Source organism: Watersipora subatra, chromosome 8, assembly GCF_963576615.1.
Source record: "Watersipora subatra chromosome 8, tzWatSuba1.1, whole genome shotgun sequence".
Classification (NCBI taxonomy): domain Eukaryota; kingdom Metazoa; phylum Bryozoa; class Gymnolaemata; order Cheilostomatida; family Watersiporidae; genus Watersipora; species Watersipora subatra.
The window spans coordinates 64112611-64240980 of NC_088715.1; the positions used below are offsets into that span (position 1 = coordinate 64112611).

The window sequence follows — 128370 nt, forward strand, 5'->3', positions numbered from 1 at the left end:
ATGCAATTGATACAATGGTACAGATACAGACCTGCCAACCCAAGAGTGGGGCAATGCGTGAGATTTGGTTTTGGGGCAGTTGATGTATCAATGATAGTATATATACAGTTGTGGAAATTGGGGCAAAAATCTCACGCATTTCTCACGCATTTTCATTTTTTCTTTGGGGTGATTGCGTGAGTCTCACGCCCAATGCGTGAGAGTTGGCAGGTATGTACAGATATTACATCCTATAGTCTATTCTCTCCAGCAACGAATAATTTGCTCTAGCTTGTCACTAATTAACTTTTAAATAATATTGTAATTCCATTTTGATTCGAAACAGCTCTTTTTTCAACCACTAGAGTGATGAATAGGGCATAATGCTGGCTTATGATGAATTTAATATTTTCAGGCATCTTTCAGATGTGATTTGTTTACTCTAAGTGGAATTAAAACATTAATTTGAGAATTTGGGTAGCGCAAGACTCGCTGCATTCTTTTTTGTTTGAATATATTTGCAAATTTGTTAATAAATATAATAATATTGATTAACAAAATATAAATAAGTTAATGAAAAAACTTGTAAACTATTATTTATAAATTAGACTTATATATTGCTTTCTTTTATTTCCTCGTCAAAAAGCGTAAGTTTAAAGCAGTCTCGTAAACCAATTCTGTTGCTAGATGCGTTTTTCAGTTTTGCGATACTATGCATTATAACTGTCATATTTGCAATATTAGATGTCCAATAAGCGATCAGCCACAAGTCAGCTTCACCAGGATAATTGGGATGACGAGGAAGAGCAAGAAGAAGCTGGAGAGTTTAAGCAGGTTGTACATAATTTCCTGTCAAACACCAGCAAGACCTTCACAACCATTTTTAAATTTATCGTTCGCTACCTGACTTTCATTTGTATTTTATTCATTGTATTAATGTATTTCATTCACGCTAACCCAATTATGATTGTTACATGTTTGATCTAGCTAAAATTGAAATCAGGTTGAAAGAAATTAGAATTACCAAGTGAAATAAGTTCATGTTGCCTTCTGATTTAATTGGAGTTTTTGAAATTATTAGGCAGATGCATCAGAGCTAAAAGAAAGGGTTATTAAGAAAGCTAAGAGACGCGGAGTTTTGAAGGAAGATTTAGCTGATAAACCTGCTCTATTTACTGGTTTTCAAGGTACTTGTTTTTTTGTAATAAATGACTGCTGGCAACAACATGTTGAGAGTCGGAGATGTTCCTCATCAATTTACTTGTTCTGAGATTGTCTAGGTTATTTTTCCAACTTTTTGGAGGTCAAGCGATATTTTATAAGTAAATTCATGCCCAGTCTAGCAGACAAAAACATTCTGCCAGTTGTGAATAGATCTATCCTCATTAGAGATGTACCTTGATTTGTAGGGTGTGTGGAGTTATCTGATCCTTATTTACCTTTTGACAGTAGGAGCATGTTTGTGGAGAGGTGATTAATATACCTGTGTTGAAAAGTTAGTTCTCCTCATGTGGTTTTTAGAGAAACTATTGGCTTTAGTTCAACTAGTTAGCCACCTTTAGCCTAGCCCTTGATTCAAAGTGCCATATCTTGTTATAGTCTCACTTTCCTCTTCTCTCTAGGTTTTGGCATTCCTCTAGCGCAGAATCCTACATTTTCCTTCAACAAAAAAGAGGGTGAGACAACTTCTGCTGTTAAGTTCTCTCCTCTAGCCACATCTAATGGTGACTCCAACTCCAGTGTCTCGGTAAGGTAACTAGTTTCTTACTATCTCATTGTCTATTGTCTAAGTCTGTTGTATAAATATATTGTCTAAGTCTATTTTCTAAGTCTATTGTCTAAGTCTATTGTCTAAGTCTATTGTCTAAGTCTATTGTCTAAGTCTATTGTCTAAGTCTATTGCAAGCTTTGTAAAGGCATTCTCATGAAAAGATGCTCCGACTAGCTAGTTGCCTGAGAAAACATGAGTGGGCTGAGTTTTATTCATCTTGCAGTGTAGTTGGTATTGCACTTATGTGTGCATTAGTAGTTACTTGGGAACATAAGTAATATCAATAAATCGCCTTAAATTCATTCGGTCAAAAATATAATACTTTAACAGTTTTCTACTTGACACTTGGAAATTATCAAAATCATAAATAACTATTGACAGCTTCGATTTTATAACGATTGGACAAATTTTGCTATTTATAGACGTGTTCATGTTAAAGACTGTTATTGTTATACTGAGTTCATGTTAGAGACTGTTATTGTTATACTGTGTTCATGTTAAAGACTGTTATTGTTATACTGAGTTCATGTTAGAGACTGTTATTGTTATACTGTGTTCATGTTAAAGACTGTTATTGTTATACTGAGTTCATGTTAAAGACCATTATTGTTATACTGTGTTCATGTTAAAGACTGTTATTGTTATACTGAGTTCATGTTAGAGACCGTTATTGTTATACTGTGTTCATGTTAAAGACTGTTATTGTTGTACTGAGTTCATGTTAAAGACCGTTATTGTTGTACTGAGTTCATCTGGATTCAATACCTTTTGAAAAATTACGATAAAGTTAGTAGCAAAGTTTATGCGTGTACTACTAAATCAGTAATTGGGGGTGTTACTAGGTATTTATGGGTTCTTGACATATTGAAACTATTTCGCACGTAACAGCCTTATGTACAGCGGGTGCATAAAAGCTATAGCAGCCATCAATGCTTGACTTGTTAATAGCTAATATTTTGCTAGTAATGTTGTTGTCAATCACTCATCAACTTTGCACTTGTTGGTATTCTCTTTTAGGTATCGGAGAATATAACTAGTTCAACAAAAGAGAAAGTAGATGTCAACAGATCCAAGTTTCTTGCTGCATTGAAGGTCAGTTTATATCACAAATACCTGTTTTTTAAGCCCATGTTTATGGTTTATATTATCACAGTGTTAGTAGTAGAGTCACTAGTAGTCCAGTTTGAGTATCAGTACTTAGGACTATCTCAAGAAGATTACTACTATAACAAATGAAGAGTTGAGAAAACTTATCAAATGGTGAATAAAGATATGCTCTGTTTACTGTACGTGTACAATATAATATTTAGTTTATACAGCATTATATTACAATATTTTAAACCTAAAAAGATAACACCAATTAAGTTGAAAAGTGTTAAAACAGTCACATGGTATATAACGGAATTCTACAAAAAAATTACCTAAAGATTCTACTGCTTGATGTTATATATCCTTTTCTATAATCACTGAACCGCTGAGCAGCCATGGTTCAGGATCGTATGTCCTTTAGTATAATCCTTGTATCAGGCATATTGATTGGTTTCAAATTTATCACTATTTGGATTTGTGGCAGTTTGATCTGAACATACTCAGGTTGGTGCCATATATATATATATAAAAATTGTTTCCTCACCCCGGATACCCCGTATGGGTGGTAAATTCTGCTCTAACTCGGGTCTCCTACCAGAGACCTGGGAGTTTGAGCACTCGCCTCAAGATCTTAGCTGTTCCCAATAGCGCACTTTTCTGCAACTCACCTGAGTTGATTGTTGTTGGTATTTGGGCAAGCCACATTTTATGCGCCGGTGTTATTGCGCCCAGTGCTCCAATGACACCAAGTGCTCCAATATATATATATATATATATATATATATATATATATATATACAGTCAAACATGGATAACTCGCCCACGGATAGCTCGAACACATGGTTAACTCGAACAATTTCTTTGGTCCGTTCCCACTTAATGATAAATTGCTATAGATAACTCGACCTCAACTCTGTTAACTCGAACAATTTTTTTCCCAAAGGCTACCGAGACGGTTGTTATCGCTTTAGAAAATCAGTTTATTCCATCCAAGTCATAGAGGTAAACCTCAACTTTTCGTAAATCATAGGCGTCGTTATTACCACCGTCGGCAAAATATTTTTGTCAACGTCTTTTCTAAAGGTTTGGTGAATTTTGATTTTTACCAAACATCCACTTAGCGATCGCCTTTCGGAAGCATGGAAAAGTGAGGTGACCTTCGCATAAACTTCAAGAAAAATCGGCAAAATTGATCTCGGTTAAAACGCTCAAAAGAAAAAGATGTCTTTTCTTCTGAGCATTTCAACAACGATCAAGTTTTGCCAATTTTAATCTAAAAAACGTCCTGGCAATAACATCACCTTAAACAACAAAACAATCTCAAGTGATAGAAAACTCTCCTATACTTCTTGATAAAAATAGTTTTAAACTTTACATTAGAAGCATGTAATTTGAAACAAGCCATTTATGCTTTTGATTTCTATTATAGTTTGTATATGTGCATGTATCTACTAATAAATAAATAAATAAATACATGGACTTGTGACAGTGCTCTGATAACTTGAACGCTCTGATGACTTGAACACTTTCGCTCGGTCCCGTGAAGTTCGAGTTATCCATGTTTGACTGTATATATATATATATATATATATATATCAACATCCATTCGTTTACTACTAGTGTTGCACAATTTACCTGCTGCGCCACTTTCACCAGAACAATTACAAGAGCTGACAACCTCTCAGGTGAAAACAACATGTTGGTTCTGCAAAAACTAATTACAATATTAAGTTACTCTATAAACAACTAATCAAATTATCGAAGACAAATCAGCAAATGTAACTACATTTTGATGGGCAACTAAACACACGAGGTTAGAATTATACAAGCAAATTTTGCATTATTGGACGGTAATCAAGTATCTTTGCAGAAGATGAAATTTGGGCAACAGGGATGAAGTAAACACTTAGGCAGTTCATCCGTTGTGAGATTTGCATTGTATGTCAAATACATCGCATGTCAGAGAAAATATTCTCACAAGAATACAAATCGGTTCGTTTAATTCGTTTCACAGCCTAAAGCCTCATGATAAATAGATCAAGTAAATTTGAAATTGAAACAAATCATTTGTATAATATAATACTGAGCAAAGATAATAAACTAGACCAGAAATTCCACTGTCATACAGCCCACGACAAAAGTGATATTGGAAAAAAGAATGGCTACTGTTGGTTGAGAAATGCAATATTAGCAGTCAAATGGCACTGCAGTGCAATAGGATAACTGCAATGGTAGCTGTAATGTACTGGGTGTGGGTGTTATTATATACAACAAACAGCAATAATGAAAGGAAAAGATTATATGTTTATATCTCTCCCCCTGCAATAGGAGAAACGCAATATTGACCAATATTAGAAGTAAAATGCACTGATATTATTAGAATAACCAATATTATTAATATAGTAATAATATAAAACCAATGCACAATTTTCTTTACATTTCAAAACGTCATAGCTAACAATATCAAGAAGTGATATTTAATAGATTTTTAGAAAATCTATTTAAAAAAATTTTTGGTCATGACAAACAGCAATAATAAAAGGAAAGGATTATATGTTTTTATTTCTCCCCTGCAATAGGAGAAATGCAATATTAGAAGTAAAATGCACTGATATTATTAGAATAACCAATATTATTAATATAGTAATACAGTAATAATAGAAAACCAATGAACAATTTTGTTTACATTTAAAAACGTCATAGCTACCAATATCAAAAAGAATTTCCAAACTTATAATTAAATATCGTAATCTCATACAAAAGTATTTCAAAACGTCATAGCTAACAATATCACAAAGTTGTGATATTTATATAGATTTTTAGAAAATCTGTTCTACGTAGTCATTGTTCTGTAGTCATCCAAACTTATAATTAATTATTGTAATAATCTCATTAGAACCGTTAGAAAAAATATCATTGTCATTTCCTTTACATAAGGAATGTTGGACATCAGTTAGAATACCAATGTATGTACTCAAATGTGTCGGCAAATAAAAATGAAAAAATTGAAATCGACAAAAATGAAACGATTTCTGTACTCCTACGTTAGTTACCGAAACCTTCGGCAATTCGACAATGCTATAGACTGGTAAAAAGTGCACGTTATTTTTTCGTGAAATGCGCAAGACTTAATCGTTCTATTATCTGTCGCTCGGCGTTTCAATTTCCGGTCTTAACTTTTATAAAAGTGAGGCTTAGCAAGTTTTAATAACTATTTTCGGTCAAATTAATCTGTCTATTTGTGTATAATCCGATCAGATTGGTGGGTTTTAAGAGAATTTCGATAATTTACAAAGACTTGGTAACATATTTCAATAGGCCTAAATGTGTTTTTTATCGTTATTATACTTTAACTAATCTACAAAACGATGGTTAAATTTGTTGATGAAATTTTCATACAAGGGTTCGTCTCATTGTTGATGAATAATTTTCGTAAGTTATGTGCACATGCATTTATCATAAAAACTGTCAAACTTCGCTCTGCTCGTTTGGTCATGGGACTAGATTATACATTAAAATCAAACATGAAGTAATGAGGTAGTAATCTACCATATAATCTATCTAATACTGTAGTAATCTACTTTCCACTATGAAAGACAACTTTCAATAAACCTTATGCTGCATGTGAATCTGTTCCCGTAGGCGGGTAATGCAGCTAGTAATCTATAAAGAGTTTTTATCTTCACCTTACCAGAGACACAAGTTCTCTCAACTGTAGGCTCAGTTAACGCTTAGCAGGTAGTGATAAAGCAACCTGGTGTCACTTAACCTAGACTAGCTCAAGTCGTAACTAACTCGATATTTATTTATTTTTACGCTTGACTTTTAATTGTTGCATTGTTAACTTTTTTACTTATAAAACTGCGAGTATTTGTATATGTAAAGATGTTTATATGATGTATATGTCTATGTAAAGATGTTTATATGAAGTATATGTCTATGTAAAGATGTTTATATGAAGTATATGTCTATGTAAAGATGTTTATATGAAGTATATGTCTATGTAAAGGTGTTTATATGATGTATATGTCTATGTACAGGTGTTTATATGATGTATATGTCTATGTAAAGATGTTTATCTGAAGTATATGTCTATGTACAGGTGTTTATATGATGTGTTTGTCTATGAACAGGTGTTTATATGATGTGTTTGTCTATGAACAGGTGTTTATATGTTGTCTATGTAAAGACGTTTATCTGAAGTATATGTCTATGTACAGGTGTTTATATGATGTGTTTGTCTATGAACAGGTGTTTATATGATGTGTTTGTCTATGAACAGGTGTTTATATGTTGTCTATGTAAAGACGTTTATATGAAGTATATGTCTATGTACAGGTGTTTATATGATGTATATGTCTATGTACAGTTGTTTATATGATGTATATGTCTTTGTACATGTGTTTATATGGTGTATGTGTCTATGTACAGGTGTTTATAAGATGTATTTGTTTATGTGTATATGTCTATGTACAGGTGCTGAATGAAAGTATGCTAAAGTGGTTGACAAGCCATACAGAGAAGAATCCTTATTGTTTTTTCACTCCTGTTTTCGCTGACTATGACAAGCATCTTTCAAGCCTCAAGCAGCGTTATCAGTTTGAGCAAGGAGACGCCAGCTCTAAGAATGTAGTAGACATCTCTGAGGTTAGTCTTTGAATATTTCTTTGCAGGAGCTTTTGGATAATTTTAGTGTTATTATCTTCATTCGCTTTTATATTATTAGGATAGATTGATATTTCGCTTCATCATTGCGGACATAATTAATTGCTGAGTCTTCCAGCTAAGCTGTGCACAAAATGTTGGTATTACTCATATTACCGTAGTAACCCTTGTGGAAGAAATCTCAACTAAGCATCATTTTGACAGTATCCAGCCAAATTAATCACTAAATGCACATCTGTTTTTCCTATATATCAGGCTCATTGTGTTGATTGGTTATTAGCAGTGCTTTTGTATCACTCGGATACGATTGGCTCGTACAGATATTGATTTGTATCACTCGAATATGATTGGCTTGTACTAATATTGATTTGTATCACTCGGATATGATTGGCTCGTACTGATATTGATTTGTAACACTTGAATATGATTGGCTGGTACTGATATCAATTTGTATCACTTGGATATGATTGGCTAGTACTGATATCAATTTGTATCACTCGGATATGATTGGCTAGTACTGATATCAATTTGTATCACTCGGATATGATTGGCTAGTACTGATATCAATTTGTATCACTCGGATATGATTGGCTAGTACTGATATCAATTTGTATCACTCGGATATGATTGGCTAGTACTGATATCAATTTGTATCACTCGGATATGATTGGCTAGTACTGATATCAATTTGTATGACTCGGATATGATTGGCTAGTACTGATATCAATTTGTATGACTCGGATATGATTGGCTAGTACTGATATCAATTTGTATCACTCGAATATGATTGGCTCGTACAGATATTGATTTGTATCACTCGAATATGATTGGCTCGTACTGATATTGATTTGTGTCACTTGAATATGATTGGCTTGTACTGATATTGATGAGACCACTTATTGCGTTTTACTTGGAGCCAAAAGCATGCCATCGCTATGACTCTTTTCACAACTAAAAATATCAGCATGTTTGCTTGCCCTGCGCAACCACCAGACTGTTACTCCTTGCCAAACAGCACCCTAGCGCAGTGACTTATTTGGCTAAACATCTTGTGAAAACAGGCAAACTTATTTCTATCAGCAGTAATCTACAGTAATAACTTATAATCATTTGACATGCTTGAACATGAGCAGCAGGGAACATGAATGATGAACAGGAAGTATTGTTATAGCGACATAGTTGACTATCAACTTGGCTAACTAAGAGAAACACATGAGCAACTAGTGTTATCATCGTGTCGTTTAGTTTTATTCAAGGCCTTTGCGAAGCCTTGCTAAAGATGGCTTAACATTTGTTCTAAAAACCAGCCCTACACAAATACTGTACCGACAGCTTTTAACAGACCTCAAGTCCGCATTGCTTAGGTATTTAGGTCTATTATGTACAGCTGTTTGGGTATATCATCTCTTCATTAAACCCTTTTGAGAGTCAACAAAATTTATTACTACTTGATTTATACGAATTAAGTGTAATCTTTTACAACGCTATGGATATAAAAACAGCTTATTTTCTAATTTTTCACCATATATGATTGTAGTAAGAATGCATGGGCAGTAAAAGTGGTTAGTACCCGACATTTGAATGCATCAAAGTTGGACCCACCTAAATTTAGTTTTGGCATAGTTGGTTTGTCAGCTTTGAAATTGTGAAATTGTTGTGCCTTAATTTTAAATCTGTTCCATTTTCAGTGTCTTCCTTTTATCAGCTTTAAATATTTGTAGCAATTCCATTTGGTATATTTTCAAATTGTGCTTCAGCCAGAGTATATAACAGCCAGAGTATATAACATCCAGAGTATATAACAGCCAGAGTATATAACAACCAGAGTTTATAACAGCCAGAGTATATAACAGCCAGAGTATATAACAGCCAGAGTATATAACAGCCAGAGTATATAACATCCAGAGTATATAACATCCAGAGTATATAACAGCCAGAGTATATAACAGCCAGAGTATATAACAGCCAGAGTATATAACTGGCTTAACTTAATACTAGGATCTACTTTCTCTATGTCCATTCAACAGTCCAGCTGTTCACGTTTATCTCACTTTTTGATGTTTACAGACTGCTGTCTAAATGATTCTAAACTTTCCATCACAAACACTATAATGCTGCTGTTTTCACAATGCAGGCTGATGCCACCGAATCTCCCAAACCTAGTTCGACTGCTGCCATGATCAGCTCAGCTACAACTCCTGCCACATCAATCGCTGTCACAAGTCCAACACCGCTTTTCACTTTTGGAACTACTAAGAAGGTTGAGGTGGATTCTACGTGCAACGCAGAGCAGGGAGACAATTCAAAGCAGGAAGACAACACAGAGCGGGGAGACAACTCTAGAGAAGGAGACAAACCGGTCTCATCTCTTTTTAACTTTGGCACCAAGTCGTAAGTTAATTATCTATCAGTCGCTTCCGCCGTCGGTGTTTGTTCAGAGTTTTTCATTAAGATCGCAAAACTTTGCAGTTTTTCAGTCATTCCAGCTTTGAAACTTTATGTATTCAATGTTCATGGAACTCATTAACTCTTTCGCCACCATCAGCCGTGTAGTCCATGTATTATCGTATAGGTCATATGTCCACGGCTCATGGTCGTGTACTACACCGTTAGCCGTGTAGTTCATGTATGATCGTATAGATCGTATGTTCACGGCTCATGGTTGTGTAATACCCCATCAGCCGTGTAGTCCATGTATGATCATATAGGTCGTATGTTCACGGCTTATGGTCATGTACTACACCATCAGCCGTGTAGTCCATGTATGATCGTATAGGCCGTATGTTCACGGCTCATGGTCGTGTACTACACCATCAGACGTGTAGTCCATGTATGATCGTATAGGTCGTATGTCCACGGCTCATGGTCGTGTACTACGCCATGAGCCGTGTAGTACATGAGCCGTGTAGTACACGAGCCGTGTAATACATGAGCCGTGTAATACATGAGCCGTGTAATACATGAGCCGTGTAATACATGAGCCGTGTAATACATGAGCCGTGTAATACATGAGCCGTGTAGTACATGAGCCGTGTAATACATGAGCCGTGTAATACATGAGCCGTGTAATACATGAGCCGTGTAATACATGAGCCGTGTAATACATGAGCCGTGTAATACATGAGCCGTGTAGTACAACTCGGCAAAGCGTTCGTGTCTGGCCGAGAGTCGTGTGTTGCAGCTTTAGTTGACTTCGTACAAAACATTTATGATTAGTGAGTAGTTAATTAATTTGTTTGTCATTTATGTACACAAGGTTTGTGACTTCAATGAAAGAAAATAATTATCTGTATGCATTGAACTAATGGAAAATATGTTCACAGCCCATCCTCAGAGTAATTTTACTTATCAAAAACTATTTTTTATCACAATATCTTGTTAGTAATAACCAGTAGTGTTGGACGCATTACAGCAATGGAGATTTGACCAAGTGTAGATCAATGGACTTTGGGGATCATTAAACAATAGTTCTACTGAGAGTGATTATTTTACTTTTAGCTGTAATAATATTAATAACTCGTCCAACTCGGGCAATCTCTCGGTAGTAGTTAATATGACCAAAAAGGGTCTGAACTCTTTCTGCAACACAGCTGTGGCACTTTTATGGCATATGTAAAATTTTATGCCAATTAATTTGGTGCCAAAACATCTTTTATTGACAGTGTAGTTCACAAATGTGCGTACTTGTCAAATATTAGGTTTTACTGAAGATGTAGTTATCTTCTGGTAAAGAGATTAATTTGGTTATAAAAGAGTTGAAGCTGTAATCTCTAGGTGGTGAATTTTTAAGCCAGAATGCCTCAGTAACTGGCCTGTCAGTGAGTACTGTAGTACCATAACAGGCCATCCATGACAGAAAGATCAGGGAGGGTGTAATAGTCCTCCAATCAGTTTGTTTTGTAAATACTTTCCTCGGGACCAAAGTACAGTCATACTTCAACTTACGAGCTTAATGCGTTCCGAGACTGAGCTCGTATGTTAATTTACTCGCATGTTGGTGCAATTTATTTATATATAGAACAATTAAATATATATTGATTGGTTTCCACACTCTAAAAAATGCAAATAAAACACTCAAAACAAGATATTGTAACAGAAAGAACATGTTGGTTATTTTCCTAACTTACCACATGCTTTCAAAAAGCAACAATTAAAAAATAATGCAAGGAAATGTGATTAATTAAAATGTAAAATTATATACATACAATAGCAGCGAACGCTAGCATTTGCCAGGGAGGGAGATATAAGTTATCCTTCATTACGACAGTTGGCTTTGATAAATCTGGATTTTATCAATGTCTTAACAGACAAACTTAGAAGCAAACCTAAAAGCAAACCTAAAAGCAAACTTTCATTTTCAACTTAACGTAATTAAAATTTCTTCGGCGTTCATAGTTTGAAGTTTCTCGCTGGTTAGCTAATTTTTCCTTTGTTTCGCTTTCACGACCAGCCGGCCGTTTTAAGATAAACCTATCTAAGGACATTTGCCTTTGTCGCCTCATGTCGCGATTAGGACGAACACAGGTGTCGTCACAAAGGGTTAATGCACGACCACTAGCCAACTTGTCCGAATGTTTATTTTTATAGTTTTGATAGATAGCACCCGGCCTTTTCACATAGCATCGTTTCTGTACACTGTCACCGGCCAATTGTTTATCTTTTAACCGATGTCTGAGCAGTCTCTCCATAAGCGGTCGTGAAGATCGCTGTGCCGTTTATAAACTATCGTTAGTCCTTTTGCGAACTAAATGCCCTGAATATTATTTTTCTGTTTGATAATTGTGGATGTATTTCTGTCAAATTGCTGAGCTAGCTCAATCACGCATATATATTTCGCATATTTTTCAATAATTTCCCGTTAAATATCAACTGTTATCATTCGCTTTTACTTTGCATTATTTTTCATTTTACTGGCAAACTTTCGGTCAACACGCAGTACTTTTAACTCACATAATTCTGCACTGAAAATCGCGCGCAAAAAATCACTACAAAAGTATAACCTGAGCAGTTGAAAAATACAGAGTGATGCTGTGCTCATAAAACACCTCCGGCATACTTGGCAAGTGACTCACGTGCTTGTATCTCAAACATGGCTCGTATGTTAGTGCTAACACTTGCTTAAAAGCAGGCTCGTATCTCAAGTTTCTCGTATGTTGGAGCACTCGTAAGTTGAAGTATCACTGTATTTCATGATTGGATGTCACAGAGGTTCTCTCACATTTTAATAGAGTTTGTCAATATCTTTATTGTGAACTGGTTGCAGTTCTCAGCATGTTATTTGATATCATTTCTGTTACATCCTCCGCTGCAAACAACATACACAGTTCTGGAAAATTATGTGTAGGATTTCCATCACCTTGAAACCTTACCAGTGCCCCTGTAGCCTGTACTCCTATCTCAAAGTGCAAACTCTCTACTAGCTCATTGCATTTTTAGCTCGCCACCTAAAACAGACAAGGCGCCGATTAAACCTTTCTCATTTCTCTCACAACCTGTCAGTGGTACGAGCAAGAGCGACAACAATAGCATTGCTGCCAGCGAGGAAAAACTTGCTGCCACATCAACAGCCCCCATGTAAGTTTTTCTGCCAGGTACTGTTTTAACTCGTCTCTGTCAACTACCGTGGTATTCTATTGGTTAAGCCTTGCCTTCTTCAACAGGTTCTCCTTTGGTACGAAGGCACCAGCAAACACCTCTTCTGTCACAGGCTCGATATTTGGTATGTTTATCTTTTCTTGGTCTGTTTAGAAATGCTGAGACTAGGCTTGAGTGTTGAGAGCTGACTATTTGTGTGACTTCTGTGTAGTGTGCCCTCCTGTCATAACTGATCTCTGTTGATCAGTGTGCCCTCCTGTCATAACTAATCTCTGTTGATCAGTATGCCCTCCTGTCATAACTTATTTCTGTTGATCAGTGTGCCCTCCTGTCATAACTGATCTCTGTTGATCAGTGTACCCTCCTGTCATAACTGATCTCTGTTGATCAGTGTGCCCTCCTGTCATAACTGATCTCTGTTGATCAGTGTGCCCTTCAGTCATAACTGTGCTCTGTTGATCAGTGTGCCCTCCTGTCATAACCGATCTCTGTTGATCAGTGTACCCTTCTGTCATAACTGATCTCTGTTGATCAGTGTGCCCTCCTGTCATAACTGATCTCTGTTGATCAGTGTGCCCTTCAGTCATAACTGTGCTCTGTTGAGCAGTGTGCCCTCCTGTCATAACTCAGGAAGGGGTAACTCATAACTGTCTTCTCATAGATATATTTTATTTGAGATAAAATAGAGAAGGTAACTCACAACTGTCTTGTCATAGATATATTCTATTTGAGATGAAGTAGAGAAGGTAACTTCTCGGACTACCCTGATCTTACTAGAATTCTAATGTACTGTACTTGTAGGGCCAACATCCTCCACTTCAGGAACTTTCTCTTTTGGTCTTACGAAATCAACAACAACAACATCATCTTCACTGCCTACTTTTTCATTCGGTACGAAAACTTTCATTTTTTTTCAAGTATCCATATACATATACACATGCCATCATCACCGTATACATCTCTGTACCATGTTCGATATATACCATTATATTTAGCATCTTGTATACAGTAGACATTCCTATAATGTAAACCTCTTATGTAAATTCCAGTTATTGTAAAAAATTTATGCAAAGTTTTTGCTTCCTATTACGTAAAAAATTCCATATAACATGAAGCGTCAAGTCAGTGCAAGTTATCAAATTTGATTTGAATAATAAGAATCTCATACCCTACAGGATGAAAATATTCAATGGATTTAATAATTCGCGAACAGTTTATTTCGCGAATTATCAAATTCCGCGAATAATTAATTCTATTTTTAAACACAAGAGAGAATATCTACTGCCTCAAATTAAAAACTAGCCGCTAGGCTGAAGTAGTAAATGTAGCTGAGCTCTAAATTTAAAAAAATCATCGCTGGGGCTTTGAGTTCACCCTATTGCCAATGCATCACACTTCTTTACACAATTATTCAAGGTTGTCTCAAATTATTCGGCATGGCGTCGTCATCGCAAAACTATCTTTTACATTTTTTTACGTTGAAATCGACTCCATCAACCTCTAATACCAAAGTTGATGGCGATAATGAATCGGATGCGGACATTATGGTATGTATTTGATTTGCAGTGCCGATTTGTTTTTTCATAATTAACCAATTAATTTCCATGATTGACTCTTAGTTGTCCGCTAAATAGAAACCTAAACACGTGGCATACACACGTGAAGAGTTAACTCTTGCTAGCTGCAATAGAGTTAACCCTTAATAGAGAGTGATTGTGTTCATCCGCGAATAAATTAGTTCGCGGATACGCATGAAAAATGCAATTTGCGCGAAACTTAACTCCGCGAATATTTTCATCCTGTAGGGTAGTGAACCTTAAAATATCATTCTCTCTATTGCCTCATTTCGGTGAAAAATTACATATAAGGTTTTCTCTATTATATATACTGGTATCCTCTCAGTCTAGTGTCCTGTGAGAGATCGTCATGTGTACAGAGAATAAGCAGCTGCACAATTATTCAGAAATACCTGAAAGCAGTCGATTGGTGCAGATGCTAGTGTAGGTCTACTAGTCTGAATGTCACGAATTGGAGTCTCGTTAAAATCAATCAATCGCTCAACCTAACGTCTAACCCTGGCTTCGAACTGGCATACACACAAGCGGGCACCACTCTTACGATAGTAAATACATGTTTCGTTTTACTATATTTTTATACATACAATATTTTTTTAATTCTTTCCAACCGCAAACCTTGCTGTCTAAAAAAGTAAAAGAAATTGATTTAAATTGACATGAAGATGTGCACTCCCCTTAATATAAAATTATCGTAATCGTCAACACTGAACGAAGTTAAAGTGATAGGAAAAATAAGGAAAGTTGTCGATACAAACCAATAGTACCACAGGTACTGTACACAACCAATAATACCACAGTTACTGTACATGACCAATAATACCACAGTTACTGGATACAACCAATAATACCACAGTTACTGTACACAACCAATAATACCACAGTTACTGTACACAACCAATAATACCACAGTTACTGTACACAACCAATAATACCACAGTTACTGTACACAACCAATAATACCACAGTTACTGGACACAACCAATAATACCACAGTTACTGTACACAACCAATAATACCACAGTTACTGTACACAACCAATAATACCACAGCTACTGTACACAACCAATAATACCACAGTTACTGTACACATCCAATAATACCACAGTTATTGTACACAACCAATAATACCACAGTTACTGTACACAACCAATAATACCACAGTTACTGTACAGTCATTAAATTAAAAAGTTCGGTTTAGTTTTTTTCCTATTTGAAGGACCAAAGTGGTAAGTTACAATATCTATATATCAAATATCGGTCTACCCTTTCTGAGCGTTTGCCTAATATGTATTGACATCCAAGAAAGTATGTAGGACATGCCTTGGTGTCAGTTATTTATTTGCCATAAAAAGCAGGCACTGTTGCAGATTACCTATTCATTCTCTCATGTTCAATTGTATGGCACCAGTTTTCATACTCGCTTATTGCGGTGTGATACACTACGCTTGTATCTCTGCGTTCTAATGAATAATTGCATAGCGCTATAGACTTGTGAGTCATGGTTCTAATTCTTTGAACTAAATGTCCCTCATGTGTTTTCCAACAGTCGATGAGCAATCGTGAGTTTTTACTTTTAGGTAAAACTGTAAGTAGTGGCAACAGCAGCATAAGTGCTGGCAGCACCGCTGCCACGTCCGGCTTCTCCTTCAAGTCAGGTGAGTGTAAACACTTCACAATGAAAGGTTTTAACGTGTCTTTTTTTGCTTTGGTCTTTTAACTTTCACCTGCTACCTGTTGCTAACCTGCTACCTGTTGCCATTGGCTTTTTTAACAGAGCTGCTATTATTAGTACTTTGGCTTTTCAGCCGCAAAAATTGGCTGATATTCATAGTTTTGCCTAAAGTCATTTCCTGCTTCATTTTTTGATAAAATTCTCTGTTGTTACCAACAACTCCTTTGTCATGTGTGTCCGGTTTCAGGTACAACCCAGTCTAAGCATGAGTTTATCTTCTATGCATAAATTTGTCCAATCATTGGCTTAACTTATGTGTAAAAGTTTTACCATTATTCTATGGCTATAGAAATTGCTAAGGCTAAGACCGAGGAGACTCAGGCTGCTCCCAGCAATGAAGAGGAGGAATATGTGCCACCCAAGCCCGAGGTCGAAAACAAAATTACAGAAGATGATGCTCTCTATACTAAACGGTAATTTTACTATTAATTTTTTATATTACACTTTTTGTTAAAATTTGAGCAGTAGTTGCTGCATTGTTTCTCATTTGTTTGGTGGAGGAGTCTATATTTTTTATTATAACACTCAAAAAGTTGCTGCATCATCTTAAAATAGCTTCCAACTTGAACGCTTTACACTGGCATGTATGGTTAGGGAGCCCTTCTATAATAATAGCTTCCAACACAGGGACACGTTACGCAGACACGTATGGTTAGGGTGCCCTTCTATAATAATAGCTTCCAACACAGGGACACGTTACGCTGACACGTATGGTTAGGGTGCCCTTCTATAATAATAGCTTCTAACACAGGGACACGTTACACTGACACGTATGGTTAGGGAGCCCTTCTATAATAATAGCTTCCAACACAGGGACACGTTACGCTGACACGTATGGTTAGGGTGCCCTTCTATAATAATAGCTTCTAACACAGGGACACGTTACACTGACACGTATGGTTAGGGAGCCCTTCTATAATAATAGCTTCCAACACAGGGACACGTTACGCTGACACGTATGGTTAGGGTGCCCTTCTATAATAATAGCTTCCAACACAGGGACACGTTACGCTGACACGTATGGTTAGGGTGCCCTTCTATAATAATAGCTTCCAACACAGGGACACGTTACACTGACATGTATGGTTAGGTGCCCTTCTATAGTCCTTATTCTCAGGGTTTCAAACTTTGGCCGGCGATCAATAGTATATTCCTTTTATAACTACAACTTTCCATCATATACTTACACCTATATCTATTGGTGTGTTATTGTTGTACGTATGTAGAACTTTTTATTTGAGTTAATAAATGTTTTCGTATGTTAGTTATTAGTAATGTTTTTCATTATATGCCAAAACAAAACTGAGAAGACAGAAATCAGGAATTCATGAGTTGAACAAGTGCCTAAAGTTGCTAATCTAATAGTATCGCAGAGTGAGGATAGTGATTTGTTAGTTGGACTAACAGAAAGTTCATCATAAACTGAAACACATGATGGTGGATATTGTATGTTGAGACAATGTGCATTGTGAAATGATCATTTAGATATTGTTATATTGTTGCTAAAACACAGTTGATAAGTTGTGCCAATACAGAGATTCATATTCATCTAAATTTTACCTTGAAGTTTCAACTCAAATACATCTTATAGTCGTACACGTGTATGAACGAATTGTATTTGTATTGAATTGTATATGTATTGAATTTTATATGTAATGATTTGTATATGTATTGAATTGTATATGTATTGAATTGTATATGTGTTGAATTGTATATGTATTGAATTGTATATGTATTGAATTGTATATGTAATGAATTGTATATGTATTGAACTGTATATGTATTGAATTGTATATGTATTGAATTGCATATGTACTGAATTGTATATGTATTGAATTGTATTTGTGTTGAATTGTATATGTATTGAATTATATATGTATTGAATGGTATATGTAATGAATTGTATATGTATTGCACTGTATATGTATTGAATTGTATATGTATTGAACTGTATATGTATTGAATTGTATTTGTATTGAATTTTACATGTAATGATTTGTATATGTATTGAATTGTATATGTATTGAATTGTATATGTGTTGAATTGTATATGTATTGAATTGTATATGTATTGAATTGCATATGTATTGAATTGTATATGTATTGAACTGTATATGTATTGAATTGTATTTGTATTGAATTTTACATGTAATGATTTGTATATGTATTGAATTGTATATGTATTGAATTGTATATGTGTTGAATTGTATATGTATTGAATTGTATATGTATTGAATTGCATATGTATTGAATTGTATATGTAATGAACTGTATATGTATTGAATTGTATTTGTATTGAATTTTACATGTAATGATTTGTATATGTATTGAATTGTATATGTATTGAATTGTATATGTGTTGAATTGTATATGTGTTGAATTTTACATGTAATGATTTGTATATGTATTGAATTGTATATGTATTGAATTGTATATGTGTTGAATTGTATATGTATTGAATTGTATATGTATTGAATTGCAAATGTGTTGAATTGTATATGTATTGAATTGCATATGTATTGAATTGTATATGTATTGAACTGTATATGTATTGAATTGTATTTGTATTGAATTTTACATGTAATGATTTGTATATGTATTGAATTGTATATGTATTGAATTGTATATGTGTTGAATTGTATATGTATTGAATTGTATATGTATTGAATTGCATATGTATTGAATTGTATATGTATTGAACTGTATATGTATTGAATTGTATTTGTATTGAATTTTACATGTAATGATTTGTATATGTATTGAATTGTATATGTATTGAATTTTACATGTAATGATTTGTATATGTATTGAATTGTATATGTATTGAATTGTATATGTGTTGAATTGTATATGTATTGAATTGTATATGTATTGAACTGTATATGTATTGAATTGTATTTGTATTGAATTTTACATGTAATGATTTGTATATGTATTGAATTGTATATGTATTGAATTGTATATGTGTTGAATTGTATATGTGTTGAATTGTATATGTATTGAATTGTATATGTATTGAATTGCATATGTATTGAATTCTTGTGTTTAAGAATTACAGCAGAGCTGTTTTGAGAGATTATTTAGTTTATACCAATTGTCCTGCAGTTCAGTTCTAGCTGTAGATACCATTCTAGTTGGGGTCTGGTCAGTTCTGGTTGTAGTCTGGTCATTTTCTGGTTATAGTCTGGTCAGTTCTGGCTGTAGTCTGGTCAGTTTTTGGTTATAGTCTTGTCATTTTTTGTTGTAGTCTGGTCAATTCTGGTTGTAGTCCGGTCAGTTTTGGTTGTGATCTGGTCATTTTTTGTTATAGTTTGGTCAGTTCTGGTTGAAGTCTGGTCATTTTTTGTTATAGTCTGGTCAGTTCTGGTTGTAGTCTGTTCAGTTTTAGCCTAGTCAGTTATAGTCTGGTCATTTTTTGTTATAGTCTGGTCATTTTTTGTTATAGTCTGGTTGGTTCTGGTTGTAGTCTGGTCAGTTTTGGTTGTAGTCTGGTCAGTTCTGCTTGTAGTCTGGTCAGTTCTGATTGTGGTCTGGCCCATTTCTGACTATTTATGTAAAGTTTAAAATGAGCAAACAAAGACCTCTTACTCGCAATCAGCTGCATTTATGTTTAATGTGTTTGGAGTTGTCTACTTTATGTTTAATGTGTTTATGCTAAGACTCGGTTTCACACCAGTTTGCATTGTGTAGCGTTTTGGAGTTGTCTACTTTAGGCATTGCCTATGTATGTTGCTATACACTGTGTCTATTTACATCCATTTCTACATTCAAAAACTACTTGATTTGTCTAGTCTCACGACCTACACTGTCTTGTAGAGTCAAGTTATTCTACAACAAGGATGGTAAGTATGTCGACAAGGGAGTTGGTAACCTGTTTATCAAGCCACTCGAGAGTGGAAAGAATGGTGTGCTGATAAGGGCTGACACTAACCTTGGTATGTATGACACTTGCATTTCATGTCACCATTGCCATGGCCTTTTTTTGAATAGCCTTTAGTTGTTTTCCATCATACCACTCAAGAGAGCGTGGAATATTTCCATGCATCTTTTAAGCATTGCTGGAGTTATCTGCTTATCCTTTTATCTATGCCTTGTAGCAAACTGCATGTTCTCTTAGTCATATTGTGACTGACTGGCATAAGAACGGCAATTCTTAAAGATTTTAATGTAGATAACCAGCTCTCTGCTTCCATATTGCCTGAATAGATGGCCTACAAATGAACTTAAGTAGAGGGATATAAATGTTATTAGAGGGAGATAATTCCTAGCAGAGGGAGATGAACCCTAGTAGAGAGAAAGATAAACATTAGTAGAGTGAAATAAACTCTAATAGATGGTGATAAACCCTAATTGAGGGAGATGAACGCTAGTCGAGGGAGATGAACCCTAATTGAGGGAGATGAACGCTAGTCGAGGGAGATGAACCCTAGTCGAGGGAGATGAACCCCCGTAGAGGAAAATGAACTCTAGTATATGTAAATTCATCACGCATAATGCAGATAATCACTGATATTTTCAGTAAAGGTGCTACTGCGATGGACTCACTGTGAGATGATCATTTCGTTGACCTGTAAAAGTAATTCTGCTCTTTTATAATTTGCTCAGCATCTATAGTTTCTCTTTTCTTGTCTCGTCTCGCTTGCTCATAGCATTTTCGTTATTGATATTATAATTACTATTCTGGCAGAGCTGTCGAACATACTGTCCTTAAGCTCTCTATTCGAAAATGAGTCATATTACCTTAGACTTAACTCATAACTGAGGTTAAACTTTGAGTTTTACTGATTTAACGCAAGCCTGTCAGTATAAACACTTGATAATAACCCCAGTATCTAAGTTCTCATGACATTCCCTCGCTGTGCCAGCTGTTCTATTGTCCCAGCCCAGCTGGAGTGTTTATATGTTTGAAAACGTAAAATACATGAACTATATCACTGAAGTTAAACTGTTTTATATCACAACTTGCTACCCTCTTATTCAACAGAGTGATGCTAGTTGTAGCCATTAATATGACAATTACTATGCTTTTGAATCTTAACTCATTCACTCTACTTGTCATGTCTTGGACCACAGTCTTTACTTATTCACTCTACTTGTTATGTCTTGGACCACAGTTTCCAACTATACTCATTCTTTATAATTGTTTGTTGTAGGAACCATTCTGCTGAACATATCACTATCAGATTCCATCCCTATACAGAGGATGGGAAAGAACAATGTTACTCTAGTCTGTGTACCCAACCCACCAATGGAGGTGGGCAAGGGGGCCCCTGAGCCGCCTCCACCCACCATGCTTCTTATCAGGGTCAAGGAATCTTCAGACGCTGATGAGCTTTTTGAAAAACTCAACGAATATAAGTCGGACTCCTAAGGCTAAGATGAATAAGTATCAATGACTTGCGAGGCCTCTACAGCAGTGCAATTATTTTGTTTCTACCTACATACATGGAACCGAGCAAATACAGTATTTTCATTGCCATAAGCCGGTTCCTCATGTAATGTTATACTTGTCACTTTCTATTTCTATCATCAACAGACAATTATAAGTTTCTCAGACTAGATGAAGTACCAGACCTCCCAACTCATTCTTATTCGGGAGTAACAGACCTACCAACTCATTCTTATTCAGGAGCATTTCTATACTGGACCAGGCTGTTTTTGCTATGAATCTAAATATACAAATGATCAGTCAAGCTAAAGCTCTACTATTTTACAAAATAAATTGATACAACTTTGCCTTCCGAAACTATTGACGCCGGTACTAATAACTGTTAGCTCTACCAGTTGTGTTGGTATAGCGAGCTTGGTAATTACTATATTACCACTTAAACATTATAATAAGGCAGCGAGTTTGCTACCTTATCATGATGTTCCGGTTGAATCCGGTAGCCACCCTTTGTGGCTAGTTAGAATACATTCCCAGGTTTATTGGAACGCAGCCTTTCATTTTGTGATTCCTGGAAAGTACACACATCATTAGGTAATGAGAAACGATACAAGGTAAACAGGAGGAGAAAATTATTACAAAACATTTAAACCTTTGTAGCTTAAATAGTGTAACATACAATTGTTCGTTGTATAGTGTTGTTCGATAAAATTTAAATTGCATCTGATAGACCTATTACGCAGGTATGTCACCTTGAAATTCGTTTTGCGAAATTATAGGAGTTGTATTCTACCGACTGCAGTACAAAGAAAAGCTGCAAATTGAATAGCTGAATCACTAATGTAAACAGTATTGATATCCGGCTTCATTCTCGCACGCTCATTGCCCGCCCCATATTTTAAGTTATGCAAATAAATTACAAGTTATTCGACGATACGCCAATGGTTTCGTTTGCAATAACTTTATTAGTAGTTGTATAATAGAGATTAACTATTTGATATAAGTGAACTGAATTAGTAAAGTAGCAATGAAACTAAAAAACGACTAGTAATAACGTCATGCCTAAGAAGACTGCTGCCAGCATTCGCCACGGAAGCAATGGAGGAAAGGTGAGTCCGGCTGCTTCAGAATGTGCTTTAAGTAAATATATTACAAATGAACGTAGGTATAATAAAATAAATAATATATGATTATTTTTACATGCTTTATCTCAAAAAAGTTTATAACCTGTTGTTGCTTCAGGGTTGCTAAAATTTTTGCTAATGTATGTAAAGTCTACAATAAGAAATTACTGGACTGCAGCACGCGTTTAGCTAAATTTGTTTAAATGTGTTTTAATGTTATTATTGTTTGTTTTTATGCCTTACATTTGCGTTGCAGCCTGCTAGTACCCTACCGAGCATGGGTGCGAGCAGCCACCAGTTTATGCCGAACTTCGGAATGGATCTAGGAATGAACACGGGCCCTGCTTTTGCGTCGCCCGGAGCTCCTGGTAGACCGCAACATCCTAGCAACAATGAAAAAAGAAAAATAGGAAAATCTTCTGGTAAGAAAAAGATTGGAGTGTGTGTGTGTGTGGTGTTTGTGGGTGTGTGCGTGTGGATGTGATGGGTGTAGTGTGTGTGTGCGCGCGTGTGTGTGTTCGTGTGTTTGCGTGTGTGTGTGGTGTGGTGGGTGGTGTGTGTGTGTGCGTGCGTGTATGTGTGTGCATGCATACATTCGTGCGGGTGTGTATGTGTGCGGTGTTTGTGTGGTGTTTGTATGGTGTGTGTGTGTGTGGCGTTTATGTGGTGTGTATGTGGTGTGTATACGTGGTGTGTGTGTGCCCGCACGTGTGCGTGTGTGTGCCCGCATGTGTGCGTGCAGAGCGTGTGTGTGTAGAGTTTTCTCCTACTCCCTACTACTGTTTATTATACTTATGAATACTGTCGTTTAGGAACATCGTAATGGAAGTAATAACACATATTTCTAACATTTGTTTACAGTAATAACTTAAACGCAAAAGCCCTTTACATATTTTACTACCGAAGAATTTTGTCAAATATGAAGAGTTTATAATTAATGCATTAGTGATGTTATGGTTTATTAAAATGTATTGAAATTTTGTTAAATGAACCCATTAGTATAAATCTAGGAGCTTGAACATTAAACACAGAGCTGCTGTCTTTATGGCATGGTGTATAGCAGCGTTTTTGTACACTTTGTATGTTGAAACATTAAAATTTTTCTGTAAGGCTAAATTTTGCAGCAAAACTTCCACAAATACTCTGGAGTCATTACAAGTTTAGTCTTAGAGTTCAAGGACATGTTCAAGGACTTATAGTACAACTTGGTCCATGCATTATAAGCCTACACTAGATCAATACTGCCATATTGCAGAGAAATTTCTTACAGAATTAACAATATTAGCTAATTTGTACCCAAACATTTACATATATTTTTTGCTAGAGATCTTCCTCTTCTCTCCGTGACATAGAAATGTTTTAGTTGTTCACTACACATGGTACTTTCTATAAGCTTCTGCTGTGCGGCCTACAAACAGATGATAAGCAGATTTGCGTATCTGCCATCCGATAGCTATTCAAGTCTGATCAATGCAATCAAAGGCTATTGAGGAATAATAGAACAGCAGCTCTACGCTGTTCAATGAGTTAGCGATGAAGCCGCCTAAAATGACTATAGAGTCAGCTTCGTATGCTTTGCTGCTAACTGTAAAGCTGGTAGTTGAACTGAATGAGCATTTCAAATACACGCTATTTGTATTTTTCTCGTTCTCTTAGTATCGAGTTTTCTTAAAAAACGATTTTTATTTCTAAATTTTAATTGCAAAATTCAATCTTACATATCAGGTTTTTTATATTTTGCTGTTCCTAAAACTTACATCAAGTTACTAAACCTGGTTAGCAGATCACATAATTAGTTAGTACGTTAGTTAGTACATTAGTTAGTACATTAGTTAGTACATTAGTTAGTACATTAGTTAGTACATTAGTTAGTACATTAGTTAGTACATTAGTTAGTACATTAGTTAGTACATTAGTTAGTACATTAGTTAATACATTAGTTAGTACATTAGTTAGTACATTAGTTAGTACATTAGTTAGTACATTAGTTAGTACATTAGTTAGTACATTAGTTGGTACATTAGTTAGTACATTAGTTAATACATTAGTTAGTACATTAGATAGTACATTATTTAGTACATTAGTTAGTACATTAGTTAATACATTATTTAGTACATTAGTTAGTACATTAGTTAATAAATTAGTTAGTACATTAGTTAGTACATTAGTTAGTACATTAGTTAGTACATTAGTTAATACATTAGTTAGTACATTAGTTAATACATTAGTTAGTACATTAGTTAGTACATTAGTTAGTACATTAGTTAGTACATTAGTTAGTACATTAGTTAGTACATTAGTTAGTACATAATTTATTGTGATCACTTTGTCTTTCTTTCAGCAAACACTATTTAAGCTGCAATGCCTTATCAGTGGCAGTAAAATGTTATAACCCTAGTTCATGTGACGCATAGTTCAAGTTAGGTGCCCTTTCTGATACCTTTTAATAACACTTCAGAATTACTTTCAGTCTAAAACAGATTGTTTTATGTTGATTTGGAGTTACGTAGCTACCAATTGTACTTTCCTTCCAAAGATCATCAAAATATTTGAGCACAAGTTGCAGGAGAGGATAACTGCGTCAACATATTTACAAGGCAAAACCTTTTGTGGCTCAAAAACAGAGCTGCATAGAAATCAGTGTTGCAGCCTAAACTACCTATAAGACAGTCATTGTCGAAATGACCCATGTGAAAGAGAGAAAACACAAAAAACCAACAAAAAACAATTTTTAGTGTGATCCGCATTTGCATCCTAGAAATCTTTTATATTCTACCTACTACTCCCCACCTTTTCTGAAGGCACCGACTTTGCATTTCTCTCTCATGTTAGTTTTATTGCAGATAAAAAAGGCTCTGTTAAAAACGCACCACAGCAGCTAGCGGCAGCCCCTACCGCTCTCGCAACTCCTCCTGCCCAGAAGTCCAAGGCTGGCATACCACCTCCTCCTTCTCATGGCACAAGAAATATGGCTACACTTCCTAGGTAGGATAACCCATGACATGTCTACATGCGGGAAAACTGTTGCCAAGCTAAATTAGATGCCTTTTTTGGAATTTGTGATGGAGTTTGTATTGGGACCCATCTTTGTTTGTTACTTGTGATCGATGCTACTGCAATGCTGATGATGTGGTAAAACTTTGCATATTCTATGTGACGCGGATCCGATAGTTGAAACTTGGGTCTTGGCATTGCGTGTGGTACACAACTTTATATGATAGACAACTACTTATGATAGACCACTCCATATGATAGACAACTCCATATGATAGACCACTCCATATGATAGACCACTTCATATGATAGACAACTTCATATGATAGACAACTCCATATGATAGATAACTCCATATGATAGGTAACTCCATAGGGCAGGCAAATGCAAATGATAGACAGCATCACATGCTAGATAACTCCATATGCTGGAATGTAGATGCCTGCAAAGTATATAGTTGCATCTATGCATATTCTGTCAAAAAATTGTTGTTTTTGACTTCTCTAATTACTAGGATAGAAAATATGTGTCATCGAATCCTTGCCCATTTTTGTAAAACATCCATATATTGCGTCTTTAATTCATAGATTTATGAATTTCATAAAGTTGTCAAGAAAGAGTACTCTGTTGTCTTTTTTTGCAGCATGAAACTCAATTCAATATCTGGGGCTGAATCTCCTAATCTAATCAAATCACAACCCTTGCCTAAAATAGGCAGCGGCAAGCCTAGTCAGCAGGTAACTGAGGGCCAGACAATAGTTGGTTGTATCTTTTACAACTTTATTTGAAATTGTTGCCTCTTACTTTGCTTTGTCAGTGATGTGTTGGACTATTCTCTTGTGGCATTCCGCTTGTAACATGATCTAACTGGAATCATCTTCCGTTGATTCTACTTTACGTTACCTTGCAGTTTGGTATTGAGAGGAGCTGACAACACCCTTTAATAAAGCTTTTTGTAGCACTAGCCATTGTTCAGTCAGTTATTTATAAAGCTTTTTATTACATTAAAACCTTAACGTGTGAAGTGTGAAGTTAATCTGTTCAACTATTTGATTTGTAATCTGACAACACCATCTGTTGATGCTAATATTCGTATAAGAATACACGATATTTTGTTCATTCTGCTCCAGAATCAAAAGCATCGATTAATTCATCAAGTAGTTATGTTTACTAAATTTATTATTCAAGTCTGAATAAAAAGCTAAATTAATCTAGTAATAATCAGTCAAAAGAGACTTTTTAATGTTTCTTTATTGTACAAATATGTGAATTAAAGTGTAGGCTCCGCTGTACTGGCAGCGTACTATATAGTGCTGTTGCTACACCATAAGCACCCTTGTGTGACAATTTTTTGATCTGCGGTCACAGCAGCTTCTAGTATACTGTCTATAGTAACTGTTAGCTTCTGTATAGCCGCTTTGTAGCCTCTGAACTATAGGCTAGTTCAGGGGCTACAAAGCGCTCCTAAACTAGAGGCTAGTTCAGGGGCGCTTTGTAGCCCATGTCTTGGCTTCCAAGGTAGGATAACCCATGACACTTCCAATGTCACGGGTTATCCTACCTTGGAAGTGCAAGGTGGGTCGTTTATGAAATGTTAGATTTAAAGCTAACTAAACTATATTAAATTATTCTATTAACATCTGATAAACCATCAATAGTTGAACTTTTTTATTTACAAATAACACTGTCAGTGTTCAACTCAGACGTCAATGTTGTTTTGCCTGAGGTCCGCACATCCTATCATACAATATATACAAATCATAAACTCTAGTATTAAGCATCAAGTAGAACTATTGCGCATTATATTGCGCAATAATTCTATTTCACAATTTCTATATTTATTTTCTATATTCTGTTTTGAGTGAACCCAATGATAAATCCTAGCTTTAAACACCTTTGAAATTAATTTTGTTTTTATTATATAGAAAGAAAAAAAATAAATTAAAACATCATTGACTGAAAATTTTCTTACATGTGAAACATCATATATTGTCATGCCAAATCTTGACTTGATGCTATCCGCTTTCAGAAGAGCACAGAACAAGAGGAGTTGTCTGATGTTGAGATGGTGCTCTATGGTCACATAACTCCAGATTTACCTGAAGCACCTGGCCGTCTAGTACGAGTCTTTCTAAGCTCGACGTTTAGTGGTCAGTTTCAGTTTCTTTTCCTATTCATTAATCGTAACACATAGTTTCAGTTAGTCAAGTACTGGAGCGTTCTAAAGAGTTCTAAAGAAGTTGTACCGTTGCTTTCTATTCAAAACATCCAGAGGTCTGGTTTGCTCTGCCTTGATATCATTCTTTCTATTATTCAAAGACTAAAATCTCTTGTTGCAGATTTTAGGAGAGTCCATAGAGTTAGTTGCTATTTCAAGGAAAGCTTGTTTCACGAATAAATTTGCAACTTGGGCGGTTTTAATATAAACCTGCTCACACACTATCACATACAAACTATAGTATCTGTATTAAACCTCGATGTGTAAACGTATTTTTATGACTAATTTTACCAACCATAATTTGTCATTAATAGTGTAAATTCTTTTACTATTTAGATATGAAAGCAGAAAGGAATGAGATATGGACCACAGTCTATCCAGCGTTGAGAAAACATTGCTTAGCTCATGGCTTGGACTTCAGTTTTGTTGACATGAGGTATACTATACTGTCCCATGTGAGAATAGGATTAGATTTGTAAGCTATCACCATGAGCTTGAGCTGGGAAAGACTGACTCACTGATTGAATGGCTAAGTAAATTATAATGCAACTGCTGGCAGCTGTCAAATCTGTACCCCTTCTGACAGTCAGAGCTATACACATTCTGACAGTTAGACCTGTACACCTGCTGACAGCTGTCAGAGCTGTACATGTACACTTGCTGATAGTGAATGCTGCATACCCGCTGACAGTCAGAACTATATACCTGCTGACAGTTGTCAGAGCTGTACACCTGCTGATAGTCAGAGCTGCATACTCACTAACGATCAGAATTATATACCTGCTGACAGCTGTCAGAGCTGTACACCTGCAGATAGTCAGAACTATTTAACTGCAGCATTCCTAGCACAGTTAATCAGACTTGTCAAGGCTAGCAAGTCTCCGTCTTTCTTTACTCAGCTTTGTTTTAGAAACTGCTATCAAGCTTCATAATTTTGTTGCATTCATTTAATACAATCACGCTTCCTTTCTACTTTAAGATGGGGTGTGCTTGACTACGCTACAGACCACCACAAGACTGAGGAGGTAGTCCTTGCAGAGGTCAAGAGAACAATCAAAGTCAGCGCTGCCACTAGCTTCTTGGTAAGGCCTTGAGAATACCTATTTTTCAGTTTGCTTAGCAAATGTGAAGTCTGGGTAGATTTTTGTCTTTGCTTATATGTTGTGCAACTTCTCTCAACTTCTTCAGCATCTTGTTACAGTACTTGCCACTCATGTCCTTTGCTATCAACAAAGTATGCTGAAGTTGCAAGAATAAACCACACATTTTTGGTAGCGACAATTTGATACAAAAAAGGGGTGGCCACATCGCAATAAAACCAAAGTTGTGGTCGCTGTGGCTTCAGTCAGAAGCAGGCAAGAGAAGTAGCCGGAGTAATCAAAGCATAAAGGATTCACTGATGCTCACATCCGTGAATGATTAAAACTAACATCTTTCATGATTTTTAAAAGTTATACCTTATAAGCTGGATAATCAGTGAAGTTCTGCGATTGCCAGTTGAACCTGCTTGAAGTAGGCCTGATTTTAGACATTAAATAAGCCATAGTTAGTCTGTTCTTATAACTGTTCCCTCACCTGAGAACTTACTAACATCACTCACCACTCTTATTATAGTAAGGATTATTCTGCAAATCTGGGTGGTGGTTGTCAAAGTCAAAAGGCAGTCAATTACTTATAAAACTCTGATTGTCTTTTAATCTTCCTTGAGGCCTTCTCACCGAAGAAATAATGTAGGGAGTAGTCAAAGTTTTTCATAAAATAATTCTTTGGTCAGAAGTCATAAATGCATTATATAATCAACTACTATTATAGACTGAAAATGGCTATTGTATATAGGTCAGACCAATCACAAGCGCTATCTGAAAAGCAGAAACCTGTTAGCGCCTGTCTAGTGACAATTTACTACATGGCTAGTATCTGTCCAACCAATTACAGCATGGTGATTGCAAAGGACAGCGCAGCAATCTCTGTTGGCAGCTTTATGGTTTCATACATCTATGGAGTAAATGTACAATATATGCAAATAGGTAGATAGAAAAGTAGTTTGTTTTTATTATCTTTAAACAGGTGTTCTGATATATTTTCATGGTTTCAGTCAATCATCGGCCACCGATATGGCAGTATTGTCAACGAAAGCACGACTCCTTGTGAAAAGTTTAAGATCTTGATAGACACAGCCAACTCTCACAAACTAGAGAACAAGGAACTGCTACAGCAATGGTATAAAAGAGATGACAACAGCATACCTCCTGTGCATGTACTGCAGGTTGGTTGCGTTTAGCGTTCTCTTTTTGTCTGAGCGCATTTTAAACGCTCTGTGTGTAGTACCTAATGACAAAAACACAAAAGCACTAAATTTCAAATACCAAGTTGATTGCTTACTAACTACTTGACAAATATTTACTATTCCATTTAAGTTACGTCTATTACTCTATAAAACTAGCACCTGCTATCCTTTGCAACTAGCACTTGCTATCCTATGCAACCAGCACCTGCCATCCTATGCCAACTAACACCTGCCATCCTATGCAACTAACACCTGCCATCCTATGCAACTAGCACCTGCCATTCTATGAAACTAGCACCTGCTATCCTAAGCAACGAGCACCTGCCACCCTATGCAGCTAGCACCTGCCATCCTATGCAGCGAGCACCTGCTATCCTAAGCAACTAGCTCCTGCCATCCTATGCAACTAGCACCTGCTATCCTAAGTAACGAGCACCTGCCATCCTATGCAACAAGAACCTGTCATACTATGCAACAAACACTTGTCATGCTATACAAGAAACACTTCAAAGCATAGGCCACACCTGATACTTTCTTATAAAGTCCAGCTTATTTTTTACACTTGAAGTTAGCCAAATTAAACAATCCTTCGTTTTTTGTGACGTCATTCTATTGTTGTCTGCCATCTTTATGGACAACTTTTATCATTAAAAACATGAAGCTTCTGCAATTAATTATTGCAAACAACGCTTTTGTTTGCAAATTTTTTATTTTAGTATCAAAACAACACCGAAAAATACTATTAATCAAAAGAATGATGATCGTTTTCTACAAAAAATGGAGGCTTTTTCATGGACGAGCGCATGTGCAAACAGGGTGATGACGTAAAAAAAAACGATGGTTAATTATCAGTCTTGAAATGTTTCTGTTTGATATTTGCAAGTCTATGCAGGCATCTGAATTTCGACGCTACTTGTTTTCAAGTTCCTGACAGCAAACATTACATATTTATTTTGAGCCCAAATGTGTTTTATGGGAACTTCAACTTCTGATGCTTGTCAATCTATCTAGTCAGCTTGTCAGCTCGCGAGGCATGACTCATCTCTACTAAGAGCTCATTGCTACTTTCCTTGTGTCTTCTTTAGCCAATCAGTTCCCTGCTGCCAGATTACAACTCCTCAGATGCTGACAAGAAAGCGGCGGCTAGCAGTGAGTGGCAAAGATTGAATGACTTGCTCTGGCAAGTTAAACACAAGGCAACTGCTTTAGCTGTAGAAGCAAAAAAACTAGACCAACAGCACTTAGAGAATATGGAAAAGTCAGGTAATGCGCTGGTGGGAAATGCAGACAAGTGTTTTGAATTTATTGTTGTCTCAAGACAGTGTGATCAACTCTTGGAAGCAAACTTCAGCATGTTGTACACGGTCAATGGTGGTGATTTGTGACTACAAGGTGGATATTGTTGCTCAGCAACCCTACAACTGATGCACTTTAACTTTCCTCGAATCTCATTGTTTAGTCATCCTATATCCAGTAGCCAGTCTTCATTTTTGAATTCATAAAGGTTTTAGATATTATACTTACCTCATTGGGTGAGGTAAATACTTTTATACTTACCTTATTGGGTGAGGTAAATACTTTTATACTTACCTTATTGGGTGAGGTAAATACTTTTATACTTACCTCATTAGGTGAGGTAAATACTTTTATACTTACCTCATTGGGTGAGGTAAATACTTTTATACTTACCTTATTGGGTGAGGTAAATACTTTCTTCATTGGCAGTGACAACCACTGAAATAGAAACTGGAATCCTTGGAAATTCTCAAGGCTCTGGTAGAACCTATGCCATCTACAGAAAGCTGGAGGGTATAGAAGATGATGTTGAAATTGCTTCTACTGCTAAGTACGTTTCTGTTCGCTGCCGTTTGGTCAAGTGTTCGTACTTCTCCAGAACTTATAAACATGTCGAGTTAGTTTGGGTTTCAAGCCCGTTTGTTTGAATGCCATGACCAGACATCCTTATTGTACTGAACTAGCAGTAGAACTGGTATTGTACTTGCACTAGTACCGGTATTCTACTGAGACTCCTACTGATATTGTAATGGTACTAGTACTGTATTGGTACTCTACCGGTGAAGTAGTGGATTTGTTCTAGAGTTTTCTAAGGAATGGCTGCTGAACAGTTATGGAATCTTCCATATTATCAATCGCAGCTGTAAGTGTTCAATGTATTATGTAGGTTTATAGACGTACAAACTGTCGATGGACGAACAGTTGTTGATAAAGGTCAACTAGAAAAGATCAACAAGTTTATCGGAGAGCCTATAGCAAAACTTCTCTCGGCAGATTCTAGAAAGATGTACACCGTGCCTTGGCACACTGGTGGTATACCAACAGATGTTGATAAACAGACGGAGGTACTCACTGTTTCTCTCTTCAATCTTGTTGCGTATATCACTATTAACAATTCTTTAGTTTCTACTTCAACATTAGTCGGAGATTTTTGACCTTTTCTACATCAATGATCTGATAATGATCTTACAGTTCACTGATCTCACTCAGGTCAATGACTTTGCATAATGTAATAACCTTTCAGTTTACTGATAGTACTATTTTAATGACTAATTTCAGTTTGATAGCCTTAGAGTTTGATAGCCCTAGAGTTTGATAGCCCTAGAGTTTGATAGCCCTAGAGTTTGATAGCCCTAGAGTTTGATAGCCCTAGAGTTTGATAGCCCTAGAGTTTGATAGCCCTAGAGTTTGATAGCCCTAGAGTTTGATAGCCCTAGAGTTTGATAGCCCGAGCCACTTTAATTTGATGATACCGCCTAGTCACATGATCACCTCCACTTTAATGACTCCATTCAGTTTATTTGTTCAAATCCGACTCGATGGACCCACCTTGTTCAATGATTCCAACCAGTTAAATGACCCCCCAACTAGTTCAACATATTATGTGGTTAGGTCGCTACTGTCTATGTCTGCAATTCATTCTCTAGTGCAGTCTTTAGCTCTAGGCAGTAGAGAGTTGGTTAGAGTGGAGTTAACATGCCATTTCTTTAATAAAAAAGTCTTATTTGCTCCGAAGAGTATTATTTTTAGTTGTTAAGTTAATAGCTTTAGTCTTCTCAAGACTATGAAACCCGCTTCTAGTTTTTAGCCTCGGATTCAACTTTCAACTCTCAATTTTCTTGTGTTCAACACCATTATCTGCATATGACATGCTACCCAGATTTGGTAACAGATGTGACATGTCAAAATTTTTGTAATTCTACACGCGAAATGAAATAATGTGTTTAGACCACAGACTTAGAAAGGCATACCCTAACATATATCAATATATCATCATAAGGCTCTCACTGTTGTATCATGAGAAACATGAGTCAGTCATTCTCAGCTGCCTACTCAGTCTGTGCGCACCTGTTTTAGAGTGACAGAGCTTTTCTCTCTCAGCTCTCCAACGATCTAATCGAATACCTCACAAGAGCGACAGACTCGCACTTATCATCGTTGAACGCTCAGCCGACCCACTACAAAGTTCCTGTCAAACAGAACTCTCTTTCATCGCAGCAAACAGGAAAGAAACACGTCTGCACACAGGAGTGCGCTATGAAATGTGCTATGGCTAGTAACAAAGGTTCGTATAGCTATGAAATGTGCTATGGCTAGCAACAAAGGTTCGTATAGCTATGAAATGTGCTATGGCTAGCAACAACGGTTTGTATAGCTATGAAATGTGCTATGGCTAGCAACAAAGGTTCGTATAGCTATGAAATGTGCTATGGCTAGCAACAAAGGTTTGAATAGCTATGAAATGTGCTATGGCTAGTAACCAAGGTTTGTATAGCTATGAAATGTGCTATGGCTAGCAACAAAGGTTTGTATAGCTATGAAATGTGCTATGGCTAGCAACAAAGGTTTGTATAAGATGCAAGAATTATAATTTAACAAGCCAGTTCTACTGTAATTTGAACTTGAGTGAATGCAGATCATGTGTCACCAGAGTTCACTCTGGTGATACATGCATGTCTGTGTTTAGTGTGTGCTCTTCTTGGCGACGATGTGATCCGCTACTGCTACATTGTTCTAAATTTATTCATTTCATCGGCGGCGGTTCAGAAATGAATAGTAAAGATTAGAAGTTGCTAGTAAATACTAACATAGTGCCAACAAGTCCTCAGTATGCCTTATTTTCTAGAGTTGCTTCAAGTGATATTCTTTAATCAAGAACCATCTGTCCGCATAATCTAGAATGGCATCTAGTATAGTATGGTATCATTGTATGTAACCATCTATAGAGAATGCAGTTCAATTTTGATTTACAACTAATTTACATACAAACACTTTGAAATGAAGTTTGAACAAATATCTTTATTGACATACAAATTGATTTTCAACATACGGTGCCCAATTTGTTTTGAAACAGTACACATTTGTAGAAGCCAAAAAAGTTTTTTAAGAAATTAGAAATAAATAATAAATAAATTAGATTAGACTGTGTTTAATGTGAGCCATAGCTGATTACACTAAGTATTTCTGTCACTCCCTCTACCACCAAACATAAACATTGCTGATCCTCAGTTTTTAAGGTAACAAAATTCTCCCTACTTATTATTACTTCATTTACTTCTGACATGTCATCTAAATTTTATGTAATTTTATATATTTTATTTGTTTTAATACTACATGTAATTAGATTGTTTATCCTTGTTTTTTTGGCACGAGAACAAATTTAATGCAACACAATTTATTTGTAAAAAAGTAAATGATCAGATGAGTTCAATCTAGTTAACTTCATTTGTTGAGCTTGGATTGTATGCGGCTGACCTTTGATCTTTGAAGATTACTTTTTTATTTAATCATGTTTTTTTCTCACAAAGAATTACAGCTTTATTCAAAAAGACGTTACATAAAGAGTGGGTGATAGTTTTATTTACCGCTAGTTCTCTATTTTGAAGCCTCGGGCCCTGGTTAGTAATCTGCAATTATCAAAGTAGAGAGTTGTCTGATCTTATCACTAGATTAAAACGTACGTATAGCTTAACCGTCAACCCATTCCGAATCCGGTAAAAATGATCTGTGAGCATCAACTGCATTCCTTTTCCATTATTTATGCGATGATAGTTGGTTGGCATGCGCTCAATGATGATGTCATTTTAATATTATTTAAAAATATTAGAAACTCTCCTATAATCGATTTCCTTGCTTTGGTGGCTTAATACTCACCATATATGATGACTTAGGAATGAGCAGTTATTTTCTCACCACAATTTCTCATCTGATAGTGTTTTATGCTGTAGATTGTTCACCTTCTATATCAGCGTGTCAGCCTTTCTCCTTTTTTCATTTTATGATAAAATGCATAAATTGCATTCTACAAAACCTCCAAAAGTACGAGTAACAACACCTTTTCTGCAGTAGCGCAAAGCCATCTGCTAGTATCGTTTGCTGTACCCATAAAACTGGTCGTCCTTACAGCAATATTGCAAGAGTACAAATCAATGGAGTCGATGGGCCGACAGGATTTGCCAGCAAATGACTACAAGGAAATACTACACCATCTGAGGATGGCTGATATCAAAACAAAGCTTTTCTGCGGAAGGAAGAACCAGTTGGCCCAAGTTAAAAAGTACCTGGAAAATGTTGATATGAGTTGTCCACTCATGGTCTATGGCGCTGGTGGAGGAGGTATGACTTCTTATACCGCATATATGACATATATATGATATATATATATATGATATATATATATATATACAGTAACTAAGAGCAGGTGCAAAAGCATATAAAAAGAAAACTCAACATTAAAAACCTAAAAGGTAATTAGTGGAGTATGAGATACACTAATAGAAAAAAACATTAAGAAGAGAGTCAACTTTCAGGAAAAGCGCTACAAATCTGTTTTGTGCGCTGCATTCCTCAGACGCGGTGTGACTAACATTTTAGTCCCACCCGCCTGAGGAATGCAGCGCACAAAACAGATTTGTAGCACTTTTACTGAAAATTTACTTTCTTCTTAATATTTTTTCTATTATATATACATGTATATATCATATATAATATATATATCTGTATATACCTAAACAGGTTTCAATGCTGACAAAAAAACGTCATTTCTGAAACTCTTTTTTATTCAACGTAAAAAGTAAAAAACTCCAGAGTTTTAAAGCACACTTGATGCTATCAGATGTGCCTATCTTTATAGTCAGAAACCTCTAAAATGTTTCTTTTAATAATTTGGTTTTTAAATGTTTCCAAGTTGAAGGCCTTAGTTTTTGTAACTAAGCCTTATCCTCTCTTGCAGGAAAGACCCCATTTGCAGGAGAGGTAGCGAAGCGCGTACACAAGTGGTTGGGGGCAAACGCTGTACTCGCTGTTAGATTTCTTGGTTCTTCACAGGCTTGTGAACAAGCAACTTCCGCTCTGAGGTATCCATTATTGATTACTGATCAACCATCAGTAGTTAGGCGTGTGATGATCAGAGACAAGGCACGCTGCCATGCTTACACGTAGATCAAGAAACAAGAATTATAATACTAGGGGCTGAATCTGAGCATCTTAAATTATTGGCAGCACCGTTCTCATTAGTCTATGAAATTAGTCTATGGAATTAGTCCATGGAATTAGTCCATGGAATTAGTCCATGGAATTAGTCTATGAGATTAGCTGCGGAATTAGTCTATGAAATTAGCTATAGAATTAGTCTATGGAATTAGTCTATGAAATTAGTCTATGAAATTAGTCTATGAAATTAGTCTATGGATTTAGTCTATGGAATTAGTCTATGGAATTGGTCTATGAAATTAGTCTATGGAATTAGTCTATGGAATTAGTCTATGGAATTAGTCTATGAAATTTAGTATTTTCTTGCAAAAAGAGCATTCCGACTAATTGCAAATATACATCATATTCCAACCAATGATCCTACCAATTCTTTGCACCTTCTGACTGCTAGATGTTTATTTTATATCAGTTATAGGTTTCAAAATCTTTTAAACGATAGTTACGGGTTTTTATTTCTTTTCAACTGATGTGAATATGAACATGAACTTATGATATGAGCAAATTGCATACAACATCTAACAATTATTTTGAAAATACCTTTACTAGTTGCTTTACCGTCTTCCACTTAAAATCCATTATCTCAGCAGAAAAAGGTATTTTATACACTATAACAGAACGCTGTTTGGTTTGAGACAAACCATTTATTTGATTTTATTTGCTGCCATTTTATGATTCTTGTATGCATAGACCTATTAACTATACCATAGTTTAGTTTAGTTTATACCATACGTATAGTTAGCAGGTCTATGCTTGTATGACACAATTTGGAAAACATTTTTGTTTGAAATAAAATTATGGCCAATTAGGTAACCTATAATATATATGTATACATATCATATGTAAAATATAATATATTACATTAATTATATATGTAATTATATATATATAGCTATCTATTATATATATTATATGCGATTATATATCTATTATATATAATATACCGTATCTCATATATCTATATTCTATGAAAGACAAGTCTAACTTGGATGAGTTAGTGTCGTAAGTGAGATACACACTTGAATATGTTGCAAACAGAAGCCTTTCATTGTCTCAAGTCTAGTTGCTTGTAACAGAGCAAGTTGCCCGTCTGCACCATCATGTCAATATTTTAGGAGTGTGATTATGCAGCTCTCCTGCGCATATCAGATTGAATATAGAGCGAGTGACAGCGCATCTTTGAAGCGACTTGCCTCAGATTTAAAGCACCTGCTCACCATTGTCTCTTCAATATGTCAACCTCAGGCAAGTTCTTTCGCATGACATCTCAAATTGTTTTCATATTGTTCTCATTGCTATATTTGTCTCACAATGATAGATTGCAATACTTAGCGTAAATATCAACTAAAGTTAGCCTTTGATCTTTATAAGGTTGGTCAGGTTACAGTTGAAAAACTAACTACAACAAAAGCTTAAGCATTATGTCAAGACGTAAATATTTTAGAGCAAACCATGCGTTATCATATTGGATGGCCTTGAGCACCTGCGGGCAGTCAACAATACCCATTCACTCTCATGGATCCCAGCAATCCTTCCTCCACATGTTTACTTTATATGCTCTTTTAATCCGGACGAGCACAACCTTCTGGAGACAGCCAAGGTAGCTCTTCATTCCTTAGTTCTACAACCAATTACATTTGCACCTTTGCCAGCGGTAGGACTTTATGATTTCACTCTATGCATAGCTTAAGGCAATTCGTTATAATCAAATGGCACTCTGTTGCTGACCTACACTTGAAGACTGCTAAAACAGAAAGTGCATCTTTCCTGACTGTCAATATGGAACATTCAGTATCCTTTAAAACTGCACTTACCGAGCAGCCTGTATTCCATGCCAGTTCTCTCCCGCTAACACTGTATACAGTTGACGAGCAAACTGTGTTCCATGCCAGTTCTCTCCCGCTAACACTGTATACAGTTGAAATATTGTTTGTTCACCGATTTGGTGACACACGTTTTGAGTTTTTAAAGAAGAACAAATATCTACAACTATTAAATGGATAGGAGGTTTTTAACTGAGCTTATTTTTTGTTAAACAATGTTTTACAACTTTGATATTATACCTTTGGTAGCATCTGGCTATAATCAATAATGTCATTTAACTACTATTGGTGTTTTTTAACTCAATAAGTGACTTTATTGTTGGTGTTTCCCGGATATTAGCTGGAAACATACCACTCTGAACCGAAGCATCTGCTTTACATCTGCCTATTTTTAAAGATTGCAACCAACAATATTTAAAATTTCAAATATTATTAGTTAGTTGAAGGAAAATCATCTGAACAAAAAGGCCATTGTAAAAACTAACCATTCAGTTTATTCTAAAGACAGTTTTTGCTCACAGCTGGTTTCTCTCAAGTCAGCAAGTCTCTCAAGTTATTAAGTCTCTCAAGTCATCTCTTTGCCTATTACTTTCAGTCTAAGTTCACTAAGTTTTTGGAGTTGCCCTCCATGACCGTTGATGATATGATGAGCTACATAGACAAGACTCTGGAATATCATAGTAGAACCCTAACCACTCAGCAGAGGCAGGTTTTGTTGGAGCGCCTCACAGCCTACCCCTATCCGGTATATGCCCAGATGGTAAGGAAACAGTCCGCGAGGTTTTTGAGTAAAGCTACAATATTCAGTTGTGATTACTTTGCAATCACCTGAAAGACGGTGTCACAAGCAAGTTAAACCTCTGGTTTAGCTTATCATACACTATATTCATATCTGCTCACTCACCTTTGATGCAGTAATTTTCTGCCCCTATATAGCTACACATTTTTGCTTTGCTGTCAAATGAATGTCTTTAAACGCTGAAATTAAGATGGCTGCCTTAAGTTTGATTAGTGCACAGAAATCTACTTTAAAATGTTGTGGTGATCTATCATGAACAACTACCTTTTGCAGTTGGCCAACCTGGCAGTTGAGACTACATCAGACATGACTGTTAACTACGATCTCTCTCAGACTGTCGAAGATGCTGTAACACTTTTTCTCCTCAGGTAATAATTTCTTTTCTTCTGTTTAATGTCTCCCGCTGGCAGTAGTGTCTCTATTGGTGATTCAAGGCTTTGTTGGACAATTGACAGTCATGTTGTACTAGCTACGTCACTGTCACTTTTTATTACAAAACTTTGTTACAGTCTGCACTGGTTAGGGCTAGTTTGATTAGAGACGAACAAACCACGACTTGCTATGAAAATTTAAATGTATTATTTTTCCTCATCACACCAAGTCAACAACATCAGCAAAATGATGACACTAGCAAATCGCATTTCACAGCCAGTTAGCTTAGGGTGAACATGTGATGCTTGGTAGCAAGTGACATGTGACAAGTGACATGTGACAAGTGACATGTGATGCTTGGTCGCAAGTGACATGGAATCCTCTCTAATTCATTTCGTAAACCCTTTAAATGTAATTAATAAAGAAGCTTCTTTGATCCTTAGTTGATGGTTTAACAAACGGTAGTTTTGTCTTTACATGATCAGCTGTTGTAGGAGAAAGGTCATCAGTTATATTTGCTATGAGACTTTACAGTACTGCGTAGTAAAAGTTCAGAGGTATTGAGACAAATTGACAGATGTTAAAAGCATTTGACCATAAAAACCTTCAGTCAGAGGGAAGTGTCTAACCTGGATTGTTGTTGCCACATTGTTAGGTTGGAGAAGCGATACGGGGAGAAGTTTGTTGCTCACGCTCTTTCATTCATAACCTGCGGCCATTCCGGCATCAGTGAGGTTGAGTTAGAAGATGCACTCTCTTGCTCTGATGAGGTGCTTGTTGAGGTTAGTAGCTGGTATCCTAGTAGTTCTCTCAGACCACTGTAACATAAATGAGTCATTATTAACAATTTATTATACTGATCAGATAATTTGTTTTTCTCATCACACATAACCTTGGTTCCTAGTTTATTTACTTAACTTGATAGGTTTTCACAGGTCTGCAGTTTATTTTATGAAGTTGTATGAAAAGATTTTTCATGTTGGTTTTAATTTTTTGCTTGGTCCTAAAACTCTCTCCCGCACTTCCTCAGCACAATGTAATTTTTTGGTGAACCCCAACCAATATTTAAATTTGAAACACACGCACATTTAATTGAGCAATTTTATGCAAACACATAATTTTCCAGTAAGTTAAAATATATTGCTATAATGTAAACATCGTCTAGTATGTAAGTGCTCAGTCCTTTGTAAACTTTTTGCTGGAAGCTCAGTAGTTAGTCTGTTGTTGCTTCTTCCAATTAAAGGAACGAGCACATTAGCTCAATAGGTCTGTGATGCTTTTTTTGTTTATGCTTTGTATGACTGTAAGCGCACTGTAAGCTTAAGGGTTTAGGTTCCTAGCTTTCGTATTCTCCATGTTGAGCCTTTGTGTATTAAGCTTGTATAACTAGAGTACTCGATAAGAAACCGTTAAGGTCAATGCACATGAACAAAACTGGGAGTTATCATCTACTTGCCTTTTCAAAGATATATTTACTAGGTAATCACTATCTTATTTAGAAGATGACTCATGGACGAATCCAATAATCACGTTTTTAGCATTTGAACCCTTCCTATTCAGCAAGCAGCCAGTTATCGTAGCCTACAAATTTTGTAAATACATATTTTGTACTGTAAAGTCTTTATTTCAACATCATGGCACTCTATTTTTCAACCCTTCCCTTAAAGTGGCGCTTTATTAAAGGTGGCGTTCAAATAATGGGTGGCATTTGTACTTTTTAAAGCTCTTGTCAGGATGTTGAGAAGACAAATTTAACCCTTTCACTGGTGGATGGAAAGTTGTTTATATTTTGCACTCTTCTTCGGGTGGTGCGACATTAACCCTTTGAGATGTACGAAATTTGCTAACTTACATCAAACTTTCTGTAGATCTCTAAGTAGATACATATGCAGGAACAAGCTGATACATGTATCTACCAGTTGATATCTATTGCTTGCAATTAATCTGCGGTCATCTTATAGCCTGCGGTGCAACTTGTTGGAGTTTCAAAGTATTTTATTTCATTTTTAATTTGAAGGCATACTTTAATTTTACCACTATATTTAATAAGGTTGCATAAAAGCTCATTGCACTCATTGGTATGTTTGCTACAGTTTGCAGTCAAAACTGGCTTTTATTTGCAATAGAAGAAGAGTTACAAGCATCCATTGTAAGATCAGATAACCGGAATGTTGCTATCAAATAATATGCTGTAAATCTGCAAGTTTATAAGTTTTTCTAATAATCTATCAAAGGCTACAAAGATATTCAAGAACAAGTGACATAAACAAACCATAATTAGAATACATGCAGCAACAAAAATTAATTTTTTAAAACAACAATATTAGCATTGTTCACTTGGCCGGTTGCATTCTGATTGTTTCTTCCGTTTAGAACTATTTCATATTTTTCTGGCTTATCAATACCTTCAACAATGTTTTCTGACTTCAACCTGTCTTATTGAAAGCTGAGCTAGTCGATATTAGCGTCTAAACAATTTTTTAGCAGAGCAACACTTTTACGCCATTTTGAATAGAAACTTTTAGCGTAAATAAAAATAAATTGTGTGTAATCAAAATAGCCTCAAATACGTAGTAGCAAATTTTCCATTGTAAATGCAAAAACCTTTTTTCACATACATCGAAGTATTAAAACCGCATTAAAAAGAAATTACCATTAGCCTGATACAGTTACTAATTATTACTATGGCGTTGCAATCAAAGTTATTAACAAAAAGGCAAAAACTTTGAGTTGAAAAGAAGATTTCGGTACAAACAGATACAACGAAGGAATTAATTGTTATTAATGTAATTGAGACATTATTAGTATCGTTTTGCGAACACTTTTTTACTGATCGCTTGCTATTATGGTTTTGTAAAGATTGAGTATTTCAAACAGAATTGACGTTCAAATAGAGGTGGCGTTCAAACAAAGGGCGGCGCTCTATTTTTTAATCTTTTTCCCATAGTGGCGCTCAAATAGAGGTTTTATGGTCTACTAGTATGTTTGGCAGTCATGTGCATCATGAGAGATTGTCATGAGTTTGGAATATGTCTATAATTATTCTTTGGAGTGGTAATGTGGCCAAGTGGTGTAGTGGTCAGCTCACCGGTCTGTGAAATGGAATACTTAAGTTCAATTTCTGTGTGAAGCAAATTTTTCCTAACACTCTTAATGCTGATTTGGACAGATGGAGGGATGGACACGGCTCTTATTATAGTAAAGATTATAACAATGTATTGAAAGGCATATCCTTAGCATATTTCTCTTGTGATCGTCAGAGAAATCATATGCACGCCCTACATCCCTATTCTCTATGATAGGGAATCGTGAAGCACTATAGGCTAACTGTGCATCAGATGTTTTGTCATACTACAACGCAAAGAAGAAAAAATGGTTCACTGTGGCTGCAATTAACCAATAAGAAATCAGCTATAGGTAAAAAGAGCTGGCGGGGCAGAATGAAAACGTTTTGTAGCATTTTGGCATCACTAAGCACTAACTTGTTATGATGTGTCAGACTCGCTCTGTGGATACCTCTATCTTGCTCAGTTCTTACAAATAGCTTGAGTGTTATAATGTCTAATGACTACCTTTAGGTCTATGTCTATCACGAGCCTCCGGTTAAGGGAGTCGTGAGGATCCCCTCCCACCTCTGGCCAATGCTCAGGAAGGAACTCGACCTATTCATTGTTGAAAAAGCAACCAATGACTACACACTCATCAGCTGGTAGGATGTTACCACACTAAATATAGTTCAATCGCAATGTCCATGGCTTATTGCTATGAAAGTGGTGGAGGTAACCTGTACTCTTAAAAGTTCGTTTGGTTAATGGTCCTAAATATATACGGTATATTTGATGTAAGAGATACACTTAAAAACTCACTTTAAAGGTAAGAACAGCATGTGCTTTCAAGTTAAACTTACTATAATTTCCATATGCTGTCATATTCCATGTACTTATAAGTTTTGTAGTGCAGCATGTAGTAATTATTTATATAGCTGGTTCTTTGAGAATAACACAACACTTATGACTGTGCTACACAGTACCTCACTGAGCAGATCACAGGTAAGAAAATAATTGTTGTCTAAACTGATTGCCTTTACAGTACAAATTGTTGCAGGTACCACAATTCTGTGGAGAAAGTGGTGAAAAAAAGATATATGGATAGCCCAGAGCTCTTTGCTAAATACAACAATTTACTATGTGAGGTAGGAGGGAGTTCTCATGTACAGCTAAGATTTGTGGGCTATCTAGGAAATACATCTCACACTTTTCATAAGCTCCAGATATATATCTTATATAGTCCCAGATATGTCTCTCACTTGCTCCAGATATGTCTCTCATATGCTACAGATATATCTCTCACGCAATGGAGTTCACAGAACCATAACCCTCTCAAAACTTCGCCAACCGATCACTATAGAAAACGCTGATAGGCAAGTCGCTGCTTTCTCCAACACCGAAATGCTGCCACTTCGGGTTCTCTACAGTATTGTACATCACCTGATTGGCTGTGGAGATACAAGTAAGTTTTAAAGAAGTTGTGAAATGAAGGGGGTATGAAGCAAGGTCTCAACTTTTGATAACATGTGTCTGGTACATCTTGATAGAAGATCTGAACATAATGAGCAGCACCTGCAGTAACCTGTTGTCTTTATCACCAGACTGTGTTAAGGCATAGGTTAGCAGGAATACTTGGTTGTCAGGGAGTGGGGCTATCAGCCTGGTGTGCAGCCGGGTATCCCTGCCAGCCTAGTTATCGGGTTAGCAAGGATACCTGGTTATCAGCCCTGGTGTGTTACCTTATCTGGTTATCAGGGAATGTGTTGATGTGTTATCTTACCTGGTTATCAGGGAGTGTGTTGGTGTGTTACCTTGCCTGGTTATCATTAAGGGGAATTGGCTCAACTCACGTAAACTCTTGCTGTTAGCTGCATCATGAAACTCCCAGAAACTAAAAGGCAGCAGATATCAGTGCTACACCAATTGTAAAACACTAGCATGTCTTTGGAGCTGAGATTCGATATAAAATGTGTTATAAAGTGTCTATTTTTGGCAGCTAACAATAAAAATCTTGCCAGAAGCTTGGGGAACACGAGAATCAAGTTGACATCTTGTAAAATGATGCACTTTAATTGTCATATAATTTCAGATGAAATGGAAGATTCTGGAATTGGTTAGTATTTGCGTGTCTAACACTAAACGGCACAGCTTATCCATCTACTCACATCATGTTCAGCGATGTCCAACTCATTCCTTTGTACAAACAACTATATTGTTCCATGTTTTCGCTTAGGTTTTGTCATTGGCCAATGGCTGTCTAATGCACGCATAGTCTAACTGTTGCTAGTTGCTTCCTTAGTATTCTGATGCTGTTGATTGCGTAGAGGCTGCTAATTGATGCTACTCTGCGATGACCAAAATAAATTCCAAAGAATGTGTGGTGAGTTGCAATTCCAATTTTGAAAGTATTTTGTGAATAAGATGTGCTCATGCAGCAGTAGACATGGATGAGAGTAGACTCTAATGAGAAAGGGAAGAGCTAATGGAGAGTAAAAGGAACTAGTGTGAGTAGGAGGAGCTAGTGATAGTGGGAGGAGCTAGTGATAGTGGGAGGAACTAGTGTGAGTGGGAGGAACTAGTGTGAGTAGGAGGAGCTAGTGATAGTGGGAGGAACTAGTGTGAGTGGGTGGAACTAGTGTGAGTAGGAGGAGCTAGTGATAGTGGGAAGAACTAGTGAGAGTGGGTGGAACTAGTGTGAGTGGATGGAACTAGTGTGAGTAGGAGGAGCTAGTGGGAGTGGGTGGAACTAGTGTGAGTAGGAGGAGCTAGTGAGAGTAGGAGGAGCTAGTGATAGTGGAAGGAACTAGTGAGAGTGGGAGGAACTAGTGTGAGTGGGAGGAGCTAGTAAGAGTGGGAGGAGCTAGTGGAAGTTAACAAAGCTTGCAGCGGCAAAACAGAATGATGATAGATAGAAGAACTATCGCAATGTGAAGAAGAAATATATATTTTTATTTAGCTTTTTATTGAAGGCTCCATCTTACGGCAAGATGAAGGTATTGCTGCAATTTCTATGTTGGTACAGTGCTATTGTTATGAAGCGCTGCAAAGGGATACTGTTATAAAGCACTGTGGAGAGACAGTGATATTTTTATGAAGCAATGTGAAGAGGCAGTAACATTGCTATGCACACCATTTCTTAAGAATTTCTACTTGTCTCCTTCCTTAGCAAAAAACCGGAGAATCAGCTCGCATGCCGATTTCTCTCTTTCATTTGCAGCTAATCATTTACCAATTAAAGTACAATATATCGCTTTTTAAAATCGCGTCCGCCTTCCATCACACTTTATACAAATGCTGACATTGAAGTTGTGATTATTGGCCCAACACACTTTTTTATTGCCTGCAGGTAAGCTCAAAAGTATGACAGTCTGCAACCTGGACTATATCATCGCTGTTTGGAAAAAGGTTGACTTGAGAGCAATGGCGAATATAACCAACAACATACTTGAAGAGCTCAAGGAGAAGGATTGCAGCGAAGACGTAGAGCTCAAGGCATTAGCAGTATTTTATGAGAGCCGATTGTAAGTCCGAACTCACTTCATCGTAAAGGCTTGAAAAAAAGGTTAAAAACAACCGTTTGGGCTGGTCTATGAGGTCTATGTGTATGTCTATGTGGGTTAGTAAGCAGGTGCCTGTTTGTGAGGACATGCGTGGGATGCATGCATGCTTGTGTATGCACGCCTAATCGTCATAAAGAAATAATTATTGGTGCGTTGTATGTAAGCTCAAGTAGAGAATTAATGGTACACTGTAAAGTGCACAGGGAGCTGTACAATTTACGATGTACGGCTCACTGTACACTTTACAGGGCCGTACATACAGATACTAACATATAATCTCTAGTGTGTCTAAACCTTTATTGTTGTTGTATTTAAATCCTATTATTTTAGCCTGAGTGGCTAAAGTAATGTATTGCTTTTATTTTTATGTTTATAATAACTGAAGAGAAGGTAAGATGAAAGAAAGCTCTGCATATTTTGTGAGTGTTGCTGGTTGTATCTGCAGGTCAGAAGAGCCTACCTTCTCTTTACAAGGGTGAGATACATTAAGAGTGGTCACACAGGCCTCCCCCATTTCTTCCATATTCTAAATAATTGTGCTAGTTAGTGACTTGTTGATTTGCTTTGCATTTATAGTTTATGGGTCCTACATCAATACATTGTTAAAGGTTGGTGGGGTATGGCTGATCCCCTACATTCACTAAGTTATCTTTAGTTCTTATGCTTTGTAAAGCAAACATCTCAGGAGCCTAAAACTCAGGCCTCAATAAAAATAGGAATTTTATTGTTTAGCTAAAATATAATGATCTTACAGTACAGATATTGATTTGACCAATCATAAAGCATAAAAAGGGCGATAGTAAAATTTCATTGGTCAAACCTGCATTCTTGTTACACACCAACCATCTTTTCCAGCTACTATTATTGAGTAGGAAAACATAGAAATAACCTTATTTCTGTCCTTATTTGAGGTTATCATTGTCTTCTATAGCTTCAAGTTTCCACGCTCCACTCGCCATTTCTTGCCCACTATTTTCAGTTAGACCATTTTTAGTAAACTCTGTGATTCAGCAGGTTGCTACAACAGTTATATTACTTAGTCTGTCAGTGACCTTTACTGCCGATTCAACCCTGTGCTGATTTTGAATGCTGACTGCCTCTTCGTCATAATTTTTTACAGCCTCCACTCTTTATTCGTTTATCTCGCTTGTAGCTCTCTGGTAGCAACATATCTTCTTCTCCAACCGAGGCTGGATCATTGCAATGTAATACTTACTGATTAAATTGCGAGTCAAGCAAACATACACTAGTCCGCGCTTCTTTTAGTTTTAGTTTAGTGTTTGAGTTAGTCTGGCCATTTTAGAGTTACTCTCGGGCGTACGGAGTATAGCCCTAAAGCGCTGAAAGAGTTTCTCATTATACTTGTGGGCGCTTTCTCACATGCGTCTGACACTCCATGCATCAACACTCTTATTGAAAAGGCAAGAAGTCAGCTGAGCCAACTCGAGGATCCATTGATAATACCCTCGGAGAGTTGCATTCTCTTTGGCCAAGGTTTGTCTCTGTATCATCAACTCATCAGCCTGCCATGGCATGTGTTTACTGTTGTGGTTAGTTGATACTAAGATCATATATCTGTAGACAAGTTGAAGTGGCAACTAACTGACTGTGACGGAGTGATAAGTGACACAGAAGATGTGCATTCGTTGATAGCTTTGGTTAACAAGTCTCGAAAAACATTGGAAACTATAGACATCAATGATGCCCAACAATATAGTCTAACAAGCAAGGCAAAGATATCTTCAGTTAAACTCTCACAGAAGAGAGTTTTTGCACTCACAGGTAATTTGCATTCTACTAATTGCGACACATCCTTGTGTCTGCTGGTAATAGTGTATATACAGGTTACTAGTGTATGTACAGGTTACTAGTGTATATACAGGTTACTAGCGTATTTACTGGTTACTAGTGTATGTACTAGTTACTAGTGTATATACAGGTTACTAGTGTATGTACAGGTTACTAGTGTATATACAGGTTATTAGTGTAGATACTGGTTACTAGTGTATGTACTAGTTACTAGTGTATATACTGGTTACTAGTTTATGTACTGGTTACTAGTGTATATACTGGTTACTAGTGTATATACTGGTTACTAGTGTATGTACAGGTTACTAGTGTATGTAGAGGTTACTAGTGTATATACAGGTTACTAGTGTATATACTGGTTACTAGTGTATATACAGGTTACTAGTGTATATACTGGTTTCTAGTGTATGTACTAGTTACTAGTGTATATACTGGTTACTAGTGTATGTACTGGTTACTAGTGTATATACTGGTTACTAGTGTATATACTGGTTACTAGTGTATGTACAGGTTACTAGTGTATGTACAGGTTACTAGTGTATGTAGAGGTTACTAGTGTATATACAGGTTACTAGTGTATATACTGGTTATTAGTGTAGATACTGGTTACTAGTGTATGTACTGGTTAAGATACTACTAAAAGGTCTATTGGACTCATTCATGAGTCATCGTCATGAGTCATTGATAGAGTTGTTACCGTGTCAATCATATTTTGTTAACAGGAAGAGGTCAAACGAATGCTTATCCCCTATGCTATACCGCAATAAATATTTTTACAGCAAGTTGTCATGCATACCCATCGATAGCCATGTAGGGAACCCATAAACACCCTATGTAGCGGCTCCAATTTGTCACTTTAAAAACTAGCTTTTGGTCTCTTCTAATTAAACAACACTTCCTTTTACCGTAACTGCGTTTTCTCAGCTGGTTTGTTCTTGTTCGCTATCATGTGGACATTTGCCTGTTTCTGCGTCATTTTACCATAAGGTTACTTTTGGAAACTAAGCAACATGTACAAATTTCATGCACTATTGAACTCTATTCCAATATGTTTTAGCTAAAAACTATGCTAAGCCGTTTAAAAAGATTTAAGAAAATATATATATATATATATATGCTTTTCAGCAAAAACATCTTATCCTTTATTACGGCTTTTCAAGTGTCAACCATCTCATGCTGCTCTATTGCATTTTGCCATGAATTGTCATGTGACAACCAACTAATACCTCTCTATTGCATTTTAGAAACCTCTTGCGTTTGCCATGGATTGTCATGTAACAACCAATTAATACCTCTGTATTGCATGTTACAAACCTCTAGCACTTGCCATAGATTGTTATTTTATGTGTCAACCATTTCATGCCTCTCTATTTTACGCTACATGTATCAAGTACTTTTCATTTGTAATCTCTCAAATGTTACCTAACTCAAAAACACATGTCACCTGTAGCTATTTGTCACTTGCAGTCACATGTCACTAAAGTATTTTTATTATAGCGATTTCATTGTGATTATTCTCATTACAGAACTTCACTCCATTTAGTTTTAATCTCAAAGTAATTGACTAATTTGACTTCAGCAGCTTTATGTTAGCCGTTTTGTTTACAGACGAGACTGTGATTGTGCAGAGTTACACTAGAGAGGAGTCTCCTCAAGTCACTTTCAAAACTGATAATTTCAGTAAAAATGATTTTCTCAACAGGTGAGCAGTGCACACAAGTCTTTCCTTCTTAAATGAACATTGCTATAACTTAACTTTTTCACTAATACGTCATGTGTCATGAGAGATCATCAATTGTAATAAGTATCAGCACAAGTATTCCAGCATGCAGCAGGTGGTTGAGTGACACAAATGGTAGTGAGCCTGACTGCTGAGCTGAATGTTTAAGTTTGAATCTTAGATGATGCAATCTTTTTCCCACCTTCAGCTGTGGCTTTAGACAGCCAGACGGATAAACACGAGTCTTATTATAGTAAAGACTAGTACGTTAGCAGTCTCGAGAGATCATCATGTGTAATCATCATGTGCAAAATTATTCCATGGTACTACAAGGCAGTGCAGTGGCGCAATTGGTCTTGTGTCTGGTAACTAAGTAGAACATCCAAGTTCAAATTCCATGTGGTAACAATCATTTTCCAAATTTCCCAACAGGCAACTGTAGTTTCAGACGGATGGTTGCGACCCGTAATAAAGATTGTTATGAAATGTAAATCTTCCTGTATGTTTCTCTGTCATACGCATGTTTATCAGCTAAGCAGAGTGTTGTCTATAAGGTGTATCGCTAGCTGGTAGACAGTGTAGTTAGCATTGCATAAATGCATGTGAAAGATCACTCTATGGCTGTTGTAGATGCATAGCTGTGAGCCGTTCTGCACGATTAGTATGTGTTGGAGGAAAGGATAGGCTTGGTGTCTATGAGGATAAATCACCAACAGGAGACAACCCCTCATACAAAGGTTGGTGTGGCTTTCATTCAAGTTTGACTAGTTCATATCAGAAGTATAACATGGTAACTTAATGAGACAATTTATATTAAAATGCATGTTGTCTGCAGTTAATCTCTGTCTATTTGTCGTCTGAAATTAATCTCTGTCTATTTGTTGTCTGAAGTTAATCTCTATTTGTCGTCTAAAATTAATCTCTGTCTATTTGTTGTCTGAAGTTAATCTCTGTCTATTAGTTGTCTGCAGTTAATCTCTGTCTATTTGTTGTATGCAGTTAATATCGTTCTATTTCTTGTCTGCAGTTAATCTCTGTCAATTTGTTGTCTGAAGTTAATCTCTGTCAATTTGTTGTCTGAAGTTAATCTCTGTCAATTTGTTGTCTGCAGTTAATCTCTGTCTATTTATTGTCGGCAGTTAATCTCTTTCAATTTGTTGTCTGAAGTTAATCTCTTTCAATTTGTTGTCTGAAGTTAATCTCTGTCTATTTGTTGTCTGAAGTTAATCTCTGTTTATTAGTTGTCTGCAGTTAATCTTGTTATGCTACCATGCTAGCAAAAATGTAATGTTTTGTATTGCCTTTTTCATTAAATATCTGCCTAATTTAAAAAACTTGATCAAACATATTATTAGCATGACATATACATGGCTTCAGAGGCTATATAAAACACAGGGGCAGGTAGTTCCTGAATTTATGACTTGCTGTGCTGTTAGGAAAAAGTTCTCTGAGTCTTGGAGGGGTAAAGTCCACGGAAGCTGTCCTGTTCACTACCGATGAGAAATACACTATCTCTGCGCATACAATTGCAGCAAAAAACAGAAGCGTCGGGGGACTTGTGAAATGGGACTATGAGACTAAGGTGACCTTTAGCCATCCTCTAGCTTGAAAAGTTGAACATAATAAGTCTATTACAGTTACATTCTGTTGCTGCATCGAAAAAACTATGTATCGCTGTTATCTTTTTTAGCTCATGCTGTTTAATTTACTATTTCATTAAAAGTTGCTTTGTTTCTCTTTGATGGTATGGCATACCTTTCCAAGTTTTATATAGGCAATGGCTGCATTATTTTGCTGTTTAGTAAAAGGATGAATACGCAAGTTGATGGTTTAGGGTGATCATGTTCAGCAGGTGACTTCATGTCGATTATGTACTCAAATTTTTTCTTTTAGATGCTTTTCACAAAATTGCGATATATCCATTGAGTACATCGACACATGCTGTATCTTGGCCATAGAGTTATCTCCCCCTAGAGTGATAACTGTGCCTTCAACAACACGAGCGTTTCCGGTGCCAACAAGGAGCGTTTAGGCCACGCCCCTTTTTTGTGCTAGTCAATCGTAGTGATTGACAGAACAATAACATCAGCCATGAGAATGATCATGAATTTCCACAATTAAGATAGTAATTATTGCTCATATTAAAGAAATGATGATTATAGTTTATTACTCTAATATATGCTTATTATTTAAAGCAATTCAATACCTACATGCCTTGCAAAGGCTCTGAATAGATAGCGTTAAGTAAGTGAGCTAATCCAATTAGTTACTCCAATGATGTACAGCCCCCCACATGGGGGGCTGTATATCATTGGTTACTCATAGACAAGATAGATAGTCATACTGGGGTTGTATTACATTGGTGTGATAGGAAGCTAATCGACTGCCATCAACTGAAAGTATTGACATTGTATGGTGATAGAGTGATTCATTGACACCACAGTTCACAAACAGCCCTTGCATGTAATTTTAGATTTCAATACATATCAATCAAATACATAGACTAGCTTGAAGCAAAGATGTCCACTAGTTAGTGGACATCTTTGCTTGATGTAAGCAAGCAAAAAGTTTGAATGTTAGAGTGGCAAATGTTGTTATATGTTAAATAAAAATCAATTATACTTAAGTAGCCTCTACTTAAGTATACTAAATTATAATTATTTAAAAATAAAATAGACTTTTTTATTACTTTATTTATTAAATAAATTTTTATTGTAATCATAACTAAACAGATTATCTTTAGCTATTATTTGCTAATTATTTCACATTTACATTTAAACACATTTGCAGTTTCATTTTTCTTCCTAATTCATTTAAACAAAAAACTTCTTTCATGATATGAAACTTAAAAGTTGTAGTTGCTTGAAAAAGATTGAAAACATTTACAGTTGTTTTTATTTTCTCTCATCTCTTCATTTATTTCAATTACACAAAACACTTCTCATAATATGTAGTTTGAAAGTTAAAGTGGCAAATGTTGTTATATGTTAAATAATAATAAACTATACTTAATTATACTGAATCATAATTATATAAAAATAAAATAGACTTTTTTATTACCTTATTTCTTAAATAACTTTTCATTGTAATCATAGCTAAACAGATTATATTTAGCCATTACTTGCTAATTATTTTACATTTAAACACATTTACAGTTTTATTTTTCTTCCTAATTTATTTCAACAAAACACTTCTTTCATGATATGAAATTTAAAAGTTGCAGTTGTTTGAAAAAGCTTGAAAACCTTTACAGTTGTTTTTTTTCTTCTTAATTCATTTGAACTGCTTAAAAATATTTTCTCATGATACGAAGTTTAAAAGTTAGAATGGTAAATGTTATATAAAAAAAATGTTCTGTCCAAAGACTTTTTTATTACTCGAGCAACTCGGGTAGTACAGCTCATAGTTGATGGCAGTCGATTAGCTTCCCATCACACTAATGTAATACAACCCCAGTATGACTATCTATCTTATCTATGAGTAACTGATTGCATTAACTCACTTACTTAACACTATCTATTCAGTGCCTTTGCAAGTCATGTAGGTATCAAGGATTACGTGCATGTCACAATTTCCATTTCCGTAATTCATTTCCATAACATTTCCATAATTCATTTCCATATTATCTCCATTTCCATAACATTTCCATAATTCATTTCCATATTATTTCCATAGCATTTCCATAATTCATCTCCATAACATTTCCCTACTTCATTTCCATATTACTTCCATTTCCATAACATTTTCATAATCCATTTTCATATTATTTATATTTCCATAGCATTTCCATAATTAATTTCCATATTATTTCCATTTCCATAACATTTCCATAATTCATTTCCATTTCCATAACATTTCCATAATTCATTTCCAAATTATTTCCATTTCCATAACGTTTCCCTACTTCATTTCCATATTATTTCCATTTCCATAACATTTCCATAATTCATTTCCATATTATTTCCATTTCCATAAAATTTGCATAATTCGTTTCCATATTCATTCCATTTCCGTAACATTTCCATAATTCATTTCCATATTATTTCCATTTCCATAACATTTCCCTACTTCATTTCCATAGTATTTCCATAACATTTCCATAATTCATTTCTATCTTATTTCTATTTCCATAACATTTCCCTACTTCATTTCCATATTATTTCCATTTCCATAGCATTTCCATAATTTATTTCCATATTATTTCCATTTCCATACCATTTCCATATTTCTAAAATAAAATTTTCATATCCATTTCCCTAAAATGATGGAAATATTTATGTTTATGGAAATGGAAAAGTAAACATTTCCATAATATGTTTAGCGTTCCCTGGTAGGTATTGAATTGCTTTAAATAATAAGCATATATTAGAGTAATAAACTATAATTATAATTTCTTTAATATGAGCATTAATTACTATCTTAAATGGAAATTCATGACCCTTCTCATGACTGATGTTATTGATCTGGTCAATCACTACGACTGACTAGCACAAAAAAGAGGCGTGGCCTAAACGCTCCTTGTTGGCACCGGAAACGCTCGTGTAGTTATCACTTTAGGGGGAGATAACTCTATGATCTTGGCAAACAAAGCACTGTGCTCAATGTTATTCTTAGACCAGTTGTTCTACTTTAACTAGATGGAGAAAAAGGGAACATATTAAAGGGCACATTACTTCTGTTAACTTTCTAATAGGTACAAAGTGTACTTGTCGCTTACGAAATTAGCCAATGAGATGCGAGTGATGCAAAATTCTTCTGATAAGCAGTAACATGCTGAACAGTCTTCTGTTCAACTCTTTGCGTTGTCTCTCCTTAATCTCTTCGTTATTCTCATGAACGAATATTATCAATACTTTAGCCTACGGTCAGACAATAACACCTAAATATGAAGGAATATGTTTATTCTACTGTCTATTATTTATGCCACTTGCCATTATCTCACTTACCTTTATCCCACTTGCCTTTAATCCACTCACCTTTATCCCATTACCTTTATCCCACTAACCTTTATCCCATGTACCTTTTTCCCACTTACCTTTATCCCACTTGCCTTTATCCCACTCACCTGTAATCCACTTACCTTTATCACCACTTACATTTAGTCTACTTACCTTTATGCACCAAAAACCTCTCAGCTACGTTTCGTATTGCTACTGTCTTGTTTTGGCTTCAAGCACAGCTCATACAATATAATTCCTACTAATAGGTGACAGAAGCGAGGCTGTCTCTACCCTCACCCATCTTGAAGAACTGTCTACATCTATTAAGTGATAAGGATGAGGCTATTTGCGCTTGTGACCACAATGATATACTCGTCGTTTCCTTTAGAGAACAGAGAATCATAGAGAAGCTTAATCATGGGAAGAATTCCTGGGTGGACATGAGGTGATTAACTTGTAGTTGATGTATTCTATCATTATATTGGCAGCTTTTCATTGATGTATTCTATCATTATGTTGGCAGCTTTTAGTTGGTGTATTCTATCATTATGTTGACTAGCTTTGAGTTGATGTATTCTATCATTATGTTAGCAGCTTTTAGTTGGTGTATTCTATCATTATGTTGGCAGCTTTTAGTTGATGTGTTCTATCATTATGTTGGCAGCTTTTAGTTGATGTGTTCTATCATTATGTTGGCAGCTTTTAGTTGATGTATTCTATAATTATATTGACTAGCTTTTAGTTGATGTATTCTATCATTATGTTAGCAGCTTTTAGTTGATGTATTCTATCATTATGTTAGCAGCTTTTAGTTGGTGTATTCTATCATTATGTTGGCAGCTTTTAGTTGATGTGTTCTATCATTATGTTGACAGCTTTTAGTTGATGTGTTTTATCATTATGTTGGCAGCTTTTAGTTGATGTATTCTATCATTATGTTAGCAGCTTTTAGTTGATGTATTCTATCATTATGTTAGCAGCTTTTAGTTGGTGTATTCTATCATTATGTTGGCAGCTTTTAGTTGATGTGTTCTATCATTATGTTGGCAGCTTTTAGTTGATGTGTTCTATCATTATGTTGGCAGCTTTTAGTTGATGTGTTCTATCATTATATTGACTAGCTTTTAGTTGATGTATTCTATCATTATGTTAGCAGCTTTTAGTTGATGTGTTCTATCATTATGTTAGCAGCTTTTAGTTGATGTATTCTATCATTATGTTGGCAGCTTTTAGTTGATGTATTCTATCATTATGTTGGCAGCTTTTAGTTGATGTATTCTATCATTATGTTAGCAGCTTTTAGTTGATGTGTTCTATCATTATGTTGACTAGCTTTTAGTTGATATATTCTATCATTATGTTAGCAGCTTTTAGTTGATGTATTCTATCATTGTGTTAGCAGCTTTTAGTTGATGTATTCTATAATTATATTGACTAGCTTTTAGTTGATGTATTCTATCATTATGTTAGCAGCTTTTAGTTGATGTGTTCTATCATTATGTTGACTAGCTTTGAGTTGATGTATTCTATCATTATGTTCACTAGCTTTTAGTTGATGTATTCTATTATTATGTTAGCAGCTTTTAGTTGATGTATTGTATCATTATGTTGGCAGCTTTTCATTGATGTATTCTATCATTATGTTGACTAGCTTTTAGTTGATGGATTTGATTATTGTGTTGACTGACTCGCTTTCAGTAATGATTCTATCATTATTTTGTCCGGTTTTTTCAGTGTTTTGTAGCTGTTTCATTTATAGTGCCATTAGTTTATGCAACAAGTAATGAATTGTTTCTTTAAGAGATGAATAGATCTACTCTTTTTGATGGACAATTCTGTGTACTTAGTAGTTCAGCTCATACCATATTTGAAACATTATGATGCACAGTTTGATCACTTTTGAGTTGCTGTTTGCCCGGGTATTAAAATCAGCTTATAAACAATGAGAGGTAATGAGACTAGTCTGCCACATGCTATTAGCCTGGCACAGTGCCAATGGAAAATTTGAGTATGCTTACTAATAAAAGCTACCACTTCTACAGAGCTACACTATGGCATACATCATGACCGAAAGCGCTAGCCTATTTGCTTCCATATACCAACATATATCACACCGCTAATCGATCAAGCTTGATCAAGCGAATGGAAGGTTCCGAGATCAAATCATCTACGATATGGATTCATTGTCCCAAGATTTCAACAGCTATAGCGAGACAGATGCACGGATGACCAGCTTTAGGAAATATATGTATATAAATAGTATGAAAACTATTTCACACTCAACTAAGTGACTCAACTAGTAAGAAAACTTACGAGTTGAGTCACTTAGACTAGAAATTCCACTGTCATACAGCCCATGACTAAAGTGATTTTGGAAAAAAGAAAGGATACTGATGGTTGAGAAATGCAATATTAGCAGTCAAATGGCACTGCAGTGCAATAGGATAACTGCAATGGTAGCTGTAATGTACTGGGTGTGGGTGTTATTATGTACAACAAACAGCAATAATGAAAGGAAAGAATTACCTATATGTTTATATCTCTTCCCCTGCAATAGGAGAAATGCAATATTAGAAGTAAAATGCACTGATATTATTAGAATAACCAATATTATTAATATAGTAATATAGTAATAATAGAAAACCAATGCACAATTTTGTTTGCATTTCAAAATGTCATAGCTAACAATATCAAGAAGTTGTGATATTTATATAGATTTTTAGAAAATCTATTTAACAAAACTATTTAGAAAAAATAATAACAGTAACATATTGCCCATCATCGATGTTGTTAGTGTGACTATAACACTTCAATAGTCATCCAAACTTATAATTAAATATTCTAATAATCTCATAAGAATTGTTAGAAAAAATATCATCGTCATTTCTTTTACTTTCACTGTGTTGGACATCAGTTAGAATACCAAAGTACTCAAAAGTGTCTAAAATGTCAGTTACTTTGAAATAGGCAAAAATGACACGATTATATTTCAGTACTCCTACGTTAATTACAGAAACCTTCGGCGATTCGACAATGCTATAGACTGGTGAAATGTGCACGTTATTTTTTTGTGAAATGAGCACGACTTGATGGTTCTATTCTCTGTCGCTCGGCGTTTCAATTGCCGTCTTAATTTTGATAAAAGTAAGGCTTAGCAAGTTTTAATAACGATTTTTGGCCAAATTAATCTGTCTATTTGTGTATAATCCGTTCAGATGGGTAAGTTTTAAGATACTGTCTACACTTTTCAACGACTTGGTAATATATTTAAATAGGTTTATATGTGTTTTGTATCATTATTATACTTAAACGACTCCATAAAAAATGGTTAAACTTATTGATGAGATTTCGGTACAAGGGTTTGCGACGTTGTTGATGAGTAATTTTCGTGAGTTGTGTGCACATGCATTTATCATAAAACTCTCAAACATTTGCTTCGCTCGTTTGGTCATGGGATTATATTCTTTTCAAATCAATTTACTGACTCCTTGTTTAAAAAGCACCTGTGCATGATGTTGGTATGACAACCTCTAAGCAAGTGCTTCATCCAATCAATCAATCCGGTTGTATCAACTTATTCCATCTTGTCGGTCACTTATGTTATGTTTCAGTATTGATGACGGATGTCTAGCACTGGTTTTTGATAACTCTGAAGTGAAGTTTTGGACCTTGTCTACCAAGAAGTCAGTCTTAATCACTTCTTGCCCTGGAGCTAGAGTGGCAAGCCTGTGTTCCTCACAATCACAAGCCTTTGTAGGCACAGACCAAGGTTAGCTTGATTATACTCCCTTTTAGCTTGTGCACTGTCAGAGAGAGTGCCAGAGCACAAATGACCGATCTGGCATCATGAAGACATCATCATCCAGGACTCTTTTTGTTGTAAACTCGCAAGAAGTGAGAAGCATTGTTAGTGGTGAGCTATGGTAGTAAAGGAAATCGAAGAAGAAATACCAGTCCTAACGTTGAAATTTCAAGTATATGTACTTCTCAAAACACAAAATTGCTGCATAAAATTTTAACTTTTAACTTTTTTAACTTGTTTCCTCTCCACTTCACACACATTCCCCTATTCGCCATGAAGTATATTTGGTTTCAAAACTTTATTTGGTTCCTGAGAACCAGCCTCTTTAAAACCCACCTGCGGGCATCTGATTGTAATGGAGGAAATTTCAAACATTGCCCAACTTGCTGCTAGTAAAGTATAACAGTAAAGAGAATTGTACCACTAAAAATTTACCAAAACAGTTTTGTTGTAGTTGGCTAGTATTTTCTAGTTTATGCTGCTCATCAAAGTTTTTTATGTATATTCCTGTTTCTTATATATATAATAAGAGAAAATGGAAAAATTGGGCCATCATTGTTATGTAAAAGATTTTATCATTTGAGAAGGTATATGGTTACACTCGTAGGCTGTTTCAAAATCTCTCACATGTACATTAGAGGGGCTCTCTTCATACAATATTGAAACATCTATTTAATCCATAAACTTGAAGTTATCCTCTCTACGGCGCTTTTGGCAAAATATGACTGGCATGTTGATCACTCTACCAACATCACGTTCCAATTATTTCAACAAAATATAATAGCACACATAAGGCAAGTGCTTGGTTATCATAGCCCGAAATAGGAATTTTTATGAAAACTTTGGGCCTTTGGTTATCATCACGTACAAACATTCGACTGTTTATAAAGATCTTGCACTATGATTTTCAATGCTGTGGTTATACGCTGCAAACAGCCCTTATATGACCCAGCTATCGTGCAGCCTCTTCTAACCAAGGCAGCAACTACTGTTATTCGTCTCTAGCTGTGGGAAGTGTAATGTCTACCCTGATTGTACACAACCCTTGTGTAGGTAATCTGGGAACTCCCTAGGTGTAAAACTCACAATATAATTGAGTCTGTATAACAATTGCTGAGGGCTAGAAGAGGCAATGGTATAATTTGCTGTAATTAGTCGCTTTGCAAAACAAACTCAAATTCACATTTTTACTTAGCCTTAGTAATACATTCCTCAACTGGAATTGTAAGACTGTGGGGTGGGGTTTGATATCTCTGACAATGCTGAGCAAGTTCATCTCGTGTCCCAGCTGGTGAACAAACACCTCAGTCGTCTTGTTTATCCACACCTAATGCTTCATTTCGAGTTTATTAACATGAGTTTTAGTGTCTTATTAGGTTCCCCACTGCACTGTAAAGACGCTGCATTCTTTTCACAGGTTCTGTGGCCGTTTATGACATGCAAGATGGGCATCTTTTGAAGAAGCTACACGTTTCCTTTTCTTCCATAACTAAGATCAAAATTGTCTCTGAGCAATACTTGTTGGCCTTTGATACTGCGACTGATGTGTTTGTATTGAGTTTAGAGAAGCTGTTGAAAGAACAAGAGTCTGCAGCTGATACTAAGAACTCTCTTGGTGGTTCTTTCAGAGGTAACCACTAAATCACTGTATATAGAAATAACCACCAGGGCAGTTTGTGTAGCAATACTCATTAAGTTACTGCATGTAGAAGTTACCACCAGGATAGTTTGTGTAGAGACACTCATTAAGTTACTGTATGTAGAAGTAACCACCAGGATAGTTTGTGTAGAGACACTCATTAAGTTACTGCATGTAGAAGTAACCACCAGAATAGTTTGTGTAGAGATACTCATTAAGTTACTGTATGTAGAAGTAACCACCAGGATAGTTTGTGTAGAGATACTCATTAAGTTACTGCATGTAGAAGTAACCACCAGGATAGTTTGTGTAGAGATACTCATTAAGTTACTGCATGTAGAAGTTACCACCAGGATAGTTTGCTTAGAGATACTCATTAAGTTACTGCATGTAGAAGTTACCACCAGGATAGTTTGTGTAGAGATACTCATTAAGTTACTGCATGTAGAAGTTACCACCAGGATAGTTTGCTTAGAGATACTCATTAAGTTACTGCATGTAGAAGTAACCACCAGGATAGTTTGTGTAGAGATACTCATTAAGTTACTGTATGTAGAAGTAACCACCAGGATAGTTTGCTTAGAGATACTCATTAAGTTACTGCATGTAGAAGTTACCACCAGGGTAGTTTGTGTAAAGATACTCATTAAGTTACTGCATGTAGAAGTAACCACCAGGGTAGTTTGTGTAGAGATACTCATTAAGTTACTGCATGTAGAAGTAACCACCTGGATAGTTTGTGTAGAGATACTCATTAAGTTACTGCATGTAGAAGTAACCACCAGGATAGTTTGTGTAGAGATACTCATTAAGTTACTGTATGTAGAAGTAACCACCAGGATAGTTTGCTTAGAGATACTCATTAAGTTACTGTATGTAGAAGTAACCACCAGGGTAGTTTGTGTAGAGATACTCATTAAGTTACTGTATGTAGAAGTAACCACCAGGGTAGTTTGTGTAGAGATACTCATTAAGTTACTGCATGTAGAAGTAACCACCAGGGTAGTTTGTGTAAAGATACTCATTAAGTTACTGCATGTAGAAGTAACCACCAGGATAGTTTGTGTAGAGATACTCATTAAGTTACTGCATGTAGAAGTAACCACCAGGGTAGTTTGTGTAGAGATACTCATTAAGTTACTGCATGTAGAAGTAACCACCAGGATAGTTTGTGTAAAGATACTCATTAAGTTACTGCATGTAGAAGTAACCACCAGGATAGTTTGTGTAGAGATACTCATTAAGTTACTGTATGTAGAAGTTACCACCAGGATAGTTTGCTTAGAGATACTCATTAAGTTACTGTATGTAGAAGTTACCACCAGGATAGTTTGTGTAGAGACACTCATTAAGTTACTGCATGTAGAAGTTACCACCAGGATAGTTTGTGTAGAGATACTCATTAAGTTTCTGCATGTAGAAGTAACCACCAGGGTAGTTTGCTTAGAGATACTCATTAAGTTACTGTATGTAGAAGTAACCACCAGGATAGTTTGCTTAGAGATACTCATTAAGTTACTGTATGTAGAAGTTACCACCAGGATAGTTTGTGTAGAGATACTCATTAAGTTTCTGCATGTAGAAGTAACCACCAGGGTAGTTTGCTTAGAGATACTCATTAAGTTTCTGCATGTAGAAGTAACCACCAGGATAGTTTGTGTAGAGATACTCATTAAGTTTCTGCATGTAGAAGTAACCACCAGGGTAGTTTGCTTAGAGATACTCATTAAGTTACTGTATGTAGAAGTAACCACCAGGATAGTTTGCTTAGAGATACTCATTAAGTTACTGCATGTAGAAGTTACCACCAGGATAGTTTGTGTAGAGATACTCATTAAGTTACTGCATGTAGAAGTTACCACCAGGATAGTTTGTGTAGAGATACTCATTAAGTTTCTGCATGTAGAAGTAACCACCAGGGTAGTTTGCTTAGAGATACTCATTAAGTTACTGTATGTAGAAGTAACCACCAGGATAGTTTGCTTAGAGATACTCATTAAGTTACTGTATGTAGAAGTAACCACCAGGATAGTTTGTGTAGAGATACTCATTAAGTTACTGCATGTAGAAGTAACCACCAGGATAGTTTGTGTAGAGATAATCATTAAGTTACTGCATGTAGAAGTAACCACCAGGATAGTTTGTGTAGAGATACTCATTAAGTTACTGCATGTAAAAGTAACCACCAGGATAGTTTGTGTAGAGATACTCATTAAGTTACTGCATGTAGAAGTAACCACCAGGATAGTTTGTGTAGAGATACTCATTAAGTTACTGCATGTAGAAGTAACCACCAGGATAGTTTGTGTAGAGATACTCATTAAGTTACTGTATGTAGAAGTAACCACCAGGATAGTTTGTGTAGAGATACTCATTAAGTTACTGCATGTAGAAGTAACCACCAGGATAGTTTGTGTAGAGATACTCATTAAGTTACTGCATGTAGAAGTAACCACCAGGATAGTTTGTGTAGAGATACTCATTAAGTTACTGCATGTAGAAGTAACCACCTGGATAGTTTGTGTAGAGACACTCATTAAGTTACTGTATGTAGAAGTAACCACCAGGATAGTTTGTGTAGAGATACTCATTAAGTCACTGTATATAGAAGTAACCACCAGGATAGTTTGTGTAGAGATACTCATTAAGTTTCTGCATGTAGAAGTAACCACCAGGGTAGTTTGCTTAGAGATACTCATTAAGTTACTGTATGTAGAAGTAACCACCAGGATAGTTTGCTTAGAGATACTCATTAAGTTACTGTATGTAGAAGTTACCACCAGGATAGTTTGTGTAGAGATACTCATTAAGTTACTGCATGTAGAAGTAACCACCAGGATAGTTTGTGTAGAGATACTCATTAAGTTTCTGCATGTAGAAGTTACCACCAGAATAGTTTGTGTAGAGATAATCATTAAGTTTCTGCATGTAGAAGTAACCACCAGGGTAGTTTGCTTAGAGATACTCATTAAGTTACTGTATGTAGAAGTAACCACCAGGATAGTTTGCTTAGAGATACTCATTAAGTTACTGTATGTAGAAGTTACCACCAGGATAGTTTGTGTAGAGATACTCATTAAGTTACTGCATGTAGAAGTAACCACCAGGATAGTTTGTGTAGAGATACTCATTAAGTTTCTGTATGTAGAAGTTACCACCAGGATAGTTTGTGTAGAGATACTCATTAAGTTACTGCATGTAGAAGTAACCACCAGGATAGTTTGTGTAGAGATACTCATTAAGTTACTGCATGTAGAAGTAACCACCAGGATAGTTTGTGTAGAGATACTCATTAAGTTTCTGCATGTAGAAGTAACCACCAGGGTAGTTTGCTTAGAGATACTCATTAAGTTACTGTATGTAGAAGTAACCACCAGGATAGTTTGCTTAGAGATACTCATTAAGTTACTGTATGTAGAAGTTACCACCAGGGTAGTTTGTGTAGAGATACTCATTAAGTTACTGCATGTAGAAGTAACCACCTGGATAGTTTGTGTAGAGATACTCATTAAGTTACTGTATGTAGAAGTAACCACCAGGATAGTTTGTGTAGAGATACTCATTAAGTTACTGCATGTAGAAGTAACCACCAGGATAGTTTGTGTAGAGATACTCATTAAGTTACTGCATGTAGAAGTAACCACCAGGATAGTTTGTGTAGAGATACTCATTAAGTTTCTGCATGTAGAAGTAACCACCAGGGTAGTTTGCTTAGAGATACTCATTAAGTTACTGTATGTAGAAGTAACCACCAGGATAGTTTGCTTAGAGATACTCATTAAGTTACTGTATGTAGAAGTTACCACCAGGGTAGTTTGTGTAAAGATACTCATTAAGTTACTGCATGTAGAAGTTACCACCAGGATAGTTTGTGTAGAGATACTCATTAAGTTACTGCATGTAGAAGTAACCACCAGGATAGTTTGTGTAGAGATAATCATTAAGTTACTGTATGTAGAAGTAACCACCAGGATAGTTTGTGTAGAGATACTCATTAAGTTACTGTATGTAGAAGTTACCACCAGGGTAGTTTGTGTAAAGATACTCATTAAGTTACTGCATGTAGAAGTTACCACCAGGATAGTTTGTGTAGAGATACTCATTAAGTTACTGTATGTAGAAGTAACCACCAGGATAGTTTGTGTAGAGATACTCATTAAGTTTCTGCATGTAGAAGTTACCACCAGAATAGTTTGTGTAGAGATAATCATTAAGTTACTGCATGTAGAAGTAACCACCAGGGTAGTTTGCTTAGAGATACTCATTAAGTTACTGTATGTAGAAGTAACCACCAGGATAGTTTGCTTAGAGATACTCATTAAGTTACTGCATGTAGAAGTTACCACCAGGATAGTTTGTGTAGAGATACTCATTAAGTTACTGCATGTAGAAGTAACCACCAGGATAGTTTGTGTAGAGATACTCATTAAGTTACTGCATGTAGAAGTAACCACCAGGATAGTTTGTGTAGAGATACTCATTAAGTTTCTGTATGTAGAAGTAACCACCTGGATAGTTTGCTTAGAGATACTCATTAAGTTACTGCATGTAGAAGTAACCACCAGGATAGTTTGTGTAGAGATACTCATTAAGTTACTGCATGTAGAAGTAACCACCAGGATAGTTTGTGTAGAGATACTCATTAAGTTTCTGCATGTAGAAGTAACCACCAGGGTAATTTGCTTAGAGATACTCATTAAGTTACTGTATGTAGAAGTAACCACCAGGATAGTTTGCTTAGAGATACTCATTAAGTTACTGTATGTAGAAGTTACCACCAGGGTAGTTTGTGTAAAGATACTCATTAAGTTACTGCATGTAGAAGTAACCACCAGGGCAGTTTGTGTAGAGATACTCATTAAGTTACTGCATGTAGAAGTAACCACCAGGGTAGTTTGTGTAGAGATACTCATTAAGTTACTGCATGTAGAAGCAACCACCAGGATAGTTTGCTTAGAGATACTCATTAAGTTACTGCATGTAGAAGCAACCACCAGGATAGTTTGTGTAGAGATACTCATTAAGTTACTGCATGTAGAAGTAACCACCTGGATAGTTTGTGTAGAGATACTCATTAAGTTACTGCATGTAGAAGTAACCACCAGGATAGTTTGTGTAGAGACACTCATTAAGTTACTGCATGTAGAAGTAACCACCAGGATAGTTTGTGTAGAGACACTCATTAAGTTACTGCATGTAGAAGCAACCACCAGGATAGTTTGTGTAGAGACACTCATTAAGTTACTGCATGTAGAAGCAACCACCAGGATAGTTTGCTTAGAGATACTCATTAAGTTACTGCATGTAGAAGTAACCACCAGGATAGTTTGTTTAGAGATACTCGCTAAGTTAAAACATGTAGACGTATCCACCAATGTACTTCTTTTTTGAACAGTCAAACTATTAACAAGTTTCTATAGAATACTTTAGATAGCAAAATGGCAGCTCTTAATGCCAGCTAGTACTTTACTAGTACTACTAGTACTTTACTAGTACTTTAGTGTTTGTGTTGGTGCAAGCTTTAGAATAAAATTAAAAACGGAAGTGAAAGTTGTTAGGAAATAATTTACATATTTTCTGCTAGTTATTTTAGTGTTTACATCTGATATATTTATAGGTATATTCAGTAGTTCAGGTGATTCACTGTTAGTGGAAAGGTCAATGGATGGTACAGCAACCCTCTACAGCACATCAGACCTTACCAGCATAGACATCTCTGCCTCTAAAGGGTCAGCTGTTATGAATGCTCTCTAGCTGTTGTTTTTAGTAACCTAGTCACTAGTCAGCAGGGTGTCAGAATCAGACCAGTTATCAAAACTCATACCTTTTTAAAATAATGTCATATTTAGGAGAAAATGTCAAAAGTTAAGTTTTCTCTTGAAAACTAAGAGTAGTGGCTTTCAACTTTGCGTCTGTAGCTTCTTGTTGAGAGAGAGAGGTAAAGCGAGAGTGAGAAGGTGGGGTAGAGAGGGAAAAAGAGAGGAGGTTAGAAAAGGAGAGAGAGGGAAAGAGAAAGGGGAGAGGGGGCAATAGAGGGTGAAAAGGAGATGGAGGGAGAGAGGGTGAGAGAGAAAAAGGGAAAAAGAGAGGGAGAGAGAGGAGTATTGCCTGTATTAGTCTCTACTCTTAATTTGTGTTAATTTAGTTAACTTGTTAATGCAGTGAATACACTCAGACTATTCTGAGACTTATTTTGTTGCACGATTTAGTGAATGTGTTTCTCACAGAATCCTTTTTGTAACTTACAAACTGTGGTCCAAAAGTATTTTAAATCTTTTGATTGCATAATTATATAGCTACATAAAAACATCTTTTAGCAGGTTTGAGTAGAGGATATAAGTCGATGCTACTTGCTGATTAGACTTTACTGGCCTACGTGTAGCTTATGCTTTTTGTAAACCCCTTTTTGCTCATATCAATGTGTAAATTAGGAGCATATAAATGCATTAAATAAGGAATGGCTCCATGACTTCATATAAATGCGTTAAATAAGGAATGGCTCCATGACTTCATTCAGGTATCACAAGCTATCTCCGTGTGCTGACAACTCCTACCTGGTTGGACAAAAAAAAGAATCACTCAAAGTGTGGGATTATGGCAAAGGTCAAGAGATTTTGCCACCTCCAGACATAAAAGAGCAGTGTGACACATTGCTAGAACCATTCCATGCATGTCTCAATGATCCAACCATCGTCATTGCTAATGATGGTAAGTTATACAACAACCAATTCTATTCAGAAATAAGGTTTGTTATTATATGATATGCTGGACTACATGTTGACCAAGGTAAGACTGGATTTGTGGATGGTTTTCAAAATTCTCTAGGTTTACAAGAGAGTTTAGGGTATTTGATAGTCCACCATCAAGAAGAGAGAGGTCTACAATTAACACGACTTTGTACTGCTGGGAGTGCTTATTAGGCACAACCTTCTTCCACTAGATACAATGTAGCTTCTAGTTTTGCTGTTATAAATGTAAAAGCCATCTTGCAACTTGCTGGAATATTTGCTTGGTAGTAGTTCACTTGATAGTAGTTCATTTGATAATAGTTCACTTGATAGTAGTTCACTTGATAATAGTTCTCTCCATAGTAGTTCACTTGATAGTAGTTCACTTGATAGTAGTTCACTTGATAGTAGTTCACTTAATAATAGTTCACTTGATAGTAGTTCACTTGATAATAGTTCTCTCCATAGTAGTTCACTTGATAGTAGTTCACTTGATAATAGTTCACTTGATAGTAGTTCACTTGATAGTAGTTCACTTGATAGTAGTTCACTTGATAGTAGTTCACTTGATAATAGTTCACTTGATAGTAGTTCACTTGATAGTAGTTCACTTGATAGTAGTTCACTTGATAGTAGTTCACTTGATAGTAGTTCACTTGATAGTAGTTCACTTGATGGTAGTAGACTATATAAATGTGCTATTCAGTAGGGAGCATCTGTATCAGTCTTGTCGAGGTTGTTCCTAAAGTTACACAAGCCATGGTTTACTATATTCAAGTCCTTAATATGTAGACCTGCGTATAACACACGAGTAGACTTACGCCTGATGCACACCCTTCACAAAGGCATAATCAGTTTTTTACGTATACTGTACATTATATTGATACAAATTTAGACAGGAGTATTTCATCAGGTTCTTTACGTAATTCGAGTATATCTATTTGGTATGCATACAGATTGTATACGCGTATTTGGTATGTATACGGTATATCTACGCGTATTAGGTATGCATACGGTATGTATACGCGTATTTGGTATGCATACGGTATGTATACGCATATTTGGTATGCTTCTAGAATATTTAATTTACCTCATACTCGTTACCATCAGGGTGCACAATTGTGCACAAGCTCTGAGTTATAGAGACCTCAATAACAGCAGGTAGATATATTGTGTATATTTCTCTGAGTTGTAGAGACCTCAATAACAGCAGGTAGATATATTGTGTATATTTCTCTGAGTTATAGAGACCTCAATAACAGCAGGTAGATATATTTATCTTATATAGATATATGTAGATATATTGTGTATATTTCTCTGAGTTATAGAGACCTCAATAACAGCAGGTAGATATATTTATCTTATATAGATATATGTAGATATATTGTGTATATTTCTCTGAGTTATAGAGACCTCAATAACAGCAGGTAGATATATTTATCTTATATAGATATATGTAGATATATTGTGTATATTTCTCTGAGTTATAGAGACCTCAATAACAGCAGGTAGATATATTTATCTTATATAGATATATGTAGATATATTGTGTATATTTCTCTGAGTTATAGAGACCTCAATAACAGCAGGTAGATATATTTATCTTATATAGATATATGTAGATATATTGTGTATATTTCTCTGAGTTATAGAGACCTCAATAACAGCAGGTAGATATATTTATCTTATATAGATATATGTAGATATATTGTATCTATTTCCTAAATAGGCAGACTTACACAATGGAGACTGAAAGATAGCCATTTGACAACAAGTTCTTATATCGGAGGATCCAGTATAGAGAAGATAACTTCGAGCTCCACTCTGCTCGCTTTCTATCAGAGATCAGGTAGCAGTAAGTGGCTACGCTTTTGCTTACTAATTTGTCGCTAAGCAGCCACCACTTCCTGTCACATGCCTATTACAGAGTCTATACCTTTGCTACTCACTCTCTCACAAACACATTATAATCCAATTTCTTATTGTATGCTTGATCTTATCAGTTTGCTCTTGGCTCTAGAAGTTCTCTAGATGTGCGCTCATTTATAGTCTTACCAAATAGAAGCTAGCTGTTAAGTTGCATTTTACAGCAATGAACTCTGCCACTTAGAGCAAGTGCCCTTTGCTTCCGTAGGATTCTGTAGAGACAACTTCATTTTCAATGCTATATCCGAAGATCTGATGTATTATTGTTGTGCGGAAACTGGTGCGCTTGTGCCAGTTTCCATTTTGTAACATTAATATTAAAAATAATTTACAAAAAAATTAATTTAATTCTATGAAATAGACTTTAAACGCACTAATTATGTGGCTACATACTGTATTTGGTTCAAAGGCTATAAGATGTACTAAATGTGAACTTAAACTTCACCAAAATATCTGATAAAACCGCTTATGATCGGCAGGAAGCTATGACAACTGGGTGGTGCAGGTGGTAGACCGGGATTCAGGCAGAACTCTGCTAACAACTGAAAGAGAAGACGCTATTCAGGACATAGTATGTCTCAAACAGACATGTCTCTATTGTAAGTTTTCTAGCACTCATGTATATTCATATGGTGGTGGAACTTTTTCACGGAGGCCATAGTTATGGCGTATTGACTGCATGCTGAGATTCGTTCTCGCTGCTATGTTGACATCATTTGACTATAGAATAATATTATCTACTGCGCTCAGATTAGGGTTTGTCTCTTTCGTTTTTGTGGTTTCAATTATGATATCAGCTATGCTGAAGCAAGGATGCAAAATAAGCTAAATAACATGTAATCAGCTACGCGATTGGTCAGACCTTAGCCATCATTTTGTTAGCTTTTATATTATTGCTTATTATTAATAACTTATTGTTAAAGCCATGTGTTTAAAATGATATAGTAGTTCCATTATTATATGGCATTACTAATTGGAGAAATCATCTGATTAATGAACATGGCAAGCAAAGAATGAGGAGTCGTGTTCTCATGACAAATTCTCAGAATTTCTGCTGGTTTCTTCAGTTTATAAATATGTGGCTGGAATCTAAAGGTCATGCACTTTCTTTGTAGCGTCAGATACCCATTCCATTTTTATATTATAAGGTATTCGTCTTTTTGTAGTGTCTAACGGGACCTGTATTCTGTCAGACACGACTACCTCCAGTAGTAAAGAGCTCAAGTTCTCTTCAACAGTTCAGCACATCAGCTCATCATCGCAAGACTATTTGATAGTGGAGGGAGATAAAACTTTAACACTAGTAGATGGTGTATCAGGTGACACCCTACATTCAGTCAAAATTGGAGAAAAGGTATGCTGGTGAAACTGGTATTTGAGAGCTGGATTTATCTTCTCTTTTAACAGAATATATTTATAAAGTTTGGTGTTACACAATATGACTAACATTGACACTTAGTTTGTTTAACTCCTGCAGATTGTTCCTTTATTTCTGTGCAGTCTTGGAATATCTTGTGTTTCATTGACATCTCGCAGTAAAATTGTTCATGATGCTTGTATAAACTGTGAAGCTTTGTTCCAGTTGCTGGTAACTAGCCTGTATCTATGAATAAAAAAAGGTTTTATGGCTCAAAAGTAGCCTTTGCAGTGACACATGTTGACACATGCTACCAAAGCATTCTCACGACTCTTTTTTGTAGATACTGGGAATTGTCTACTCCACGGATGGATACGCGCTCATATCTCTAAACTTCAGTCGAATACAACTTGTCTCATGGGGAAAATCCTCATCCCCAAAATTATCAAACATTATACCAATCACCTGTGGACACCTGTCAGCTCACGTCGACATGACTAAAAAAGTGCTGTTTGTCTATGGCAGGCTACTTGACGAGAGCAGACTACTGACATTTGAAATGCATAATCTATAGATGCTAAAGTCATCGCTCGTGTTAGTTGTGTTTGTACAGGTAGTTATAGTGATGATAGTGCTAGCCATAATACCATATGACAGCCAAAATGATGTTTAGCTCATTTTTGGCACACATGCTTTTTAGTTTTGCTGTGGACAGGCATCCAAATCATTATATAGAGAGGAAAGAATCTATTTTATACAAGGAAAACTGGAGGTCATGGCAAATGAGACCAATAGAGTTCTTGTTGGATCATTCTATGAATGCTCAAGTTTTATACTATTTATTGTTTTTATAAAATATAAACTATTTATTGTTTGGTTTTATCTTTAAGTTTGTTTAATAAATAAATGCACTTTAGTTACGGTAGCTCGAGGATGAGCTGAGAATTGAAGTGTCTAGGTCATTTATGGCATAGACCATGGGACAAGCATGTGATCCGCAAAGAACTAAAATGCGGCAGAAGGGCTGAACTAGGAGCAGATAGATACAGGTTTTGGTACATTAAATGTAGGCAATATATATGTATGAATATGTACTACATAGCATATATATACTATAATAGTATAAAATTATATGCTATATAGTATATATATGCTATATGGTATATATACTATATAGTATACTATCTACTATGGTATATATACTATAGTATATATACTATAGTATATACATGTATACTATATTTGTATGCATGTATCTGAGTTTGCATGCTTATGCATGCGCATGTTTGCTTCTGAGTGTGCGCTTTTGTGTGTGTGTGTGAGCGCGTGTGTGAACTTGTGTGTGTGCGCGTGAGTGTGCATGCATGTGTGTGAATTAGCAGCTATAACTACTAGTTCGTTTTTATTGTTTGCTCAGCTCTGATTAAAGATTGTTTCCTAAAAAACAGCAAGAAACATTTAGCTCCAAAAATGTAATTTGAATTCTCTGAATTATGCAAAATTGGAACTCATACCAAGAATGAAATTTTAGTAAGTAACAGACAATGGCTTTCCAGTCAGTCGGTATCTTACCTTCCGACCAGGTGTTTAAACATTTTACTACCAAACAGTCTCAATTGTCAGCAGTCTACTAATCAATGGAAAGTTTATTCAAACTGGAAGAATGTGGAAGCAGTTCATCCAAAACAAACGCAAACCGGAGACTCATGTAAACACAGCTAGCTGACCTTGGAATGGCTTTGGCTGACAGATAAATAAACATTTTATTTCAAAACAAACCAGTCACTGCAAGTTTCAACTACTTGCCGATGGCCTTACATACCTTCATCAAACAGCATTCCCTGAGTATGTACATGTATGAGCAACCATCTTATCTAGTCAGTAACTATTCACAATTCCTAGCAGTTATCTTTCCCTGTTGCCATACTTGTAACCAATCTCAATTATCATTCCTTGTGTCCCATTCGCTACCTTGAGCGTTTTTTAAAAGGTAACTAGTACTAGCTAGTACAAGTAGTAACTAGTACTAATACATGCATATTGGTATTAAAATTGCCGTCGTCTTGCATTACATTTGAAATTTTTGAGTGTGATGAAAGGCTAGGTCAATCATTTTTAAGAAGGTGAACAAGTCAGCTCCATTGATACAACGCCTAAATCAGCCATCATGAATTCTGGCCAAACTGAAAAAAGGCACAGCATTATAAAACAGTTCGAAGGCAAGCAAATGGTCATTGATAAAATACAGCGGCCGTTGCATAATATTTGCATGTGCTGAGAATAGCTGTCGCTTAGTTAAACTACTTGGAAAGAGTTATCATTATTTATTTTGTCTTTATGGGAACTAGTACGCTGGCAGTCTCGCACGTCATGAGATATCATCGTGTGTAATATAATATCATGTGTAATATAATATCATGTGTAATATAATATTATGTGTAATATAATATCATGTGTAATATAATATCATGTGTAATATAATATCATGTGTAATGTAATATCATGTGTAATATAATATCGTGTGTAATATAATATCGTGTGTAATATAATATTATGTGTAATGTAATGTCATGTGTAATGTAATATCATGTGTAATATAATATCGTGTGTAATATAATATCGTGTGTAATATAATATCATGTGTCATATAATATCATGTGTAATGTAATATCATGTGTAATGTAATATCATGTGTAATATAATATCGTGTGTAATATAATATCCAATTACCAAGGTACCAATTCTAGTGAGTTGCATTTTTTTCGCTCTAAGTATGGCATCGGACAGACGGACAAACACGGCTCTTATTATAGTAAAGACTTGTCAAATGCCCGGTGTTGCACGGGTATTAAAAACAGCTAACAAACAGTAGCAGGTAATGTAGTTGCTATAGATTAATTTGAGTAAGCTAGTATTCGTATTGCTAAACTTACTACTGTAATAAGAGCTGTGAGAGCAAGCTTTAGTGACATTGCCTGTAACACAGAGTCGCTATGTGTATTTTAACTCAAATAATGACTCAAATCACCCATTGAGTTCATTGCATCCTGCGTAGCTTAATGGGTTAGCTTGTTTCCTCGAACGAGAGGCTGCTAGATCAATTCTTCTGTGATACCGATTTTTCATTGCTAGGTTTTACTCGCTATAGCTGGACAGACACCGAACAGACAAACAGACAGACAGACACCGAACAACGACAAATGACAAACTGAGATTTATATATGTAGAGTACTAATAATATGGTTTATTAAAAAGATTAAAATAAAGAATATAATAAACAATTTGGAACTATAATACTTAATGAGAAGAAATTGATAAAGGCACATCAACTTTTATTTATTAACAATTTGAGCAAATTGAGAAGCTTAAAAGGTCTGGAATAGTTTAAATCCATAAACAAAGCAAATGGTATTCGAAAAGTAAATGAAGCTGGATAATTCACTTGTGACACCGTGTCAGTTACGTGCGACACTGTGTCAAAAAGCCCATGAAAAGAGTGATTCAGTCGGGGGTGGGACAGCCCTCTTTGAAAGAGTAGGTGGTCATGGTTTGTCCATCAGTCTCATACAGAGCATTACTAACAGAAACAAAGTTCATCTCCCCTCTACGCCTACAACCATTAGGTTCTTACAAGAAGTGATATTTATAAGCGTTTTGGTACCATTAAAGCAAAACCATATGGCTCTTACATAAAAAAACTGCAAACCAACTTCTTGGTGCACATGCATTACAGTAGAGGGAATGCATTGGAGCAAGATACAAAATACAAATACAGTCAAACATGGATAACTCGAACTTCACGGGACCGAGCAAAAGTGTTCAAATTATCAGAGCGTTCAAGTTATCAGAGCACTGTCACAAGTCCATGTATTTACTTATTAATTAGTTGATACATGTACATATACAAACTATAATATAAATCAAAAGTACAACTGGCTTGTTTCAAATTAAATCCTTCTAATGTAAAGTTTAAAACGTTTTATCAAAAAGTATAGAGATTTTTCTATCACTTGTGATGGAACAATGATGGAAAAGACATCAGTACATATACAAACAATAATATAAATCAAAAGCACAAATGGCTTGTTTCAAATTAAATGCTTATAATGTAAAGTTTAAAACGTTTTTATCAAAAAGTATGGAGATTTTTCTATCATTTGAGATTGGTTCGTTGTTTGAGGTGATGTTATTGCCAGGACGTTTTTTAGATTGACATTGGCAAAACTTGATCGTTGTTGAAATGCTCAGAAGAAAAGACATATTTTTCTTTTGAGCGTTTTACCCACGATCAATTTAATTTTGCCGATTTTTCTTGAAGTTTATGCAAAGATTACCTCACTTTACCTTGCTTCCGAAGGGCGATCGCTATGCGGATGTTTGGTATAAATCAAATTTCACCAAACCTTTAGAAAAGTCGTTGACAAAAATATTTTGCCAATGGTGGTAATAACGACGCCTATGAATTACGAAAAGTTGAGGTTTACCTCTATGGCTTGGAATAAAGTGATTTTCTAAAGCGATAACAACCGTTTCGGTAGCCGTTGGGAAAAAACAGTTTGAGTTAACAGTGTTGAGTTCGAGTTATCTATAGCAATTTATCATTACGTAGGAAAGGACCGAAGAAACCGTTTGAGTTAACCATGTGTTCGAGCTATCCGTGGGCGAGTTATCCATGTTTGACTGTATATCACTTCTATAATAGTACGAGGTCAATCACACAGATCTTTCTTACACTGATGTTGAATTTCATTCTCAGAAACTACATATGGCAATGGATACTTGATAACTGACATTTCCATTCTAAAAGAAATAGCATACCTCTTTCTCATTATGTAGATGGCAACAGCTATCATGATAACAGCGACTACTACCAGGGCAGCTGAGGCTCCTATTAGCGCAGAACCTGGATGGTTGGATCCCGCTCTGGCAAGCTTTTCAGAGCTACTTTCAGATAACCTTTTGGCTGCCTCCGTGATAACAGTAGTTTTCTCATAGTTTGAAACGGTTGGCTTGTCAGTCTCTCCCTCTGTAGATATAGAACTTAGAGTTGTACTCTCTCTATTCACAGGCAAGTCTGTGAGATATTTATAGTTTACCGTGTTCAGTGGTTTACTGTTGTTCGGCAGTAATATCTTAGTATCATGGACATTGGGAGTTGGCAGTCGTAATGGTTGTTGACTAGGTGTTAGTGAGGTTAGCTCGGCTTTTGTAGAGCTGATTGGTTTGGAAGAAGTTTTTGCTGTTGGAGAAATATTAAGAGAGAAATTCAGAGGACTGGTAAAAAGATCAGTCAATGTGACACGTCGTGATGTGCCTATATCTGGGGTTGTACCAGCTGGACTCGCTGTTATTTGTGAAATCTTTGAAGCTAAGGAAATTTCTTTAAAGCTTTGTGAAGTTATCAGAGTCTGTGGTTGTTCAGTAGAACTTTGTGAGGTTTCCAAAGATTGTGCTTGTTCTGCGGAACTTTGTGAAGCTTCAAAGGCTTGTGGTAGTTCTGTTGAGCTGATCTGTGTGGTAACTATTTGTTGTGAGTCACTTGAACTTTGAACTGGCTCTGCCACAGTTGTGTCAGAGTAGCTACTAGTCTGAAGTTGGTCTGTCAGATGGTCTGGCCCTGAAGTTGACCAGTAGTGGCTAACAGGTTTATTAGTTGATGTAGGTGGAAGGGTCTCAGTAGCTGATTGTCCAGCATCTGTAGTAGGCATAAATCTATGAACCGTTGAAGGTGGTCTTGTGCTCGGTAAAGAGGTGATTAACCATGGTGGACTAGTAACAGCTTCTGTGGTTGTCATGACAACCTTTGTCTGTTTGGCTGTTGAAGAAGAGACTGTTTCACTCATTGACCAAGTAGGCCTCAATGTCGACTTAGTCTGTGTAGGCTCTAGGAATAAAATCTGTTGTTAAAAAATTTTTAATATTAACTTTTAAAATTAAATTTTAAAATAATTCAAACAGTTTAAATTTTGTTAACACATTCGCAAGCCGACAAATTCATAATAAATAGAACATTTTCTGGCATGGACACACCATTATACAAGTGCATGATATGTGACTTCTGATAACAGCAAATTTGCTAAACTCAAAATTTATTTTTATATTTCAGCTGATTATTGACACTTCACACCTGCAATAAGAACCTCTTAGTCAAGTCTAGTTTAAAAACTACATTCTCAGACTATAAAACAGAGGTTTGTTAAGTGAAAAAACCAAAGTCAAGGAAGTTGTAGGAAAGGTGTCTCGTATCTTTAGTATACATAAAAATGTATATGAACTAATAATAAGAACTTTTGTGGTTCAAAACTGTAGAGAATAAAGAACAGCAGCTTCAACATGAGCTTGAACTTTTTTCATGAATCTAAAGTCCATGAGGTTTGTTAAAATCTTACTAGTTGTGACAGGATGAGTCAGAGTACAGTTGGGAGCACGACTCCATGTTCCATTTGACTGGCAAGTTATGTATGTTGGATCATCAGTGGCGTAACCAGGTAGACACTGATAAATGGCTGTCTGACCCAAGTATGTTCCAATCACAGAGATTAATCTTGCATTGTCTAGCGTCGAAGGTATTCCGCAGGTTGTCTCTGCAGAGAGTGAATTTTCATTTTTACAATATGGAGGAAATGGTTGTCAAGTGCGAGTTCATATAAACATGCGTCGTAAAAATGATAAAGATCCTTCCTTACCTTTAGATTGCGGTTTAATACTACTACAGTTGGGGGCACGACTCCACTCTCCATTCAGTTGACATGTTATGTATGTTGGATCATCAGTGGTGTAATCAGGTAGACACTGGTAGGTAGCTGTCTGTCCAAACTGTGTTCCAGTAAAAGAAACCAGACCAGCATTGTCTGGAGTAGGAGGCATTCCACAGGTAATCACTGCAAGTGAAAACAAATTATAGTTTTAATGTGATTATCTTCCTTGTCTAATCTTTCTGCAGGCTATCATACATACAGTAGTTCAATTATAAACACAACAGACAGTTATAAGCAAGTTGTTATTTGAAATGGAGCTGATTAAACACACCGCACTTTCTATCAAATCAATTAGGCTTACAAAAAAGCAAGCACTGATACTGGGATACAAATATCAATACAATACAGAGATGATAACTCAACGCCTGAAGATTTATCTGTAGCATAAATGAAAATAAATTAACTTTTTAATGACAAAAATCTTTGCAAAAGATTGTAGATATAGAAGTGTTTTAATGACCTCTGGTACTCTCTACTCGCTATCAGCTAAAAAACACTTTAAATGCCTGTATATTTTTAGTTTCTCTGCATGTTATGAACTAGTAGAGGTCACACAGGGTTAGTTGTACTTTGTTACTACATTTACTTTACTACTCAATAGATACAAGTCATACTACTAGCGGAGAAGCAAAGGAGATATTCATATTCGCTTGAATATAATTGCTATAAAGATTTTCAGTGTGAATGTTTCTATCTTTAATCTCTGAAAGTTTGTCTGTGCTTGTGTAACTTGGTATGTCCAGTTATAGCTATTAAAATCTTGGAATGAAGAATCCGTATTGCAGAAAATTCGCTCTCGGCAACTCCCGTTCACCAGGAAAATGCCTTACCAATTTAGCTACACAGGATCGATGGATTCATTGAGCGACATATGTCGCTATGAGGTTGAAAATATGCAACCACTTTCCGTTACGGCGCAACATTGTTTTATGCATTAGTAGATAACTAGCTTACTTAAATTAGCCGTTGGCAATGTGCCAGTTTGATGGCAAGTGGCATTGTTTATAAGTTTGGCGTTGCTATCACTGTTTATAAGCTGATTTTTAATACCCGTGTAATGCTGAGAATTTTGCTAGTCTAAAACTAAGTGTGTATTTATAGCTGCATTGTTTTAACAGAGAAAAACTGTAGCTAGTTATGCTCAAAGGGATGAGAACGGCTGGTTACAAACCCTTACCATCACACTCTGGTGGAACAGTCCAATGTCCATTTGTCTCACAGTAAATGAATTCATCTCCAACCATCAGGTAACCGGTATGACAGCGGTATTTCGTTCTATCATTAAGGTAGTGACCATAGACACGCCGGACTCCATTCTGAATCTGTGGTGGATTTCCACAGCGTATTCCTGAAAATGGTACCATTGTTTAATGATTAACAGAAACTGTTAGTAATCTATAAATATAAATCTCAAAGTTTGTGTGTATGTGCTTTGGTTTGTCCAGCTGTAGCTATGGAAACTTAGCAATGAAATATGCGTTTTATGCTGGATTGGATCTCGGAGCCTCCCGTTGGCCTGGCAAATATCTTACCAACAAAAACGTGATTGATGACTGCACTGGGCGATATATGTCACGATGTGGGTGAAATTACGCATACCACTTCGCGCGGCGCAATGTCATTTTACGCTTGCTCTCACAGCTCTTATTAGTAAGTACTCAAAGTACTAGCTTACTAAAATTAGTCATTGGCATAGTGCCAGGCTAACGGCAAGTGGCAGGCAACTACATTACCTGTCACTGTTTATAAGCTGATTTTTAATGCCCATGCAACGTCTGGCATTAAGCTAGTTTCTACTATAATCAGAGCAATGTGTCTGTTTGTCTAAAGCCACTCTAAAAGCATTAGAAAAAATGACTGCAGGGCCCAAGTAGCGCAATTTTTTATTCAGATTCAAAGCCGACCACACTACCTCTGAACCACCTGATCGCCTATCCTTATCTAAGAATGATTATGCACTTACTTATTACACATACAGTCTCTCACGGCGATGAGACTGCCATTGTACTGGTAGCGACGAGACTGCCATTGTACATGTAGCGACGGGACTGCCATCGTACTAGTAGCAACGAGACTGCCATCGTACTGGTAGCAACGGGACTGCCATCGTACTGGTAGCAAAGGGACTGCCATTGTACTGGTAGCGACAGGACTGCCATCGTACTGGTAGCGACGGGACTGCCATCATACTGGTAGCGAAGGGACTGCCATCATACTGGTAGCAATGAGACAGCCATCGTACTGGTAGCAACGGGACTGCCATCGTACTGATAGCGAAGGGACTGCCATCGTACTGGTAGCGAAGGGACTGCCATTGTACTGGTAGCGACGGGACTGCCATCGTACTGGTAGCAACAGGACTGCCATCGTACTGGTAGCGATGGGACTGCCATCGTACTGGTAGCGACGGGACTGCCATCGTACTGGTAGCGAAGAGACTGCCATCGTACTGGTAGCAATGGGACTGCCATCGCACTGGTAGCAACGGGACTGCCATCGTACTGGTAGCGACGGGACTGCCATCGTACTGGTAGCAATAGAGCAGATATTGAAGCGAAAGTGTGTAGAGAGAAATAGTAATTCAAGAGTGAACTTTGTTCACTATCAAACTAGCAACAGGGGTAAATAGTTACAATCTGTCCAGTAACGCAGCCACCATAGCATGATTGGAAACTGATAGTTATTGAACATTCTAGAGGAGAGTAATAAGACCTTTCAGGGATAGTAAGTATCACTAGTAATTTTGGATAAGTTTATGAATGCACACTTGCAATTCTAGAGAAACACTTACTCTGACATTGAGGCGGAGTTGACCATTGTTGGTTAGCAAGACATTCTATGACGGGTTCTCCTGTCATCTGGTAGCCCGGAAGACAACTATATCTAGCTTCAGATCCTACTTCTGTACCAGTAATTAAAGTGGAGTTCTCTGTGTTTTCTATATCAGGTGGTTGCTCACATTCTAGCTCTGTAACAAAGGCAGTGGCAACATAATATAGCTAGTAGGTGGAATGAAATTGCGTGACTAACACTCAAAGTTCAGAAAACTTTTAAATTGAAATACCTTGACAAATGGGCGGTATTGTCCAATATCCTGTAACTTGGCAGGTAATGGACTCATCTCCAATCAGTTCATAGCCAATATCACACTCGTATCTGACTGTATCATTGTATGCGTGACCAAGAACATGCCTTTCTGAGTTTTGCACAAAGGGTGGAGGGCCACAGTTCACTTCTAAAAGTTAGTACATACATGTAGTTTGATTGACTATTCCGTCGAATTTTATGGGTCTGTTTGGATTTGAAAAGCAAGTACTAAAAATCACTTATGAAGAAAAGCAACTCAGCAGTTGTTTGTTTGTAAGGTACCGTACTTTTCTGACTATAAACCGCACTCCTATATAAGCTGCATCTGCTTCATTTTCCAAAAAACAATAATAAAACAATACATAGGCCCCCCTTGGTTTAGGCCGCAGAACTCAGGATGGCGCTCTCTAACACGGCAGCAACTTTGCTGTTTAAAACGGAACAGTGTCTAACAGCACTGTTTCATATTAACCGACACTTTTTAACCTAGTGCCTAACGGAACAGTACCGTTAGTCATTGTTTCGCTTTTTTTTCACCGCTAGAGGTGCACTAACCGGAGATTCTGGTTAATGCGCCCTAGCGGTGAAAGAAAAAGCCACAAAATAGCTGCACTCTTATATACGCTGCATGGCTCAAATCATCAGCAAAAATGTAGCGGCTAATAGTCCAAAAAGTACGGTAATTAAATTAGTTGTTAGTAGGAAATCTTACTGTGGCAGATGGGTGGAGTTGACCAAGTCCCGCTTTCTAAACAGCGTACTAAAGCAGAGCCCACCATGTTATAGCCAAGGCTATCACAGCTGTATCTGAGTTCTGTATCAAATGTTGTATTGTAAAGATGGCGTGATATTCCACCATTCTGTATGCTCGGTGGCTCCCCGCAGTTCTTTCCTGTTAACATGATGAATAACTATATCATGCCCGCTGTCTAACTAGCCCTTGTACACTCTTTGCATGAGCTATTCTGTAGCAATCCCTTTGAATCTGTCAGCAAAAAGGCAAAACATTTACGCATCTAAAAATAGGCCAGTTTGCCACCCAGGGGACAATTACTAAAATAACGACTAACGGAGCGGAAAGGACCCAACTGGGCTTGCTAGGAGAAGCCTCAGCTGCAAATTAGCTACAGTGGAACTTCGGTTCTCGAAAGCTTTGGTTCTCGACCAATTCGGTTTTCGACCAAATAGTTTGAGATTTATTCGTCTCAGACTTCAAACATAAATTCGGTTCTTGACCAAACCGGAGCATGTGCATTGGAATTAAACGTTCGGAACAACTTGGGAAACAGCATGGAAACGTTCGTTAACAAAAGGGGAAGCAAGTTACGCTTCGTAAAGTCTTTACAAAAAGGAAAAAACCATCTGGGATAAAGTCACTCTTCCGAAAAGATTAGCTAGGGAGACAACTCCTCTAGTTGAGAAACCCTAAATTGTTTTCGAGGATTTTCTTTCAAAGATGTGAAGTGAACGTACCATTGCTGCTTATATTTTTTTTTACATGACTTTTGATGTAACTAATCTGTTGCATTTTTTTGCTGTTCCATTATCAATTTCTGCAATTTTTGGTATTGTATCTTAAACTATAATGGTTTTGATGTTTTAAGAGCAAAACATATGAAATGTTTACTTTTTTTCATCATCATGGATAGAAAATCTTTTATTAAAAATAGACACGATCTAAATCTACCTGTTTTTATTTACAGTATGTAGCATACAGTACTGTTTATGGTGTGAAATGTTAAAAAAATACTTTACCGAAGTTGTTTTCACGATTTGGAATGGATTAAAATTTACATACATCAATTCTAATGGGAATATTTGTTTCGGATCTGGAGCAGCTCGGTTTTTAAACAAATTTCTGGAATGAATTATGTTTGAGAACCGAGGTTCCACTGTACATGAAAAAGCTAGTCAGAATCATAGATCAGGCGATGAATACTATAAACACCTCAGGCTATAAAAATTAATGTAACTGCTCCTAACCAGGCCCATATTCCCTGGAGCGGCTGGCCGGCTGGCCGGCTGAGCTGCCCCAACCTTTTAGGAATTTTTGGCAGCTTAGTACAGTCAAACTTGGATAACTCGCCCTTGGATAAAATGTAAAATTTTATCTCGAACAATTGGTTAACTCGAACGGATTTATTTGGTTCATTCTCAAGCGATGATAAATTGCTTTAGATAACTCGACCTCAACATCATTAACTCGAACAGTTCTATGCCCAACAGCTACGGGGATGGTTTTTATCGCTGTAGAATATCACTTTATTCCAAGCCATGGGGATAAACATCAACTTTTAGTAGTTCTTAGGCGTCATTATTATCATCATCGGCAAAATATTCTTATTAACGATTTTTATAAAGGTTTGCAAAAGGTGAAGTTTTACCAAACATCTGCTGGGCAATGGCCCCGCTTTTCCAAAGCGTAGAAACCTTCTGATGAACTTAAAATAAAATCGGCAATATTGATCTTTGTTGAAACGCTCAAAAGAAAAATATGTCTTTTTTCTGAGCGTTTTAACTGTTGTCAAGTTTAGCCTATTTTAATCTGAAAACGTCCTGGCAGTCTCATCACCTAAAACAAACAAATCTCAAATACCAGTAATAGAAAAATATTTATACATTCCAATAAAACTTTTTAAAACTTTACATCAGAGGCCCGGTTGAGGCCCTACATGAAAGAAACCTGTTGAGGGGGGCTTACACCGCCCCCTCCAAACCCCCAGATATTCATAACTAGTCGACTAACATTTGCCACCCCAACTTGCAACCAGGAGATACAGGCCTGCTCCTAGCACACAGTTCAGCTAGAAATTGGAAACAATTGCTTATAGGTTATGTAGAAATACTAGTAACAAAATACTATTTACTGCATTATTTACCACAAAGCAGCCAAATTACATCATGAATAATTTTATTTGATGGCCATTCTTTTGAATAGTAATTTCATCTTTAGCGCAGGTTTTACAGTATACAGACACAAGTAATGGCTGTGTACTGTATTGTGTACTGCACTGTGTACTATTGTCTTATCAACACTCTGACAGGATTTACTCGGATTAGCAGCTGGCACCCTACCAGCTGCCCCACTGAACCACATTTTGAAATAAAGAATAGTTGTACATATAGGTAGTTATTACACATAATGATCTCTCATGGCACACAAAGCTGCCATTGTACTAGTAAGGATAATATGATGGAAAGGTAGAATATTGATGCAGATTTGAGAGAATGTTATTTTGATGAGAAACTATCTTTTAAGCTCATGGATTTGTGGAAAGGTAAGCAAACTCTTCTTAATTACTCACTGATGCAAGAAGGGACCGAAGTCCATCTTTTATTTGCTTGACAAATAATAGAGTAAGATCCAGTTCTGACTTCATATCCAGGGAGACAAGTGTAAGTGACCCTGTCTTGATATCTGGTTCCATTTTGAACTGTGGCTTGAACATTTGAATTTTGTATGACAGGTGGAGACCCACAATTCACCTCTACAACGATATTTTAATTATTGTGATTCTTACCTATTCGGAATAGTAATAGGTGAGACATGCAAGTTTTCGTGCTAGCATTATGTTATTATGATAATAATACTTTTGTAAAACAAGTTCTGTTAAACTTGCTTGTTTCTAAACACTCTAATCTTCTGCACTAATATTCATTCTCAAGTGGTACAACAGAGAATTTTGTCTGTGTTTTCTTAGGGAGAAAGAGAATAAATAGCAACAGGAGAGAAGGAAAGAGGAAAAGAGAAAGAAAGAGAGGGAGAGAACGAGAAAGAGAGAGATAGGAGAGAAGAGGAAAAGAGAGAGGAAGCGAGAAGAAGAGAAGGAAGAAAGAGAGGAAGCGAGAAGAAGAGAGAGAGAGAAAGAAGGAGAGAGAGAGAGAGGGAGAGAGAGAGAGGGAGAGAAAGGGAGAGAGTGGAAGCGAGAAGGAAAAAGAGGGGAGAGAGAAGGGGTGAAAGAGAGTGAGAGAGTGTTAGTGAGAGGGAGTATGAGAGAAAGGGAAGGAGAGAGAGAGGGAAGGAGAGAAAGGAAAGGAGAGAAAGAGGGAAGGAGAGAGAGAGGGAAGGAGAGAGAGAGGGAAGGAGAGAGAGAGGGAAAGAGAGAGAGAGGGAAAGAGAGAGAGAGAGAGAGGGAAAGAGAGAGAGAGGGAAGGAGAGAGAGAGAGGGAAAGAGAGAGAGGAAAGGAGAAAGAGAGGGAAGGAGAGAGAGAGAGAGGAAAGGAGAAAGAGAGAGAGAGAGAGAGAGAGAGAGAGAGAGAGAGAGAGAGAGAGAGAGAGAGAGAGAGAGAGAGGACAGACAGGCAAAACAAGGGGGAGGGAGGATTTTGGAAGAAATTAGAGGAATAGGCAAGAAGCTGGAGAGGAATGGAAGGAAGAGAGAGTAGTCTTATAAGGGCTATGTTTACACGAAAGCCTTTGTTTTTGCTATGGACATAGTAATAGATATGCATCATATAAAGAAACACATATGTGCTAATAGCTGCATCAGAAGGTCTAAAGGTCTAAAGGTAAAGGTCTAAAGATAAAGGATCAATCTAAATTATATGCAGACTTGACCAGGAGTATTTAAGACTACTAATAATGCTGGTAGTAGCTAATATAATGGCATTTGTTTAAATACAAGTAGTTGTATGATTTAAGGTGGCAACATAAATATTATTTGGAAAAAACCACAGAGCTGTCCTTTTGTACAGGAAATGCAGGTAAGTACGTAATATAGGTAAGTAATGCAGGTAAGCAATGCAGGTAAGTAATAGTTGTAAGTAATAATGGGAAGTAGTAGTAGTAAGTGTATTGGAAGTTCTTTAAATCTCCAGTAAAACTCAACAGAGGGTAAGATATATGTTCTGGTCGTTTATTAATCTTAACACATCGTGCTGTCAAACACATTAGTCAAATATACATGTAAATTGACAGAATAGTTAGGAGTATAATAAATTTTCAAAGCTTGATAAAAATAAGAGAGTTAATTTCTACTTACAAAAATTAACTTTCTTATTTTTATCAAGCTTTGAAATTTATTATTATTCTTACTATTCTGTCAATTTACATGTATATTCTATTAATGTGTTTGACAGCACGATGTGTTAAGATTAATAAAAGACCAGAACATTTATTTGACCATCTGTTGAGTTTTACTGGAGACTTAAAGAGCTTCCAATACATTGAAAAGTTACCACGCCAGATGAAGACAAGCAGCCCATCATGGACACGCAGCTACAGAAGCTCAGAGAACAGCACGTCAACTTTTCCACTTGGGTGAACTCTATTTCAACTCAGAGTAATTTAGCTTATAAAGAGACATAAACCAGTCGATGCACTAGATAGCCTACTGGACAATCTGACGGAATTTCTTGCAGAATTAACAGGTGCAAACACTCTTAGTGATACACTGCTGAGTAAGGATGTAGGAGATAATTTTTCTTCATACAAATTGAATGGTGGGGGGGAGAAATATGTACCTGAATTCATGCAAAGCACGCAAACAGAATATGACAGTGCTATAAACTCTAAAGTGAAGTATGAAAGGTCTATCAATTCTCAGTCAGCTGTAAATTTAAAGCGTGATATTCATCTATTGTTAAAGCGCAATGACTTTATGCTTGAACAGCTAGATGGTATTGTCAATGAGGATGTCAGCCAATCACAGGCTGCTTTTGTTGTTGTAGAGATAGATGACTTTATTAGTGTGCATAGTCTAAAGCCTGCCCTAAAAGCTTTTAATAGTGCTGAAGATAATAGTGATTTATTTTCTGATGTAGATAAGTGTATTATGAACTTAGACCCCAAGGTTGTAGTATCTAAGCAAATGTCTCATCTACTTACAAGTTCAAGGCAGGTAATAATGCCTCAGGCTAGTCAGCCACAATCTGAAAGCTTTGCAGATTACACTATTACACCAGTCTCACTAACAATAGCATCACCTACCACTACTTCTAACACTCTCGGTGGAGACCACTCTATCTTTCACACTTCTGCATCATCAAACAATTTTACTGAACCAATCTTTACTTCAACCCAAACTTCGACTACTGGTACAGGTGTACCGGTCATGTCAAACGGCACAGGTGTGCCTACAATGGCGGCAGGTACAGATGTACTGGTCGCGTCAGACGTCACAGGCGTGCTGGCTGCAGCCATTGGTGTGGGTGTGTCAGTCGTGTCGGGTGGCACAGGTGTGCCAATACAGTCTGGTAAGACAAGTAAGATAAGACAAAACAGTGTTGAAGCAGGAAAATTGGGATATCTATGACACAAAGTCCATTGGTGAGTAGTGGATTAGCCACAATACCAGAGTTTTCAGGTGCAACAGGGTTTAGGCCAAATAATCTTAGTTATCAAACCAGCACATCCCTCAACACAGAATCACAGGTAAGACCTTTAAATCTAAGTATCACTGCTGGGTATGATGAGAATGCCGAGTTTATAGGTACAACTGTTCTTAGCAACTCCCTATTGGCGAGGATAGAATAGTCGCTTCAAAAAGGGACCACTTTCTGTTTTCAGTTGAAATAGGCCTGAGCGGGCTGAATTTAGGGCTGTTTGGCTGTCACACACTCACCATGAATAAGGTTCTGAAAAAGAATAGGCTTGGGCACTTGAAAAGCGTCTGAAAGAAGAAGAAGCTTTATCCCATGTTAGATCTATTTTAGCAAATATGAGAGAAAATGAGAAAATGAGAGAAAATTAAAATGAAAGAATGTAGAAACCCCTTGAAGGCCTTTACTCAGTTGCCAATGTAACTGTTAAATGTACATTTCTAGAGCTCGAAAAACTAAAACACCTTACAAAAGGTGACATCAAAAGTCTGATAAGCTTAGTAAATACTGTTGAATTATGTTACAGTCAGTTAGGGGTAGTTAAGCAGCTTTCAGCTGTTACATCAACCCAAGTTGGTGTACTGAAATCAAAGTTGCTCCTGACAATTACGAGAGAATGAATAAGAGTTTACTCAATACTCTCTGCCAATGACAAAATCCAACCTTTCACAAAGCTTATGAGATCTTTAGAATGCGAGCGCAACCTCTGCATCAAAGAGTTGGCAAAGGATGCAGCAAAACCAACCAAGCATGCAGAAAAGAACAGCAAATTTGGTGCCACAGCTAACACACATGCCTCCTCTGATGGAAGTGCAACAAGTGGAAAATCATTTTCTTGCCTAATACATACCCATCCAAAAGTTACACACAACACAATGGAGTGCCGACAGTTTAAAAATATGAGAATGAATGATCGGGTAAGTTTTTTAATAAAGCATAAGACTTGCTTCCGCTGCACAGGTACACACAGAAGAGAAAACTGTGAGGTTACAAACAAATGCACTACATGTCAAAAGGATGACCACCACAACCTGCTGTGCAGACAGAGACCAGAAAAGAAGCAAACAAGCAGTGATGACTTGAAGGCAACTGCTAAATGTCGTGCCAGTACCAACTATTCAAAAAGGGATGCATCCAATTTGGTATTTCTAATTTAGAGTGTGTCAGTGGCAGGATCTTCTAACAAAGCAGTAATGTTTTACAATGGAGGATCTAATGCACCTATTTTGCAAAAAAACTCTACCAAGAAGCTGGATGGTAAAAAGGTGGGAAAGGCGCAGGTATGAATCACTAAGGTTGAGAACAGTGTCACAGAGCACCAAACCATTGTTTACAATATTTGGCAGGTAATGACAGAAGGGAAAAAATTGCCTGTGATTGCCTATTGTATGGAAGAAATAACTAGTCAAGTTCCAAGTCTCAACCTAGATACACTTCAATCACTCTTTCCAAAAAAAAATAATTTGGAAGACCTAGTATGAACTGAGGCCAAGGTAGACATCCTACTTGGCAATGACTACTATGGCTATCACCCAAAAAATGAAGGGAACACACCAGGGGCTCACCTGAGCTTATTGTCTAAAACTTTAGAAAGATGCTTACAGGGATTCCACCCCTCTCTCAAACAGAGGATAATAAGCAACCTGATTGGGACATCATGCATTGAAGAGAATGATCCATACAATTCGTTTTGTAAGAAAACTAAAGTCCTCACAGGAACATGTTTGAAAAAGGCTGATGTCCAGGGAATGGACACCTTTAATTGGTCAGAAGTTGTGGTGACCAAGGTACAGTCTCGATGTGGTGGCAGCAAGTGTGGAAAATGTCTAATACGGGAACACACATACTTTTCCAAAAACAGCAAGAGTTGGAAAGGATCCAGAACAATCTTAGGTATGATTCAGACAAAGAAATCTGGACTACAACATACCCTGGTTGAGGGATCCTACTCTGCTCTCTGACAATCGTAAGGCAATAATCGCAACCCTGAAGAACACCGAGAAAACTCTAACAAAAAGAGGAAGTGATTGAACCAGAATTGATAGTGAGAAAATTCAGGACATGCTAGCCAGAAAAGTGGCTAGGAAGCTTTTACCTGAAGACATCCAGAACTGGAAAGGTCCAACTTTCTACATCAGTCAGATGGCGGTTGAGAATCCAAACTCATCTTCTACCCCAGTGAGAATTGTATTCAACAGCAGTCAGAGGTTTAATGCCCAGTTCCTCAACAACTCATTGGCAAAAGGACCTAACAGTTATATGACAGGATTATTAGGCATTTTACTCAGATAGCGAGAAATACTTCTGTGCTCATAGGAGATATAAGAAAAATGTTCAATTCAATTCACATCTATGAGGCGGAACAACACTATCATCATTTCCTTTGGCAAAATATGGATCTCACACAAGAATCTGATACCTGTTGTATTACCAGGGTTAATATGGTAGACAGACTCCCACCTGAAATAAGTGCTGAAGCCATTCTCAAAATAGTAGAGCTGAATAAAGAAGAATACCCTAGAGTGGATAGGCTTTTCCGAAAGTCAATGTATGTAAACGATGTGGTCGAGTCAGTAGGGAATGAAATAGAGGCTAAAAATCTTGCAGCTGATGCCACAAAAGTACTTTCAAAATTAGGATTCCACATCAAGGGGTGGGCTTTTAATGATCACTTCGCAGAAAACAAAACTTCTTGTGTGCTTGGCCTGTCATGTAATCCAAAATGAGATAAAATTCAGAATAGACAAACGCTTGACTTCTCACAAACAAAGAGTAATAAACAAAGTAATTGCAAAATAGAATCTGACGAGATCCTCGAGGTCATCCCAAACATCCTCAAAAAAAACATGGTGCTTAAGCAAATCATGCGATTCTACGATCCTCTCGAGATAATCAATTCATTTGTCATGATTGGTAGAATGTATCTCAGGGAGACATGGTATTTGGGCATCGGCTGGGATAATTCCCTGCCAGATTTAATGTAGAAAAAGTGAGTAGAGTTCTTTCATCAAATGAAAAATCTTTGTAAAATCAAGTTTGGTCGATGTTTGACTCCTGAGGGTGCAGTTGGTTTGTCAACTGCAAATGTTGGCCAACTGTAAATGTTAATAATACCGAGTGACGCTAGTGACAAAGCTTATGGGTTTGCAGCATATGTTAGATGAAAGTTGTCAAATGATACATACTTCGGCAGGTTGTCTCTTGCAAAGTCACCCATTGCAACCCTCCGGAGGCTGATGACACCTCAGTTGGAACTAAATGCAGCTCTGTTAGCCAGGAGAGGGCGTGAAGTCATAGAAAAGGAAATGAGTTTTAAATTTGACAGGGTTGACAGGCACATGACGGACTCAGCAACAGTGCTGTACATGCTTGCCAAAACCTTTACCAGACTTAAACTTTATGAAAGAGTGAGAATTGGTGAGATTCTAGCTGCCAGTCCCACCAGCGGGTGGCAATGGGTTAGTAGGGAACACAACACAGCAGATTGGATAAGTCAAGGTAAATAAGCCGTTGACATAAGACCAGAAACAGCTTGGTGGAGAGGACCAGACTTCTTGTAAAAAAATAACTTTGGAAAACCAAAGGTTCAGGTGAGGTTGGACAAAAGGACCATTGCCAGGAGAAAAAACTACAGTTGTTGCCAATACCAACCATGTCAATATATCACAGATTCCTGCTTTTGAGATTGACTACCGTAAGTATAGCTCTAGTAAAAAGCTGATCTGGGACTTATAGCAATAGGTAAAAGTAAATCATTAAAAGCTGGCAGAACCAGTAACATCACCACAAAACACATCGAAGCTAGTAAAAGATTTCTGACCAAAAATGTGCTAGGCGCAATGACTGTGGAATTAAAGAAAACAAAAAATAGTCGGTATGCAAGGCTGAAACCTATAAAGGACACAAATGGAATATGGGTAATAGGTGAAAGAATGGCTGAGAGAATTCCCTTGAAAAAAGATTGAGAAGATCCTCCCCAAAGATTCCCTCCAGCAATTAACCCTTTAGCTAGACTCCTGATAAAAGAAGCCCATCATCATGGAGGTCACAGAGGTCGTAATGCAACATTAGCACGTTTCCGACATTAATACTGGGTGCCACAGGGTAGTAGCCTAGCCAAATACGTGAAGAATAATTGTATGCTCTGTCAGATCCGAGAGCTTAAATTACTAGGTCAGCAAATGAGAAGCCTCCCATTAGGAAAGCTACAGCAATCAGAACCATTCTCACATACGTTGTTAGACCTTTTTGGACAATATCCCATAAAAGAAGAGGTTCAAAAGAGGACCACTGGCAAGGGATAAAGAGTGGTTTTCACAGATCTTTACTCAAGGGCTTTTCACATTGAACTTCTGTTCTCTTATGACATCAGCTCCTTTTTGATGGCATTATGACGGTTCACCATTATAAGAGGTTGGCCAAAAGTCATTTATTTGAATCAGGGCTCACAGTTAACCCATGCCGAAAGCGAACTCAAAACAATATGGGCAAATATCAACAAAGAAACTTTGTACAAGGCAGGTACTCACAATGGCTTTGATTAGGTTTTTGGACCAGAAAATGCACCATGGTATCAGAGATCTGCTGAATCACTGATTAAATTCATCAAAAAAACGCCTAAGTTTTTGTATGAGTAGAGAGAGATTGTCTGCGGCAGAATTTCTTACTGTGTAAACAGAAGCTGCCAACATGTTAAATGAGCGGCCTCTGGGTCGTCTGCCGGCTGAAGATTATACAATAAATCTGCTAACACTTAACAATCTTCTTTTAGGCAAATGCTTTGCCAACGGTCTGGGACATATCGCTGTCCTCACCGCAACCGGCAACACTAGGTTCAGTTTGGTCAATAAAGTAACGACAGGTTTTGGAAGCTTTGGGTCGAGCTTCTAGCGTCAACCATGACTGCCCAAACAAAGTGGTACACCGAACAGAGAAATCTCTAGGTAGGTGATGTGGTGTTAGATATTAGTTCAAATGTCTTACGATCTCAATAGCATTTGGTACAGGTGGTCTAAATCTATCCGGACCAGAATGATATCATTCGGCGAGTAGACGACTTAAAGTACCGGAACTTCAGCACAGGTAAGGAATACGAAACCTACACAGTTACTTCCATCATAATATCGTGAAGTGTACACAAACTAGCCCTAATAGTTCCGATAGAAGAACAGTAGGTACTGTACCACATACAATAGTAACATGTGATCACATCTACTCTTAATTGGTACCATATTAATCATACACACTGACACATTCTGGTTGTATAGCATATCTGCATTTTGATTTTAGTAGTTTGTTTTAGTCAGATACCCGTCAGATTATCCCTTGCGCTCATTTGCTTGGGTATTATCACTTTGTGCTTGTTAATGTTTAGTACTTTCCTATGTTTGACCAACCCATACCCCTCCGATGTATTGGGAAGATTTTTTCATTAGACCAAACATGAGCTTTGTTTAGTTTGTTTACTGTACCCTATTACAAAGTGTATGATCGTCACTACATTTGTCACGAGTAATATCTACAATTGACACAGTTCTCATTACCTAGCAACACGATTGAGATAGAGGCTAGCAAATATTCTCATTGGATAAGGACTTCATTGTGTGCATCGACTCAAGAACTTAAATAGGAAGTCTGTATCGAAGTAACACTATGCTAAAGTATGAAGAAAAGCGCAACATACGCACATTGTTCAGTTTTAAATAATCAAGCCTTAGTAAGCAGTCAGTTATCTATATTAAATTGAACTTGTCAACTGTAAAAAGACCAGTAATTTTTTACTGTATTGGAAGCTCTTTAAGTTTCCAGTAAAACTCAACAGAAGTGTTAAGATTAAAAAATAACCAGAACATTGATCTGACCATCTATTGAGTTTTACTGGAGACTTAAAGAGCTTCCAATACGGTAAGTGACACAGGTAAATGTACACACAGTCAGCAAAAGTACTATAACATTCCTTCAACAACAATCAATATTCATTCATATAAAAGTTTGCAAAGTTTTACCAAATTAGATTCTCATGCTTTTGCCAGTTTTGTTATTTTGCTCATGAATTGAATTAATTACAGCTTTGCTGCCTTACTTGAACCTCTAAACCTTTGCTGACAAGATCAGTTAAGAAGAAATTGTCTACCCAAGTATGCAAATGAAAACAACTCTAATTACTTGCTAAAATGTACTTACTAGTACAGCTTGCAGGCCTGCCATCACTCGAAGTTGACCAGCTGCCAGACGCTTGACAGCTTAGCGTAAACCTCAAAGAATTGGTTCTATCATAGCCAGAATTACATGAGCAGGACTTTGTGTTGGGGTACCTAGTTGAGCTGCCCGAGCAAGACACACCGACCATTGAGGGCAATGGTCCACAGTCTCTTCCTACCAAATATCAAATTTTGATAAATATCAAATTTGGGTCTTTTTACCCTTTTCTATGGTCTAGACCAGACCACCACAATGGCATTAAATTACTATGTGAAGTGGCTATCTGGTAGACTAAGTTAGATACCTATTTATGATTTTCATCCAAAGTTAATTGCAATTCTAGTGAATAACTTAAATAATGATGAAGTCTTGATTGTATGAAACCTTACAGCTTCAACACATGAATTTTCAAATATTTAATAATTTTTCTTCCTTGAACTCCAACTTATTATAGTTGTTATAATGTATTTTGTAGCCAGTAATCTAAACACTATAACATAATATGGGCTACCTTACATATAGATACTTGCTAAAGTAATGTTTGAATGCCGAACGAAGGTTTCAAACTAACATATTTGGTAAAAAAATAAAATTCATAACACGAAACAGCACAATAAAAAACAAGACCATAGATGTAAAGGCATCTAAAAAGACTGAGGCCCACAGCTGTGGAGGCATATAAAAACTGAGTACCACAGCTGTGGAGGCATGGGAAAAGACTGAGGACCACAGCTATGGAGGCATATATAAAGACTGAGGATCACAGCTGTGAAGGCATATAAAAAGACTAAGGCCCACAGCTGTGTAGGCATAATAAAGACTGAGACCCACAGCTGTGGAGGCATATAAAAAGAATGAAAACCACAGCTGTAAAGGCATATAAACTCTCAAACAGTAATGAGATACTGACGGACTCCAACTAGAACCTAAACACCACATAACATTTCAGTTCCTAGTGTCAGCCACTCACCTTGACAAGTTCCATTTGGTGCGATCCAGTTTCCTTGGTCACCACAGTAAGTTCTTACTGTTCTCGAACCATCAGGCAAGTAGTAGTTTGTGTTACAAGTGAATGTGACATAACCCGTATAGTATCTGACAATATATTATATGACTGGGTACAAAATATCCTCTGTAGTATCTGACAATATATTATACGACGGGGTACAACATATCTTTTACTTGTAGCTGACAATATATCATACAACAGGGTACAACATATCCTCTGTAGTATCTGACAAGATATCATACAACAGGTTACATATCCCCGTGTAGTATCTGATAATATATCATACAGCAAGTTACAACATATCCTCTGTAGTATGTGACAATATATCATACAACAAGTTACAACATATCCTCTATAGTATCTGACAATATATCATACAACAGGTTATAACATACTCTCTGTAGTATCTGATAATATATCATACAACAGGGTACAACATATCCTCTGTAGTATCTGACAATATATCATACAACAAGTTACAACATATCCTCTATAGTATCTGACAATATATCATACAACAGGTTATAACATACTCTCTGTAGTATCTGAAAATATAGCATACAACAAGTTACAACATATCCTCTGTAGTATCTGACAATATATCATACAACAGGGTATAACATATTCTCTGTAGTATCTGAAAATATAGCATACAACAAGTTACAAAATATCCTCTGTAGTGTCTGACAATATAGGCTATCATACAAAATGTTACAACATATCTTCTGTAGTATCTGACAATATATCATACAACAGGGTACAACACATCTTCTGTGGTATCTGACAATATATCATACAACAGGGTACAACACATCTTCTGTAGTATCTGACAAAATATTATACAACAGGGTACAACATATCTTCTGTAGCAACTGGCAATATATCATAAAATAGGTTAACATTTTTTGTACTATTTGATAATATATCACACAACTGGTTTATCTACATTTATTTAATTTAAGCCATTACATGTCACTTTTAAAACTATGCTTGGTTCAGTTAAACTGAGGAATTTTGGCAAATAATAAACTTGTGAAAACTCATGCTTACTAACTTTGTAAATACGTTGAGGGAAAATTTATCATAAGCAACAAAATGCATTGTATTAGAGAAAATCTTTTTCTGCTAAAGCTGTTTTTGAAAAGTTAAAAATATAGAAACAATCAAGAAAGGTAAAAAAGTTATGATATTATATTTAATGTTTTATGATTATATAGTGATTACATAAATGTTCTTGAAGAGCTACCGTACTGATTTCACTGCTACATTTTACAGTTGTAATGATAGCGATTAGGTAGAAGTCTTTGTAATTTACTGATTCCACCTGTTTCTTTTTAGTAAATGGTGCACACTTGGTACTTACATTTCTCTAGTCTCAGAATGAGTGAAGTATTGAATGGCATACACTGTATGTTGTCCTCTGCAGTAGCCACTGCAGTATCGTCTGTAGTAAGAATCGTATCCATGATAGTATCCATAAGATGTCCTTGAAGTAGACCTGCTTCTTTGAGAACTCAGAACAAAGTCATGAGAAGCCTTGTCCATGTATGGGGCGGAGCTGCAGCGTACCCCTAAAATTCATAGTCTGTGATACACACTGCCAATATTATAGCTGTTATGGCTATATTTAGGGGTATAGTCATAAAGATTTCATAAGAGGTCATTGAGAGGTCAGTAAGAGGTCATCAGGAGGTCATAAATAAGTTATTGAGAGGTCAGTGAAAGTTAATTAGGAGGCCATAAAGAACTCATTGAGAGGTCATTGAAAGTTCTTTAGGTCACAAAGAAGTCATTGAGAGGTTTTTTAGAATTCATTAGAAGGTAATAAAAAGTCCCTGAGAAGCCACTGACAGGCCATGCAAAGATGACCTGCTACAAAGACTAAATTACAAGGCCTCTCAACCCTGTTCTTTATCTCTTTTCCTGTCGCATGATTGGTTCCAGTTTGCGATACACTGTCACTAGAGCTTCTGTCCATTTAGCAATCTGTATTGCTGAACTGAATAGCAAGTACTCACGTCCTAAAACTACTTAAAGTTTAAGCTGCGGTACCCTAAAATATTTATAAGGCATGTGAGTTATGTTTATGATATTAAAATAAAATGTATTTTTCTTTTAATCGCATTCATTAATTTACAATTCAAATTCACCATTTAAAAAATACCAATTCATCAAACACCACATTAAAATGAATTAGAAATGATTCATACGCTGTTTAAACATGATTTCATCATGGCTGACCAAAGGCAATGTCTAAAAAGCTATAGCAATGCTTGAATGCCTTTCAGTTAATGTGAATTTCTCTTGTCATGCCAACCTTTACTATAATAAATCTTTTTTATAATGTTTTTCTGTCTGTCCATCAGTCTGCCTGTCTGTCTGCCCGTCCGTCTGTCCAAAGCCACATTAAGAACGTAGCGAAGAAAGATTGTTTTCCACAAAATCCCAGCTAATACATTCCATTTTACAGCCACCCATGCTACCTTGCCATATTGAAAAGTAATCGTACACATAGTTATTACGCCTGTTGATTGTCTCGACGCACAGGACTGTCAGGATACTAGTCATTGATAAAACAGCAATTTGACAATTTACAAGGTAAACTAATTATTTTCCAAAGTTGCTCAATTTGCTTGTATTCTGATACCTACCGAGCTAGAATCCAGCTTTATGGCATGCAGCAATGACTAAAAGTGGTAGGGCAGTCAGCATTTCCTGTACCAGGGAGTGTGATATTATCAATGTCTTCGGGTACAAATTGCTATCGATTTCAGCCCTAGGTTTAGTGCCATCAAGCATGTTAAGCAATAATATTTGAAATATTTAACATATTAAAGTATTTAATAAGTGTATTTTAAAAGCAATACTCAAAAGCAATGAAATTTAATGTTTTTGATATTTTTCGATTTTATATAAATCTTTTGAAAAAATAATCACTTCTTGTTTTCTTAACGGAACAAAACTACAGAAAGATAGGTTTCAATTATATATATAGTATAGTGTCTGAATATTGACATTTAGCACAAAAAAGTGTTTTTCTTATAACGCGATATCTTGGCAAACTCAATACCTTTATACTAAAAAAAGATATTTGTCTATGCATTTTTGTTTTAAGAGATCAAGAGATCAATTTGAGAGGACAAAGTTATATATTGCACTGAAGTTTGATTGAATGGCTAGAAAGCATCCCTCCGTAATGCCATATCCTTTTATCAGTGTGAAAGCAAATAATATCATGAGAATTATTGGTTGCCAAGAGCATCTATATATAGCTTCGAAACTCTGTTTTTAGTGTGACACTTCTTTCCACGACAGCTTGACTGGTCTTCAAATCAGATCAGCCTGACCTAGATTAATATTGAAAATTAGCGATGGCCCGTCTAACAATGTTAAATTTTACAAAAAACTAGCTAGTTTTATCATCTCTTATTGCACTAATTCATCTTAGAAAAAATGGTTGTAGCTAGCATAGAAATCCATAGAACACATATGAAGCTGTATGGAGCTATCAACTACTCCTAAAGACTTACTAGGACAAGAGACTTGCACTCCAGACCATATGGAGTATCCATGCAAACTCAGACACGCCATGGTGTTGTTCCCTCTTGTGGCATAACCATTGGCAGAGTCACAGGTGTAGGTTGCTATTTTTAACATATCCTTGTTTGGCATTTCTATCGTTGTTACTGCCACAGTAGCATGGGGGACTGAAGGAGGGGCCCCGCATGAATTAGAAACTAGAAATGTAAGACTAAATTGTGGGTAGCATACAGGTGAAATTTATAAACAATAGACTTCGGCATCCAATCACAGGGCGTTGTCAATTTCAATGTCATTTGTCAACCTAACAACAAACGACCCGATCTCATGGGCTGTAGGGCAAAAAGTCTGACATCACTGTTACTACTGATAATCAATAATATGATAACATAATATATAATAGTATGTGGATTAATCAGTAAACATGATCAAACATTTAATTTACGATATTGCATTTTAGTATTACTTGATACAAAAATCAACACCGCTTTTTATTATTTCAGTTATATTATCCTTTCTGCCACCTTTTATTTCACAACACCAAAGGAATGAAGAGTAATTAAATCACTTGCCACCAGTAACAAACTCAAAACATGACTGTTATCGGTTTAACAATAAGCGGTTCAAACGTCATTTATGCCGAGGTCTATTGTTTATAAATTTCACCTAGCGTACACTTTCTGATCACCAAAAGGATAGAATGAAATGGAATGCTAACCGTTTTTGTTAACTCGTATCGCACTATTAGTAGCATGACTTTACTATATTGTTAACTCGTAATGCACGTATACCAACATGACTTTACTGTATTGTTAACTCGTATTGCACTTATACCAACATGACTTTACTGTACTGTTAACTCGTATTGCACTTATACCAGCATGACTTTACTGTATTGTTAACTCGTATTGCACTTATACCAGCATGACTTTACTGTATTGTTAACTCGTATTGCACTTATACCAACATGACTTTACTGTATTGTTAACTCGTATTGCACTTATACCAGCATGAATTTACTGTATTGTTAACTCGTATTGCACTTATACCAGCATGACTACTGTATTGTTAACTCGTATTGCACTTATACCAGCATGACTGCTGTATTGTTAACTCGTAATGCACTTATACCAGCATGACTGCTGTATTGTTAACTCGTATTGCACTTATACCAGCATGACTACTGTATTGTTAACTCGTATTGCACTTATACCAGCATGACTGCTGTATTGTTAACTCGTAATGCACTTATACCAGCATGACTGCTGTATTGTTAACTCGTATTGCACTTATACCAGCATGACTACTGTATTGTTAACTCGTATTGCACTTATACCAGCATGACTGCTGTATTGTTAACTCGTATTGCACTTATACCAGCATGACTACTGTATTGTTAACTCGTATTGCACTTATACCAGCATGACTACTGTATTGTTAACTCGTATTGCACTTATACCAGCATGACTACTGTATTGTTAACTCGTATTGCACTTATACCAGCATGACTACTGTATTGTTAACTCGTAATGCACGTATACCAACATGACTTTACTGTATTGTTAACTCGTAATGCACGTATACCAGCATGACTTTACTGTATTGTTAACTCGTATTGCACTTATACCAGCATGACTTTACTGTATTGTTAACTCGTAATGCACGTATACCAACATGACTTTACTGTATTGTTAACTCGTATTGCACGTATACCAACATGACTTTACTGTATTGTTAACTCGTATTGCACTTATACCAGCATGACTACTGTATTGTTAACTCGTAATGCACGTATACCAACATGACTTTACTGTATTGTTAACTCGTAATGCACGTATACCAGCATGACTTTACTGTATTGTTAACTCGTATTGCACTTATACCAGCATGACTTTACTGTATTGTTAACTCGTAATGCACTTATACCAACATGACTTTACTATATTGTTAACTCGTAATGCACGTATACCAGTATGACTTTACTGTATTGTTAACTCGTATTGCACTTATACCAGCATGACTACTGTATTGTTAACTCGTATTGCACTTATACCAGCATGACTTTACTGTATTGTTAACTCGTATTGCACTTATACCAGCATGAATTTACTGTATTGTTAACTCGTATTGCACTTATACCAGCATGACTTTACTGTATTGTTAACTCGTAATGCACTTATACCAACATGACTTTACTATATTGTTAACTCGTAATGCACGTATACCAGTATGACTTTACTGTATTGTTAAGTCGTATTGCACTTATACCAGCATGACTACTGTATTGTTAACTCGTATTGCACTTATACCAGCATGACTACTGTATTGTTAACTCGTATTGCACTTATACCAGTATGACTTTACTGTATTGTTAACTCGTATTGCACTTATACCAGCATGACTACTGTATTGTTAACTCGTATTGCACTTATACCAGCATGACTACTGTATTGTTAACTCGTAATGCACGTATACCAACATGACTTTACTGTATTGTTAACTCGTATTGCACTTATACCAGCATGACTACTGTATTGTTAACTCGTATTGCACTTATACCAGCATGACTACTGTATTGTTAACTCGTAATGCACGTATACCAACATGACTTTACTGTATTGTTAACTCGTAATGCACGTATACCAGCATGACTTTACTGTATTGTTAACTCGTATTGCACTTATACCAGCATGACTTTACTGTATTGTTAACTCGTAATGCACTTATACCAACATGACTTTACTATATTGTTAACTCGTAATGCACGTATACCAGTATGACTTTACTGTATTGTTAACTCGTATTGCACTTATACCAGCATGACTACTGTATTGTTAACTCGTATTGCACTTATACCAGCATGACTTTACTGTATTGTTAACTCGTAATGCACGTATACCAGTATGACTTTACTGTATTGTTAACTCGTATTGCACTTATACCAGCATGACTACTGTATTGTTAACTCGTAATGCACGTATACCAACATGACTTTACTGTATTGTTAACTCGTAATGCACGTATACCAGCATGACTTTACTGTATTGTTAACTCGTAATGCACTTATACCAGCATGACTTTACTGTATTGTTAACTCGTAATGCACTTATACCAACATGACTTTACTATATTGTTAACTCGTAATGCACGTATACCAGTATGACTTTACTGTATTGTTAACTCGTATTGCACTTATACCAGCATGACTACTGTATTGTTAACTCGTATTGCACTTATACCAGCATGACTTTACTGTATTGTTAACTCGTAATGCACGTATACCAGTATGACTTTACTGTATTGTTAACTCGTATTGCACTTATACCAGCATGACTACTGTATTGTTAACTCGTAATGCACGTATACCAACATGACTACTGTATTGTTAACTCGTATTACACTTATACCAGCATGACTTTACTGTATTGTTAACTCGTATTGCACTTATACCAGCATGACTTTACTGTATTGTTAACTCGTAATGCACTTATACCAACATGACTTTACTATATTGTTAACTCGTAATGCACGTATACCAACATGACTTTACTGTATTGTTAACTCGTATTGCACTTATACCAGCATGACTACTGTATTGTTAACTCGTATTGCACTTATACCAGCATGACTTTACTGTATTGTTAACTCGTATTGCACTTATACCAACATGACTTTACTGTATTGTTAACTCGTATTGCACTTATACCAGCATGACTTTACTGTATTGTTAACTCGTATTGCACTTATACCAACATGACTTTACTGTATTGTTAACTCGTAATGCACGTATACCAGCATGACTTTACTGTATTGTTAACTCGTATTGCACTTATACCAGCATTACTTTACTGTATTGTTAACTCGTATTGCACTTATACCAACATGACTTTACTGTATTGTTAACTCGTATTGCACTTATACCAGGCTGACTTTACTGTATTGTTAACTCGTATTGCACTTATACCAGCATGACTACTGTATTGTTAACTCGTATTGCACTTATACCAGCATGACTGCTGTATTGTTAACTCGTAATGCACTTATACCAGCATGACTGCTGTATTGTTAACTCGTATTGCACTTATACCAGCATGACTACTGTATTGTTAACTCGTATTGCACTTATACCAGCATGACTGCTGTATTGTTAACTCGTATTGCACTTATACCAGCATGACTACTGTATTGTTAACTCGTATTGCACTTATACCAGCATGACTACTGTATTGTTAACTCGTATTGCACTTATACCAGCATGACTACTGTATTGTTAACTCGTAATGCACGTATACCAACATGACTTTACTGTATTGTTAACTCGTATTGCACTTATACCAGCATGACTTTACTGTATTGTTAACTCGTATTGCACTTATACCAGCATGACTGCTGTATTGTTAACTCGTATTGCACTTATACCAGCATGACTTTACTGTATTGTTAACTCGTATTGCACTTATACCAGCATGACTACTGTATTGTTAACTCGTATTGCACTTATACCAGCATGACTACTGTATTGTTAACTCGTAATGCACGTATACCAACATGACTTTACTGTATTGTTAACTCGTATTGCACGTATACCAACATGACTTTACTGTATTGTTAACTCGTATTGCACTTATACCAGCATGACTAATGTATTGTTAACTCGTATTGCACTTATACCAGCATGACTGCTGTATTGTTAACTCGTATTGCACTTATACCAGCATGACTTTACTGTATTGTTAACTCGTACTGCACTTATACCAGCATGACTGCTGTATTGTTAACTCGTATTGCACTTATACCAGCATGACTACTGTATTGTTAACTCGTATTGCACTTATACCAGCATGACTTTACTGTATTGTTACAACTTCTCAGATTTAGATGCTTTAAAAGTTTCTAGGGAGCAATGAATATTTTTACACTTGCACTTATTTTAGATTTTAAAAGCTTCCATTTATCTATCACCTTCATTCGTTCGTTCGTTCGTTCATTCATTCATGCGTTCATACGTGCTAACTGATAAAATGAAGGAGAACAAAAGATGAATAATCTATTTGAGTGCCATAAACATAAGTGAGTCTAGTAGGGATGTTTCATTATTCATACTCATGTGTGTAACCTCAACAGATTGCAACAGCCATTTTGATATGTAAACAAATTGGCTCTAATTCTGATAATTTTAATATAACTATCTATCTGTGTATAACAGAAAATTCAAATCCCTTATCGTATATGTATACCTATCTCTAGTCTATAGATGTATCTACCTTTAATCTACGATTGTACATGTACCTACCTCTAGTCTATGGTTGTACCTATCTCTAGTTTATAGCTGTACCTACCTTTAATCTATGGTTGTACCTGCCTCTAGTCTATAGTTGTACCTACTTCTAGTCTATGGTTGTACCTACCTTTAGCATATGATTGTACCTACCTCTTGCATATGTGTAAACTTACCGTGAACATAATTGTGGATCTACTGTAGCATATGTGTACATTTACCATAAACATAAGTGTAGATCTAGTGTAGCATATGTGTACATTTACCATAAACATAAGTGTAGATCTAGTGTAGCATATGTGTACATTTACCGTGAACATAAGAGTACATTTACTTCGAGCTTATGCATCTATTTACTTAGGCATATGTCTATTTCTACCTCTTCTGGGTTGTTTCAGATGTTTCATAGAGCTAATCTATCTTGCCTAACTTCTGGCGTGTACAAGCTTGTATATAAATGTACAGGTACGATACATTTTGTTATGTTCACAGATACAAAGACTGCTACTAGTGATGTAAAGCCCTTCATATAAACAAATTAAGAGGTAAGAGGAAGGTACATAAGGGTTTGAAAGAGGAAACGCTAGCTTTCACCTACTTCCAGGCATTTATTTTTAGTTTTCTTGTGTATTCGCTAGTTTCCTGTTTTTTTCTAATAATTATCACATCTTTAAATTACATTTAAATGACTTTGGTTTCATTTTTATTTCGTTTTTATATCTTCTTCCTATAGGTGTAGACGGACCTATACATGTAGCCCAGACATGGCAGTCATACGGCTGCAGAAATCGGAAAAGTTTTATTCACTGATTGAAGGGCAAGCAGCTTAAAGAATAGAGAAAGCATAATATTATTATGATTTATTAGTTATCTTGAGGTGTTGACTGATGTTCTGAAAAAAGAATCAAGGAGATTGACCCCCTAGAAGCTGAGATATAGACAGCCAAACACAGGTCTACCTAATAAAGAATCAGAGGAAAACCCTTCGAAAATCCCGAAAACTATGACGTATAAAATCGACTTAATGGTCATGTGCCGGAGTTGCGCACCCTTACCGCCGTTACTTATAATGATTGTTTTGGCTACGAGATGTGAAAAGCTTCTCGCGATAGTAAATAATTTACATACTAGCTCTGGTTTCTCAGGAAAATCATCCAAACATTGTGTGGTAAAGGCATTTGCCCACAACCCCTCGTCATGATTTTTTAAAGCAGAAGAGCAGATTTTGACTATTGTGCTTCAAATTTTAACTCGATCTCCACGGATATGCTCCGAAGATCATCTGTTCAACGAACGGCGCGTGTATAGTCTATATGCGATATCCGCGATTGCAGTTTTTTTAGAATACGAAATAGGAATGGGACTTTTTGTTCCTTCATCATTTTTCTACTGTGTATCTACTGCAGCATTCAGTTGATTTTCATGATTATCGTCACTATTAACAGACTGGAAGTTCACTACAGCCATAATCTTAAAAAGACTAACTTGACCGTGCTGCTCTTGCTATAAGAAAAGAAAACGATAATTTTTGCTTTGATTTTTCTATTGATCTATTATCTTATCTATGATTATTTTTTATGATTTATATAATATTCATAATGCATATTATACAAAATAATAATATAACTGCGTATAGAATAAATGATGTAACTAATATAATTTGTAGAAAATTCCAAATGATAACCGAGATTGATTTAATTGATTCTATTTATTAGCTATAGTTAAAAAATCTGAACAACGCTAAAGATGAGTCTGAATAGGGAAGCTAAGTAGGAGAACAACAAAACTGAGCTGAACTAGCAAGATAGCGAAATGTTGCGAAATAATAGATGCGTGTAATTATTTTATGCTAAAACTAATCTACACGTCAGAGGGACTGGTTCGGAATTCTAGGAGCGATGATTGTTAGGCCCAATTTGATTGTTCTATACTTCCAGGGATTAAACCAATTAAAACGCCGTGATTGTTATAGGAGAGCGCATTAGTTGGCTTAATTGACCAATGACACACAAGTCGATTTCATACGTCATATATTGATGATTACCAAAACACTTTTGTTTTTTGGTAGACCTGCGTTTGGCTGGCTATATCTCAGCTTCTGGTTGGTCAATCTCCTTGATTCTTTTTTTAGAACATCAGTCAACACCTCAAGATGAATAATAAAGCATAATAATATTATGCTTTCTCTATTCTTTAAACAATGCCTCAGGCTTATTTGTTCAATACTGGTGGGTTAATTCTTAAACTTGTAGAGCCACTGTTCATTCACCTGTCTTGTGTTGTCAGAAAAATACGAACCTCAGAAACTGTGATGATGCTATTAATAACTTACCAAAATAGAAAACTGACACTTTTCTGATGATCTGATGATTTATCTGTTTCCAATTGTTTTCACGCTCTTTTATATTGTAACTATTTTAAGAAATGACGATAAATCACCATAGAAGATCCCATTCATTCACTTGATGTCGACAGTTGGATGCAGAAATCTATCATGAGCTTCATCATAGACACAAATATTAGCATTCTGTAGCTTACTGGGCCAGTTGTACTAATCACTTTGAGAGCATGTTCAGCTGAGCCAAGGCAATCTAGTCTTGTATTGTAGTCTGTAGTTCATATACTGCTGTTACTCTAAACAGACCGTAGGAAGCTTTGTTTACATCATCTCCGAGTGGTGAAGAAAAAGCAGGGTGCATTTCAAGACAAGATATAGTTCATTATTCTTTACTATAATAAAAGCAGTAGCTGTTCAGGTTAGTCCTTTTGTCTGGAGACACTGTTGAGGGTTGGGAAAAGATTGCATCATATGAGATCCAAACACTCCACAATCAGCTTTCCTGTTTGGCAGACTATCACCTGTGTCAATCATTCACCCGCCAAGATGTTAGAATCATTGTGCATAAACTTAGTCCCTAGTTTTATTGGCACGCCTGAGCATCCCTGACAGTATTTGAGACCGCTAGGGTACTACTATAAATGGAAGGAAAGATGGCTCGGCGCAGATTTTTTTTGGGTCTTTACAGTTATAAGACGGTATAGGACTTGAGTAAGAAAATTTGTAATTGAAAGCTGTGTGATGAACCCTATGTGTAGATAGGACCCTGTGTAGATAGGACCCTATGTATGTGAGCAATCCCTTAAAGATTGAGTATGTTGTCTGCCTTACTTCCGGCAAGGAGAAGATGTGTGCCTTTTCAAGAACAACGTTTCTGTTATTTTGGCTACACATGTCTTAGTCTAGTGGCAAGAGAATCTCAAAAATGAGAGACACAATCAGTTGTTGTGAGAATTTTAAGGTTGGATACCATTTATTTCCCCACTAGTGGCTTTGTCTTGACGTGAAATCTAACCTGTCATTTGAATAGCACGCGCTCTAGATCGTTGGGCTATAGCTACTTTCTCTGCTTGATACAAACTATTTGTGCCACCATGATTGATTAATTTTATGGCAATTGGATAACTCTATAGTAATTGGGTACTTCTATTGCAATTGGGTTATTTTACAAAACTTAAGCTAAACCTAAATTATCAGTTTTAGTAATTATTAACTGCAGTAAAGATATAACCAGAGAATGCAGTCTAAAATGTTCTGACTCTACCAGAAATCAGAGTCTAATAAAAACCTTTGAATGCCACTGCCACACAGCCATACCATCTTAAGCACAATATACACAAACAGCTGAAACTGATGTTTAGTGAAAGTAAGAACTGGTTAGCATTAAAATAGAGCAGAAAGCTCAAAGTGAAGGTATAACAACTCCAATAGTGCTGACTTTCTCAAGGAGTTTACTGTGAACAAAGCATTTTTAATTTTCTGTGCAGCAGGCAGCTTTAGCAGTTCTAACCCATGATATTAAAAAAGCTATTTCACTATCAAAAGACACTACCTGAAATGAGAACAGAGAGTGTTAGTGCTATATGTATCCAGTCCATCTCTGTCTCTTGCCAGTGTGTGAAGAGCTGCCAGTCTTGTCAGCTTGTCTCTCTAAACTAGTTGAAGATCAGTGTTTGCACTCTTCACATAAATAAACAGATAAGTCTTCAAAAGGTCATAGGGGTAAAATGGAAGAATTCTTGGCATTATGGCAGAAAGTAAATCCTGAATGTTAAGACTTGCAAGGGCCAGGCACCAAGGCTAGGCTTGTCTGTCGCTGATGAAGGGAAACTCCCTTTTTGGAAAATACAACCAAGGACAATTTGAAGTGATTACGAAAGTGTGTGACAGCGGTCAGCGAAATTGATTATCTGTCAAGCCGTGTCAGGAAGCACGAGTGTCTGTAATGAATGACAACAGGACCTCAACCCTCAATTGGAGTTACAATAAAGTTGATTGACCCTTTAACTGTAAACTGATGCAGGCAGCGTGGTAGTGAGCAAAAGCTTGGGGCTGAGCTCGCTCGCATAACCTACTATTGCTTTCATAGCTGCCAAGCATTTCAAACCTTGAAGAAAATGTGACCCGCAACATCAAATATTCATTTTTGCCAAAGAACTCAAAAAGAATAAGATTTTAAAAAGAATCATTTGGTCATAAAAAATTTGAAATATAATAAGTTCTCCCAAGGAATGTCAAAGCGGGACATTAAAGAATCCTAACTAAAGTCTCAGTATCATAGATGTAATCGTAGATGTAATCATAGATGTAATCGTAGATGTAATCATAGGTGTTATTATATATATTATCATAGATTTTATCGTAGATGTTGTCGTAGATGCAATCGTAGATGTTCTCATAGATGTTATCATAGATGTTATCATATAAGTTATCTGCAAAATCCTTCAAAATTGATGCAAACTTTTGTAAAACAATTTGATAAATAAAACTACTAGACCCTGCAGCCAGCCATGTTGGCTGTGTTGTCCACATGTTCTGCAGAAATAAATAATTGCTTTATATGCTTGGATTTTATGAGATTCATGTATAATAATATGTTTCTAATTTTAGCTTTCTCCTAATTTAGTGTCCGCCAAAAAAGGTACCAAAGAAATTTTCATGGAAATGTGATTGTTTACACCCATTGAATGGTTTGCTTTTGTAGGAGGCAAAAAGTCTCAAAAGCTTGAAATACCTTGACAATCAAACACATGGTTGACCCACATAATTCTTTGGAAAATGACTTTTACTGATACTTACATTAAAACTTAATACAGTAGACACTCCTATAACGTTTACCTCCTATAACGTATAACTATAATGTATACCTATAACGTATAACTATAACGTATAACTATAATGTATAACTATAACGTATAACTATAACGTATAACTATAACGTATAATTATAACGTATAACTATAACGTATAACTATAACGTATAACTATAACGTATAACTATAACGTATAACTATAACGTATAACTATAACGTATAACTATAACGTATAAATATAACGTATAACTATAACGTATAACTATAACGTATAACTATAACGTATAACTATAACGTATAACTATAACGTATAACTATAACGTATAACTATAACGTATAACTATAACGTATAACTATAACGTATAACTATAACGTATAACTATAACGTATAACTATAACGTAAATTCAAGATGTCAAGAAATTTATGTCAAGTTTTTGCTTCCTACTACGTAAAAAACTTGATATAATGTAAAGTGTCGAGTTGGGCGAGTTTTCAAAATCTTTGAATGTTTGTTTATTTCGCCACATTTGCTGAAGAAAAACGCCGCGTTAGTATTAGATCTATTGTATATAATTTTCGTGGCTTTCTAGTTCGTCGTAATGAATCGTTAAATGTGTCAACGAAAAGGCGAATAGGATAGCTGGGCAACTGTTCATAAATACAGAGGCGATCAATTGGTGCAGGTGTTACAGCATCGCTCTACCAGTCTTAATGTCACGAGTTGGAGTATCGTCAAAAACTATCTTTATTCTAAGCTTGACCCTTGGGTAGTGATAGACGACAAACGGGAAAGTCATCATCGAAAGTCTATTTTGCAGCTGACATTTTCAGGTGAAAAAAACTAATATTAGTGTTAATGTTCGCCGGCCAATCATAAGGCTAATTTTATTGGAAGTCTTTTTCGTAGCTGAAATTTTCAAGTGGGAAATTTAATAGTGTTAGTGTTACTAGGGAGAGGATATTTCGTAGTTGTCATCATCAGGCGGAAAATTCGATCTATATAATGTATAGTATACATAGAAATATAGAAATGTAATCATTATATTTCTCATAGTTTGTGTGTAATAGTAATTGTGTATGTGGGCATGTGTGTAGTTCCAGCTATAGCTATTAAAATCTTGGAATCAAGGATCCGTATTGCATAAGATTTGATCTCAGATTCTCCGGTGTATCAGTTCACCACCTTACCAATTCAGCCACACGAGCTTGATGTATTGAATAGGCAATATATGTCACTATATGGGAACAAATACGCTACCGCTTTCCATCATGATGTAACGTCATGAGAAATGATAGATTTTATTAGTAAGCTTGCTCAAATGATCTATTGGTAATGTGCCAGGCTAATAGCAAGTGGCAGGCAACTCTCATTACCTCTCATTGTTTATAAGCTGATTTTAATGCCCAGGCAACACCGGGTAGCACAGCTAATAATATATGTATGCGAGCATTGTGACAACTACATGTACTTCAAATTGAGAGGAAGTTAAATTTGGCGACTGCCGTAGCTTATAAGGCAGTGATTCTACTAGAAGATAAACAAAAAATCAAATGCACGCAATCTCTGATAGTGGTAGTATAACCTCTAATATATAAAACTCTTATATATAACTCATATATACAACTCATATATATAACTCATATATATATTACTCGTATATATAACTCGTATATATAACTAGTATACAGTATATAACTCATATATATAACTCGTATACATAACTCGTATATATAACTCATATATATAACTCGTATATATAACTCGTATATATAACTCATATAATATGTTAATCTTGATGCAGTTTTGAATGTGAGCCCTAACATTGGCAATAGGGTAGTCATCTTGGCATGAGTTATTGTCTGATGATTGTACTCTGTACATGAAACTACTAGTAATAAAAACTCATCTTTAGTCATCTCCTACTTCCTTTATATAAATAAATATATATATACATGTACATATAGAATGTAATTATTAAGTAATTTTACAATTTTATAGCTTGTACATTATACATTTTAGTCATTGTACCTGAAGATTGCAACGCGATTGCATGAAACTATTAGTAGTAATAAATTTAACCTTTAGTTTTTAATAAACTTTATACACAGCTCTAATTTACTCGATTATTGAGCACTTGACTTTACAGTGTAAACTAATATACTATATAAAGGTAAGTATAGATCGAGTATATATATAGGTCAATCATGTTTAAGGAGATTAGCAAGTCAGCGTCATTGATAGAATGCCTGGATCAGCCGTCATGAGTTTCAACCCAGCTGAAGAAGGCACAGCATTATAAAATGGTTCAGAGCCAAGAAGATGGTCATTGATAAAATGCAGCAGTCCTTGCATGATATCTACATGAGGGGGGGGGGGTGAGAGTAACTTTTGTTTAGTTAAACTACTTGAAAAGAGTTATTTATTTTGTTTTTGTAGGAACTAATACGCTGGCAGTCCCGTGAGATAATTATCGTGTGTAATAACTATGTAAACAAGTCTTCTTAGACAGTCGCTGGAAGTCTGGTGCGTCATGAGATATCATCATGTGTAATATAATATCGTGTGTAATATAATATCGTGCATAATACACTATCGTGGGTAATATAATACCGTGCGTAATATAATATCGCGTGTAATATAATATCATGTGTAATATAATACCATGTGTAATATAATATCCTGTGTAATATCATATCGTGTGTAATATAATACCGTGTGTAATATAATATCGTGTGTAATATAATATCATGTGTAATATAATATCATGGGTAATGTAATATAATGTGTAATATAATATCATGTGTAATATAATATCATGTGTAATATAATATCGTGTGTAATATAATATCATGTGTAATATAATATCATGTGTAATGTAATATAACGTGCAATATGATATCGTGTGTAATATAATATCGTGTGTAATATAATAACATGCGTAATATAATATCATGTGTAATATAATATTATGTGTAATATAATATCATGCGTGATATAATATCGTGTGTAATATAATATCATGTGTAATATAATATCGCGTGTAATATAATATCATGTGTAATATAATACCATGTGAAATATAATATCATGTGTAATATCATATCATGTGTAATATAATATCATGTGTAATATAATATCGTGTGTAATATAATATCGTGTGTAATATAATATCATGTGTAATATAATATTATGTGTAATATAATATCATGTGTAATATAATATCATGTGTAATATAATATTGTGTGTAATACAATATCGTGTGTAATATAATATCGTGTGTAATATAATACCGTGCGTAATTTAATATCATGTGTAATATAATATCATGTGTAATATAATATCATGTGTAATATAATATCGTGTGTAAGACAATATCATGTGTAATATAATATCGTGTGTAATATAATATCATGTGTAATATAATATCGCGTGTAATATAATATCATGTGTAATGTAATATAATGTGTAATATAATATCGTGTGTAATATAATATCATGTGTAATATAATATCATGTGTAATGTAATATCGTGTGTAATATAATATCATGTGTAATATAATAATATGTGTAATGTAATATCGTGTGTAATATAATATCGTGTGTAATATAATATCATGTGTAATATAATATCATGTGTAATATAATATCATGTGTAATATAACATCGTGTGTAATACATTATCGTGTGTAATATAATATCGTGTGTAATATAATACCGTGCGTAATTTAATATCATGTGTAATATAATATCATGTGTGATATAATATCCTGTGTAATATAATATCGACTATAATATAATATCAATTATAATATAATATCGCGTGTAATATAATATCGCGTGTAGTATAATATCGCGTGTAATATAATATCATGTGTAATATAATATGAGTAATATAATATAATATGTAATATAATATCATGTGTAATACAATATCATGTGTAATATAATATCATGTGCAATATAATATCATGTGTAATATAATATCATGTGTAATATAATATCATGTGTAATATAATATCATGTGTAATATAACATCGTGTGTAATACATTATCGTGTGTAATATAATATCGTGTGTAATATAATACCGTGCGTAATTTAATATCATGTGTAATATAATATCATGTGTGATATAATATCCTGTGTAATATAATATCGACTATAATATAATATCAATTATAATATAATATCGCGTGTAATATAATATCGCGTGTAGTATAATATCGCGTGTAATATAATATCATGTGTAATATAATATGAGTAATATAATATAATATGTAATATAATATCATGTGTAATATAATATCATGTGTAATATAATATCATGTGCAATATAATATCATGTGTAATATAATATCATGTGTAATATAATATCATGTGTAATATAATATCATGTGTAATATAATAAAAGTGTAATATAATATCATGAGTAATATAATATCATGTGTAATCTAATATCATGTGTAAAGTAATATCGTGTGTAATGTAATATCATGAGTAATATAGTATCATGTGTAATATAATATCATGTGTAATGTAATATCGTGTGTAATATAATATCCTGTGTCATATAATATCATGTGTAATGTAATATCGTGTGTAATATAATATCATGAGTAATATAATATCATGTGTAATATAATATCATGTGTAATGTAATATCGTGTGTAATATAATGGTGAAGTAAACGCTCATAGCCAGATGAACACTACTCTTGTACAAGGTGGTGGCCCTGAAAAGGGCCCTTTGGGAGAAAATCAACTCGGAACTATAGGCTATAGTCCGAGTCGAAGATCTCAAGAGGAGCTAGTTGCCGAACAGCTACAGAGGGTACTGCCGGCTTTGACTCAGGCTTCGAACGCTTTGCAGGTCGCCATTGGGGTCGCCTGTAAGGAGGCAAGTGCGTTCGAGGGCGTCTTGCGGAGCGTGGAGGAAACTGTCTTCGAGGGTGCCGAGTTTCAGGTCTCTGGTAAGGAGGGCGATGTCGCAGAGGAGATCGGCCCCGGCTGCAAGGTTGCTCAGTCTGACAGGCTACAGTCCTCGAGTGCTCCTGTAGCTTGTGATTCTTCAGTTGGTCTGACGATGTAAACTCGGCACTGCATGTTGGGCAGCTCAAACGTCGACGATGTAAGCGCTCATGTTTCTTCAGATCACGAAGACTACTCGCTTTGAAGGAACATTCTATGCAGTAGAGCACCATGATTGCAACTGATATGTGTTAGAACTAGCTTACGGTATTTATGGGTAATAAGCGGGCGTATCGGGGAGAGGACTTGTAAAGCGGTGGTAATAAACACTCGTTTTGTTTGTTTTGCGCTGACTTTTGTGGTAAGATTTGACTGGATGCTTATTGAATCTTATCGTTTTGCTGTCTTATCCATGTGTGTAACCAAATACAGTCAGTGAAATTGACCTATATTATCTTAACCAATTATCTTAGTTTTGCCATTTTGTGTGTATATAAGAACATGCAATCGTGTTGTTAGAGCATTCTGCTCGTGTTGTGCTTTGTGCTGATATTTGTGAATAAACTTTGACGCTTTCTCAAAGTGTTGTTAATTGATTCATAGCAGACTATCTAGTAGGAAGCACTAGCTTTATTTGTTTTGTCTTCTCCTCGTAAGCCGTGGCTTAAGACTGCGTTTCATAGCTGCAGCCACACAAGGCTTCGAGGGACGACAGACAGATTTGGCGAGTCTGTAACTCTGCGCGTAGGCACGTGGTATTAGACAGTGAACCACAGCTGCATCCACGCTAGTGCACCACCTCAGCCAGACAAGTGTTCTGCCAACTAATAGGAACTAGACATTTAACGATAGTTGGATAATTTCATGCCTGAAGCCGGGTAACTCTAACTTCCAAGAGTTTTGTTCAGTGAGTTACAGTGTTGGAGTTTACCGTCAGCCAGGTTACGAGGCCAGTATTCGGTCTGATCCTACGAGGCCCGTATTCGGTCTGATCCTACGAGGCCAGCGTTCGGTCTGATCCTACGAGGCCAGTATTCGGTCTGGTCCTACGAGGCCAGTATTCGGTCTGATTCTACGAGGCCAGTATTCGGTCTGATCCTACGAGGCCAGTCTTCGGTCTAATCCTACGAGGCCAGTATTCGGTCAGATTCTACGGGCCTGTGTTCGGTCCAAATTCGTCAGGGCCAGTCTTCGGTCCAGCTTAGTCAGACTTAGGGTAGCTCCCGTATGATCTTGACAGTCGGGTGTGGCATCATTAGCGAGGACTACTTTAATATCATGAAATGGATTTTCACTGCTAGGTTTTAATCGCTATAGCCGTACAGACACCAAACAGACAGACAGACAGACACCGAACAACGACAAATGACAAACTGAGATTTGTATATGTAGATTACTAATAATATGGTTTATTAAAAAGATTAAAATAAAGAATATAATAAGCAGTTTGGAACTATAAAGGCGTGGTCACACGAGCGCCGAACCGAACTAAATGACGCAAAACGATGTCGCTTTCACCTCTAAAAAGTTCGGTCGAGGACATTTCTGGCCGAAACGAACCTTTTCGGTACTGCCCGAAATTTCGTGCCGAACCCTTGCTCTTATTGGCTGGTTAAAATTCTAGAATTCTAGCAAGCACGCGTCGCATTTCTACTTACGTTCGCGTGAGTAATGTTAAAAAAGAAATGGGACGATACTTTTATTTCGTTAAATAAACCACATGAAACAATTTACGACAAGGTTCACCCGGACTTATGATTGTGTTGCATAAATGTAAGATATTGCACCTAAGTTTTGCATAAATGTAAGAAAATTGTGATTTTCTTTCTTGTAGAATATAAGTAATGTGTCATATTCATCCTGATGAAGTATCGTTGACTGATTTATTTATGTAAAACCACAGTACTATGATAAAGACTGTTTTTGTTTGTTATGTACTCAGCATAGAAAAACATTCATATCTTAATAAAAAATATAATTATGTTGATGGGAAGGGTTAGCAAAATCTTTGTATCGAGTGATTTATTTTGAGCAGCTGAACGATCTTCAGATAAATCTGTTGTGTAATTATAATTTATAATTGTTCCTCAAAGTTTTTTGTTTACAATAGAAATATTTAACTCAAATACATAAAAACTACTAATGTAACCGTGTCCTGTCTCTATACGTATGGTATCTAGGAAGCGAAGTTACTTCGGTGGCCGTGTGACATGTGCCACGAACCGAACCAGCCTCCGAACCGATCATACGTCGGTTTGGTGCTCGTGTGACCACGCCTTAATACTTCTTAATGAGAAGAAATTGATAATTGTACACCAACTTTGATATATTAATAATTTGAGCAAATTGAGAAGCTGAAAAGTTCTGGAATAGTTTAAATTCATAAACATAGCAAATGGTATTCGAAGAGTAAATGAAGCGGCTAATTCAGAGTGTCGAACGATTTTGCGAGGACAATCACTTGTAACATCGTGTCAGTTACATGCGACACTGTGTCAGGAAGCCCATGAGAAGAGTGATTCAGTCGGTGGTGGGACAACCCTCTTTGAAAGAGTAGGTGGTCATGGTTTGTCCATCAGTGTCATACAGAGCATTATTAACAGAAACAAAGTTCATCTCTGTTCTCCGCCTACAATCATTAAGTTTATGCAAAAAGTGATATTTTTAAACATTTTGTAACATTAAAGTAAGCGTAACTATATGGCTTTTACATAAAGTGAATACACTGCAGCAGGATACAAAAGGCAAATATCACCTCTATAATGGTGTGATGTCAATCAATGTTTCATTCCATTCTCAGAAACTACATATATGGCAATGGATACTTGATAACTGACATTTCCATTCTAAAAGAAATAGCATACCTCTTTCTCATTATGTAGATGGCAACAGCTATCATGATAACAGCGACTACTACCAGGGCAGCTGAGGCTCCTATTAGCGCAGAACCTGGATGGTTGGATCCCGCTCTGGCAAGCTTTTCAGAGCTACTTTCAGATAACCTTTTGGCTGCCTCCGTGATAACTGCAGTTTTTTCATATTTTGAAACGGTTGGCTTGTCAGTCTCTCCCTCTGTAGATATAGAACTTAGAGTTGTACTCTCTCTATTCACAGGCAAGTCTGTGAGATATTTATAGTTTACCGTGTTCAGTGGTTTACTGTTGTTCGGTAGTAATATCTTAGTATCATGGACACTGGGAGTTGGCAGTCGTAATGGTTGTTGACTAGGTGTTAGTGAGGTTTGCTCAGCTTTTGTAGAGCTGATTGGTTTGGAGGAAGTTTTTGCTGTTGGAGAACTGTTGGGAGGGAAATTCAGAGGACTGGTAAAAAGGTCAGTCAATGTGACACGTCGTGATGTGCCTATATCTGGGGTTGTACCAGCTGGACCTGCTGTTCTTTGTGAAATCTTTGAAGCTAAGGAAAATTCTATTAAGCTTTGTGAAGTTCCCAGAATTTGTGGTTGTTCTGTGGAACTTTGTGAAGCTTCAAAAGCTTGTGGTAGTTCTGTTGAACTGAACCGTGTGGTAACTGTTTGTTGTGAGGCTCTTGAACTTTGAACTAGCTCTGTAACAGTTGTGTCAGAGTAGCTAGTAGTCTGAAGTCGGTTTGTCGGATGGTCTGGCCATGAAGTTGACCAGTATTTGCTAACAGGTTTGTTAGTTGATGTAGATGGAAAGGTCTCAGTAGCTGATTGTCCAGCATCTGCAGTAGGCATAAATCTATGAGCCGTTGAAGGTGGTCTTGTGCTCGGTAAAGAGGTGATTAACCATGATGGACTAGTAACAGCTTCAGTGGTTGTCATGACAACCTTTATTTGTTCGGTTGTTGAAGAAGAGAATGTTTCACTCATTGACCAAGTAGGTCTGAATGTCGGCTTAGTCTGTGTAGGCTCTAGAAATAAAATCTGCTATTCAAATAATTTTGAAATTAATTTTTAAAATTGAATTTTACAATAATGCAAGCAGTTTAAATTTTGTTAACACATTCACAAGCCAACAAATTCATAATAAATAGAACATTTTCTGGCATGGACACACAATTATACAAGTGCACGATATGTGACTTCTGATAACAGCAAACTTGCTTAACTCTAAAGTTGTTTTTATATTTCAGCTGATTATTTACACTTCACACCTGCAATAAGAACTTCTTAGACAAGTCTAGTTTAAAAACTACATTCTCAGACTATAAAACAGAGGTTTGTTAAGTGCAAAATACAAAGTCAAGGAAGTTGTAGGAAAGGTGTCTTGTATCTTTAGTATACATAAAAATGTATATGAACTAATAATAAGAACTTTGTGGTTCAAAACTGTAGAGAATAAAGAACAGCAGCTTCAACATGAACTTGAATCTTTCTAATGAATCTAAAATAAATGAGGTTTGTTAAAATCTTACTAGTTGTGACAGGATGAGTCAGAGTACAGTTGGGAGCACGACTCCAAGTTCCATTTGACTGACAAGTTATGTATGTTGGATCATCAGTGGCGTAACCAGGTAGACACTGATAAATGGCTGTCTGACCCAAGTATGTTTCAAACACAGAGATTAACCGTGCATTGTCTGGCATCGATGGTACTCCGCAGGTTGTTTCTGTAGAGAGTGAATCCTTCTTTTTACAATATGGAGGAAACGGTTGTCAAGTGCAAGTTCATATAAACATGCAACGTAAAAAGTATAAAGATCCTTCCCTACCTTCAGATTGCGGTTGAATGCTACTACAGTTGGGAGCACGACTCCACTCTCCAGTCAGCTGACATGTTATGTATGTTGGATCATCAGTGGTGTAATCAGGTAGACATTGGTAGGTAGCTGTCTGTCCAAACTGAGTTCCAGTCATAGTACCTAGACCCGCATTGTCTGGAATAGGAGGCAGTTCACAGGTGATCACTGCAAGTGAGAACAAGTTATGTTTTTAGTGTGATTATCTCCTTTTACAACTGTACTACAGGCTATCATACATACAGTATTTCAATTATAAACATGCGGCTTTATAACTTGCCATAGACCTATAATCCTTGCCATAGACCTTGATAATCAAGTTGTTATTTGAAATAGAGCTGATTAAACACACTGCACTTTCTTTCAAATCAAGAAGCCTTACAAAAAAGCAAGCACCATTTATACTGGGATACAAGTACCAATACAAATACAGAGATGATAACTCCATGCCTGAAAATTTAACTGTAACACGAATAAAAATATATTAACATTTTAATGACAAAAATCTTTGCAAAAGATTGTAAAGACAGTTTCAATGATCTCTGGTACTCTCAACTCGCTATCAGTTATTAAAATAAACACCTTCAAATGCTCGTATATCTTTAATGTCTCTGCATGTTATGAACTAGTAGAGGTTACACAGGGTTATGAACTAGTAGAGGTTACACAGGGTTATGAACTAGTAGAGGTCACACAGGGTTATGAACTAGTAGAGGTTACACAGGGTTATGAACTAGTAGAGGTCACACAGGGTTATGAACTAGTAGAGGTTACACAGGGTTATGAACTAGTAGAGGTCACACAGGGTTAATTGTACTTTGTGACTACACTTTCTTTTTTACTCAATAGATACAAGTCATACTATCAGCAGATAGAAAAGGTGATACTCATATTCACCTGAATATAATTGCTATGAAGATCTTCAGAGTGAATGTCTATATTTATAAATCTCTAAGTTTGTATGTGTGTCTTAGAGAAGTTTGTATGTGTGTCCTAGAGAAGCTCGGTATATATAATTATAGCTATTAAAACCTTGGAACAAAGAATCCGTATCACAGAAGATTTGATTTCTGAACCTCTCGTTCACCAGGCAAATGCCTTTCCAATTTAGCTACATAGGATTGATAGATTCATTGGGTGATACATGTTATAAGTTGAGTTTATAAGCATGGCATTGCCATCACTGTTTATAAGCAGATTTCTAATACCGGTGCATTTCGCTAGTCCAACCCCAAATGTGTATTTATAGCTTTATTGTTTTAACAGAAAAAAACTAAAATTAGTTATTCTCAAAGGGGCGAGAGCAGCTGGTTACAAACCCTTACCATCACACTCTGGTGGAACAGTCCAATGACCATTTGTCTCGCAGTAAATGAATTCATCTCCAACCATCAGGTAACCTGTATGACAGCGGTACTTCGTTCTATCATTAAGGTAGTGACCATAGACACGCCTGACTCCATTCTGAATCTGTGGTGGATTTCCACATCGTATTCCTGAAAATAGTACCATTGTTCAACGATTAACAGAAGCTGTTAGTAATCTATATAAATCTCAAAGTATGTGTTTCGGTTTGTCCAGCTATAGCTTTTAAATTTAGGAATGAAATATGCGTTTCATGCAGGATTAGATTTCGGAACCTCCTGTTCGCTTGGAAAATATCTTCCAAATTAAGCTACGCGAGATTAATGGATTCACTGGACAATATATGTCACTATGTGGATGAAAATATGCATACCAATTCACACGGCGCAATGTCATTTTATGCTTGCTCTCATGGCTCTTATTAATAAACTGATGGTTATTGAATGACTACATTCTAGAGAGTAATAAGACCTTTCAGTGATAGTAAGTATTTCTAGTGATTTTGGATAAGTTCATGAATGCAAACTTGTAATTCTAGAAAAAGACTTACGTACTCTGACATTGAGGTGGAGTTGACCATTGTTGGTTAGCAAGACATTCTATGACAGGTTCTCCTGTCATCTGGTAGCCGGGAAGACAACTATATCTAGCCTCAGATCCTACTTCTGTGCCAGTAATCAAGGTGGTGTTCTCTGTGTTTTCTATATCAGGCGGTTGGCCACATTCTAGCTCTGTAACATAGGCAGCGGTATCATGGTTAGTAGGTGAAATTAAATTGCGTGACTAACACTCAAAGTTCGGGAAACTTTTAAATTGAAATACCTTGACAAATGGGCGGTATTGTCCAATATCCTGTAACTTGGCAGGTAATGGACTCATTTCCAATCAGTTCATAGCCAATATCACACTCGTATCTGACTGTATCATTGTATGTGTGACCAGGAACATGCCTTTCTGAGTTTTGCACAAAGGGTGGAGGGCCACAGTTCACTTCTAAAAGTTGGTACATAGTTTGATTGATTATTCCATCGCAATTTATAATCTGTTTGGATTTGAAATGCTGATACCAAAGATTGCTGATGAAGAAAAGCAACTCAGTAGTGGTTGTTTGTAATGTGATTAAAGTAGTTGTTAGTAAGAGAACTTACTGTGGCAGATGGGTGAAGTTGACCAAGTCCCACTTTCTAAACAGCGTACTAAAGCAGAGCCAACCATGTTATAGCCAAGACTATCACAGCTGTATCTGAGTTCTGTATCAAATGTTGTGTTGTAAAGATGGCGTGATATTCCACCATTTTGTATGCTTGGTGGCTCCCCACAGTTTTTTCCTGTTAACACAATGAATAACTATATCATGCCCGCTGTCTAACTAGCTCTTGTATGCCCTTTGCATGAGCTATACTGTAGCTGTCGCTTTGAATCTCTCAGCAAAAAACAGAACAGTTACGCATCTGAAAATTGGCCAGGGTGACACCCAGGGAACAGATACTAAAATAATGACTAACAAAGTGAAAAGGACACAACTGGGCTCGCTAAGAGAAGCCTCAGCTGCAAACTAATCACACGAAAAAAAGTAAAATCATAAGACAGGTAATGAATACTATTAACACCTCGAGCTGTAAAATGGAACTGCTTTGAACACACAGTTCAGCTGGAAATTGGAAACAATCGATAATGGCTCATGTAAAAATACAAGTAACAAAATACTATTTGATGTATTGTTCATCATAAAGCAGTAAAATTACATCATGAGTCAGTTTAATAGCTGGCCTTTCTTTTGAACCCTAATTTCATCTTTAGCACAGGTTTTACTGCACACAGACACCAGTAATGGCTATGTGCTTAATTTCATTCTCTAATGACATTAATTTAGAGAGTGACATTAACTATAACATAAGCTGGAAAACTCTCAAGCATGCATCTTCTTTTAATCGGTTTACAAAACTCTGCAACTTCTGTCAATGGGAAAAATTCTATATAGTTCACGAGTCACAGCTATCAACATTAAACAACAGAGTAGAAATGATATCGACATGTAGACATGCACGAAAGCACAGACTGGGTCACATTACATGAATTTTGTTACCATACAACATTCGTTTATAGTGTCTTTTAATCCTATTTATTTTAAACCTATAATTGCTTAGCTTGCGTTTATACATTTTACCGGCCTTTGGGCATTTTACCTAAAGAGTGCACCTACTATGCACAAAACTATTTAGTAGTAAAATGCTTTACTACTAACTGCTTGTACTAGTGATAATAATATGATGGCTAGGTAGAATATTGTAAAGGATCTGACTCCGGTTGCTGAGTCAGCTTTACTTCACTAACAAGGGAAACGCAACCTGAGCTACTGGTCTACCTTATCCGAGGCCTGATTGACTCGCCAAGAGCGGTCAAGTCAGTCCAATACAAGAACCTGGTAGTCAGGCTTGCTCCGAAACCAAAACCCCGGCCTGCCCTCTAGGTCCCTATCTCAGGCCAGTTTAGATCCACTAACGGTTTGCCCTAGGACTTGATTTCTTATGCCATGGCACACCCGATCGAGTCTAGACAAAGCCGTGGATCAATCCCTAGCCTTATAGAGCCACCCTGGCAGTTCCGTCTGATGGTTACAATGAGCCTGCTTGTGCAATCATTGAGCCAACCAGGCAAGCGTCAATATAATCAGTTCTTGCGAGTATATAATAGTTTTATTTATGATAGCTTTAGCAACATGCGTTCACAAGATCGAGTGATATCAAGCACACTTGTGCACTCACTGCGCTGGCTTATATAGTGGTCTAACTCCGCCCACCAGTCTATTTATAACACAAAGGACGCACTGGATATAATATGATTTGCACACAGGATAAACATACGAATATATAATAGAAAGGAAGTTCAAGAAATTTAGGCAAGTGCTAGTAAGGATATAATACGTCTAAATAATTGGTATATGTCCCAGTCCTCCACACTCTTCCTCCAATTGTTTGACCTGGGGATGGACAATTAAAGGAGTGTTTATCGGTATCGTCGAGCGTGGGCTCTCCATCGTTGGGCCTCCTTACGGCACTCATCGGCTATTCGGCTATATCGCTGGTAGCGTTCCTCTTCCCGTTCTGCCCTGCTGGTATATTCCTCCTGTCTGAGTCATGGGTCCTCGTTGGTTCTTTCTGCCTTTCTGCCGACAGGGTCATGGGCCTTGGCACTGGTTTCGGAATAGACCCCGGCGATGTCTTCGGCGCTGATATGGACCTCTAGGGTGGCCTCACCTACTCCTGTTACTTCCCGGCTTTCTGCAAGGGCTCACTTAGGCGATGAGTTTACTCTCTGACTGGTGGGTATCATTTGCTCCCGACTCAACCTCGGGATTGTATATCTTGGTGGGAGGGGCTTGTCGGCCATCTCTCTTCTCTCGGTTGTTCTGCAGCGGTTTAGGTGGATGCGGAGGTCGGGTTGGCCACTCTTCCTATCCTCCTGGCAGTCCTCCCGGTCAGCGCACCCTTTCCCATCCAGTGGATCGGCCCTTGTCCGTTTTTGTCGGGCCCTCCTGCCTCGTATCCATCCACTTCCGTCCTTCACGGGAAGGCAGGCTCCAAACGGGGGGCATTCCTTTCATTACATATATGTGCAAAAGTCAGCATACCACTCCTGGTCTACCTGGTACACGACGCCGGGGTGCAGTTGGGGATTTTTGGCTTTCTTCTGATGCTTATATATGCTGAAGAATGAAGAGGAGCTCTTTTTTGCATTTGCACCAGAAGCGCCAATAATGCTGCCGTATGTGCCTCCTAACCACACAACTTTCCTTATTTTGGAAGCTGCAGAGCCGGCATTCCCCTTTCTGGCGGCCTTCGGCGGCCTCCATCTTTTCGTAGGAGGCGGGGGAGTACCAGATGTCTTTTGATATTCCCTTGACTGTCTCTCGTTTCTCTCGGTCTTTTCTTATCTTGAACAATTCGTCTTCCCTCTCCTTGTTGGTGGGAATTGTTTGTATATTTACCGGGCAGGCCCGCATGGGCACTGGTCTGCTCTTGTTCGTTGTTAGCGGATTGTGCGATTGGCATTGCTGTCTGGTCTCTAGTGGAAGGCTACCCTTGGGTGGCTCACCTCTGCTCCTGACCCAAAAACTCTGTCCCGCGGAATTAGGCCTGTCTTGGTTTGAACTGGCCTTGCCCCAAGGCGCCCTGTTTTCCAACAATTGTACCACTCTAGTGTTGGTCGCTACCTGTTCCCCTGGTCTCTCTCCCTTATAAGCAATGGGTACTGCGTTTCTCCTTGCTTCGCTATTCTCGGATATTTTCTCTCGATCGACTCCTTGTCTTCCTGCTGGTACCTCCGTTTCCTCCAGAATACTATCTAGTTCTGCTAATAGTACTTGTAGTTCACGGTCCTCGATGGCTCCCGTATCGTCTTGTGCTGGTTTCATGTTGAATTTAGTGTTATAAGTTTTCAAAGGTAGAGCGAGCTTGTTGTTCGTCAGCGTACTGCGTATGGACTGATTGGAAGTAGCGCCAATTCCAAAAAATGGCCACTTTCCGGTTCCATCATGCCTTTGTTCCTGAAAAATTTCGCTGTCTGGAGCCCTCCGTCGAAAGCATTCGTTGCCAGACTGTTTTTCTACCTTTTGATTTTTCACGTCTGCTTCGGCCTCTGCTCCTTTGTTCGAGATGTTTCGGCCAAGTGTAATCGATTCCGGTTGTTCTTCCACGTGTTGGTTCGTGGCCAACATCCCTTCCAGTTCTGAGATCGATTCTTTTAGGATCGCGTATTGGAACATCAACTCTTGCTTAGTCTTCCGGTCTTTCCTCTCTAGTAATGTTTCCAGTTTTTCCACCATAGCTTTGGTGGACTGGTACCGTTCTATGAGTTCGACCTGTCCTTCCATTACTTCCGACTCTTCGTCCTCAGGGACAATCTGGTGGCATACGGCCTGACCATATCTAATGGGTGATCCCACCATTCGTCTGGGTCTCCCGTCCCATCCTCCTCATATATTGCTTTCTACTTCCCTTGGTCCTGGGTTTACTCGTACCTCTCCTCTAGCCGGAGCTGGTTTAGAGGTGTCAGGTTAGAATAGATCCTTTTGCTCCGTGGCCCCGGAGGTGGGGGTCTCACCGACTGGTGTGTTATCTGCCTCTTCCGTTGGGTCTTGTCCGGGGGACTCCACCGGGGGCTCGGGACAGGTCTCGAGACTCGATTCCTCCGGTTCCGTGCTGGTGACACCGGGTTGCTCCGTTGCCTCCCTTGTCCTTTTGGTAGGATCGTGACCTCCCGGGGTAGGCCTTCTCTCCTTGGCTAGGACCTCTAGGAGTCGTCTCCAGAACATGTAACTGTCCATTTCCGTGGGGAGAAGGCTCATCTCCCCTTGTTGTGGTGGTGGAGAGAGCTCCCTTCTAGTAAACTCTAAGGTGGGCAGCATCTCCACCAGCCCTTCCGACCTCCTTTCCCTCCGTCCGGTGGCACCATTCATGTTTGGTTTCCTGGAAGGCTCTTTGGTGGCCGGGGCTCTCCCATCGGATTCCGGGCACGCATAGTAGGGTTTCAGTCTTTCTTCGTTCTGTATGAATACTTGACCCTGTCTCTCTACTTGGTAGGTGTTGTTAGGGTTACACTTGATGACGGTATGTGGTCCCACGTATTTGGGCTGTAATTTGGGATTTTCTCCTCGTCGACGTCTCTTATTGACCAGCAGCACCAAGTCTCCCAGCTCAAACAACGAAGGCTCCTTTTCATCCTCTACTCAGGCCTTCATCTGGCGTTCTCGGAGGATTTCGTAGGTTTCTTCCAGCCGGCTGGCTAGTCCCAGTACGTAGGGTTGCACTGCCTGACTAGCAACTGCGACGGGTTCCGAGAGCTGGTCCGGCAATCTCAGCTTTCTGTCCATCATCATATAGTTCGCGGTTTCACCCATGGCGGAGTGGGGAGTACCTCGAAAGGCCCTCATTATCTGAGGTAGTAGCAAGTCCCACTCTGTAGGTCCAAGGCACAGGAGCAGGGCCCTTAAGGAATCTCCTAGGCTTCGGTTATTTCTTTCCACGGCGCCATTTACTTGGGGGTAGTATGGCGTAGTCCGCATTTTATCTATATTCCATAGACCACATAGTTCGCTCATGAGCTTGGACTCAAATTGGGCCCCTTGATCAGAGTGGAGTTCTTCTGGTAGGCCAAAGTAGCAGAAGGTTCTCTCATCCAGGGCCGTGGCCACTACCGGGGCAGTCGCGTCCGGAATGGCCAAGGCATCTTGCCACCTGGAGAAATGGTCGCTGATCACCAGTATCCATCTGTTCTTCCTCTCTGTCTTCGGCATGGGGCCCATCAGGTCAACCGCCAATTTTTGCCAGGGTCGCCCGGCATATAGTCGGTGTTTGCTTTTTGTTGCACGGTTCCCGCCGGTTTTTGCCACTTGACAGATCTCACACGTCTTGACGAGTCGTCTCACATCTGCATTCAGTCCCGGCCAGTACCAGTCTAACAGTAGCCTCTTTACGGTCTTGTGCACCCCTGCATGGGCCAGTCTGTGTGCCTCTCAAATCACCTGGTTCCAGTCTGCCCGGAGGCATAGGGTACACCATTTGGGGTGGCCGTTTGCTGCTAGCTTGACTTCTAGGACACCGTTAGTCGACAACCTCATGGCCTCCCGTCTTCTATGTAGGATCTGGAGCTCATTACTCCCCAGGGTTAACTTTTCCTCTGGTAGTTCTTAGTCGTTTTGTATCGCCCAGAACATTCTAGCCACGGCTTGTGTTCCTTCCACTTGACTCTGCACCAACTGGCGAAAGTTTTGCTCTCCCGGTAACTTAATTGCTGCCACTGTATCTGATTCCCCTTTCAGCAATGCTTGTTTGCTAGGGCCCCCGTCTCGTTCCTCTATTTGGATACATTGTCGACAGTCATTCGGGCAGACCTGTCTACTCAGGCTATCGGCATTCCCGTGCTTGGCCCCTGGCCGGTGCTCTAGTTGGTACGTGAATTCTGACAGAATTTCTAGCCATCAAGCCACTTGAGCCAAAAGCTCACTTCTCCTGCACAACCATCTCAGGGAGGGATGGTCCGTACGGAGCACAAACTGTTGCCCATACAGGTAGGGCCGGAAGTGTTTGACGGCCTTTACCACCGCCAGGAGCTCCCTACGCATCACGCAGTAGTTTTGCTCTGCTGGGCTGAGTGTCTTGCTGTAGTAGGCCACCACGGTCTTCCTACCTCCCTGGTTCTGAGACAGGACGGCCCCCACTCCCACGTTACTGGCATCAGTGTCCAGAACATATTTATTGTTTGGGTTGGGATATCCCAACACTGGTGCCGAGATCAGGCCCTGTCGGAGGGTCTCGAATGCTTGCTGCTCTTCCTTTCTCCACCTCCATGGCTTTCCCTTGCTAGTCAGGAGTGTGAGTGGTTTGGCGTCGGTGGCGTAATCTTTCAGGTATTGCCTGTAGTACCCCGTGGTCCCCAGGAAAGCCTGCAGTTCTTTTACGTTTCGAAAAATTTGCCATTCGGCAACTGCCTTTACCTTCTCTGGGTCCGTGGACACTCCTTCTGGGCTCACCACATGACCAAAATACCGTTCTTTCTCCTGGAGGAGCTCGCATTCAGAGGGTTTCAATTTCAGCTGTGCGGCGGTTAGCCTCTGAAAGACCTCCCCCAAATGGGCCAATTGGGTTTCGAAGTCCGGAGCTATGACGATTATATCATCTAAGTACAACAGGAGGGTTTTCCAATGAAGCCCTTGGAGTACAGACTCCATCAGCCTTTGAAAAGTGGCAGGGGCCAATGTCAGCCCGAAGGGCAGTACCTTCCGCTTCCACAATCCGCTTCTCGTGGCAAAGGCAGATCGTTCCTGGGCTTCTTGATCTAACGGTACCTGCCAGTACCCACTGGTTAGATCCAGTGTACTGAAGAACCGACTCCCCGCCAGGGCGTCTAGGCTCTCGTCGATCCTCAGAATGGGATATGCATCTTGTTGGGTGACCGCGTTCAGCTGTCGATAGTCGATGCAAAACCTCCACCCGCCATCCTTCTTTCTTACCATAACGACCGGAGCACTCCACGCTCCATTGGCAGGCTCGATCAGTCCCATCTCCACCAGTTCTTGTACTTGCTTATCTGCCTCTGCCTCCTTGAGGGGCCCTAACCGGTGAGGGGAGGGTTGTCTGACCGGTCTGGCACCTTCTATCAAAGGTATGCTGTGCGCTACCAGGTCTGGCCTTCCCACGTCGCCATTGTATTTGCTGAATACGTCCTGATACCTGGTCAGCAGACATGGCAAGCTCTGCCTCTCTCCGGCATCTCGGAAGGCCTGCTGGTACAACTCTACGAGGTGTCCCGAGACGGCTTCCCCGTCCATATGGCGGCACATCCAACTCCTGGCTCATCGAGGCACTCGCGTTCCGACCCTGACCAGAGCTCTGTCTGTACATCCTCTTCCTCGACAGCCGTGTTTGAGCCATTGGCGTGCCCTGCGCCCAACTCTATGGGTTGATGCCCTGGATTCAGGCATCGTATGGCGACATCGCCCCTTTCTCCAGATTGGTTCAGGCTATAAGCTACGGGTATGCGCGGGTCAGAGCCTTCTATCATGCCCACCGGTACATAATTCTTGACGGAAATCCTTCCTGTCACTCTCACTTCTGATAAAGGAGGGATAGTAACCTTCTTCCAAGTGTAAACTTTGAACACCATCAGTCTCTCATACTTGTCTGTACAAGTAAGCTTCCTATCTCCTAAGGAAATGACTGGTCGACCAAATTCAATATTACAGTTATGGGAGATCAGAAAAGGCATTCCCAGAATAGCATCCTCGCTGATCTGGCTTACAAGAAAGTTCTCTTCGATAGGTACGTCCCTGATCCTTCCTGATAGTCTTATTAGTCCATAAAGCTGAAGCTTGCTACCATCTGCCATGAGCCCGTACCGGTCATTCTCTTCGAGCTGCATCTTCACCCTCTCCGGCATCCTGTCGAACACCTTCTTGGATAGCAGGTTAGTGTTACAGCCGGTATCTATGAGGAACAGTAAGTCTTGCCTCTTCACTTTTTTGAGTAGGAAGTTGCTCGACTTGTGTGGTTTTTTCAAAGCCCCAATCCTTGGCAACCCTTCCTCCACCGCGACGGCGTTATGCGTCCCTTCCGAGTTTCTCCTTCTTGGACGTCCCCTAGGCCTGTCCGGTAGTGGACTCTTTTCGAGCTGGTCCGCCAGGATTTCCTCAAGAGTAGCTGGTATTGTGCTCTCCCCGTACCGGCCTGTCGGTCCTGACACCAGACTCATGCGTTGGCCTGGGTTCCTCTCCCGGAGATGGCCGTCTTGGTTCAGCTCTCGTTTCTCCTTTGGCACAGGTCTCCTGGGAGGGTCGGCTCCGTTCAAGCCCCCCTCACCTCTGGATCTGTGATATCCTGATCTCTGAAAATGCTCAGCCATTGCTGGATCCTCTTTCCATCCCAATCTGGTTGGTACGGATCTCTTGAAAGGATCAGCGCCTGCTGGGCCATCTCTCTCTAATCTAACTTGTCTGGGTTTCTGGTGGGTTCCACCCGTACCGAGTGCTCCCCC

General features: G+C 37.1%; 4 protein-coding genes across 4 annotated transcripts; 2 read left to right on the top strand and 2 right to left on the bottom strand.

Annotated features, from left to right (window-relative positions):
• The first annotated feature begins 707 nt into the window (after window positions 1-707).
• LOC137401559 (nuclear pore complex protein Nup50-like) lies at window positions 708-22145 on the top strand. The gene is made up of 13 exons (XM_068087980.1): window positions 708-813; window positions 1061-1166; window positions 1602-1726; window positions 2768-2842; window positions 7316-7486; window positions 9639-9895; window positions 12941-13078; window positions 13165-13223; window positions 13901-13990; window positions 16254-16331; window positions 16698-16821; window positions 20225-20343; window positions 21562-22145. The coding sequence occupies exons 1-13, from the start codon at window positions 724-726 to the stop codon at window positions 21777-21779; spliced, it is 1650 nt and encodes a 549-aa protein (XP_067944081.1). The 5' UTR covers window positions 708-723; the 3' UTR covers window positions 21780-22145.
• Window positions 22146-23219: 1074 nt separating this feature from the next.
• LOC137402842 (uncharacterized) lies at window positions 23220-71226 on the top strand. The gene is made up of 37 exons (XM_068089350.1): window positions 23220-23340; window positions 25762-25903; window positions 26556-26649; window positions 27942-28062; window positions 28467-28566; window positions 29110-29212; window positions 30226-30396; window positions 31503-31680; window positions 32143-32263; window positions 32600-32777; window positions 33790-33997; window positions 35839-36048; window positions 36665-36788; window positions 38037-38166; window positions 38366-38521; window positions 39340-39504; window positions 39817-39911; window positions 40571-40697; window positions 43494-43624; window positions 44020-44107; window positions 44253-44424; window positions 46309-46483; window positions 46968-46997; window positions 47826-48016; window positions 48104-48304; window positions 49940-50033; window positions 50682-50788; window positions 51488-51633; window positions 55258-55436; window positions 58603-58760; window positions 60211-60423; window positions 66050-66161; window positions 66950-67140; window positions 68890-69009; window positions 69566-69685; window positions 70253-70440; window positions 70787-71226. Exons 1-37 carry the CDS (start codon window positions 23220-23222, stop codon window positions 71015-71017), a joined length of 5391 nt encoding a protein of 1796 aa, XP_067945451.1. The 3' UTR covers window positions 71018-71226.
• Window positions 71227-73730: 2504 nt separating this feature from the next.
• On the bottom strand, window positions 73731-95797 carry LOC137402843 (sushi, von Willebrand factor type A, EGF and pentraxin domain-containing protein 1-like). Its single transcript, XM_068089351.1, has 13 exons — window positions 95710-95797; window positions 95183-95390; window positions 93781-93905; window positions 92793-92984; window positions 83594-83776; window positions 81001-81180; window positions 80266-80436; window positions 79993-80169; window positions 78379-78549; window positions 77130-77324; window positions 76833-77027; window positions 75262-76327; window positions 73731-74053 (listed from the first exon to the last, which is right to left on the bottom strand). The coding sequence occupies exons 1-13, from the start codon at window positions 95795-95797 to the stop codon at window positions 73945-73947; spliced, it is 3060 nt and encodes a 1019-aa protein (XP_067945452.1). The 3' UTR covers window positions 73731-73944.
• Window positions 95798-115275: 19478 nt separating this feature from the next.
• On the bottom strand, window positions 115276-117592 carry LOC137402844 (uncharacterized). Its single transcript, XM_068089352.1, has 3 exons — window positions 117448-117592; window positions 115620-116646; window positions 115276-115384 (listed from the first exon to the last, which is right to left on the bottom strand). The coding sequence occupies exons 1-3, from the start codon at window positions 117590-117592 to the stop codon at window positions 115276-115278; spliced, it is 1281 nt and encodes a 426-aa protein (XP_067945453.1).
• Window positions 117593-128370: the final 10778 nt, after the last annotated feature.

Coding starts and splice junctions, on each gene's coding strand:
- LOC137401559 (XM_068087980.1), top strand. CDS start 724: ATGTCCAATAAGCGATCAGCCACAAGTCAGCTTCACCAGGATAATTGG. Junction 13,991..16,253: donor ACTGCCTACTTTTTCATTCG/GTACGAAAACTT, acceptor TTTTACTTTTAG/GTAAAACTGTAAGTAGTGGC. Junction 16,332..16,697: donor CGGCTTCTCCTTCAAGTCAG/GTGAGTGTAAAC, acceptor CTATGGCTATAG/AAATTGCTAAGGCTAAGACC.
- LOC137402842 (XM_068089350.1), top strand. CDS start 23,220: ATGCCGAACTTCGGAATGGATCTAGGAATGAACACGGGCCCTGCTTTT. Junction 46,998..47,825: donor CCTACCTTCTCTTTACAAGG/GTGAGATACATT, acceptor TGGCCATTTTAG/AGTTACTCTCGGGCGTACGG. Junction 50,034..50,681: donor AAAAATGATTTTCTCAACAG/GTGAGCAGTGCA, acceptor TGGCTGTTGTAG/ATGCATAGCTGTGAGCCGTT.
- LOC137402843 (XM_068089351.1), bottom strand. CDS start 95,797: ATGGACAGAAGCTCTAGTGACAGTGTATCGCAAACTGGAACCAATCAT. Junction 93,906..95,182: donor CATTCTGAGACTAGAGAAAT/GTAAGTACCAAG, acceptor ATATATTGTCAG/ATACTATACGGGTTATGTCA. Junction 77,325..78,378: donor TGTTCCACCAGAGTGTGATG/GTAAGGGTTTGT, acceptor TTTCACTTGCAG/TGATTACCTGTGGAATGCCT.
- LOC137402844 (XM_068089352.1), bottom strand. CDS start 117,592: ATGACTGGAACTCAGTTTGGACAGACAGCTACCTACCAATGTCTACCT. Junction 116,647..117,447: donor CATTCAACCGCAATCTGAAG/GTAGGGAAGGAT, acceptor TTTTATTTCTAG/AGCCTACACAGACTAAGCCG. Junction 115,385..115,619: donor ATCTACATAATGAGAAAGAG/GTATGCTATTTC, acceptor TAATGATTGTAG/GCGGAGAACAGAGATGAACT.